This window comes from Ranitomeya variabilis, chromosome 3 (assembly GCF_051348905.1).
Source record: "Ranitomeya variabilis isolate aRanVar5 chromosome 3, aRanVar5.hap1, whole genome shotgun sequence".
NCBI lineage: Eukaryota > Metazoa > Chordata > Amphibia > Anura > Dendrobatidae > Ranitomeya > Ranitomeya variabilis.
This window is the reverse complement of record NC_135234.1, coordinates 135,821,047-135,947,774: the sequence shown is the minus strand read 5'-3', so window position 1 is coordinate 135,947,774 and position 126,728 is coordinate 135,821,047. Positions and strand designations below refer to the sequence as shown.

Genomic DNA, 126,728 nt, shown 5'->3' with positions numbered 1-126,728 from the left:
TGTTTTGGTATCATTATGTCTATAAAAGTGTGGTGTATAGATAAAATATAGAAAATTAAAACAATCTGTAAATGCTGAAACAAGAAAACAATCATCATAATGGCAGTATTGTGTATTTTTGTGGACCATACCTTTCTAAACAAAAAAAAATACATTAAGTGATCAACACGTTGTATCTACCCCAAAATGGTATCTATTATTATTATTAACTTATATAGCACCATTAATTCCATAGTGCTGTACATTAGATGGGGTTATATCAAAATACAAATATGCAGTAAACAAAACTAACAATGGCAGAATGATACAGAGGGAAGGGGACCCGCCCTTGCAGACTTACATTCTGCAGGATTATGGGGAAGGAGACAGTAGGTCGGGGGTTGCAGTAGCTTCGATGGTGTTGAGGTGGCCGTGTGGTCATTACAGGTTGTAAGCTTTTTTGAAGAGATGGGTTTTCAGGTTCCGTTTGAAGGATCCAAATATCAACATGCGCCTCAGCTAATTATGCAAAAAAACAAGTACCCATACGGCTCCATTAATAGAACATTAAATATAATATAGATCTCAGGATTTGGCGACAAAACTAAATAGAAATTTTCCACAAACTTGGGAGACCATAATTGTACTGATCTTGAGAATCCGGTTTCCAGATATTTTTTTCTGCACTATGAACTCAAGAAAAACAAAAAAAAAAAAACAATGTTGGAACTGCATATTTATCACCATTTTACCACACTTGATTTTTTTCCGTGTTATTCTATATACTTTAAGGCAAAATAGTGTCTTTCAAAAGTGCAACACATCCCACAAAAACAACTCCTTATTAGTGATGAGTGAGTACACTCATTGCTCGGGTGGTCTCCGAGTATTTGTAACTGCTCGGAGATTTAGTTTTTGTTGACACAGCTGCATGATTTGCTGCTGCTAGACAGGCTGAATACATGAGGGGATTCCCTAGCAAACAGGCAACTCCCACACGTACTCAGGCTGTCCAGCAGCCATAAATCCTGCAGCTGCCTGGACAAAAACTAAATCTCCGAGCACTAACAATACTCGGAGACCACCCAAGCGTGCTCGGGAAAACCCGAGCAATGAGTGTATGCTCATCACTACTCCTTATACAGCTATGTCAACAGAAAAGAAAATAGTTATGGCTTTCGGATAAAGAGGAGGAAATAAAAGAAAGTGCAAAAATGAAAAATTGCCCGGCCCTCAAAAGGTTAACCCTTTTACTCCCCCCAAGCCTGTTTTTACCTTCATGACAAGACCAAATTTTACAATTCTGATCTGTGTCACTTTGTGGTAATAACTATGGAATGATTCAACGGATCACACTGATTCTGAGACTGTGTTTTTTCTTGACATATTGTACTTCATGATATTGGTAAAATTACTTCAATATGACTTGTGTTTATTTCTGAGAAAATCGGAAATTTGGCAATTTTCAAACTTTTAATTAAATCAGGGAGTTATGTCACACAAAATAGTTAATAATAACATTTTCCACATATCTACTCTACATCAGTACAATTTTTGAAACGTGTAATTTTTTTTTGTTAGGAAGTTAGAAGGGTTAAAAGTTGACCAGCGACTTCTCATTTTTGCAGCAAAATTTACGAAACCATTTTTTTTAGCGATCACATCCCGTTTAAAGTAACTTTGAGGGGCCTATATGACAGAAAATACCCCAATTTAACAGCTTTCTAAAAACTGCACCCCTCAGGGTGCTCAAAATCACATTCAAGAAGTTGATTAACCCTTCATGTGCTTCACAGGATTTTTTGCAATGTGCAAGGAAACAATGAACATTTAACTTTTTCCCACAAAAATGTTATTTTAGCCACATTTTTAAATTGCACAACAATTTGTATGGTGCAATTTCTCCCGAGTACGCCGATACCCTATAAGTGGGGGAAAACTACTGTTTGGGCACGCGTCATGGCTCAGAAAGGTAGGAGGGCCTTTTTGGAACGCAGACTTTGATGGACTTGTGTACAGGTATCATGTTGTGTTTGGAGAGCTCCTGGTGTGCCTAAACAGTGGAAAACCGCTAGAAATGGCCCCGTTTTGGAAACTAGACCCCTCAAGGAAATTATCTAGATGTATGGTGATCACCTTGAACCCCCAGGTGCTTCACAGAATTTTGCAGTGTTGATTTGTGAGAATGAAAAAAACATTTTTCACACAAAGTCTCAACTGTATGCTGAGCACTTACTTTGGGGTGTCTATCTATATCTCCGAATGATATGATTTCAGGTGAAACCCCTGAGAAATCCATTCACTGTAATGAGGCAGCAGAATTACTCTGGACTCAACTGGTCTCTCTTTAGCGGTTTGCTTCTTTTCAGAGGTGCACAGAACTGTGGTCGACGGCACTTTTATGCAATCCTAAAAAGACGGACACCGCCAGATCACAGGTCCTACAGCGTCCACAGTTCCTCCATCTGTCTCATTATAGGGAATCTTCCGTCGGGGATTCTGTCTGAATCACATCAGAGATTTACACGGAAACGCTGGTGTAAGCATTCAACGCAGAGTGCAGAATAAATGTGCGCCGAGCCTTACTGCGATCTTTGGGACACAGAATGAAAAAATCAATAGCAGGTGAAGAATTGGTTATATATATTTTTTACGCTGTTCCTGGTACAATATAAGTGATAGGATGACTTTATTCTTTGGGTTGGTGTGATTACAGCAATTCCAGATTTATATAGTTTCTGTTTGGTACTGTCACACACTAAAAGACGCTTTTTATTGCAATACGTCACCATATTTTGAAAGCTATAATTTTTCCATATTTCGGCTGACAGTCAAGAGAGGGCATGTTTTTGTGGGACGAGTTGATGTTTTTATTGGTACCATTTTTGGTCGCATAACATTTTTTTATCGCTTTTTATTCCGATTTTTGGGAGGCATAATGAACAACGCCCAGCAATTTAGGATTTTTTTTCTTTTAGTGGGAGGAGGGTATACCATTTTAGATGTAGTAAAATTGATCAGGTAGCTTTATTCTTCGTGTCAGTACGATTACAGCAATACCACATTTATACAATTTTTTATGTTTTGGCGCTTTTACACAAACTATAGAAAAAATATATTTTTGCATCGCTTTATTCTGAGAGCTATTCTAACTTTATTTTTCCACTGATGGAGCTATATGGTGGATTGTTTTTTGCGGGACAAAATTACATTTTCAGTGATAACATTTTTATTTACATTCGTCTTTTTGATCGCATGTAATTCCATTTTTTGTTCGTTAATATGGGACTTTAGCTTTCAGTAGCCTGATCGTTGTTATAAACCATTTGAAATGCAGGAGTGAGTGCCAAATACAACTCCCTTCATTGTCGCCTGGTCGTGCTGATCTCGGGGAGCCCAGGCGACAATGATGAGAGCTACCTTCATCACTCTGCGCCTGGGAACAGCTCACTGTACTGCTTTTCCCAGGCGCCAGTACGCGGCACATGGATGCCATACAAATACAAGGATGTCAAATGCATAAATACAGATGGCACACGGATCTCACCATTACTGTTTTTTCCAGTACAGGAATCACCAGGACATGTGAAGGAGGCCTAAGTGTCATATGGTCTATCAGTATATACATACCTTTTTTTGAAAGGCCACAGAGGCTGCAACCCCATAAAGCAAGAAGCACCACTAACTAAACACCATGAAACCAAGGTGGTCTCCAAACTAGTAGGAGACAAAGTTAAGTACAAGTGAAGGTTTGGTTATTAAAAAAAAAATCCCCCAATCTCTGATGATCCCTGGAGCACCAACAACTCCATGATCATCAAATGGAATGAACATGATCCCAAAACAAACCTGCCAAGAGAGGGCCGCCCACCAAAATTTTTAGGCTAGGCAAGGAGACCATTAATCAGAGAGGCAGCACAGAGACCAAAGGTAACCCTGAAGGAACTGCAGAATTTCCAAGCAGAGACTGGACTATCTGTCCATACAAATATAAGTAAGCCATACACTCCATAGCGGTGGCCTTTATGGAAGAGTGGGCCAAAAAAAAAAATCTTTACTTACACACAAAAATAGTGAGGCTCGTTTTGAGTTTGCCAAAAGATATATGGGAGACTCCCCAATTGTATGGAGGAAAGTACTGTGGTCAGAAGAGACCAAAATTGATCTCTTTGGCTACCACACTGTCTGACACCAAACCAACAGAGCTCATCATCCCAAGAACACCATCCCCACAGTGAAATATGGTGGTAGCTTCAGATTTTGAGGATTTTTTTTTTCAGCAGCTGGGACAGGGAAAATGGTCTGAGTCAAGGGGGAAGATGGATGGTGCGAAATACAGGGATATTCTGGAGCAAAACCTGTTTCAGTCTGTCAGTGATTTGAGACTGGGATGGAGGTTCACCTTCCAACAAGACAATGACCTAAAGCATAGTGCTAAAGCAGCACTCGGGTGGTTTAAGGGGAAACGTATAAATGTTTTGGAGTGGCATAATCAAAGTGAAATTCCAGGTTGTGAGATAGCAAAACACGAAAAAAATGCCAAGGGGTGAATACTTTTGCAAGCCACTGTACATCATAAGAAACTCCTACTGCCAGTCACTGGGCTCATAGGCTCTGCTGAAGAAGAAGGCTTGAGCCGATTGATTGAAGGGGTCACTTAATGTATGGGATCCCATCAACCCCCTCCTCCATGATGTTCATGCTGATGAGTTACCATCACTACTGTGCTGATCGTCCAATGAAGCCTAACCCAGGCTGGACTTCATAAAGAGAAGGTCAATTTAACCATATATTGAAACAAATTCAATGATTGTTTAAATAATTGCAGTTTCTAGATGACTAAAAAATTAAAGTAAAAATGTTTTAAAAAATATTAAAAAATGAAAATGAAATCTATGAAAGGTTAAATCACCCTTTTCCCCAAATCAAAAATGAGAAATAAAAAATGAATACATTTGGTATCCTTGTATTTGTGAGAGTGCAATCTATAAAATATAAAATTATTTAAAGTATACAATGTTTCTTTTCGGTTGTTGGACTTACCCAATAAAATGCAATAAAAATAATGAAAATGTCGCAAATAACCTAAAATGGGATCAAGAAAATAAATCCGCTCTTTGCACAAAAAGAGGACCTCACACAAGCCTGTGAATAGAAACATAAAGTTACAGGTTTCAGAAATTGGCGACACATAATTCTCAATTTTTTAAACCACTAAAATAGTAAAACAAAAACATAACTTTAATATCACCATAATAGTACTGACCTAATAATCAAATTAAAAAAATATCTGCTGTGCTCCCAGGCAACATGTTTCAGACCTGCTCGGTCCTTTATTAAGCCTTTTTAAGAACATCATTACAGAGTAAACAGCTGCACAAGATTTGTTATCGAGTGATAAGAGCATTGGTGACTTTTAAGCAGTATTCTTGACCACCATGCTGTCAGATATGGCCCAATTTTCATAAAGAAGGCAGAACTGATTTAATACTCTCTCTTCCTTCTGGGTCACTGTGTAAACAGCTGAATTGGCGGTGTGCACCATTTTGGAAGTGTTGACAGCTATTCTTCCTTCCCAGTGATTATGTGATCAAAGGTGCTAGAGAGCAGAAACACCTGTGTCTTAACTAGAGTTGAGCTAATTTTTTCGGGCTCCCTCTTATTCGGCAAGCTATAGCGCTTACCAAATAAGCTGCAGATGGAACCTGTCTTTCTGGAGCGAGCCGGCTGATCAGTTGATCAGCGCTGCAGCTGCATGTGTCGCGGCTGTATGACTGTCACAGTACATGCATGGAGAGCCCAACAAACAGGTTCTCCATGCATGTGCTCTGACAGTGACACAGCCGTGACATATGCAGTTGTGGCGCCGATCAGCTGATCAGCCGGCTCGCTCCATGTATCCGGGTTCCCTCTGCAGCTTATTTGGTAAGCACTATAGCTTGCCGAATAAGAGGGAACCCAAACAAATTTGCTCATCTCTAGTCTTAACCACACCAGACCAACTCTGCAATGGAACTAAAGGGCCTAGACTGATCTCTGAAAAACAATCCCATAGCATTATCCTTTCTATTCAGTCAGGAAGGTAATAATCCCCCAACATTCGCCAAAAACAGACTCATCCATCAGACTGTCCGATAAAGAAGTATGATTTATCACTCCACAGAACAAGTTTTCAATGCTCTAGCGTTCAGTGGTGGTGTGCTTTACACCACTGCATCTGATGATTGGCATTGTGCTTGAGGATATAAGGTTTGCATACAGCTGCTCGCCCATGAAAACCTATGCAGTGCAGCTCCCGCCGAAAAGTTCTTGTACTGATGGGACTGTGCCATCAAAATAAATTTCATCAATTGGAAAAATGTAATGCATTGATGTTTTATTTTATTTTTTAAAATATTATCGTTAATGTTTTTAATGCCGTAAAATATGAAAAATAATTTATAAAGGTTTGATATTTTCCACTTTTAAACACAAGGGAAAGCAATTGCTTGATGGGATTAGGTACACTGGTCTCAGACAAATCTGGGGCGTGTCACACGTGATGAGATTATATATACTGGTCTGGTGAGTATCACTCATGATGGGATTAGATACACGGGTATGGGGCGTATCACGCATAACTGGATTAGATACACTGATCTGGGGCGAATCACTCATGATGGGATTAGATACACGCATCTGGGGCATATGCATGATGGGATTAAATATACTGGTCTGGGGTGAATCACGCATAATGGGTATGTAGTATAATGCACTACAGGGCAGCACGGTGATTCAGTGGTTAGCGCTGTGCAGCGCTGGAGTCCTGGGTTCAAATTCCACCAAGGATACAAACTCCTTGCAAGTGTTATGTTCTCCCCGTGTTTGCGTGGGTTTCCTCCGGGTACTCCGGTTTCTTCCCACATTCCAAAGACACTGATAGGAAATTTAGATTGTGAGCCCCAACGGGGACAGCTGTGACAATGTATGTAAAGCATTGCGGATTAAGATAGCGCTATATAAGCAAAGCATAATAATAATAACTCCATAGTCATCCATATAGTATGATGCACCTCACCGTCATCCATATAGTTTAATGCACTCCCCATAGTCCTCTGTATAGTATAAGGCACCCCATAGTCCTCCGCATAGTGTAATGCATGCCCCATAGTGTTCCATATATTATAATGCACACCCCAAAGCCCTCCATGTAGTCCTGCACTGCTTTGCTATGATGTATGATGGCATTACATAACAGCTCTGCTATGGCAGTGTATGCCGGCTTCAGAGGCGGCACATCACACTTTAATGTATTTTGTACAATGTAACAATTTTAAACTGATTTGCTTGCAGAGGTCTCTTACATCTATGCCACAAAAAGCCAACTTTGAAAAAAGATGCATGATGATATGTCAACAGGCCATGGCAGACCATCATGACCCACAATGGTTACAGCTTCATGCATTCTTCCAGAAGAAAGTAAAGTTGTTGAAGAAAACCTTTAGTAAAAGAAAGGCAGCATGGTGGCTAAGGCTACTTTCACACTTGCGTCGGCCCGACGTACCGACGCACGTTGTGAAATAAATGCACAACGGGGGCAGCGGATGCAGTTTTTCAACGCATCCGCTGCCCCATTGTAATGTCCACGGAGGAGGGGGCGGAGTTTCGGCCGCGCATGTGCGGTCGAAAATGGCTTACGCGACGCACAAAAAAAGTTACATGGAACTTTTTTTGTGCCGACGGTCCGCCAAGACACAACGCATGCGACGTGTGGCCATACGTCACAATGCGTCGCTAATGCAAGTCTATGGAGAAAAAACGCATCCTGCGGGCAACTTTGCAGGATGCGTTTTTTCTCCAAAACGACGCATTGCGACATACGTCACACAACGCTAGTGTGAAAGTAGCCTTAGTGATTCTGGGCTCAAATCCAATTAAGGGGGTGCATGGTATTTTATATTTTGTTTCATTGTTAGCAGGGGATTATTTTAGTAGACTCATGACCTCACCACCACTTTTATACAGTAATTGGCCATAGTGTGTTCAAGCTTACTATGGTTTTAGTCAAAACAAAATGTCAATGCTCTGTGGAATTTATAAAAGCATAAGGAATCTGCCATTATCATTTTCTTCACCATTTTCCATTTTCGTATTTTGAGGGATATGAAATTACAAAAGAGCTTGATTTCCTGCTAGGTTGGTTATGATTTCACCATTATTGTTTTTATCTTTAAATAAAATGAGATTAAAAACAAAACAATAGAGTCTGATAAAGAATACATGTTTACTTATTTCTAAAATCTGACACATTGTAATCCATTCAGAAGACTTGAACTTTTACATGGAGTCAAACAATTGGCCTTGTTCTGCTCTCTCCTTTTTCATGAATTATCCTCGAGACTAATGTATTCTTCTGTTTGTGATGTTCAAAGAGTGGAAGTCATTATATCCGTTCTCTGCAAAAATAAAACCAAAAGGTACTTTATTGCCATTTGGTATATTTTTAGTTTTTATAACAAAATGTATCACATTTGCCCTGTGTAAAGAATATAAATGCATCTCACCCAGCTATACACAACTCTACTGAATACTGATGAGAGGCAAAAACTCCGAAACCAAGCTGTAGACAAATGGGTGCCCCTGCTTTAGCTATTTTCCAAGTTGTATTTAAAATGAACCTGTCATGTGCAAAAGTGCTATATACCTGCAGATATTGGGTTAATTTTCTAACTAAATATCGGTAAATTACTACCTGGCCGCCTTATTGAAAGCACATAACATACGAGGGAACATTGGGATTCAGGAACAGGCAAAATAAAAGGACCTTCCAACACTGGTTATGTGAGCAACATATTAATAAAAAATTCTGTAAAAATATCAAATTAAAAATAGGTACAATAAAAAAGGTATTCACAACTACGCGTAAGTAGTTAACATAAGTCAAAGGTTAATGGGACATTTTTAATTATAAAGCTATATGGTGGGTTGAATATCTGGAATTGATGTTGGTACATGGAGCATCTGCCACTAAAATGCTATTTTTTTTTTTTTCTTTAAGATCCATATGTTAAATATATTGTGCAGTAGTTGTCATTTTCTTCCAGTGCCTTGCATTGCTGATGTCCTAGAATGCGGGATTTAGCAGATTTGTCATTCAAGTGACCTCACACTAAGTTAAAGTGAATCTGATCAGACAACATCTAATGCTGCAGCTACTTTTAGCCTCCCTTGAAAGCAAAATCTGAATTTTGAAAAAACCATAATGCAGACAAAACTAGTGAAATGGTTCCATTCATTTGCTAGTTAAGCTAGATTATAGGATATTTTAGAAGATTTAGGAGGCTTTGGAAAAGCCATAGCAGTAAATACTGAAATGCATATACATAGGGGGAAATTTATCAAGATTTTTCTGGCAGTATTTTGGTATCAAAAATTACAAATTTAGTAGCATGCTGTTTTTGCTAAAAAGAAATATTTTTTTTTTAGTTTACACCTATTTTGACAAATTTTCAAAAAGAGATGGAAACTGCAACTTTTTAAAAGTCAGAGCTCACCTCATTAGAGGTGTGATGTAAAAATTTGCCAAAGTGTTATATCCAAAGATAGATCAAATTTATTAAACATTGTGTTACAGTTTGACAAATTTGACTCAAATAATGGCAACGCTTCAAAAGTGACTTAAAATTTTTACTCATGATAAAATCTCTCCAAAATATACTAAGGCAAAATCTTCCATGTCATACGGCAAGATTACATGTTGATCTCAGAAACACTTACCTTAATAACTGCAATTGTTTTACAAACCGTGGGCTTCATTCAAGTAATTTTTTGGCTCTGGAATCCGAGGAAAACAATTGTTCAATATCCTAGAAGAACAGAGATATTTGATATTGATTTTCGAGGTTTGAGAAATCTGGCTTGGGCTAAATACAGAATTTTTGCTATGTAAGGCTACGTTCACATTTGCGTTGTTGGGCGCAGCATTGGCGATGCAACCAACAACTCATGTACACAACGCAGCGTTTTGCGACGCATGCGTTGTCATAAGATAGTAAAGATCAGGAGTTTTGGCGCAGGGAAAACACTACAAGTAGCGTCCTCTGCGCCCTGTCTTGTGCGTCAATATGACGCATGCGTCGTAAAACGCATTACAACGCATACCGGTGCATGTCCATGCGCCCCCATGTTAAAGATAGGGGCGCATGACGCATGCGTCGGTATCCGTCGACGACGCTGCGCCCAACAACGCAAATGTGAACGTAGCCTAACATTGCCTTGACTCTTTCTTCTGTCTTTTCTTTTTTTTAAGTGGCTGCATGAACGGCATTACAGTATGTTCAAAATTTATTTTCCTTCTAAATTGCTTGCAACTGCAGCTGCCATAAGATATTACTTATGGATTTCTAGAGCTCCCTTTGAACTAGCTACATATGTTTTAAACAGAAATAATCTTATAAACTTTATGTATAGAGATGGGCGAACCCGAACAGTATAGTTCAGAGTCCGTACCTAACACCTAGTGTTCAGATACGGACCCCAAACCCGGACTTCTCCAGGAAGTACTACTCATCAGCTTATGCCTGCTGTCGCTGATAACAGAGAAAGCAGGCGTCGCTAATGGAAGTATTCATCAACTGGCAGCTGTGCTATAATTAACCCCTTTCTGACATCGCACGTATTAGTACGCCGATGTCAGTATCCCCCACCTTGATGTGGGCTCTGGCGCTGAGCCCACATCTTTCTGGGGACATGTCAGCTGTTTTTGAGGAAGGACTGTGTTTACGGGTCTGAAACACGTCAGGCCTATGGGGGGTCCGCATGATGTTGTTTTTTATCGCTGAAGTTGTTTAAATAAAGAAAGAATTTTTAACTGAAAAAGGATTCCTGTGCCGGAAGTCTCCTCCCCTATAATAACCAGTAAAGGCTAAATAAACAGCTGTGAGGTGGTATAAGCAGCAGAAGGAAAGACAGCGGTACTAATGAAAATTATGGGGGACCCCAAGCCATTTTATTCATCTATATTTTTTTTATTTATTAACAAGTGCATTAAAATACACACCCAAGGTGGGAGTAGTTTTCTTCTTTTACCACTGGTCACAGATGCTGGCTCACACTAGGCATCTGACAGTGTGGGAACCGAAGCTCTCTGACAGGCGGTAATGATCTTACTGCCGATCAGAGCCCCATATTTGCCGCTATGTCATGCAGTGACTGGTACCCGAACAAAACTTGTTTTAGATGTTCGACCGAACCCGCCGGGTCAGAACATCCATGGGTTTGCCCATCACTACTTATGTCCATTAATTTGAACATTATTTTTCAGTAATCTGTTTATATTTACACTAACATTTACTTATGCTCTTATTAAAAATTAAATGTTACCTTTTGTAGTAAATGCTGATAATAATTGTAAGCAAGATTATAAAGCCAGAGAGCCCCAATATGATAAACAATGTTAATTCAGATTTGGAAGGCTCTTTTTGAGTTGCATCTAGAATTAAAGGAAAGTAGGGTAACACACCAATAAACATGCTGAAACATCAGTTACAAGACACCATGTAAAGGGTAACTAAGTTTTCAGTAGTTTTTTTCTATCACCTATGACTGCGCCACTTGAGAGAAGGAATCCACCCTTTAAGGACAGGAAACCTACAGAGTAAAAGGGCGGCGCCTCTCCAATGCATCATTTGGTTTCTGTCAATGTCCAAGGGAATGACCATCATGGAACATGAAGACTTACCCATTCCCTGGCCAAGTCATCTTGGTAGTGGTATGGCACTGCTGTGGCTGGAGCAGGTGGCTCATGAAGGTGCCAGAGCGGTTACAAAGAGGAAATCAGCTGGTGAGTGGATGGTGGACGCTGAAAGAATAGTAAACTGATTTGTCTTCTGGCCACCTCGATGTCCTGGACTTGCGCATGTGCAAAATATGCAGATCTGTTACAGCGCGCCCTGATGATGAGCACGCCGGTAACTTCAAGAGCAATCAGCTGGTGATCAGACACTTGACGGCAGCATAGTAAACTGATGTGTCTGCCTGCAGACATAATGTCCCGAGCTTGCTCATTCGCAAGGCATGCAGGTCTGTGAAAGCACACATCAATGGTATGGCAGGGCAGTCATCGAATTTAAATGGCAGTGCTGTGTTTGGTGGGGCATTGACTGGTAGATGAAAGCTATAGTAAGCCCATCCGAGGAAGGGCTAGGTGACATCCTGTGGAGACCCACCTCAGCAGCACCACCACGAAAGTTGGACTGTGCCGGCAGGATGGACAAATCCACAACCTTCAAAGGGGACCATTCAGAAGAAATATTCTTCCTCATAATACGGTACCGATAAGTGACCTTTGAATGTTCACCTTGTAATTGGGGTTTCATTTTCCTTGTTAGGGAAAACCTAGGAAGTATGTGACAAAAAACAATTTCAGGGAATGTTCACTGTGCAAGGCAAGGTTATCAAATTCAGGGGGTCAACGTCCATTCTAAAAATGGGTTTACCCTGGTCAGATAGCATTAGCTACACAGTTAAGGCGGGACGAGTACTAGCCTGGGAGTTTGGCTGGAAATCCCTGGTTCTATTAACACAAAGAGAGGTTATGTCAGTCATGTATAGAGAAGACTATCTGGAGAAGCGGTGAACCCTTCCTGTAAATACTAAAGTTCTCCCCCTCATTTAAAGGAGTTAAAAAATAAAAAAAACTCTGAATGGAATAGTTTCTTACCCTCATCCACAAAGCAAAACTATTCCTTTGAGAAGGATTCCTCAACAATATGGGACAAGGCTCCTAAAATTGATGTGGCCATTTCAGATGCATCAAGATAGCCAATCTTACCCTTTGACAATATGGAAGCTCAAAAAGGCCCCCTTGACAGGGGGCAAATAGTTTCAAGTAGACAGCTTGGGAATCCACTGTAGGTTCTTTTAATCCAGCCATTTAAAAATGGTCCATGATGGTATGGCTGGACCGTTCGAAAGGCCCACTAAATATTAAAACAGCAGGGGAAAATATCTTAGCCACTATTACTATGATGCAGAGGTCAGCAGCATTCCTAGCTGACGTTCAGCTGTCTCAGTGCGATTAGCATCTAAGTCAGTGGCTCTGTCTAATGTGGCTTGGCAAGTTCTATGTTTGGAAGGCTGGCCTGTGGACATTCAATCAAAGTCTAGACTGTTCCATTCCCTGTTATAGAAAATACCTGATAGCTTGGGTAAAACAGGTGACAATAAAAAGGGCTTCATTAAAGTCTGACTAAGGTGAACACACCTATAAAATATAACTTTTAATATTCAAGAGTAAAATATGGGTAGCCAATATCTCGCAATGACATATACAGACATTAAAGTGAACCAGTGCTCAATTAAAAAGGGTTGGATCTTACCATTAGAAGTTTTAAATCAGCAAAAACATGCAGAAGAGAGAAAAGGAAATAGGTAAAGCTACGTTCTCTGTCATGCCCAATGCAATATCTGCTGTCCTGATAAGGACGGTGCCCAAATATGACCTATCCCTCTAAAAATGTTCTTGTAGAAACCCGCTCTACGCGTTTCATCAACCTGTAGTGAGGGACTCCTCAGGGGAGATGAATGTATATAAAGGGAATAGACTATGAAGTGTGTATAATACCGTACACACATTTGCCACACTTGCCCCTCTCTCCTCCCTGCCTCTTCCCGCCAAAAAAACCTGCTATTTAAAACCTTAATAGAAAGTGAAGAAAACAAACATGATTCCCTCTGTTTGATGTGACACGTTACCATGGTCACGATGAGAGAAGCGTGAACAGGGAGCCATCAATTTTAACCTTTTGCGTCATCTTGATGACCAGCAAAAAATTATGATGTTTGACCTCTATGCATAATAGGCACCCTTCTTGACCCCGGACACAAGGATGTTTCACCTTGGCAACCGGCAGTCAGTAATGTGGCACAAAAAGCACTTTCCCTAACTATGCATGCCGGGATGTATGACCATGGTAAATTGCCGGACAATAGCATTATGCGGCTTCAGGACATGAGCAATAGGCGCGGGGGCGCGTCACCAAGGCAACAACTGGCTGTCAGCGAAACATTGTCTCTAGGCATGTGCAAAAGCACAGTATACAACCATATTAATCATATTACCACCACAACCACTGATGCCGGGACACATTACCATGGCAACCGTTGCCGAATGATGGGACTTCCTGGTATACGCAACAATCAATGCTCCATGAAGGTGGGTTGGCATTATGTCTAAAATAAAAAATGTTGATACTGACCAGATTGGGAAAATGGATGGAAAGGGAGACTCTAGCAAGTTAAGTTTGCTTATGCACTGTGCATGATCTAACTTGTGTCTGCAGCACTGACAGGTCATAAGGTATAGCGATGCTCTGCATTTTTATACCTTATAATTAAGGGTACTGTCACACTCTGCAACTTTCCAACGATCACGACCAGCGATACGACCTGGCCGTGATCGTTGGAAAGTCGTTGTGTGGTCGCTAGGGAGCTGTCACACAGACAGCTCTCCAGCGACCAACGATGCCGAGGTCCCGGGTAACCAGGGTAAACATCGGGTTACTAAGCGCAGGGCCGTGCTTAGTAACCCGATGTTTACCGTGGTTACCAGCGTAAAAGTAAAAAAAAAAAAAACAGTACATACTCACCTTTCGGTGTCCTTCAGGTTCCTTGCCGTCTGCTTCCCGCTCTGACTGAGTCCCGCCGTAAAGTGAAAGCAGATCACAGCGGTGACGTCACCGCTGTGCTCTGCTCTTACTTTCCGGCCGGCAGACAGTCAGAGCGGGTAGCAGACGTCAAGGGACCTGAAGGACACCGAAATGTGAGTATGTACGTTTTTTTTTTTTTTACTTTTACGCTGGTACAAACAATTGGAATAAAATTGGAATAAAACGCAATCAAAAAGACGAATGTAAATAAAAATGCTTTAGCTGAAAATGTCATATTGTTACACAAAAAACAAGCCACCATACAGCTCCATAAGCCAAAAAATAAAAAAATTATAGCTCTTAGAATAAAGTGATGTAAAAATAATTATTTTTTCTATAAAATAGTTTTTATTGTGTAAAAGCGCCAAAACAAAAAAAGATGTAAATGGGGTATCACGGTAATCATACTGATCAGAAGAATAAAGCTGCCTTATCAATCTTACCATACACGAGACGGGATAAAAAAAGTCTCCAAATAAATTTTCTGAATTGTTGTTTTTTGTTGTGTCTCCAAAAATTGGAATAGAAAGCGATCAAAAAATGTAATGAGCCAGAAAATGATGCCAATAAAAACATCAACTCTTCGTGAAAAAATGGAAAAATTTTAGCTCTCAAATTATGATGATGCAATGCAAAAATTAGTTTTTGGAAAAAAAAGGTGTCTTTGGTGTGTGACAGCATCCAAACATAAAAAAAATTAATCTGGTATGGCTGTAATTGCACCGATCCGAAGGATAAAGTTGTCTAATCACTTATGTGATCCCAAATGTTACGTAAAATGTTCCCAATAAAAGCTTCAACTCAATTCACAAAAAAGCAGCTCCCCACTGGGGCCCATCATCTGTTACCAGTAATGTTGAAGCCCACTATAGGCTCTGGAAATTCAAAATGGCCCTCGCCTCCCAAACGAAAGTCAGCAAATTCTGTGCTCCCAATCTAACTGCCCACCTCCCTTCTGAGTCCGACAGTGTGCCAAAACCGCAGTTAGTGTCTACGTGTTTGGCATTTCTGTAGCAATGAGAGCCCTCCTAAATTACAGGTGCATGAGCTGGGCACAATGTATGGGCACTACAATGGCAGTTTGCAATTTTCACTCAGCAACACCCACTGCTGCTTGTTTCTCTGGAAAACACCCATGGAGTCAAAATTGTCACTACACCTGTAGATAACTTCCCAAAGGGGTATAATTTTCAATATGGGGGAATTCTGCACTGCTAGCACTTAGTAGTTCTGTATATGGCGTTCACAAACTATTAGGCTAGGGTCACATTGCGTTAGGGCAATCCGTTTAGCTCTAAGCGCTAGCGGATTGCGCTAACGCAATGTCTTTTTCGGGGTCGCGTTAAACGTCCCCGCTAGCGCAGATCCCTGATCTGCGAGAGCGGGGAACGGACCTCGGGCGCGCCGCGGACGCTGCAAGCAGCGTCCGAGGTGCGCTACAAAAGACCGCCACATCGCTAGCGCATGCCGAAAATGACACGCGCTAGCAATGCGCTATAACATTGCGGGCAATGGGAGCGCTAACGGACACGTTGCACGGCGTTAATTTCCCCGTGCAACGCTGTCCGTTAGCGGTCAGCCATAAACGCAATGTGATCCTAGCCTTAGAGAAAATCCTGCACTCCAGGATGCATCCTGTATAACAGAACTAGTTAGCCATATGGCGAGGCTCTGGAAGGATGGAGAGCTATTTGCCAATTATTATTTCTTCACAGCCCAATGGTATAACATTCTGTGACCCACCGGTGGTGTCAATATGATCACTTATGGGGTTCTGCATTCTCAAACCAGTCCAGCAAAATGTTAACTCCAACATGGCGCTTCTTCCTTTCTGAGCTTTGCACTGTGCCTCAAAAGTAGTTTTGGACCACATATGGGATATTGGTGTACTAAGGAGAAATTGTACAGCAAATTTTGGGGTCCCTTTTCTCCTGACAACCTTGTGAAAGTGTAAAATTTGAGGCTAAATTAACATTTTTGTGGGAAAAATGTGTTTTCTTTATTTTCATGGCTCTACAATATAAATTTCTGTGAAGCAGCTGGGGGTTCAAGTTACTAAACATACATCTACATACATTCCTTGAGTGGTCTAGCTTCCAAAATGGTGTCACTTGTTATTTTTTTCACTGTTAAGGCACATCAGGGTCTCTCCAAACGAGACATGGCATCGGCAACCCATTCCATCAAAGTCTGCATTCCAAAATGTCACTCCTTTTCTGAGCCCCACTGTGAGCCCAAAATTTGATTTTTTTAATTTTATTTTTTAATTTTGCAGGCTTAATGTTAGAAACTTTTCTGAAACACCTATGAATTAAAGGTGCTTATCACACATCTAGATAAGTTCATAGAAGGGTCTAGTTTTCAAAATGGTGTCACTTATGGGAGGTTTACACAGTTTAGCAACATCAGTGGCTCTTCAAAAGCAACATGGCATCCGCTAGTTATTCCAGAAAATTTTACACTCAAAATGTCAAATGGCACTCCTTTGCTTTCGAGCCCTGCTGTGCGCCCAAACAGCAGTTTTCTCCCACATATGGGGTATCGACGTACTCGGGAGAAATTGCACAAATTGTATGGTGCACTTTCTCCTGTTACCTTTGTGAAAATGCCAAGTTTGGGGCTAGAAACATTTTCGTGGGGAAAATGTGATTTTTTTTTAATTTTCATGGCTCAATGTTGGTAACTTCTGTAAAACACCAGGGGGTTCATGGTGCTCACCAGACATTTATATAAGTTCCTTCAGAGGTCTAGCTCCCAAAATGGTGTCAATTGTTGGGTGGGGGGTGGGTTTACACTGTTTAGGCAAATCAGGGGCTCTCCAAACGCAACATGGGGTCCACTAATTATTACAGGAAATTTTACATTCAAAAAGTCAAATGGCATTCCTTCCTTTCCGAGCCTTGCCTTGTGCCCAAACAGTACATTTACTGCACATATGGGGTATTGGTATGTTCAGAAGAAATTGCACAACAAATTTTGGAGTCCGTTTTTTCTGTTACCTTTGTGAAAATAAAAAAAATTGGAACTAAAATACAATTTTTGTGACAAAAAGTTAAATGTTCAGTTTTTCCTTTCACATTTCACAAATTCCCATGAAGCACTTGAAGGGTTAGTAAACTTGTGGTTTTGAGCACCTTGAGGGGTGCAGTTTTAAGACTGGTGTTACATTTGGGTATTTTCTGCCATACAAGCCCCTCAAAGTCACTTCAAATGTGATGTGGTCCTTAAAAAAATGGTTTTGCTAATTTTGTTGGAAAAATGAAAAATCGCTGGTCAAATTTTAACCCTTATACAGTGGGGAAAAAGTATTTAGTCAGCCACCAATTGTGCAAGTTCTCCCACTTAAAAAGATGAGAGAGGCCTGTAATTGATGTTATAGGTAGACCACAACTATGAGAGTCAAAATGAGAAAATAAATCCAGAAAATCACCTTGTCTGATTTCGCAAGATTTATTTTGCAAATTATGGTGGAAAATAAGTATTTGGTCACCTAAAAATATGCAAGATTTCTGTCTCTCACAGACCTGTAACTTCTTCTGTAAGAGGCTCCTCTGTCCTCCACTCATTACTTGTAGTAATGGCACCTGTTTGAAGTTGTTATCAGTAGTGTTGAGCATTCCGATACCGCAAGTATCGGGTATCGGCCGATACTTGCGGTATCGGAATTCCGATACCGGGATTCCGATACTTGCCGCGTATCGGATACCGGAATCGGAAGTTCTAAGATTCAAAAAGCAGAAATTCAGCCAATGAGATTGATTCCAAGTGTGGGCACATCCTGTTTAGCATGGAGGGCATGAAACTACTGGCAAGGCTGTGATTGGCTGGTGTAATGATGTCATGATGCAGTTTAAAAGTCGCTGGCGCCATTTTGCGATCACTCTGCTGTGAATTCAGTTAGTGACAGGACGCTGTTTGCTGACTGAGGGACAGTTTAGAGATAGCGATTTGCTTCTTTGTGCTTTCCAAAGGCTAATTTAGCAACCGCTGTGTTCACCTACTATTCACCTTGCTTTTGCCTTGTAGCGCTGTTTTCACAGCGATCTGCAGGGTCTGTGTGTGTGTGTGTGTGAGTGCAGCCCAGTCTCCAGTCTGAGTGCAGCCACATAGGCCATCCATAGTTGGTTGTATTCAGTTCAGGGAGGGTGGTTCATTGCCTCATACTGTTCCTTTTTTTTTTTTTTTCCCAAGTAGTGTAGTCTGCTGCTAATTTATTCAAAAAAATCCTATTAGTGTCTTTCCACCCGTCTCCAGCTAATTTGTGGAAAAACACTACATAGGATAAAGTAGAGGAGGGTTTTTGGGCCTTGCAGCGCCGTTTACGGCTGTCTGCACGGTCTCCGTGTGACTGCAGCTCGCCCTGTAATCTGTGAGCAGCTGTAGCCTGGTTGTCTCCAGCTCAGGGTTTTTCACTGCGTCATACCGCCAAATCAATTTTCTTTTTTTTCAAAGTAGTGTAGTCTGCTGCTAATTAATTTTAAAAAATCCTATTAGTGTCTTTCCACCCGTCTCCAGCTAATTTGTGGAAAAACACTACATAGGATAAAGTAGAGGAGGGTTTTTGGGCCTTGCAGCGCCGTTTACGGCTGTCTGCACGGTCTCCGTGTGACTGCAGCTCGCCCTGTAATCTGTGAGCAGCTGTAGCCTGGTTGTCTCCAGCTCAGGGTTTTTCACTGCGTCATACCGCCAAATCAATTTTCTTTTTTTTCAAAGTAGTGTAGTCTGCTGCTAATTAATTTAAAAAAATCCTATTAGTGTCTTTCCACCCGTCTCCAGCTAATTTGTGGAAAAACACTACATAGGATAAAGTAGAGGAGGGTTTTTGGGCCTTGCAGCGCCGTTTACGGCTGTCTGCACGGTCTCCGTGTGACTGCAGCTCGCCCTGTAATCTGTGAGCAGCTATAGCCTGGTTGTCTCCAGCTCAGGGTTTTTCACTGCGTCATACTGCCAAATCAATTTTCTTTTTTTTCAAAGTAGTGTAGTCTGCTGCTAATTAATTTAAAAAAATCCTATTAGTGTCTTTCCACCCGTCTCCAGCTAATTTGTGGAAAAACACTACATAGGATAAAGTAGAGGAGGGTTTTTGGGCCTTGCAGCGCCGTTTACGGCTGTCTGCACGGTCTCCGTGTGACTGCAGCTCGCCCTGTAATCTGTGAGCAGCTATAGCCTGGTTGTCTCCAGCTCAGGGTTTTTCACTGCGTCATACCGCCAAATCAATTTTCTTTTTTTTCCAAATAGTGTAGTCTGCTGCTAATTTATTCAAAAAAATCCTATTAGTGTCTTTCCACCCGTCTCCAGCTAATTTGTGGAAAAACACTACATAGGATAAAGTAGAGGAGGGTTTTTGGGCCTTGTAGCGCCGTTTACGTCTGTCTGCACGGTCTCCGTGTGACTGCAGCTCTATCTGTTGTCAGTTCAGCCCCCAAAAAATAAATAAATAATAAAGTTCACCAAACACACCAGTTACACCACTTTACATTTCTGTAGGCCACATTAGCTCATATTAAAGTCTAGTCCACACTTTAGATAATTAGTGCTTCTTATACCTGTTAGGAGGAGTTGCTCAGGAATAAGCACACAAATCCGTTAGTACTTTTCTGCTTATCTTTATCAGTCAACCAAGATGAAGAAGGCAGTGAGTAAGGCACATGGGCGTGGGCGTGGGCGCGGAGCAGGGAGGGGACGTGGGGATTCTGTGCCTGCTGCGGGCACCGGTGACTCATCAGCACCCACTTTCACCAGGCAACAGTCGTTCATGCGAAGCTTTGTGTCCGAGCGCCGTACACCGCTGCTGCGTGAAGAACAAATTGAAGCTGTTGTCGGATGGATGGCAGCTAATGCATCAACTTCCATTAGTGCCACATCCTCTCAGACACAGAGCACTGGAGAGCAGCCATCTGTCTCTTCACCACCTGCCAAATTGCCCAGGCAGACAGAGAGCCCAGGACAGGAGCCGTCTCTACTTCTGTTCTCTGAATCTCTTGGCTTGGAAACAGGGGGCCAGCCAAGCAGCATTGGAGAAATGGAAGAAGAGGCAGGGTGCAGTGATGCCCAACAGCTTTTTCTGTCTTCCTCTGAAGAGGCGGGTGGGCCAGTGGCTCCGGTCACCACATCGCAGGCCGCATCAGCTGATGATGACACTCAGGTGCCACTTACTGGTGCGTGCTCTGCTGCTGAGACTACCCAGGAGGAGCAGTTGGGGGCAGAGGGTAGTGTAGATGATGAGGTCCTCGACCCATCTTGGCGTGAGGGACAGGAAGGTGGTGGGAGCAGCTCTGAGGAAGAGATTCCCCGTACGGCCCAAAGAGGGAGAGGGAGGGGGAAGACTGCGGATCCTGCAGCCTCCGCTTTGGCACCCGTTAGGAGCATGTCTCTTCCAAAAGCCAAAAAGGGCGCTCCCAAGACTTGCAGTGCCTGGTCCTTTTTTGACACAGTTGCAGATGACATTTGCTATGTCAGATGCAACGTGTGTCATCAAAAAGTCAAAAGAGGGAAAAATGTCAGCAACCTCAATACCTCCAACATGTGGAAACATGTGCGCAACAGGCACCCGGCGGAGTTAGAAAAACACACTGAAGAGGTAGGCCAACCAACAGCGGCAGCTACCACCTCTTCAGCTCGTGTTGCCTCTTCCTCTACCTCACACGCAGCTGGTTCGGCGTCCTCCCAGGATCGCCGTGGAAGAACCTCTGCCCCTGTTGTCCAGAGACCCGCTGTAATTCCACCCGCAGCGCCACTTTCCCAGTCATCCACACACTCCCAGCCCAGTCTACAGCCATCGGTAGTACAGGCATGGGAGAAAAGGCGGCCTTTCTCGTCAAACCACCCACGAGCACAGGCTCTGACTGCAGGCATTGCCAAACTTCTGTCACTGGAAATGCTGTCATTCAGGCTGGTGGAGACTAGGGTTGAGCGAAACGGGTCGATCATTTTCAAAAGTCGCCGACTTTTGGCTAAGTCGGCGTCTCATGAAACCCGATCCGACCCCTGTGCTTGTCGGCCATGCGGTACGCGACTTTCGCGCCAAAGTCGCGTTTCAATGACGCGAAAAGCGCCATTTCTCAGCCAATGAAGGTGAACGCAGAGTGTGGGCAGCGTGATGACATAGATCCTGGTCCCCACCATCTTAGAGAAGGGCATTGCAGTGATTGGCTTGCTGTCTGCGGCGTCACAGGGGCTATAAAGGGGCGTTCCCGCCGACCGCCATCTTACTGCTGCTGATCTGAGCTTAGGGACAGGTTGCTGCCGCTTCATCAGAAGCAGGGAGAGCGTTAGGCAGGGTCCACTAACCACCAAACCGCTTGTGCTGCAGCGATTTCCACTGTCCAACACCACCTTCGGTGTGCAGGGACTGTGGAAGCTATTTTTTTTTTTTTTTCCCCTCAGCGCTGTAGCTCATTGGGCTGCCCTAGAAGGCTCCGTGATAGCTGTATTGCTGTGTGTACGCCACTGTGGAAACCAACTGCTTTTTTCAAAGCACATATCCTCTTGTTCCTTCCTTTCTGCACAGCTATCTTTTCTGTTTGTCCACACTTTTTATTTAATTTGTGCATCAGTCCACTCCTATTGCTGCCTGCCATACCTGGCTTACATTACTGCAGGGAGATAGTAATTGTAGGACAGTTTTTTTTTTTTTTTTGTTTTTTTTTTGTGGGAGATTAAGATTGGCATTTCTGCTACAGTGCCATCCCTGTGTGTGCCATCTCTCACTGAGTGGGCCATAGAAAGCCTATTTATTTTTTCCGTGATTTGTGTTCTAAAATCTACCTCAACACAAAAACACTACATCAATCAGTGGGAGAAAAATATTGGCCTCAGTCAGGGCTTGTGTGCCACTGCTGTGTGTGCTATCTCTCATTCAGTGGGCTATAGCAAGCCTATTTTTTTTTTTTTTTTTTTTTTTTTAATATTATTTGGTTTCTAAAGTCTCCCTGAAAAAAAAAAAAAACCTAAAAAAACAGTGGGAGAGTAATATTGCCCTTTCAGCTTGTGTGCCAGTCTTGACTCCTGGGTGTGCCACCTCTCTCCCTCTCATTCAGTGGGCCATAGAAAGCCTATTTATTTTTTTTTTTAAATATTATTGGGTTTCTAAAGTCTCCCTGAAAAAACAAAAAATACATAAAAAAACAGTGGGAGAGTAATATTGCCCTTTCAGCTTGTGTGCCAGTCTTGACTCCTGGGTGTGCCTCCTCTCTCCCTCTCATTCAGTGGGCCATAGAAAGCCTATTTATTTTTTTTTTTTAATATTATTGGGTTTCTAAAGTCTCCCTGAAAAAACAAAAAATACATAAAAAAACAGTGGGAGAGTAATATTGCCCTTTCAGCTTGTGTGCCAGTCTTGACTCCTGGGTGTGCCTCCTCTCTCCCTTTCATTCAGTGGGCCATAGAAAGCCTATTTATTTTTTCCGTGATTTGTGTTCTAAAATCTACCTCAACACAAAAACACTACATCAATCAGTGGGAGAAAAATATTGGCCTCAGTCAGGGCTTGTGTGCCACTGCTGTGTGTGCTATCTCTCATTCAGTGGGCTATAGCAAGCCTATTTTTTTTTTTTTTTTTTTTTTTAATATTATTTGGTTTCTAAAGTCTCCCTGAAAAAAAAAAAAAACCTAAAAAAACAGTGGGAGAGTAATATTGCCCTTTCAGCTTGTGTGCCAGTCTTGACTCCTGGGTGTGCCACCTCTCTCCCTCTCATTCAGTGGGCCATAGAAAGCCTATTTATTTATTTTTTTAAATATTATTGGGTTTCTAAAGTCTCCCTGAAAAAACAAAAAATACATAAAAAAACAGTGGGAGAGTAATATTGCCCTTTCAGCTTGTGTGCCAGTCTTGACTCCTGGGTGTGCCACCTCTCTCCCTTTCATTCAGTGGGCCATAGAAAGCCTATTTATTTTTTTTTTTTAATATTATTGGGTTTCTAATTCTCCCTGAAAAAAAAAAAAAAAACCTAAAAAAACAGTGGGAGAGTAATATTGCCCTTTCAGCTTGTGTGCCAGTCTTGACTCCTGGGTGTGCCACCTCTGTCCCTCTCATTCAGTGGGCCATAGAAAGCCTTGTTTTTTTTTTTTTTTTTAATATTATTTGGTTTCTAAAGTCTCCCTGAAAATAAAAAAAAAATACATAAAAAAACAGTGGGAGAGTAATATTGCCATTTCAGCTTGTGTGCCAGTCTTGACTCCTGGGTGTGCCACCTCTGTCCCTCTCATTCAGTGGGCCATAGAAAGCCTTGTTTTTTTGTTTTTTTTTTAATATTATTTGGTTTCTAAAGTCTCCCTGAAAATAAAAAAAAAAAAAACATAAAAAAACAGTGGGAGAGTAATATTGCCCTTTCAGCTTGTGTGCCAGTCTTGACTCCTGGGTGTGCCACCTCTGTCCCTCTCATTCAGTGGGCCATAGAAAGCCTTGTTTTTTTTTTTTTTTTTAATATTATTTGGTTTCTAAAGTCTCCCTGAAAATAAAAAAAAAATACATAAAAAAACAGTGGGAGAGTAATATTGCCATTTCAGCTTGTGTGCCAGTCTTGACTCCTGGGTGTGCCACCTCTGTCCCTCTCATTCAGTGGGCCATAGAAAGCCTTGTTTTTTTGTTTTTTTTTAATATTATTTGGTTTCTAAAGTCTCCCTGAAAATAAAAAAAAAATACATAAAAAAACAGTGGGAGAGTAATATTGCCATTTCAGCTTGTGTGCCAGTCTTGACTCCTGGGTGTGCCACCTCTCTCTCTAATTGTGGGCCATAGAAAGCCTTTTTATTTTTTTCCTTCATTTGTGTTTTAAAATCAACCTCAACACAAAAACACTACATCAATCAGTGGGAGAAAAATATTGGCCTCAGTCAGGGCTTGTGTGCCACTCCTGTGCGTGCCATCTCTCATTCAGTGGGCCATAGAAAGCCTTGTTTTTTTGTTTTTTTTTAAATATTATTTGGTTTCTAAAGTCTCACAGAGAAAAAAAAAAAAAAAAATTAGGTGGGAGATTAATATTGACATTAGTGCTTGAGTGACAGTCCTGCGTGTGTGTCATCTCTGTGATTTGGTGTCACAGAAAACAGAGTGTGTAACATTGTGCCTGATTTTCCTTGTGGTCTCACCAACCTGTTAAGGGATATTGAAATCATACTGAAGTTATAGCTCACCGTGTAAGTTGTTTGACAGCAACAAATAAAGTTACTTTGGTTAAGATTTTAAAACAATGAGGAAGTCTGGTGCAAGAGGTCGTCGTGGGCGTTCATTGTCAGCTGGTAATGATGGTAGTGGTAGTGGAGCATCAGGTGGTCGTGGGGATAAAAATATTCCACCTAAGTCTGGAGCTGTGGAGCCAGTTTCGTCGTCAGGCTACACAAGGCCTCGAACGCTCTCTTTTCTGGGAGTAGGAAAACCGCTTTTAAAGGCGGAGCAGCAACAGCAAGTTTTGGCTTACATTGCAGACTCAGCCTCTAGCTCTTTTGCCTCCTCTTCCGAAACTGGTAAATGTAAAAGCAGCGCGTCGCTTGTGGATGTTCACGGTCAGGGACAAGTCGCTTCCTTGTCCTCCTCAGCAAAAACTACAACAAGAGAGAAGGATGCAGCAGGCGACACAACGGGTCACTCCATGGAGCTCTTTACACATACCGTCCCTGGCTTAGAAAGTGAAACATTTAACAGGCCATGCCCATTACAAGTAGATTCTGACATGGAGTGCACTGATGCACAGCCACAGCCAGAGTACTATGCTGCTCCTTTGACTCAGACCACCACATTGCCCTCTCAGGGTACAGATCCACAATCAGACCCTGATGAGACTATGTTGCCCCGCCACGAACGCTATACCACCGACCGACACAGTGACACAGACGAAGTTGCACACGAGCTCGAAGAGGAGGTAATAGATGACCCAGTTATTGACCCCGATTGGCAGCCATTGGGGGAACAGGGTGCAGGCGGCAGTAGTTCAGAAGCGGAGGTGGAGGAGGGGCCGCAGCAGGCATCAACATCGCAACAGGTTCCATCTGCCGGGCCCGTATCTGGCCCAAAACGCGTGTCAAAGCCAAAACCTGTTGGAGGACAGCGTGGCCATCCGGTTAAAGCTCAGTCTGCAATCCCTGAAAAGGGATCCGAGTCTAGGAAGAGTGCAGTCTGGCATTTTTTTAAACAACATCCAACTGATCAGCGCAAAGTCATCTGTCAAAAATGTTCAACTAGCTTAAGCAGAGGTCAGAATCTGAAAAGTCTAAATACTAGTTGCATGCATAGACACTTAACCACCATGCATTTTCAAGCCTGGACTAACTACCAAACGTCCCTTAAGGTTGTAGCACCCTCGGCCAATGAAGCTAGTCAGCAACGCAACATCCCTTCCGTCACTGTAAGGCCACCATTTTCCGCACCACCGGCAGTATCTGTGCAGGTTTCTTTGCCAGCCAAAAGCAGTCAGGGTCAGGGAATCACCAGTTTAGTAGGAGGAAATATTGCATCTAGGGCACCGGCGGAAACAATACCGTCTCCAACCGTCTCTCAGTCTGCCATGTACACCGCCACACCCGAAAGTTCCACGATCTCCTGCTCTCCAGTCCAGCTCACCCTACATGAGACTCTGGTTAGAAAAAGGAAGTACTTATCCTCGCATCCGCGTACACAGGGTTTTAACGCCCACATAGCTAGACTAATCTCGTTAGAGATGATGCCCTACCGTTTAGTTGAAAGCGAAGCTTTTAAAGCCCTGATGGAGTACGCTGAACCACGATACGAGCTACCTAGTCGACACTTTTTTTCCAGAAAAGCCATCCCAGCCCTGCACCAGCATGTTAAACAGCGCATCGTCCATGCACTTAGGCAATCTGTGAGTACAAAGGTGCACCTGACTACAGATGCATGGACCAGTAGGCATGGCCAGGGACGTTATGTGTCCATCACGGCACACTGGGTGAATGTGGTGGATGCAGGGTCCACAGGCGACATCAATTTAGGGACAGTTGTGCCTAGCCCACGGTCTAGGAAACAGTTGGCTGTAGGCGTTCGCACCCCCTCCTCCTCCTCCTCGTCCTCCTGCAGAAGCTACAGCTCTTCCACAGAACGCAGTCGGCCAACCACTCCATCGGCAGATGACACTGTTGCACACCAGTTGTCCCATTATGGGCCAGCTACTGCCAAGCGTCAGCAGGCTGTATTGGCTATGAAGTGTTTGGGCGACAACAGACACACCGCGGAAGTTCTGTCCGAGTTCTTGCAACAAGAAACGCAGTCGTGGCTGGGCACAGTAGATCTTGAGGCAGGCAAGGTAGTGAGTGATAACGGAAGGAATTTCATGGCTGCCATCTCCCTTTCCCAACTGAAACACATTCCTTGCCTGGCTCACACCTTAAACCTGGTGGTGCAGTGCTTATTGAAAACTTATCCTGGGTTCTCCGACCTGCTCCTCAAAGTGCGTGCACTTTGCTCACATATCCGACGTTCGCCTGTACACGCCAGCCGTATGCAGACCTATCAGCGGTCTTTGAACCTTCCCCAGCATCGCCTAATCATAGACGTTGCAACAAGGTGGAACTCAACACTGCACATGCTTCAGAGACTGTGCGAACAGAGGCGTGCTGTTATTTATTTGTGGGAGGATACACGGGCAGGCAGTAGGATGGCAGACATGGAGTTGTCAGGTGTGCAGTGGTCGAAGATACAAGACATGTGTCAAGTCCTTCAGTGTTTTGAGGAATGCACACGGCTGGTTAGTGCAGACAACGCCGTAATAAGCATGAGCATCCCCCTAATGCGTCTGCTGATGCAAAGTTTGACGCACATAAAGGAGCAGGCGTCTGCACCAGAGGAAGAGGGAAGCCTTGATGACAGTCAGCCATTGTCTGGTCAGGGCAGTGTACAGGACGAGGTAGCGGGCGAAGAGGAGGTGGAGGACGAGGAGGATGATGGGGATGAGTATATTTTTAATGCGGAAACTTTCACGGGGGCACAGGAAATTGGTTGCGTGTCACGGCCGGGTTCTGGTTTTTTGAGGGACACAAGTGACGTAGATTTGCCTGCAACTGCCCCTCAACCAATCACAACCGGAGATTTGACAACTGGAACTTTGGCCCACATGGCGGATTATGCCTTACGTATCCTAAAAAGGGACACACGCATTACGAAAATGATGAACGATGACGATTACTGGTTGGCCTGCCTCCTTGATCCACGCTATAAAGGCAAATTGCAAAATATTATGCCACATGAGAACTTGGAACTAATATTAGCAACCAAACAATCAACTCTTGTTGACCGTTTGCTTCAGGCATTCCCAGCACACAGCGCACGTGATCGTTCTCACACAAGCTCCAGGGGGCAGCAGACTAGGAGTGTTAGGGGTGCACACATCAGAAGTGGCGTTGGACAGAGGGGTTTTCTGACCAGGTTGTGGAGTGATTTTGCTATGACCGCAGACAGGACAGGTACTGCTGCATCAATTGAAAGTGACAGGAGACAACATTTGTCCAGTATGGTTACTAACTATTTTTCATCCCTTATCGATGTTCTCCCTCAACCGTCATTCCCATTTGATTACTGGGCCTCCAAATTAGACACCTGGCCAGAATTGGCAGAATATGCATTGCAGGAGCTTGCTTGCCCGGCAGCAAGTGTCCTATCAGAAAGAGTATTCAGTGCTGCAGGTTCAATATTAACCGAAAAAAGGACTCGTCTGGCTACCCAAAATGTTGACGATCTAACATTCATTAAAATGAACCACAACTGGATTTCGAAATCTTTTGCCCCACCTTGCCCGGCCGACACCTAGCTTTCCTATGAAAAGCTCTTGCCTGTGAATTACTTTTCTAATGTCTAATTTGCTGCAGCTGATTGTACAGCATACGACATGTTTACACCTCCCTAAATGGCAAAACTCCCCACACGGGGCCGTGGTATCGCGACTTGGCGCAAGCACCCGTGAGACTGCTGTTTGTCTGAAGAGGTGGGTGTGCTCGCTTTTGGTTGACGGCATTGCTACTGGGTCCCTCATAGTACAATGTAGTGTCTCTGGCGGTGGTGGTGCGCACCCAACGTCAGACACACCGTTGTAACATGAGGGGCCCTGGGGCGGTCCCGCCGGCCTCAAGAGAGTTCCCCCCTACCCCAGCTCAAAATGTGCTCTACCACGTGCAAAATTATGTCGCACAGCTCCACCAATCTTTAGTCTATTCGCTGACATCATTCAATGTCTGGCACTGACAATACAAATTTGTAGACATCTATGATGCAACTTAAAGTAGTCTGTGTCTGTGTCCTATATTGGCACCATTAAATAGTTACTGCCAAATTACTAATCACCTACGCCCCCTATTTGAGGAAGCCGGTCAGGCGAAACGGCGCTGTCGGGGTCGCTGTGGAACATTCTTGGCATTGGACACTTATCCATGTAAGTTCATACACTCTCATGCATGGTTCACTGTATCTCTGCACCGTGCACATTTGCATCTTATGCTAGGGTCATCATTGGCACCTTGTGTTTTTTATTTGTGCCCCTCTAACCACATCCGCTTCAGCAGGCTTGCTTCTTGAGACTTTAATATTCACTTTGGAAATGTTTTAGTGGATAGAAGAAATTAGTTTCTATGTTGTGCTGGCTGTGCATATACCTGTTATTTTGCATTAGCCTGACAGGATTGCAGCACTCAGAGGCATTCATTAGTTGCTTTGTCGTGCGATTATTTATACAGCTGATTAGTGGTACATGGAGGGAGTTATAGCATTTTTCTTCCAAGCGGTATGTGCCGCATAGGGACGTAGGAAATTGGCTTCCACGTTTTCCCTTTTTTTGACTCTGCCATTATTTAATATCTATTCAACATTCTTGTTTTGGTGCATTCCTTAGTTTTAGATGGCACGATACATCGTTAGACATTTCTGCATGATTTTCTGTCCGGCCAATAGTTCTCAGCACATATTGTTTTATATGAATTTTCCCTGTTGTATATGTATTTTTAAATTATATCTTTATTAAAAATAATTTTATTTCATATTTATTGCCTTTAGCCTTGTATTTCCCAGTTTACTTATACATGGGTAATTGTATCAAATATGCCAAATTACTATGTCAGAAACTCAGTAGATGAGCCCACCCCTGTACCTAAGTATGCCACCTTTTTTTTTTGTTTTGGTTGTTTTGCGAGACATTAACATCTATTTATATTTTGGGAGTACTGGGACAGACACTCCTTGCACTACTCCTCCACTCACCACCAAGCTGCCTGTGTATCCATGTAACCGCTGTAAAACTGCCATGAGCCTATTGTTTGTTATTTTAGGCCTTTGATAGCCTGTCTGCGGTCCCTACTTTAAATACTCCTCCACTGACCACCAAGCTGCCTGCCCGTGTATCCATGTAACCGCTGTGAAACTGCCATGAGCCTATTGTTTGTTATGTTAGGCCTTTGATAGCCTGTCTGCGGTCCCTACTTTAAATACTCCTCCACTGACCAGACCACTGCTGCCCGTGTACCCCTGGAACCAATTATAAAGTGCCTACAGCCAGCCCATTTTCTTATGTTAGGCCTTTGAAGCCTGTCTGCGGTCCCTACTTTAAATACTCCTCCACTGACCAGACCACTGCTGCCCGTGTACCCCTGGAACCAATTATAAAGTGCCTACAGCCAGCCCATTTTCTTATGTTAGGCCTTTGAAGCCTGTCTGCGGTCCCTACTTTAAATACTCCTCCACTCACCACCACCAAGCTGCCTGCCCGTGTATCCATGTAACCGCTGTGAAACTGCCATGAGCCTATTGTTTGTTATTTTAGGCCTTTGATAGCCTGTCTGCGGTCCCTACTTTAAATACTCCTCCACTGACCACCAAGCTGCCTGCCCGTGTATCCATGTAACCGCTGTGAAACTGCCATGAGCCTATTGTTTGTTATTTTAGGCCTTTGATAGCCTGTCTGCGGTCCCTACTTTAAATACTCCTCCACTGACCACCAAGCTGCCTGCCCGTGTATCCATGTAACCGCTGTGAAACTGCCATGAGCCTATTGTTTGTTATGTTAGGCCTTTGATAGCCTGTCTGCGGTCCCTACTTTAAATACTCCTCCACTGACCAGACCACTGCTGCCCGTGTACCCCTGGAACCAATTATAAAGTGCCTACAGCCAGCCCATTTTCTTATGTTAGGCCTTTGAAGCCTGTCTGCGGTCCCTACTTTAAATACTCCTCCACTGACCAGACCACTGCTGCCCGTGTACCCCTGGAACCAATTATAAAGTGCCTACAGCCAGCCCATTTTCTTATGTTAGGCCTTTGAAGCCTGTCTGCGGTCCCTACTTTAAATACTCCTCCACTCACCACCACCAAGCTGCCTGCCCGTGTATCCATGTAACCGCTGTGAAACTGCCATGAGCCTATTGTTTGTTATGTTAGGCCTTTGATAGCCTGTCTGCGGTCCCTACTTTAAATACTCCTCCACTGACCAGACCACTGCTGCCCGTGTACCCCTGGAACCAATTATAAAGTGCCTACAGCCAGCCCATTTTCTTATGTTAGGCCTTTGAAGCCTGTCTGCGGTCCCTACTGTAAATACTCCTCCACTCACCACCACCAAGCTGCCTGCCCGTGTATCCATGTAACCGCTGTGAAACTGCCATGAGCCTATTGTTTGTTATTTTAGGCCTTTGATAGCCTGTCTGCGGTCCCTACTTTAAATACTCCTCCACTCACCACCAAGCTGCCTGTGTATCCATGTAACCGCTGTAAAACTGCCATGAGCCTATTGTTTGTTATTTTAGGCCTTTGATAGCCTGTCTGCGGTCCCTACTTTAAATACTCCTCCACTCACCACCAAGCTGCCTGTGTATCCATGTAACCGCTGTAAAACTGCCATGAGCCTATTGTTTGTTATTTTAGGCCTTTGATAGCCTGTCTGCGGTCCCTACTTTAAATACTCCTCCACTGACCACCAAGCTGCCTGCCCGTGTATCCATGTAACCGCTGTGAAACTGCCATGAGCCTATTGTTTGTTATGTTAGGCCTTTGATAGCCTGTCTGCGGTCCCTACTTTAAATACTCCTTCACTGACCAGACCACTGCTGCCCGTGTACCCCTGGAACCAATTATAAAGTGCCTACAGCCAGCCCATTTTCTTATGTTAGGCCTTTGAAGCCTGTCTGCGGTCCCTACTTTAAATACTCCTCCACTGACCAGACCACTGCTGCCCGTGTACCCCTGGAACCAATTATAAAGTGCCTACAGCCAGCCCATTTTCTTATGTTAGGCCTTTGAAGCCTGTCTGCGGTCCCTACTTTAAATACTCCTCCACTGACCAGACCACTGCTGCCCGTGTACCCCTGGAACCAATTATGAAGTGCCTACAGCCAGCCCATTTTCTTATGTTAGGCCTTTGAAGCCTGTCTGCGGTCCCTACTTTAAATACTCCTCCACTCACCACCACCAAGCTGCCTGCCCGTGTATCCATGTAACCGCTGTGAAACTGCCATGAGCCTATTGTTTGTTATTTTAGGCCTTTGATAGCCTGTCTGCGGTCCCTACTTTAAATACTCCTCCACTCACCACCAAGCTGCCTGTGTATCCATGTAACCGCTGTAAAACTGCCATGAGCCTATTGTTTGTTATTTTAGGCCTTTGATAGCCTGTCTGCGGTCCCTACTTTAAATACTCCTCCACTGACCACCAAGCTGCCTGCCCGTGTATCCATGTAACCGCTGTGAAACTGCCATGAGCCTATTGTTTGTTATGTTAGGCCTTTGATAGCCTGTCTGCGGTCCCTACTTTAAATACTCCTCCACTGACCAGACCACTGCTGCCCGTGTACCCCTGGAACCAATTATAAAGTGCCTACAGCCAGCCCATTTTCTTATGTTAGGCCTTTGAAGCCTGTCTGCGGTCCCTACTTTAAATACTCCTCCACTGACCAGACCACTGCTGCCCGTGTACCCCTGGAACCAATTATAAAGTGCCTACAGCCAGCCCATTTTCTTATGTTAGGCCTTTGAAGCCTGTCTGCGGTCCCTACTTTAAATACTCCTCCACTGACCAGACCACTGCTGCCCGTGTACCCCTGGAACCAATTATAAAGTGCCTACAGCCAGCCCATTTTCTTATGTTAGGCCTTTGAAGCCTGTCTTCGGTCCCTACTTTAAATACTCCTCCACTCACCACCACCAAGCTGCCTGCCCGTGTATCCATGTAACCGCTGTGAAACTGCCATGAGCCTATTGTTTGTTATTTTAGGCCTTTGATAGCCTGTCTGCGGCCCCTACTTGCAATACTCCTCCACTGACCACAATGCTGCCTGGAGTGCCTGCCTGTGTATCCATGTAACCGATGTAAAACTGCCATGACTGCCTACTGTTTGTTATTTTAGGCCTTTGATAGCCTGTCTGCAGCCCCTACTTGCAATACTCCTCCACTGACCACACCAATGCTGCCCGTGTACCCCTGGAACCTATTTAAAAGTTCATAGAGCCTAGTTATATATTTTATTTACTATTAATAAGGCCATGATGGACTACGCTGTACCACGCTACAAGCTAACCAGTCGACACTTCTTTTGCGAGAAAAGCCATCCCAACCCTCCACCAGCATGTAGAAGACCGCATTGTCCATGCACTCTGGCAATCTGTGAGTACAAAGGTGCACCTGACAACAGACGCATGGACCTGTAGGCATGGCCACGGAAGATTACGTGTCCATTACGGCGCAATGGGTTAATGTGGTGGATGCATGGTCCACAGGGGACAGCCTACTAAGTCTGTCTGCAGTCCCTAATTCAAATTGTCCTCCACTGTCTAAATCGGAACTTCCACCTTCTGGCTTTCGGCCTATAGTATCAGAAATTAAACTGCATTTGGCCTTCAACTTTGGTTAGGGCCTACTAACGGCTTCTGCCCCTCCCTGGTGTTGTCCTCAACTAAATAAAGCTGAGCTTCAACCTTCCGGCTCTCATTAAGTGGTTTTAAAACAAAAATGGTGGTTAGGGCCTACTAACGGCTTCTGCCCCTCCCTGGTGTTGTCCTCAACTAAATAAAGCTGAGCTTCAACCTTCCGGCTCTCATTAAGTGGTTTTAAAACAAAAATGGTGGTTAGGGCCTACTAACGGCTTCTGCCCCTCCCTGGTGTTGTCCTCAACTAAATAAAGCTGAGCTTCAACCTTCCGGCTCTCATTATGTGGTTTTAAAAAAAAAAATGGTGGTTAGGGCCTACTAACGGCTTCTGCCCCTCCCTGGTGTTGTCCTCAACTAAATAAAGCTGAGCTTCAACCTTCCGGCTCTCATTAAGTGGTTTTAAAACAAAAATGGTGGTTAGGGCCTACTAACGGCTTCTGCCCCTCCCTGGTGTTGTCCTCAACTAAATAAAGCTGAGCTTCAACCTTCCGGCTCTCATTAAGTGGTTTTAAAACAAAAATGGTGGTTAGGGCCTACTAACGGCTTCTGCCCCTCCCTGGTGTTGTCCTCAACTAAATAAAGCTGAGCTTCAAACTTCCGGCTCTCATTATGTGGTTTTAAAAAAAAAAATGGTGGTTAGGGCCTACTAACGGCTTCTGCCCCTCCCTGGTGTTGTCCTCAACTAAATAAAGCTGAGCTTCAACCTTCCGGCTCTCATTAAGTGGTTTTAAAACAAAAATGGTGGTTAGGGCCTACTAACGGCTTCTGCCCCTCCCTGGTGTTGTCCTCAACTAAATAAAGCTGAGCTTCAACCTTCCGGCTCTCATTAAGTGGTTTTAAAACAAAAATGGTGGTTAGGGCCTACTAACGGCTTCTGCCCCTCCCTGGTGTTGTCCTCAACTAAATAAAGCTGAGCTTCAACCTTCCGGCTCTCATTATGTGGTTTTAAAAAAAAAAATGGTGGTTAGGGCCTACTAACGGCTTCTGCCCCTCCCTGGTGTTGTCCTCAACTAAATAAAGCTGAGCTTCAAACTTCCGGCTCTCATTATGTGGTTTTAAAAAAAAAAATGGTGGTTAGGGCCTACTAACGGCTTCTGCCCCTCCCTGGTGTTGTCCTCAACTAAATAAAGCTGAGCTTCAACCTTCCGGCTCTCATTAAGTGGTTTTAAAACAAAAATGGTGGTTAGGGCCTACTAACGGCTTCTGCCCCTCCCTGGTGTTGTCCTCAACTAAATAAAGCTGAGCTTCAACCTTCCGGCTCTCATTAAGTGGTTTTAAAAAAAAAATGGTGGTTAGGGCCTACTAACGGCTTCTGCCCCTCCCTGGTGTTGTCCTCAACTAAATAAAGCTGAGCTTCAACCTTCCGGCTCTCATTATGTGGTTTTAAAAAAAAAAATGGTGGTTAGGGCCTACTAACGGCTTCTGCCCCTCCCTGGTGTTGTCCTCAACTAAATAAAGCTGAGCTTCAACCTTCCGGCTCTCATTAAGTGGTTTTAAAACAAAAATGGTGGTTAGGGCCTACTAACGGCTTCTGCCCCTCCCTGGTGTTGTCCTCAACTAAATAAAGCTGAGCTTCAACCTTCCGGCTCTCATTAAGTGGTTTTAAAACAAAAATGGTGGTTAGGGCCTACTAACGGCTTCTGCCCCTCCCTGGTGTTGTCCTCAACTAAATAAAGCTGAGCTTCAACCTTCCGGCTCTCATTATGTGGTTTTAAAAAAAAAAATGGTGGTTAGGGCCTACTAACGGCTTCTGCCCCTCCCTGGTGTTGTCCTCAACTAAATAAAGCTGAGCTTCAACCTTCCGGCTCTCATTATGTGGTTTTAAAAAAAAAAATGGTGGTTAGGGCCTACTAACGGCTTCTGCCCCTCCCTGGTGTTGTCCTCAACTAAATAAAGCTGAGCTTCAACCTTCCGGCTCTCATTATGTGGTTTTAAAAAAAAAAATGGTGGTTAGGGCCTACTAACGGCTTCTGCCCCTCCCTGGTGTTGTCCTCAACTAAATAAAGCTGAGCTTCAACCTTCCGGCTCTCATTAAGTGGTTTTAAAAAAAAAATGGTGGTTAGGGCCTACTAACGGCTTCTGCCCCTCCCTGGTGTTGCCCTCAACTAAATAAAGCTGAGCTTCAACCTTCTGCTCCAAATTACCATTTTAAAAAATGCAATAGGCTTTTCCGGCCTACTAAAGGTGTCTGCCACTCCCTGGTGTTGTCCTCAACTGAACAAAGCTGAGCTTCCACATTCTGGCTTTCGCCCTATACTATCAGATATTAAACTGCATTTGGCCTACTAGTGTGGTTAGGCCCTTGAAACAGTGTCTGCTGCTCTTGGGTTTGCTACTCCACTGAACAAAGCAATGCCGCCTGTTTAGTCCTGTTACCAATTTTGAACTGCATGTAGCCTACTTTATTCTTTGGCCCTATATCTGTTTCCTCCTCATCCTGCCCATTGCCCAGCCACTGCTAAATGAGTCTGCTGGTACATTGACCTAGACCACTACATTCCCCTTGTACTCTACACAGCCAGAATCTGTCCCTGCTGAAAGTAAGGTTCCCCTTCCCGCATGTTATACCACCTTACACAGGGACAAAGAGGAAGGTGCAGATGAAAGTGCAGGTTCCTTCATCAGGTGGGGGGGCATACTCGTTGGCGACGTCACTGGCACAGGGCCCCTCAGAGTACGCAAAAGTGTCGCTGCTGGTGGGAGGCGCCCCCGCCATGCAAACACACCGCCGTACTTTGAGGGGCCCTGTGCCAGTGGCAATGCGAACGAGTGGGCCCCCCCCCTGCTTGCTCAGGATCACAGCACTTGCAACTTTTAAATACTTACCTTTCCCTGCAACACCGCCGTGACGTAGTCCGCATTTCCTGGGCCCACGAAAAACTTGAGCCGGCCCTACTCCCCCCACAACTTTTGCCAAATGACCCCCAATTCCCTATGCCCAACTATTATTATAAAGTTAATTAAGATTGACAAGCTTCAGAAACAAGAATGGATGTTTTTGGCATTAAAATGGGCACTGTAGGTGTTTTCCTGGCCTCCACTCACTGCCGACTATGCTTCCCCATTGACTTGCATTGGGTTTCGTGTTTCGGTCGATCCCCGACTTTTAGCGATAATCGGCCGACTGCACTCGACTCGACTCTGGACAAAATCGGGTTTCCCAAAACCCTACTCGATCTTAAAAAAATGAAAGTCGCTCAACCCTAGTGGAGACTGACAGCTTCCGTGACTTGATGTCATTGGCAGTCCCACAGTACAATGTGCCCAGCCGCTTTTACTTCAGCAGGCAAGCCGTCCCTGCCCTGCAGAAGCATGTGGAGGGACACATAAAACACGCGCTACTGAACGCCGTCAGTAGCAAGGTCCACCTCACCACCGATGCGTGGACCAGTCAACATGGACAGGGGCGATACCTTTCCCTCACTGCCCATTGGGTTAATGTCGTTGAGCCGGGTACAGACCGTGCGAGTGGCGCAGGACGTGTCCTGCCCACTCCAAGGATTGCAGGAATCCATTCTGTACGCATTGACTCCTCCTCTTACACCAGTTCCTCAGAATCATCGCTGCAGGAGCCGTCACAGTCCACCTCCACATGGACCCGTGATGAACGTGTACCTGTTACGACCGACATGAGCACAGCCGTGGCCAAACGTCAACAGGCCGTCTTGAAATTAATTTTCTTGGGGAATCGTAGCCACACAGCGCAGGAGCTCTGGAATGCCATCAAGCAGGAGAGCGATGTGTGGTTTGTGCCAGCGAATCTCCAGCCAGGCATGGTAGTGTGTGATAATGGCCGAAATCTGGTGGCAGCTCTGGGCCTCGGCAACCTCACTCACATCCCATGTCTGGCACATGTGCTCAATTTGGTCGTGCAGAGCTTTTTGAGGGACTATCCGGATCTTGATGCACTGCTGCACAAGGTCCGCCTAGAGTGTGCTCACTTGCGGCGTTCCAGCACGGCAAAAGCGCGCATTGCGGCTCTGCAGCGCCGACACCGCCTGCCGGAACATCGCATCATATGTGACCTACCTACCAGGTGGAATTCCACGTTACATATGTTGGAGCGGTTGTGTGAGCAGCAGCAAGCTGTAATGGAGTACCAGCTGCTTCAGGCGCAAAAAAGTCGCAGTCAGCGCCGTACAGACTTCACAACCACAGAGTGGGCCACTATGAATGACGTCTGCCAGGTTTTGCGTCCCTTTGATTATTCCACGCGGATGGCGAGTGCAGATGATGCACTAGTCAGCATGACTGTCCCCCTTATCTGCCTGCTTGAAAAATCACTGCAAGCGCTAAGGGATGATGTTGTGGAAGAGGTGGAGGATGAGGATTCACCATTTCCATCATCTTCTGGACAGTCAGCGCCACGTGGTTCCTCACAAACGCGTAGGCAGGGGACCGTTTGTGAGGAGGATGAGGAGGAGTCAATGGAGGAGGAAGACATCCGTCCAGAGGAGGGAGTTACACAATTGTCCAGTACTCAGTGTGTACAGCGAGGGTGGGGTGATGACGAGCGGGCAGAGATCACGCCTCCAGCAGGGGACAGCGTTTCTTGGGCAGTTGGCAGTCTGCAGCACATGGTGGATTACATGCTGCAGTGCCTGAGAAACGACCGCCGCATCGCCCACATTCTCAACATGTCTGATTATTGGGTGTTCACCCTCCTCGATCCTCGCTACCGGGACAACGTAGAAAGCCTCATCACACCGTTGAACCGGGAGCGAAAAATGCGGGAGTACCAAGACACACTGGTCAATTCCATCATCTTCTCCATTCCAACTGAGAGAAGTGCTGCTAGTGCATTCCAAAGCAGCTCAGTGCGTCCAGGCCGTGGTGGAGGCTCTGCACAAAGAGGGAGCAGAAGCAGTGCCTCTGCCCAAGGCAAGACCAGTATGGCCGAACTGTGGCACAGTTTTCTGTGCCCGCCACAAAAGTCTACACCATCACAGACGGCTCCAGTCAGCAGGAGGCAACGGTTCCGTCAGATGGTGACAGACTACATGTCTTGCCCTCTTGCTGTACTCCCAGACGGCTCTTCCCCTTTCAAGTTTTGGGTCTCAAAGCTGGATACATGGCCAGAGCTAAGCCAGTATGCATTGGAGGTGCTGTCTTGCCCTGCGGCCAGTGTATTATCGGAACGTGTCTTTAGTGCTGCAGGTGGTGTACTAACTGACCATCGCATGCGACTATCCTCCGATAACGTTGACCGGCTTACTTTCCTGAAAATGAACAAGGCCTGGATCTCGCCGGAATTTGCCACTCCTCCTCCTGATTGAATAATTAGGTCACTGTATACGTTATCCAGGTCTCCTGTTGTGTTCATCTTTCTACCACCTGAACTTAAATTCCTGGGCTCCAACACCGCCAGTTGAGGCTCAGACGTGCCGTCTGCACAGTCAAAACATACGACCCAGTGTTATTGGGTTTCAGTAACGTCAGCTGATCCCCAGCTGTGTAGCCGGCAATGTGTCATGCGACCGCCACGCTGACACAACAACTGAAATGTAAGGGAATCTGTCCCCCCCCCCCCAAGGCGTTTGTTACTGAAAGAGCCACCTTGTGCAGCAGTAATGCTGCCCAAGGAAAAGGTAGCTATTTTTGTTTAGCTCCTTGCACACGCAGAACTTAACACTTATAAAATGTGTCCACTGATACCGTAAAACCGTCCCGGAGGTGGGACTTTCCTTCGTAATGTGACGCAGCCCAGCCGTCATTCCTACCCCCCCGGCGCCGCGCACCGGCTCCTCAGCGTTGTTTTATTCCGTCCAGGAGCCTGCGCTGTTATGTTATCCCGTGGCCAGGCACACTTAGCGCTGCCCGTCTTCTGGCATCATTTGGTGTCTGGATGGCTGCGCCTGTGCGGCCGCGCTGGCAGAGAGCCCGCCTCGCAGTGTCTTCTGATTTAATCCCACTGGGGGCCTGGGATCCATGGACATGCGCAGTGCATATCTGAACCTCCACCTCTCACTCATTTCCCTATGGCTTCTTCAAACTGTTCGGTGTCAGCTGGTCCCTAACAGCATGCCACGGCCGTGACACCGCACAGTCTGAAGAAGCCATAGGGAGATGAGTGAGAGGTGGAGGTTCAGATATGCACTGCGCATGTCCATGGATCCCAGGCCCCCAGTGGGATTAAATCAGAAGACACTGCGAGGCGGGCTCTCTGCCAGCGCGGCCGCACAGGCGCAGCCATCCAGACACCAAATGATGCCAGAAGACGGGCAGCGCTAAGTGTGCCTGGCCACGGGATAACATAACAGCGCAGGCTCCTGGACGGAATAAAACAACGCTGAGGAGCCGGTGCGCGGCGCCGGGGGGGTAGGAATGACGGCTGGGCTGCGTCACATTACGAAGGAAAGTCCCACCTCCGGGACGGTTTTACGGTTGCAGGGGACACATTTTATAAGTGTTTAGTTCTGTGTTTGCAAGGAGCATGATGAAAAGAGCCACCTTTTCCTTTTGCATCTTTTGTGCTGCACAAGCTGGCTCTTTCAGCTACAAACGCCTTGGGGGGGGGTTAAAGGTTCCCTTTCGACTTTCTCAGGCTTCGGCCTACATTGTGTTCCTCTGCTTTTCCACCTGTCCCTGGGCTCCAACACCGCTAGTTGTTGCCTGGTAGTGCTGTACGCACAGTCCCAACAGTCGCTCCTCTGTTATTGGGGTTCAGTAACGTCAGCTGTTCCCCTGCTGTGTGTGTGGCAATCCCTCCTACCTCCTCCAACCTCCTCCTCCTCCACCTGTCCCTGGGCTCCAACACCGCCAGTTGCCGTCCAGAAGTGCTGTACGCACAGTCAACAGTCCCTCCTCTGTTATTGGGGTTCAGTAACGTCAGCTGTTCCCCTGCTGTGTGTGTGGCAATCCCTCCTACCTCCTCCAACCTCCTCCTCCTCCACCTGTCCCTGGGCTCCAACACCGCCAGTTGCCGTCCAGAAGTGCTGTACGCACAGTCAACAGTCCCTCCTCTGTTATTGGGGTTCAGTAACGTCAGCTGTTCCCCTGCTGTGTGTGTGGCAATCCCTCCTACCTCCTCCTACCTCCTCCTCCTCCACCTGTCCCTGGGCTCCAACACCGCCAGTTGCCGTCCAGAAGTGCTGTACGCACAGTCAACAGTCCCTCCTCTGTTATTGGGGTTCAGTAACGTCAGCTGTTCCCCTGCTGTGTGTGTGGCAATCCCTCCTACCTCCTCCTACCTCCTCCAACCTCCTCCTCCTCCACCTGTCCCTGGGCTCCAACACCGCCAGTTGCCGTCCAGAAGTGCTGTACGCACAGTCAACAGTCGCTCCTCTGTTATTGGGGTTCAGTAACGTCAGCTGTTCCCCTGCTGTGTGTGTGGCAATCCCTCCTACCTCCTCCAACCTCCTCCTCCTCCACCTGTCCCTGGGCTCCAACACCGCCAGTTGCCGTCCAGAAGTGCTGTACGCACAGTCAACAGTCCCTCCTCTGTTATTGGGGTTCAGTAACGTCAGCTGTTCCCCTGCTGTGTGTGTGGCAATCCCTCCTACCTCCTCCTACCTCCTCCAACCTCCTCCTCCTCCACCTGTCCCTGGGCTCCAACACCGCCAGTTGCCGTCCAGAAGTGCTGTACGCACAGTCAACAGTCCCTCCTCTGTTATTGGGGTTCAGTAACGTCAGCTGTTCCCCTGCTGTGTGTGTGGCAATCCCTCCTACCTCCTCCAACCTCCTCCTCCTCCACCTGTCCCTGGGCTCCAACACCGCCAGTTGCCGTCCAGAAGTGCTGTACGCACAGTCAACAGTCCCTCCTCTGTTATTGGGGTTCAGTAACGTCAGCTGTTCCCCTGCTGTGTGTGTGGCAATCCCTCCTACCTCCTCCTACCTCCTCCAACCTCCTCCTCCTCCACCTGTCCCTGGGCTCCAACACCGCCAGTTGCCGTCCAGAAGTGCTGTACGCACAGTCAACAGTCGCTCCTCTGTTATTGGGGTTCAGTAACGTCAGCTGTTCCCCTGCTGTGTGTGTGGCAATCCCTCCTACCTCCTCCTACCTCCTCCAACCTCCTCCTCCTCCACCTGTCCCTGGGCTCCAACACCGCCAGTTGCCGTCCAGAAGTGCTGTACGCACAGTCAACAGTCCCTCCTCTGTTATTGGGGTTCAGTAACGTCAGCTGTTCCCCTGCTGTGTGTGTGGCAATCCCTCCTACCTCCTCCTACCTCCTCCTCCTCCACCTGTCCCTGGGCTCCAACACCGCCAGTTGCCGTCCAGAAGTGCTGTACGCACAGTCAACAGTCCCTCCTCTGTTATTGGGGTTCAGTAACGTCAGCTGTTCCCCTGCTGTGTGTGTGGCAATCCCTCCTACCTCCTCCTACCTCCTCCAACCTCCTCCTCCTCCACCTGTCCCTGGGCTCCAACACCGCCAGTTGCCGTCCAGAAGTGCTGTACGCACAGTCAACAGTCGCTCCTCTGTTATTGGGGTTCAGTAACGTCAGCTGTTCCCCTGCTGTGTGTGTGGCAATCCCTCCTACCTCCTCCTACCTCCTCCAACCTCCTCCTCCTCCACCTGTCCCTGGGCTCCAACACCGCCAGTTGCCGTCCAGAAGTGCTGTACGCACAGTCAACAGTCCCTCCTCTGTTATTGGGGTTCAGTAACGTCAGCTGTTCCCCTGCTGTGTGTGTGGCAATCCCTCCTACCTCCTCCTACCTCCTCCTCCTCCACCTGTCCCTGGGCTCCAACACCGCCAGTTGCCGTCCAGAAGTGCTGTACGCACAGTCAACAGTCCCTCCTCTGTTATTGGGGTTCAGTAACGTCAGCTGTTCCCCTGCTGTGTATACGGCAACGTGTACTGCGACCGCCACGCAGGCACAACAAGTTAAATGTAAGGGAACCTGACCCCCCCCCCCCCCAGGCGTTTGTTACTGAAGGAGCCACCTTGTGCAGCAGTAATGATGCAAAGGGAAAAAGTGCCTCTTTTCGTGATGCTCCTTGCACATGCTGAACCAAACACTTATGAAATGTGTCCCCACACAGCGTTACACCGTCCGGTAGGTGGAACTTTCCTTTGTCGTGTGACGCAGCACAGCCATCATTTTTACCCCCTTGGCGCCGTGCGCCCCCTCCTCAGCGTTGTTTGAATCTGTCCCGGAGCCTGCGCTGTTAGGTTAGCCCTTGGCCATGCACACATGTTGCGCTGCCCGTCTTCTGACCTCATTTGGTGTCAGGCTGGCTGCGCCTGTGCGGGTGCGCTGGCCGAGATCCCGCCTCGCAGTGTCGTCTAATGTAATCCCACCGCGGGCCTGTGATCCGTGCCCGTGCGCAGTGCATATCCTCTCCTCTCACTCCCCTCCCTACGGCTTCTTCAGACTGTGCGATGTCAGCTGGTCCCTAATAGCATGCCACGGCCGTGACACCGCACAGTCTGAAAAAGCCGTAGGGAGGGGAGTGAGAGGAGAGGATATGCACTGCGCACGGGCACGGATCACAGGCCCGCGGTGGGATTACATGAGACGACACTGCGAGGCGGGATCTCGGCCAGCGCACCCGCACAGGCGCAGCCAGCCTGACACCAAATGAGGTCAGAAGACGGGCAGCGCAACATGTGTGCATAGCCATGGGCTAACCTAACAGCGCAGGCTCCGGGACAGATTCAAACAACGCTGAGGAGGGGGCGAACGGCGACAAGGGGGTAAAAATGATGGCTGTGCTGCGTCACACGACAAAGGAAAGTTCCACCTACCGGACGGTTTAACGCTGTGTGGGGACACATTTCATAAATGTTAGGTTCCGCATGTACAAGGACCATAATTAAAAGAGCTAAGTTTACCTTTTCCAGCATTAGTGCTGTACACAATGGCTCTTTCAGCTACAAACGCCTGGGGGGGGGGGGGGTTAAAGGTTTCCTTTCAACTTGCTCGAGTGCAGGCTTCGGCCTACACTCCGCTCCCCCTGCTCCTCCTGCTGACCCTGGGCTCTAACACCGCCAGTTTTTGCCCAGATGTGCTAGCTGCACAGAGAAAAACACCAGCCAATGTGTCAGTGGGGTCCAGCACCGCCAGCTGTTCCCCTGCTGTGTAGCCGGCAACGTGTCCTGCGACCGCCACGCAGACACAAGAACTGAAATTGAAGGGAACCTGTCCCCCCTCCCCCAGGTGTTTCTATGTTTTACAGCTACCTTGAACAGCAGTAATGCTGCATGTGTTCAAGGTGGCTCAGAAACTTATTCTCCTTGCCCATGTTGAAGTGAACACGTCTAAAATGTGTCCTCTGTGACCATTAAAACGTCCCTCAGGTGTGATTTGACTTTGTATTGACACACGCAACAAGCTCCTTGGTAACGCTGCCCGTCTTCTGGCATCATTGTTTGGCTGGCTGCGCTTCTGCGGCCGCCCTGACCCACACAACAGCCCTCGTTGTCTTATTTAATGGGACTGCGAGGGTGTGATTGATGGGCAGGATCAGTGCATCAGTTCGCCTGTCCCTCCTCTCCTTCCGCCTTCTTCGGACTGTGCGGCTTCATGGCCGTGGCATGCGATAAGGGATCAGATGACGCCGCACAGTCTGAAGCGGGTGTAAGGACCCGAGTGTGAGAGGCGAACATATGTGCTGCGCCAGGCCCTGAATCCCAGCCCCGCAGTGTTTTAACAATGTTAAGACACTGCGGGGCTGGGATTCATGGTCATCGCGAACCGCACCGGCCGACATTACATGATGCCAGAAGATGGGCAGCACTAACGGCGCTAGGCCAGGGGATAACACGACAGCGCAGACTCCTGTACAGCAAATAACAACGCTCGGGAGGCTGCACCCAGCACCAAGGTGGGATTCTTGACACCTGTGCTGCGTCTCATTACAAAGGGAACTCTCGCCTCCATTACACAGTTTGACTGTATAAAGGGCTAAATGTTATACGTGTTTCATTCAGCGTGTGCAAGGAGCGAAATTAAAAGAGCAACCTTTGACTTGTGCAGCACTACTGCTGCATAAGCTGTGGCTCTTCTACTTTCTAACCCCTGAGGGGGGGTTAAAGGTTACCTTTGAAATTGGTTCAAGTAGGCTTCGGCCTACACTCTGCTCCCCCTGCAGAGCCCGGGCTACAACACCGCTCGTTGCTGTCCGGAAGTGCTGGCTGCACAGAGCCAAACACCTCGCCAATGTGTCAGTGGGGTCCAGCACCGCCAGCTGTTCCCCTGCTGTGTAGCCGGCAACGTGTCCTGCAAAAGCCACGCAGACACAACACACCCAAAGCTGCCGCCTGTGCAGGCTTCGGCCTACACTCCCCTCCCCCTGCTCCTCCTCCTCCTGCTCCTCCTTCTGCTGTCCCTGGGCTCTAACACACCGCCAGTTTTTGCCCAGATGTGCTAGCTGCACAGAGAAAAACACCAGCCAATGTGTCAGTGGGGTCCAGCACCGCCAGCTGTTCCCCTGCTGTGCAGCCGGCAACGTGTCCTGCAAAAGCCACGCAGACACAAGAACTGAAATTGAAGGGAACCTGTCCCCCCTCCCCCAGGCGTTTTTACGTTATCCAGCCACCTTGTACAGCGGTAATGCTGCATGTGTGCAAGGTGGCTCAGAAACGTATTCTCCTCGCACATGTGGAACTGAAAACACGTCTGCAATGTGTCCTCTGTGTGACCATTTAACCGTCCCGGTGGTGTGACTTTCCTTTGTAATGACACGCTGCAACCCCCTTGGTAGCGCTGCCCGTCTTCTGGCATCATTGTTTGGCTGCCTGCGCCTCTGCGGCCGCCCTGACCCACACAACGCCCCTCGGTGTCTTATTTATTGGGACTGCGAGGGTGTGATTGATGGGCAGGATCAGTGCATCAGTTCGCCTGTCCCTCCTCTCCTTCCGCCTTCTTCGGACTGTGCGGCTTCATGGCCGTGGCATGCGATAAGGGATCAGCTGACGCCACATAGTCTGAAGCAGGTGTAAGAACCCAAGCGAGAGGCGAACATATGTACTGCGCCAGGCCATGAATCCCAGCCCCGCAGTGTTTAAACTATGTCAATACACTGCGGGGCTGTGATTCATGGGCATCGCGAACCGCACCGGCCAACATTAAATGAGGTCAGAAGATGGGCAGCGCTAACAGCGCTAGGCCAGGGGATAACACGACAGCGCAGACTCCTGTACAGCAAATAACAACGCTCGGGAGGCTGCACCCAGCACCAAGGTGGGATTCTTGACACCTGTGCTGCGTCTCATTACAAAGGGAACTCTCGCCTCCATTACACAGTTTGACTGTATAAAGGGCTAAATGTTATACGTGTTCCATTCAGCGTGTGCAAGGAGAAAAATTACAAGAGCAACCTTTGACTTGCGCAGCACTGCTGCTGCATAAGCTGTGGCTCTTCTACTTTGTAACCCCTGAGGGGGGGTTAAAGGTGACTTTTGAAATCGGTTCAATTAGGCTTCGGCCTACACTCTGCTCCACCTGCAGAGCCCGGGCTCCAACAACGCTAGTTGCTGTCCGGAAGTGCTGGCTGCACAGAGCCAAACACCTCGCCAATGTGTCAGTGGGGTCCAGCACCGCCAGCTGTTCCCCTGCTGTGTAGCCGGCAACGTGTCCTGCAAAAGCCACGCAGACACAACACACCCAAAGCTGCCGCCTGTGCAGGCTTCGGCCTACACTCCCCTCCCCCTGCTCCTCCTCCTCCTGCTCCTCCTCCTGCTGTCCCTGGGCTCTAACACACCGCCAGTTTTTGCCCAGATGTGCTAGCTGCACAGAGAAAAACACCAGCCAATGTGTCAGTGGGGTCCAGCACCGCCAGCTGTTCCCCTGCTGTGCAGCCGGCAACGTGTCCTGCAAAAGCCACGCAGACACAAGAACTGAAATTGAAGGGAACCTGTCCCCCCTCCCCCAGGCGTTTTTACGTTATCCAGCCACCTTGTACAGCGGTAATGCTGCATGTGTGCAAGGTGGCTCAGAAACGTATTCTCCTCGCACATGTGGAACTGAAAACACGTCTGCAATGTGTCCTCTGTGTGACCATTTAACCGTCCCGGTGGTGTGACTTTCCTTTGTAATGACACGCTGCAACCCCCTTGGTAGCGCTGCCCATCTTCTGGCATCATTGTTTGGCTGCCTGCGCCTCTGCGGCCGCCCTGACCCACACAACGCCCCTCGGTGTCTTATTTATTGGGACTGCGAGGGTGTGATTGATGGGCAGGATCAGTGCATCAGTTCGCCTGTCCCTCCTCTCCTTCCGCCTTCTTCGGACTGTGCGGCTTCATGGCCGTGGCATGCGATAAGGGATCAGATGACGCCGCACAGTCTGAAGCGGGTGTAAGGACCCGAGTGTGAGAGGCGAACATATGTGCTGCGCCAGGCCCTGAATCCCAGCCCCGCAGTGTTTTAACAATGTTAAGACACTGCGGGGCTGGGATTCATGGTCATCGCGAACCGCACCGGCCGACATTACATGATGCCAGAAGATGGGCAGCGCTAACGGCGCTAGGCCAGGGGATAACACGACAGCGCAGACTCCTGTACAGCAAATAACAACGCTCGGGAGGCTGCACCCAGCACCAAGGTGGGATTCTTGACACCTGTGCTGCGTCTCATTACAAAGGGAACTCTCGCCTCCATTACACAGTTTGACTGTATAAAGGGCTAAATGTTATACGTGTTTCATTCAGCGTGTGCAAGGAGCGAAATTAAAAGAGCAACCTTTGACTTGTGCAGCACTACTGCTGCATAAGCTGTGGCTCTTCTACTTTCTAACCCCTGAGGGGGGGTTAAAGGTTACCTTTGAAATTGGTTCAAGTAGGCTTCGGCCTACACTCTGCTCCCCCTGCAGAGCCCGGGCTACAACACCGCTCGTTGCTGTCCGGAAGTGCTGGCTGCACAGAGCCAAACACCTCGCCAATGTGTCAGTGGGGTCCAGCACCGCCAGCTGTTCCCCTGCTGTGCAGCCGGCAACGTGTCCTGCAAAAGCCACGCAGACACTTGCTCTTGTACCTTCTGCTCCACATCCTGGTTCCAGTACCGTCAGCTGGTTCCGGGCAGAGCCTTTGGCTTAGGTGCCTCCCTCTGGGTATCCGAGTTCCACCAACGTCAGGTGGTCCTTGGTAGTGCTTTCAGGCACGGGTACCTCCTGCTTAGTAACCGGGTTCCAGTAACGTCAGCTGGTCCTCGGTAGTTCCATTGGCTCTTGGACCTTCGGCTACCCATCCGGGTTCCAGCACCGTCAGCTGGTTCTCGGCAGTGTCTTTTGCTCTTGTACCTTCTGCTCCCCATCCTGGTTCCAGTACCGTCAGCTGGTTCCGGGCAGAGCCTTTGGCTTAGGTGCCTCCCTCTGGGTATCCGAGTTCCACCAACGTCAGGTGGTCCTTGGTAGTGCTTTCAGGCACGGGTACCTCCTGCTTAGTAACCGGGTTCCAGTAACGTCAGCTGGTCCTCGGTAGTTCCATTGGCTCTTGGACCTTCGGGTAGCCATCCGAGTTCCAGTTCCATCAGCTGGTTCTCGGCATTTTCTCAGCCTTCTTGTACCTTCTGCTACATTTCCAAGTTCAAGAGACTAAACACGATGACCCGGAAGAACACCCCTAAGATGACGACGACACCAGAGACGACAACCACCGTGATGACGACGACCCTGGAGACGATGACCCTGAAGACCACCCCGATGACGACGACCCCGGAGACCACCCCGATGACGACGACCCCGGAGACGACGACCCTGGAGACGACGACGACCTGGAAGACCGAGAAGCAGAAGAACAAGAGGCTGCAGAACAAAGAGCAGAAGGACATTAAGCATAACACAAAATATCAGAGCAAAAAAATATTATGTAAATTATAAGCAGAAGAAGACTAAGCAGTGTATGGGGGTGAGTCCGTTCCTCCTCGTGGTGCCCCTGGATAAAGCCTGATGCTGCAGGCCAAACTGAACGCGGACAAATGTAACTGGTTTGTGACAGGCAGAACGGAAGGTGTAATCTTCAAACTTTTATAGATAACAACTACGGGAATGCCTGTCACAAATAAGAATATGATGAAGAAGTTGAATATGATGAAGATAATAGTAAAATAAAAAGAATATGAACAATGTAACCCAAAAAATAATAGGTAGAAGATGAAGAAGAAGATGAATAAGGTGAAGAAGTTGATGTCAAAGAAGCTGATGATGAGGATAATTAAGAAGAAAGCGTGGGAGAAGTAAAAAAGAAGGTGAAGGGCGTGGAAGTAGTGAAACATCAATATCTGACATAAAAAAAAAAAAAAATAACATAGTCAAATTCTTTCTAACGCCGAACTTCATAAAAAAAAATTAAAAATCCTGCTATTCTATTACATTGGGCTAAACCTCTGTCCCTTTAATATCTCCGCCACGTCCCCCAATACATCCTACATTATTCTTAGTTGTTTTCCTTCATGTAGAATGAACCTACAAGTTTATAAAGGGTTTATTTTAATTCCGATATTTTCGTCCCATTGACTTGCATTGGGATCGGGTATCGGTATCGGATTGGATCCGATATTTTGACGGTATCGGCCGATACTTTCCGATACCGATACTTTCCGATCGGTAACTAGCTCAACACTAGTTATCAGTATAAAAGACACCTGTCACAACTTCAAACAGTCACACTCCAAACTCCACTATGGTGAAGACCAAAGAGCTATCGAAGGACACCAGAAACAAAATTGTAGCCCTGCACCAGCCTGGAAAGACAGAATCTGCAATAGGCAAGAAGCTTGGTGTGATGAAATCAACTGTGGGAGCAAAATGGAAGACATACAAGACCACTGATAATCTCCCTCGATCTAAGACTCCACGCAAGATCTCACCCCGTGGGGTCAAAATGATCACAAGAACAGTGAGCAAAAATCCCACAACCACATGGGGGACCCAGTGAATGACCTGCATAGAACTGGGACCACCATAACAAAGGCTACCATCAGTAACACACTACGCCGCCAGGGACTCAGATTCTCCTGTGCCAGATGTGTCACCCTGATTAATTCAGTACATTTCTGGGCCTATCTGAAGTTTGCTAGAGAGCATTTGGATAATCCAGAAGATTATTGGGAGAATATCATATGGTCTGATGAAACAAAAGTAGAACTGTTTGGTAGAAGAAACAAATTGTGTTTGGAGGAGACAGAATGCTGAGTTGCATCCAAAGAATACCATACCTACTGTGAAGCATGGGGGTGGCAACATTATGCTTTGGGGCTGTTTCTCTGCAAAGGGACAACTGATCCGTGTACATGAAAGTATGAATGGGGCCATGTATCGTGAGATTTTGAGTGCAAACCTCCTTCCATCAGCAAGGGTATTGAAGATGAAACGTGGATGGGTCTTTTAGCATGATAATGATCTTAAGCACACCACCAGTGCAACTAAGGAATGGCTTTGTAAGAAGCATATGAAGGTCCTGGAGTGGCCTAGCCAGTCTCTAGATTTCAACCCCATAGAAAACCCTAGGAGGGAGTTGAAAGTCTGTGTTGCCCAGCGACAGGCCCAAAACATCACTGCTCTAGAGGAGATCTGCATGGAGGAATGGACAACAAACCACCAACAGTGTGTGCCAACTTTGTGAAGACTTACAGAAAACGTTTAACCTCTGTCATTGCCAACAAAGGATATATAGCAAAATATTGAGATGAACTTTTGTTAATGACCAAATACTTATTTTCCACCATAATTTGCAAAATAAATATTGCCAAATCAGACAAGGTGATTTTCTGGACTTGTTTTCTCATTTTGTCTCTCATAGTTGTGGTTTACCTATGATGTCAATTACAGGCCTCTCTCATCTTTTTAAGTGGAAGAACTTGCACATTTGGTGGCTGACTAAATACTTTTTTTCCCCATTGTAACTTCCTAACAAACAAAAATTATGTTTAAAAAATTGTGCTGATGACAAGTCGACATGTGGGAAATGTTATTTATTAACTGTTTTGTGTGATATGACTCTCTGATTGAAGGACACAAAAATAAAAGTTTGTAAATTGGAAAATTTTTCAAAATGTTTGTGAAATTTCCATTTTTAACAAATAAGTGCAAATAATATTGATTTTTTTTTACCATTATCATGAAGTACATTATGTAACAAAAAAAAACAGTAGAATCAGTGGGATCGGTTGAAGCATTCCAGAGTTATAACCTTATAAAGTGACTGTGGTCAGAATTGTAAAAATTGGCCTGGTCATTAAAGTGCAAACAGCTTTGGGGGGGGGGGGGGGGGTAAAGGGGTTAAATGGCTGCTCCAGGAAAGCATTTATCCATGTCCTGCACAGCACTCTGTCACCATTCTGACACATAAAGGGGCTGTGATACTATTACAGCACCTCTTAATTATTCTTTTTGAAATTTAGGAGGGCCCCTATTACCCACGACTAGGGTTGAGCGAAACGGATCGGTCATTTTCAAAAGTCGCCAACTTTTGGCAAAGTCGGGTTTCGTGAAACCCGACCCCAGCGTGGGATCGGCCACGCGGTCGGCGATCTTCGCGCCAAAGTCGCGTTTTGTATGATGCTTTCCCCGCCATTTTTTTCAGCCAATGAAGGAGTGTGGGCAGCGCGATGACATAGTTTCCGGGTAGCTTTTGCGGCGTCACAGAGCCATATTGCTGTTTGGGATGTAGTGATTTTCACAGTACAACACAACCTATGCTTTGCACGGAGGAGAGAGAGAGAGAGAGAGAGAGAGAAAAAAAATATTCCCCATTGAGTTGCATTGGGTTTCGTGTTTCGGTCGGCCCCCCGACTTTTCACAATAATCGGCCGATTTCACACGATCCGACTTTCGAGGAAGTTGGGTTTCACGAAACCCGACTCGATCCTAAAAAAGCAAAAGTCGCTCAACCCTACCCACGACTTTTCACAGTCTATTTCCTTTATATACATTCATCTCCCCTGAGGAGTCCCCCACTACAGGGTGATGAACTGTGTAGGGAGGGTTTTTACAAGGACATTTTTAGAGGTATAGGTCACTCTTGGGCACTGTCCTTGTCAGGACGGGAGATATTACATTGAGCATAACAGAAAACGTAGTGTTAGTTATCTGATTTTAATTCCCTTTTCTTCCTCCTGCGTGATATTTTTGTTGAGTGAAAACATCTAATGGTAAGATCCAACCATTTTTTGATTGAGTACTGGTTCACTTTAATGTCTGTATAAGTCATTGCAAGGTATTGGCTACCAATATTTTAATCTTGGACAGTAAAAGTTATATTTTATTTATGAAATCTGATTCTGCTTACCCCTGCTTAGATTGATTGGATTCTTGAACCCCTAGTAGGCTTTGCTTATCTAAGGTGAACACTTAGCTTAATCATGTGCAGAGTTCCCCAGGTGCCACTAATCAAAACCTATGCAGCTAGGATTTAACCCAGTACTACCTGACTTTGCTACAACCTGTAGAGGCCAAACAGATTCCTGAGAGTTAGACAATTTAAAATGGAGTCTATAAGATAGGCTATTCAGCTTCTGGTTTCAGATTGCTATATGGTAGTCTAGGATTTAAAGGACGTGTACTATCATGTTCCAATTCACATGAAACACCAAAAATTCCCGAGATTAACTTTTAGCTTAAAAGAAGAAATCAGGCTTTCAGTTTCTGGTTCTTAGCTTCAATTGTCATTGGGCCCTCAAGGCTTTATGGAGATTATAGCAGAAATAACAACTTACCTATGAAAGAAAGAAGCATTGGTGATACCTTAGTTCGATGATTTCCTTATTGTGGGCATATCTATCGAGCACTGCAGAGTTAAGGGCAACTTTGACAAGGTTTGGTTTGGCTACTCCAGTTAGAAAAAAAAATAAAATCAAAATTAGAGCCTAAAAAAGTGCAGGTTTTCCCTGGTCTTCTCCTAGACTCAGTGAATCAGAGTTGTTATCTCCCAAAGGAGAAGCATGAGAAGAACGTGTCTTGCTAAATGTCAAAATTAATAAGCAATCTGGTCACAACTCTAAGGAAGGCAATATTGCTGTTAGGTACTCTAACCTCCTGCACTCCAGTAGTAACATGGTCACATATACACACCCTATATACACACCCTCTTGTTGCAATGGGAGATTCTGGTAAACAAATTTGCTTTGAAGTTGGTTGGAAAAATTACCCTTTCTTCAACGGCGTCTCAATCTTACTCATTGGAGACCAAAAATCTATACAGAGGAGTTCCTTGGATGAATCATATATCGTAGGTCATTGCTACAGATTTCAGTTAGAAATAAAATTTGGCACTCAACTTATGTAGATACGGTGAAGTATTTCTATTACAGTCCAATGTTAATAAACGTTTTGGTCAGCATTGACCTTCTCCAGGATAACGACTGCTGAAGTGTTATCTTTATGAGGATCAAAAGACAAGCAGTATAAGGTGATGGACCCAGAATGGGGTCATAAAGTCCCAGTAAGGAAGATTTTTCCAGAGGTATAGAAATATGGGGATCCCTGCGGGGATATACTAGGGAGGACGTATGGATGGTGGGTGGTTGCTGTAAGGAAGCCTATCTAACGCGTTTGGTGGAGTCTCACCTCTTATCTTTAACAGCGCCTCACAATAAGGGGTAAGTGAATTCAAAGTAGACTTTGAGCCTCATTCAACTGAAACGGGCAGTGGAATCTGAGTCAGAGAGTGTTTCATCAGAATGTTGATCTATGGGGGCTTTCAGTCATAGATAGTATTGCAGTCACACAGAATAGGAAGGTAAAGATATTATGTTTACTGGATCCCAGGGAATGGTGGCAAGAAATGGATGCCTTCCTGCTCAAATGGGATTTTCATCTGGCATATGCCTTTTCAGCTAATGAGCTATCACCCCTCACTTCCAGTGGTCCAGCTTGGCGTCTATGTTATTTGAGACAGATTTTGCCTAATGATTGGCAATAAACAACGAACTAAGAAGAGTTGCAACCACTGGTAGCCAGCATTTTAGAGTGTTTTTTAGCCCATAAACATCAAAATTTGGACACAAAATGAATTGAAGAATTACTTCCTAAGATATTTCCTATTAAATAAACATAAGTTATTCAAAATTACAGTTCTATTTTAACTCTCTATCTTGCTATTTTTTAATTTATTTATTTATTTTTTTTACCACAGTTATGTATACTAGACACCAGTGCATGCCAATCTTAATGTGAGGGACCAGTGGAATAAGATACACCTAATTCAGGCCTGCACAATAAATGGAACGCGGGACGCATGCTGCTCACCAAGGATGTTGTGCGACCCCCCAGAGACCCAGGCGATTCTGGTTTTCATCTTCCTCTGTTCAGCTGTATTTGTCTTTTCAGAAGCGAATACAGTTTAACATTATGGCCCTGGGACAGGGGCAGAGCAGAGGAGCGCTTCTCAGACCAACCCTGATGGGCAGCAGCGTGATGAGCTTGTTACACTGTGATCTCATCACACTTCTGCTGGTGCTACAGCGCAGAGGAGACAAGGACATGCCGGAAAAAGGGATGGGAATGATCAGAGAAGATGTAACCTATAAGGTATCTGGATATAACTGTTTATTTGTATTCCTTCCTGTGTCTCATCAGTGCTGTGGTTCCTGTATTTTCTACAGTCTGATGATGGTTGGTAACGACAACTCAGAATATTTCCTTACTATTGTTAAGGACCTACTAGGAGTTGCAGGTTTACATGATAACAGTGTATATGGGGCTGACCTGAAACTGCAATTGATCACTGTATTAAGCTTGGTAATATATTCCTGTACTGATGATGGTTCTGGCACTGCTTTCATGCACTGATGGTGGATCATGTAGCAATCTATAACATGCTTCATGTTAAAACTGAAAAATCCTCAAAACTTAGTTTTGAGATTATGAAGAGGGTTTGGTTGAGTTTCTGCTTCAAAAACTCAGTGTAAGTTTGAATTTGTTCACATTGATTTTTTTGGAGCAGAAACTGTCCAAATCGTTATCAAATACTCAAAACTTGGTTGTGCTGATGTATTCATATAAATACCCCTTTTTTGCAGCCATTCAGATCAGTTCAATATGACAATGCAGCCTCTGGACCAAAAAATGTTGTGCACCCATGACCTAATTCATTAAGAGACACACCCCACTTATTTATTTTACTCTCTAATATAGCGCCACTGATTCCACAGTGCATTAATTCATGACTTCATCACATGACAACGATTCAAAACACTTGGCAAAGTTGACCTGTCATTGACTACAGCAGAACAAAGTGAAGCTTCTGGAGTGGCCATCTCAGTCTCCTGACCTCAATATCATTGAGCCACTCTGCAGAGATCTCAAGCACGCAGTTCATGCTAGACAGCCCAGGAATTTACAGGAACTGGAGGCTTTTTGCCAAGAAAAGTGGGCAGCTTTACCATCTGAGAAAATAAAGAACCTCATCTACAACTACTACAAAAGACTTCAAGCTGTCATTGAAGTTAGAGGGGGCAATACACAGTATTAAGAAATGGGGTATGATAACTATTATTTAGGGTCATTTGGATGTTTTGGGTTGTCATTATGAGTTAAAAAGAGAAAACACAATAAATGGCTTCACCCAACCACTAACCATGAGTGAAGAAAAAGTTTCGGTGTTATCATTCATATTCTCTGAAAAAAGGCCAAGAAAGCAAAAATTCTGCTGGGGTATGTAAACTTTTGAGCACAATTGTATATTGAAACTGCCATTAACCTATCCACTAACCTACACTTTTAGGAAGGCAGACCTGAATCCCATCACTGGAGTAGTGATTCTCAACATTCCTTTACTAGGTGTTAAATACCTTAGTTCAAACACAATTCTAAAATCACAGTACCCCAGGCCTATTATCTTACATTATGCAGCCTATTAAAGTGAATAAAGAGAACAGTACAAATACACAGCATGCCTTAGAGGGGTTGTCAACTACTCGGACAACTCGTCAATCAGTACGTTTCCCCTTATAAAATAATAGCTTTACTCACCTCCGGTGCTGGTGTTGGAGCCAACTCCTGGGGCTTGCATGACATTGTTGCATCCTACGAAGCATGCAGCCAATCAGTGGCTGCTTCACTCTCCCCTCCTACAGACAAATTAGACATCCAGAGGAAATAAGAGATGCTGCAGCTCTGATTTTCTCCGCATGTCAGTTACGGCCAAATGAGGAAAGAGTGAGTTTGCTGCTAATTGACTGCAGGGCTCATCGGTAGAGCCAGTGCCGACACTGTAGACGATTTACTGCCCTCGATGATCTTTTATCCAGCCCTCTGGCAGATTCCCAAGGACCGCCAAGCTTGGACCCTAAGCTGTGTTTTACTCATTAGTTTCTTCTTGCTCTATGAGCAGTCGCAAGCAGTGTTCACTACTGAACGCTGAGGCGCTTTTAAAGTAAGATTACGTCCTTATACAGTGCGACCGTTAGGATGTACTTTGTGAGCGGGTTTAGTGCGCAATTTGTACAGCCACTGAAGGATGGTATAAATATCTAAATGGCCCTTGGCAGGATAAAGTTTCCCCACACTGCTGTAGAAGCCAAAACTGCCTCCACTTGGAGAATCAGAGAGTGTAAAATTTGAAGCAGCGAGCTCGCCAGCTCCAGAAAACGAAGAGACAGTGGAGTGCTGGTGTAATCCTTAAGCACTATGATGAGACAACTCTTTTAAGTCTACGCCCAATGAAAAATCCTAATATGGCCTATGTTATGCAAGTGTAATATGTCCTCTACACTTTGATGTTCGATCATCAGGGCAGTTCTGAGAAAGTTTGGATTGTTAAGCTACACATACTAGTCTGATTATTTTCTTGGCCATCACACTGACCCATAGAATTTTACTGAACCATACACACATCAGTTTTAAAAACAGGTCAGTGTCTCCAGTTCATGACAGTCAGAGCACGCCCTACATGTCGTATCATGCTGATCAGACTCTGCCTTTAAAGTCTATGGCGATCTGTGAGACATGGATGAAATTAGGAAGACAGATTTTGGACTTCAGAGTTGTATCCAAATTTCATCCATTTTTAATTAACACATTAAGAACCAATTGCTAAAAAAAAGTTATTAGTGATGAATGGATCTTTAGAAATTTAAATTCGCCAGTTCTCGCAGATTTTTGTGGGAAATTCGACTCGCAGCAAAGCTTTTTTTGCCGCAAGTTAAATATTCCTTATTATGCTCGTACAATTCAATCAGACAAGTTGTAAATGATTTATAAAAAAAATGGACCAAATATAGAAATTGACATCTTATCATATAAGTATTCTATAGAGTTGATGAGGATAAATGTGACTGTCATTATGGTGAAGAACAAAATATACCCTAGACCTCCATTGGGTCATGGAGGCAACTATTATAGGAATGCAAGTCCAATTTTTCAGGCACCTTTTTGCTGTAATAGTATTTTGAGATTGAGAAACATAAGCTGAAGCTTTTTCATTGCCGAATTCAGGCTTCAGGGATTCTCAAATTGTATTATTGTATTATTATAATATTTGTAGGAATACTACAAATATAGTGTAATGTTTATTTCAGGTACAATTTCAGCTTTTCCGAGACAGTGAAGCCTTTACTCCTAATCTTTACTGTGCAGAATAATGGAATTCCATATAAATATACATATAATATGGCTTTTTGTGACTTTTGTACAATGAAATCTTACCACATGATGTCTCTTCACCCCATTGGCCCCAGCTTGTGTTTAATCCACAAGTATGGTCTCCTTTTGCTCTTATCCTGATTAAACATTTCTTTTCAAAGTTTGACATGGATTGTGGATTGCGCACATCAGAAATTAGCTCCTACAATGCACATATATAATACATATTATTGTGATAAGCATTCATGTCTGGTTCTAGAGTACATTCTAAATAGGCATAAAGGGTAATAATCATCAAAGAAAGTTATGGCAGATAACTGGGCTTTGTTATAACTTTCTGAATAGTGGGGGTCTGACCTCCACATCTCCAAGACGACCACTGCCTTGCTAAAGAAATAGAGGGTAAAAGTGCTGGACTGGCCAAGCATATCTCCAGACCTATACCCTATTGAACATCTGTGGGCATCCTCAAATGGAAGGTGGAGGAGCGTAAGGTCGCCAACATCCACCAGCTCCATTATGTCATCATGGAGGAGTGGAAGAAGATGCCAGTGGCAGCATGTGAAGCTCTAGTGACCTCCATGCACAAGATAGTTAAGGCAGTGTTTGAAAATAATGGTAGCGAAACAAATTATTGACACTTTGGGTACAATTTGGCCATTTTCACTTATGTGTGCACTCACTTTAGTTTCCAGCGGATTAGACTTTAATTTTTGTGTGAGTTATTTTGAGGGCACACCAAATTTACAATGTTATACAAGCTACAAGGTATTAGCCATGTTGATATAAATAGATACTACCGTGGACCTATTGTCATAAAAGGAAAAAATATTTTAGGGTGTACAAAAAGAGAGCTAAAATCCCGCGATGCCAGCGTATTGTTACTCCTTTATAAATCGCTTGTGAGGCGACATCTAGAATATGGGATCCAGTTTTGGGCCCCACATCTTAAAAATGATATTCAGAAGTTAGAATCAGTTCAAAGGTGGGAAACTAGGTTATTACAAGGGATGGATGACCTCTCATATGATGAGAGGTTGGAAAAATTGGGCTTGCTCAGCTTAAAAAAAATACACCACACCTCAGAGGGGATCTCATTAGCATGTATAAATATATGTGTGGTCAATACAAAGGACTGTTGCATGACTTATGCCGTCAAAAGACCATACTTAGGACCAGAGGGGCTCACTACAGGTGGAAGAACGGCGATTCCGGCAGCTAAATAGGAAAGGGTTCTTTACAGTTGGAGCAGTGAGAATTCCCTACCACAAGAGGTAGTAATGGCAGAAGCTTTTAAAAAATGGCTGGATGATTTCCTCAATGCGCATAACATTATGGGCTATAGTTAATTTACCTAATTAACCATACTTAATGACCAAATGTTTAATTGGCAGGGAAAAATTGAACTTGATGGACCTAGGTCTTTTTTCAAACCATGTAACTATGTAACATTGTATCAAAGTGTCATATCTTCAGTGTTGTCCCATGAAAAAATAAAATGAAATATTTACAAAAATGTGAGGGGTGTAGTCACTTTTAATGAGGGGTGTAATCACATATAATAATATGGGGTTAATCAATAGGTTAACAGTGTTTGAAAGCTGTGTGGCCACCTTAATGGAAGCATGACTGTTGGGAAGAAATGAACTTTACTCCTTCCTGCAGCCTCCAGCTTTAAGTTAGAGAGGCATAGCGGTGTGTCTTCGGTTACCGCTCAGTCTACAAAGAGCGGCAGCTGCTAGCATGCATCGACACTGACTGACAGCACTGATAAACTGCAGGTCAATGTGCTAAGTTGAGCTTACAATTGTTGCTCACGATGCACTGAGCAATGACTGAGGCTGCGCTGGCCACACTTTCATGACTGAAAGCCAGAGGCTGCTGGGAGGAATAAGGTTAATTTTCTCCCAGTAGCTGTGTTTCAGTACTGTGGCCACACAACTTTGGAATGCTATTAACTAGTAGATTAACCCCATATCTGTGGGTTAATATTGTTTCGGGAGATGACAGGTTTTCCTTAAGTAATTTTCAATTTATAAATATACAGTCTTCCTCCTGATTCTGGAAGACTCTCAGTGTCTGGTACAATCTGCATAATTTGCTGACCAGCACGGGAGCGAGGAAACAGTCGCTTCTTCACTCCTGCACCAGTCATCCTAGTGAAGAAGACAGTCAGTGTTTGGCACGATGTGCAAACTATACTGAACACACCAGACACTGAGTCTTCCTCATGAGGAGCTTTCTGTGCATCCATCACAGGGATTGACATCATTAGATTTACTTCCACTAGATTTTGAACAGGACAGTAAGGTAACTGAAAGAAAAGTGACCTGTCTATCACTGATAAGAGAGTGGCCTTTAAATCACACAATGTCAGCCATAGAAAAAACACATAACTGCAGATTTTTTTTTTCTTTCCATCGCTTCCCTTCCAAATACATCAGTTAATCAAAAAAATTTGTTTTAATAATATTAAAAAACATGAGACGCAATGCAAAAAAAATGTGATCCACGTTGTACGTTCAGTGCACTCACAGCATATAGATGCAGAAGCTGAGCACCATGATATATACCAAAGGTTTGTAGGTAAGTATTTATTACAACTACTACTAGTGAATGACAGCTACCATATCACAGTCATACAGGAAAGACTGTCAATCACAGAATAGGACCACCCACTGGACTTCTATACATACAAACACCAGGGTTTTCAATGAAGAAAATGAAAATGTTACTGAATCGTTTCCCACTTTTCCTCCTCCTTCTCTGTAACATTAGTTTTGTAGTAGTGCTTTTATTTTCTATGATGCAAAAGTGATATTTTTAAATGATGTTGATTTCAGCATGTTAGTTATGGGTTTTTTAAAAATGAGGAAGGGAGAAAGATAATGAGGAAGACGAGATCTCACATATTGGTTAAATCTTAAACTTCCCTTATTGTTTACTACATGGAAATCACATTTGTTTTCATTTCTGCTTTGTATTTCCCTCCAGCATACAAGACCGCTAGATAACTAAGGATCAAGTATAAGTGAGGAATTGAATGGTTTCTCTCTGTTCTGGTGGTACTGAGCTGAAGCAATACTGAAGCATCATGTGATTGTAACTGGAGGGGCTACAGACATGTCTTTGCTAAATGAAAGCTCTTGTAATCTAGCAGGAGCAGGTCAGGTCCTCAGCTGAGGATCCTGAGGAGAAGCTAGAAGCTGTTTGCAACCATTTCTGTCTTCTCTTGTGAAGTCCAATGCCACTGCCTCTAAGTGTGAATGTCCTCCAACGGTCATTAATGAACACTAGCTGAACACGTTATGCACCAAAAATATATACTTTTATAACTTTTCGCTTAGTTTATTTCCAATTAATCTAAAAAAAGAAAGTAGAAAAATTGTGTTATAAAGGTAATGAAAAAAGTCCCATGTGGAATGAGGAAAAAGAATAGTAAACAATAAATAAAAAACATTGGCGCCATTAAACTATCGTGGGCACACAATCACTAAAAGAATGACAGATCATTAAATGTAAATTATGCTAAACATAATTTAATGAGGCATAGGATATTAGCAACATTGAATATGATACTGATTCTTGGTAGCCCGTCCGAACACAAAAAGACAAAAATCACGAAGTATGAACTTTCTCTTAATGGTATGCAGGTATTGCTATAGGAATTGTAGAAGGGGGCACGTGGGCCCTGGTGTCTGAGAGGACTCAAAAACTCCTCTGCCATATGGGAGACCAGTACAATAACTGACATATGGTGGGTGGAGGCGCCTATTACAGGTGATATTCGGTAGAGTGCAGTATGTGGCTGCCATCACACTAGCAGTATTTGGTCAGTATTTTACATCAGTATTTGTAGCCAAAACCAGGAGTGGAACAATCGGAGGAAAAGTATAATAGAAACATATGCACCACTTCTGCATTTATTACCCACTCCTGGTTTTGGCTTCCAAATACTGATGTAAAATACTGACCAAATACTGATAGTGTGACGGCAGCCTGACTGTTACTGGAATTGTGTTACCAGGCGTAGTTGAATGGTCAGGAAGGATAATAATCACTTTTCTGTGCAGGAAATGTTGACGGCAGTGATTCATTCTCTTCTCTTCCTTAATTCCTCTTGGCAAAACATTGTTTAATTATTCAGGCACAATGGAGACAGGAAAAAACATAACTTAGTACTGTTAAATTTCCATTCATGTTTAATCTTTGCTGGAATCATTCCTCCATCTGTAGAACAATCCATCAGATTATCCTATAGGTGATACTTAAGTGCTTAGATATTGTGCATACGGATAGCTGAATCTTACGAAATTTGGTAGATTCAATTAAATTCTGCTTGGAAATTACTATGATTATGCTCTGAGGTCTTTCCAGACTCCTGAGCATAATAAATATTGGAAAAACAAAATGAAGAAAATTATTTCTAAGAGACAATACTCTACTGGACAGAAGGAAACACCCATACCTGAGTTGGTGTGTGTGGTGGAACGGGTGACGTTTGGGTGAGTATAATAATTTCTGATTTTTTTAAACCCTTTCTGCCTTATTATATTTTCCAAATAAAATGGGGGCCAGCTATCATTTTAATGGATTTGCCTGAAGTAAATAAGAAGAAAATTGGATTTTGCCTTAAACCAATGTGCTTATCTTTAATAATAACAGTTGCATCTATTTAATGTTAACCCTAAATTGACTATGTTATGAGTTTAGCCAAGACAAAGTGGATGAGAAACCTATCTGGAGTGAATCTTACTCACTCCATATAATAGTAATTGCTATTCCACCAATGTATAGACCGGAAAAAACAGAACTTTTATCCATTGACACTTATTCCATTATCTCTCTCATGATCATGATGAACCTCACATATAGTTACCATAGTTAGTGTACATAGATTTTAAAAAATACAGGTTTATGAAGTTCAACATAAGCTCTACTAGAATCACAGTAACTCAATTTGTCTACCTGGAGAAAAGTCTTCTGAAGCTATAGAATTTAAACAGGGCTGGCTATCTTATCTGACTGGGGACCTCAAATGTTCCCTGACAGGTGATGTAACTAAGAAGAAGGATCAGACATGTTGAATTTTAGTCATCTGTTTTTCTCTGGAAATAAGCATAACCCAAATGTGTCTCTGAGCCACCAGTGGGAACACATGCAACATTCTGTCAAGAATGTACGGTAAGTATGGGGCAGGAGAATTAGATGTCTGCCAAATAAATTCAGCCAACAGCCAACTCAAGTATATTGCCAACTTTATGATCCATTAGGCTACAAGTTTCACAATGGACTACACTTTAAACTATTGAGCCATTAAGGATTGCATTCTTTAACATTGGCCTATCAATTACAAGACACTACAACCAAATTCTTGAGGGTAACCATCTGCACCAGTGTCAAATTACAAACTAATATAAGATAGCTAATTGATCCTAATTGATAACTAATACCAATAACTCACTAGCATGTAAAATGGCATGTAAAAGCTTGAGTACCTGTGATCAAAATTACTATAATTGTGACCAGTTAAGCAAGTTGAAGATGAAATGATCCCTAAAAGAGCTAAAGTTACAGAGAACACAATTCCTTTGTATTGTAGGCAAAAAAAAAAATACAAAAAGGAAAATGGGCCAATGCAAAAGTTTGGAGATTTGTGTGCTCAGATAACTTTGACCAAGGTTTCAGACCTTAATTAGGCTGTTAGTGTTATGACTTGTTCACTATCATTGTTAGGAAAAGGTGATGTAAATTTCCCAGCTTTATAAAAACCCAGTTTCCTGTAACCTTGTGCTTAAAATCTGCAGCCATGGGTTCTTCTAAGTAGCTGCCTAGCACTCTGAAAATGGTGGAGGCTCACAAAGCAGGAGAAGGTTATAAGAAGACAGCAAAGCATTTTCAAGTTGCCCTTTCCTCAATTTGAAATGTAATTAAAAAATGGCAGCTAACACGAACAGTGGAGGTCAGGATAAGGTCTGGAAGACAAAGCAAAATATCAGTGAGAGCTGCTCATAGGATTGCTAGAGAGGCAAATCAGAACCCCCACTTGACTGCAAAAAATCTTCAGAAATATTTAGCAGACTTTGGAGTTGTGGTACAACTTTTAAAATGTAAAAAAATATCAATACATATTTTTTTTTTGCCTAAAATACAAAGGGAATGTGTCATCTTTAAGTTTAGACATTTTAGAGATCATTTAATCTTCAACTTGCTTAACTGTTCACAATAACCAGGGGTGCCTAAACTTTCCTAAACTTTTACATCCCACTGTACTTGTGGCTCATGAGAGAAAAGACACAGACTGTATATGTGATCATTAACCATTTTGTAGAGCCGGTGTCTCTGCCTGCAGTCCCTCTCCCCATACAGAGATGCCAGTGTACTCATCACCGCAGCCTTGGTCCTGCTCCTTCTGTGTCTGCTGCTACCCGGGGTGCATGCACCACACACCGGTCCATGGGCACTGTGCTTAGGGCGTGTGTGCACACACTTCCCTCTGTCATCTTCCTCCGCCTGCCTGCATCTATTGGATATTCCCTCGGCCGCTTCAGCTACCCATTCCTAGGGGGTCAGCTGCCATCCACCCAAGGTCAGTCCTATAGTAGCACCTGGACCACTTCCCTTGTCTTTCCTCAGATCTTGGTATCGTATGCTGCTGCCTGTCAGTGGATGAGGCCCCTAGTCATGGCACTCTAGGTCTTCCTTTGGCTCCAGCACAGTAGTTCCACCCCCCGCCTGTTACAGTTTGCACAGGCCATGGAATTCTCTGGCTCCCATGCGTCTTCCATCTCGGACCTATACCAGGAGGTCTCCTGCCAGAAGGATCAGCAGAATAAGATTATATCTTATCTACGGACTGTGAATACCCATCTATACACGCTGGCTGTACCTGCTACTTCCAGTTCCTCTCAGGCGGCAGTTACCACGACGATGACCCACCAGGCTGCCATTTATGCACCAGGTTCCGGACCTCATTTGTCAGCTCCTCCATGCTTTGGTGGAGATCCCGCTCTGTGTTAGGGGTTCATTAACCAGTGCATGCTGCACTTTGAACTCCTGGCTTATCATTACATCTCGGACCTTGCCAAAGTAGCCTTCATCATGTCCCATCTATCTGGTGAGGCCCTAGTATGGCTGTCAGGACTCTGAACATTTTTTACCTTTTGTGCATTAATGCCCTTTTCCAAGATGGCGTCTTTGGTCTCATGTGCACTGTGTCTTCCTGCTATAAAACTCCACCCCAGCCTTCAGTCTGTGCTAGAGTATTCTGCCTTGCATCCAGCTCCTGACCTCTGATTACTCCCTGGCTATACACCTGCTCCTGTGAACCTGTGTGGTGATCCTGCTACTCTGCTCTGAGTTCCTGCTGCATACACAAGTTTCCAGTAATCCTCCTTCATCTGCTGTTCGTGTTTACTTCCATCTGCATTTGCTGGACATGTAAGCTGTTTCTGCTTTGCAATAACCTGAGACTAGGTATCCTCAAGAATAACTGTGCTTCATAGACTTTCTGCTTGATTGCATTTTCCTCTGAAGTTTCCTATAGACTGCTGAGCTGCATTTGATATTTGCACCAAGTGTTGTGGACTTGAGTTTCTCTCTGCACCTGTTTGAATCACCGTGTGATAATATAGACTTTACCACTTATAAAACTGTGTCCTGTAGTTGTCTTGTTCCACGCAAAGAGTCTCCTGAGTTATCCCCTATAATTATTACAGGATACTCTAGACTAAAAAAAAAAAAAAAGGAGACTGCTGGAACAATGACTGCAGAAAGCAAATTAGAGCAGGTGTTTTCCATAATTAGATCACTGCAGAAAGATGTGGAAGGTCTGCAAAAGAAGTTTGGAAGCTTTGAACACAATAAACAAGTGTTTGGACAAACTTTGCAGGACTTGAGCAACCACATGGTAGCCCAGGAAAACAAACTTGCTGGCATAGAGTCCCAGTATGGACGGGCTTTTCAGGACATAAGCACGCAAATAGCTGCACAAGTGACTTTACCCTCTGGGCAACCACCACCAGCTCGCCCACCTAAGTTGCCCCCATTCAGATTTAATGGTGATCGCGACAAATTTCGTGGCTTTGTGAATCAATGTATGCTATATTTTGTGCATGCTGACTGTTTTCCTACTGATAGATCCAAAGTATTGTGTGTAATAATGCTACTGACCTCACGAGCGCTTGCCTGGGTGAATCTGATGATTGAGTCTTGTGACCCACGGTTAAATGACTTGGATGATTTCTTGGTCGCTATGGCATTAATGTTTGATGACCCTAATCGCCGTGCAACGGCTGAATCTGCTTTGTTGTCTTTACGCCAGGCTAAACGTTCTATTATTGAGTATGCCACTGAATTCAGATTGGCAGTAGATACCAATTGGGACAGTTATGCACAATTGCCTATTTTTAAAAGGGGTCTGTCTAGTATTGTAAAAGATGAACTAGCCCGCTCTGAGTCACCACAAGAGCTAGAGACATTTATACAGCATTGTGTGCGCATAGACATTCGCCTTACTGAGCGTAGGCAGGAGAAATTTGCTGCATATAACCGTGTTTCTAACTTTTCCCTTCCTTCCAAAGAGCCTGCAGGTAAAACCTCTCAGGAGGTGGAGGAGGTGCCCATGCAAATTGATTCCGTTCAGAGGCGCGAGATCAATGAGCACCGGGAGCATTGCCTTCGTGAAAGTCTATGTTTCTACTGTGGCCAGTCTGACCACTTCTTGATCAATTGTCCTAAGTGTCCTAGACGGCCTAACAAGGTACTAGCAGCAACAGGGGAGTATGACAACTGTGATGATGAATCTGACATCTTTGAATGTAGCCTGCCTTTAAACGCTGTATTCCATTCACTTTCTATGACTTCACCCCCTAAGGAGCTGAAGGAAAAGAACTCTCACTGTTCTCTCCCTATTAAGATCCTGTGTTCAGGACAGTGGATTTCCAGTTCAGCTATGATTGACTCTGGTGCAGGTGGCAATTTCATGGATATCGCATTTGCCAAGGAACATGGTATTAAAATTCAGCAAAGAGCCTCTCCAATTACCATGGAAACAGTGGAAGGGTCACCTTTAATCTCTGGGCCTGTGGATCAGGAGACCGTACCCCTTGAAATTTTGTTGGAGCCTAATCATCAGGAACAACTTTCCTTCTTGCTAATTTCTTCTCCTCATTTTCCTGTGATTTTAGGCATTCCTTGGTTGCGTTCTCAGAACCCAATTATGAACTGGGAGACCAAGGAGATTATCTTCCCAACAAGGAGCAACTCAGCGTTAACAGAAGCTGTCTCTGAGTCCACGGCTACGGAACCACATGTACAGGTATTTTCTTTACCTCCAGCTTATAAAGAGTTCTCTGACATCTGTGACAAGAAGAATGCAGATCAGCTTCCTCCACATAGGCATTATGACTGTCCCATTGAGCTGCTTCCCGGGGTAGCCATTCCTTTTGGTAATGTATACCCTTTGGCGACACCTGAGCTTCAAGCCTTAAAAGAGTATATTGATGAAAATCTGGCCAAAGGCTTCATACGTCCTTCTTCCTCACCAGCAGGGGCACCTATCTTTTTTGTAAAGAAGAAGGATAGGACCCTGAGACCCTGTGTTGACTATCGAGAACTCAATAAGGTAACCGTACGAAACCGTTACCCTTTGCCTCTGATTCCCGAATTACTGGAAAGAGTCCGCCATGCTGTGTTCTCTAAACTGGATCTTCGTGGGGCTTATAATTTGGTGCGTATTCGTCCAGGGGATGAGTGGAAGACAGCATTCAGATGCCGGTATGGACACTTTGAATATCTTGTGATGCCCTTTGGGCTTTGTAACGCCCCTGCAACATTTCAACACCTTGCTAATGACATTTTCAGAGATTTGTTGGACCAGTTTGTAGTGATCTATTTGGACGATATACTAATCTTTTCTGACTCTCTACAGGAACATGAAGAACATGTCAAAACTGTTTTAAGACGTCTGAAAGAGAACCATCTGTATATTAAGCCGGAGAAATGCGAGTTCTATCATTCTGAGATACAGTTCTTAGGTTATATCATCTCTCCCCAGGGGCTGAACATGGAATCTGGTAAGATTCAGGCTATCCTTGACTGGCCGGTACCCAAGAACGTTAAGGAGGTCCAACGTTTTATTGGTTTTGCAAATTTCTACAGACGCTTCATTCGAAATTTTTCTGATATTATCCATCCCATTACTTCCTTGACAAAGAAGGAAAAGCCCTTTAAGTGGTCATCACAGGCTCAAGAAGCTTTTGATCGGCTTAAGATCTGTTTCACATCAGCACCGCTGTTGATACACCCAGATCCAACACTTCCTTTCATTGTGGAGGTGGACGCTTCTGATAATGCTTTGGGGGCTATTCTCTCCCAAAGAACTGGAGAGAAGAGTCTGCTACATCCTTGTGCTTTCTTTTCCCATAGACTAACCTCAGCAGAGAAGAATTACGACGTGGGAGACAAGGAATTGCTGGCTATTATTGCGGCTTTCAAAGAGTGGAGGCATCATCTGCAAGGAGCTGCACAACAGATCATAGTGCTAACTGACCATCGCAATCTAGAGTTCCTTCGATCCGCTAGATGTCTTTCTCCTCGTCAGGCTCGTTGGAACTTATTTTTAAATCAATTTAACTTTGTTATCTCGTACCGTCCAGGTTCTCGTAATGGGAAGGCTGATGCTTTATCCCGAATCCATGCTGCGGATTCCGTACCTGGAGCCCCATCCAAGACCATTCTATATGATGCCAATTTCATCGGAGTTATCCACGATCAGGACTTGTGGAAGGAATGCAGGGAGGCCTATGAAGGTGATGTATTTCTGGCCAACCCACCTGTGGATATTAATCTTGTCTTTAAGGGTGGCATGTGGTTCAGAGATCGACGTATCTACGTCCCGGAGGTCATCCGTCTGCAGATCCTCAAGTTGGTACATGACTCCAAGTTGGCTGGTCACAGGGGGGTACAGAAGACACAAGAGATCCTGAGCCGATTCTTCTGGTGGCCAACTTGCCTGAAGGATACCAAGGACTATGTTCTCTCTTGCGAGTTATGTGCCCGTTACAAGTCTCCTCATGTGGCACCTACGGGTCTTCTACAACCATTACCTGTTCCGTCCCGCCCTTGGGGGTCTATATCAATGGACTTTATTGTGGAGCTGCCTACATCGGGGGGCATGAATGCAATCATGGTGGTAGTTGATCGCCTGACTAAAGCTGCTCATTTTGTTCTGTGCACCGGCCTCCCCTCAGCTAAAGATACAGTGAACTTGGTTATACAGAATGTCTTTTGGTTGCACGGGGTTCCGGATGAGATCATCTCTGACCGTGAAGTACAGTTCACTTCAAGATTCTGGAAGGGGTTTTGCTCTGCACTCAATATTAATGTCTGTCTCTCTTCTGCTTACCATCCCCAGACAAATGGTCAGACTGAGCGTACCAACCAGACGCTGGAACAATATCTAAGATGTTATGTCAGCCATCTCCAGGACGATTGGTTGGAGTTGTTGCCGTTAGCCGAATTTTCATATAATAATTCTCAGAGTGCCTCCACTAAATTTACACCTTTCTTTGCCAATCTGGGTTATCATCCGTGTATTTTACCTAGGTCTCCAATTAATTCTCCGGTTCTGTCAGTGGAGGAAAGGCTGACTGCGATGAGACAGAATCTGGAGGTTCTGAAGGAATCCCTGACCACAGCTCAAGAACGTTATAAGAGATCGGCTGATAGATTCCATAACCTGCACCCATGTTCAAGGTAGGAGATTCCGTGTGGTTAGCAACTAAGAATCTGAAATTAAACGTTCCTTCACAAAAACTTGGACAGAAATTCATTGGCCCTTTCAAGATCAACGGCATTGTGAGCTCTGTGGCCTGCCGGCTGAAGCTGCCTAGGACTATGAAGGTACACCCAGTTCTTCATGTATCTTTACTAAAGCCTGTATCTCCTAATACCTTTCAGGGATGTGTTGTGCCACCTCCGCAGCCTGTGGTGATTGATGGGCAAGAACAATTCGTGGTGGAGGAAATTATTGATTCCAGGATTCGCAGGAATCGGCTCCAATATCTGATAAGATGGCAGGGATATCCCCCTGAGGAAGACTCTTGGGAACCTGTGGAAAACATCAATGCCCAACAGAAGATTTCTTGTTTTCATCAGAGATTCCCTGAGAAACCAGGTCCAGGATTGTCCTGAGGCCGCTTCTAAGGAGGGAGTAATGCCAGGACTCTGAACATTTTTTACCTTTTGTGCATTACTGCCCTTTTCCAAGATGGCGTCTTTGGTCTCATGTGCACTGTGTCTTCCTGCTATAAAACTCCACCCCAGCCTTCAGTCTGTGCTAGAGTATTCTGCCTTGCATCCAGCTCCTGACCTCTGATTACTCCCTGGCTATACACCTGCTCCTGTGAACCTGTGTGGTGATCCTGCTACTCTGCTCTGAGTTCCTGCTGCATACACAAGTTTCCAGTAATCCTCCTTCATCTGCTGTTCGTGTTTACTTCCATCTGCATTTGCTGGACATGTAAGCTGTTTCTGCTTTGCAATAACCTGAGACTATTAACCAGGCCTCCCTGGTTGAGCTAAGAAATGATTTGAACTGCCTATTAAGCATATTTATCTGTGTCTGGACTAAGACAAGGATTTATTCGTGTCAAGTATCCTCAAGAATAACTGTGCTTCATAGATTTTCTGCTTGATTGCATTTTCCTCTGAAGTTTCCTATAGACTGCTGAGCTGCATTTAATATTTGCACCAAGTGTTGTGGACTTGAGTTTCTCTCTGCACCTGTTTGAATCACCGTGTGATAATATAGACTTTATCACTTATAAAACTATGTCCTGTAGTTGTCTTGTTCCACGCAAAGAGTCTCCTGAGTTATCCCCTATAATTATTACAATGGCTCAATCTTCTGTGGGAGAGAGGGGATCCTTTGGTGCCGAATGTACAGTCCTTTTTGGAAGCCTTCCGTAAAGTCTTTGATGAGCCTGGCCTCATTTCTTCTGCAGCTTCTTCTCTACTCCAATTATGTCCATTTAATCTCTCCGTGGGCCAGTTTTCAGTCTGTTTTCATTCCTTGTCCTCCAAACTCGTGTGGAATAATGAGGCTCTGGTGGCAATCTTTTGGAGGGCCTTTCCGGGCGGATCAAGGATGAAGTGGCTGGTCGGGAGATACCCACCTCTCTGGATGACCTGGTGTCCTTGGCAACCCGGATTGACATCAGGTTCCAGGAGCAGACCAAAGAGGGAAACCGCGAAAGGACATAGGTGCGCTTGGCTCCCACCTTTCAATGGCTTATCATTAAGTTCCTGCTGCGACATCCTTCCTTGAACCCATGCAGATTGACCAGTTAAAGCTATCTAAACACCGCCAGGAGGTTTCTTTAGCTGAACGAACATGCTTCTATTGCGGTAGCTCCAAACACTTTATCCAAACCTTCCCCAACAGATCGGGAAACACCAGGGCTTAGGGTCTATAGGAGAGGCTGCCTTGTGCAAGACTTCCTCCTCTCCATCGTTGACCCTGACTGTATCTGTCTCCTGTAGCAAAAGGTCTTTTGTTGAATTGGCCCACCTGGATTGCGGCTTTGCAGGCCATTTCGTTCAACAGGCTGTGGACAAGCGGTATAAAATCCCATTCCTATGTCTTCCAGATCCAATGGTGATTTCTTCACTGGATAGACAGCCTCTTCCTGAGACCATCCAGTTCATAACAGAGCCTGTGGAACTTGAGGTGGGATGCTCCATTCTGAGAAGATTTCTCTCTGGGCTGTGTGGTCTATCTTATCTGTTTCTAGTTTTCCCATGGCTGCAAAGACAGGAGCCAGTTCTGGACTAGAAATTCTTGAGAACTACTCCATTGGGGTTCAGGTTGTCACGAGAGTTGCCTTGCTCCTGTTTGTCCTATCTGGTCTCCTACTTCTCCTACTAATTTGCCTGGCCTGCCTGCGGCATATTGCACGTATGCAGACGTCTTTGACAAGAAAGATGCTGCGACCTTGCCACCTCATAGGCTGTATGACTGCCAGATTGACCTTCAGCCTAGCAAATCACCTCCACGAGGCCGAATCTACCCCCTGTCCCAGGCAAAGACTCATGCCATGTTCGGGTATATTGAGGATAACCTGGTTAGGGGATTTATCTGGAAATCCTCTCTGGCCGGAGCTGAGTTTTTCTTTGTGAAGAAGGACAGTTCTTTGCGATTCTGCATTGACTATAGGGGCCTTAACCAAATCTCGATTAAAAATAATCTTCCCTTGGCCATGCCATCTACCCCCTGGCAGCATATCTCCATGGATTTTATCACTAATCTGCAAGTATCGGCTGGGAGTGCTGTCATCTGGGTAGTTGCGGATTGTTTCTCCAAGATGGCCCACTTGACCCCGCTATCTGGTCTTCCATCTGTGCCATCAGAACTGGCAAAAAAAAATATTTTTCACCACCTTGGCCTATCACTTCACAGATTATCCAATAGAGGTGATCAGTTTGCATCTCGTTTTTGGAAGGCCACCTGTAAGCTACTGGATGTTACTTTGGATTTCTCATCATCCTACCATCCTCAATCCAATAGCCAAGTGGAACTAGTCAAACAAATCCTAACTAATTTCCTCTGGCACTTTGTCAATGCTCACCACAGTGACTGGGCTGAACTCCTGCCTTGGGCCAAATTCTCTTACAATAACCACGTGAGCAAGTCTTCTGCTAAATATCTGTTTATTGTCGTCAATGGTCAACAAAGTACCGTTTCCTGTGGCTATCACCTCCAATATTTCTGCTGCCAATTCCCTTGTTAGGAACTTTTCAGAAATATGGAAGGACACCAAGGTGTCCTTAATAAAATCCTCTGAGCGGATGAAAAGACACGTGGACAAGAGCAATCTGGATTCGCCTCTGGTTCTTCCCGCAGATAAGGTCTGGCTTTCATCTAAGTATGCCAATCTCAAAATACCGTTCTATAAATTGGGTCCTTGCTTCATCAGTCTCTTCGATGTGTTGAAACAAATTAATCCAGTAGTCTACAAACTCAAACCCCCTGCCTCTTTGTGAATACCCAATTTCTTCCATGTGTCTCTTCTCAAACCTGTTGTCCACAGTTCTTTCTTCAAGGTACCACTCCGGCTTCTGTCAGCACTGTGGATGTTTTTGAGGTAGAGAACATTCTGTCCACCAAGATGGTAAGAGTAAAGACCTTCTTTCTTGTGGATTGGAAGGGGTTTGGTCCTGAGGAGATGTCCTGGGAACCAAGAGAGAACAGCCATACACCTCTCCTGGAGAAATTTCTGGCAGGCTTGAAAAAGAGGGGGCATAAGGGGGGCTACTGTAGCACTGGCGTCTTTGCCTCCGCTTCCTCTCCCCCTACAGAGATGCCAGTGTACTCGCCACGGCCTATGTACTTCTTCTGGGTCTGCTGAAACCCGGTTGCATACACCTGCCAGTGCTCATCTCAACATCACCCAACCCCGCTGCTCCTGCCAGTTGTCATCTCAATTTCAGTTGGGCTTGTTGCACCTGCCATTGCTCATCTCAACATCAGCTGGTCTTTTTGCACCTGCCTTTGCTCATCTCAACATCAGCCGGTCCCACTACACTTGCCAATGCTCATCTCAATGTCAACTGCTTCCTTTGCACCTGCCAGAGCTCATCTCAACAGCAACCGGTCGTGCTGCACCTGCCAGCGCTCATCCCTACTTCACCTAACCCAGTTGCATTTGCCAGTGCTCATCTCTCCTACAGCTGGTTCTGTCTGCATCTGTGGTACCTGTCATTTTCTTCCGCCAGCCAGGATCTATTGAACATTGTCTCAAGCTGTCCCAGCAACCCATTTCTAGGGGGGTTAGCTGCCATCCACCCCAGGTCAGTCCTGGAGTATCACCCTGACCACCTCCCTTGTCTCTCCTCGGATCTTGGCATCGTATGCTGCTGTGTGTTCGTGGTCAGATTGGGTAAGGCTCCTAGTTATCCCTCTCCAGGTCTTCCTTGGGCTCCGGCACAGTGGTTCCACCACCCTGCCTGTTGCACACTTTGTGTGTCTTAACATTTCTGTACATCACAGTCAGCATGGGCATGTGTAAGAAAACTAGCCTGATCCTTCTCGGGCAGATGCCGGCTGTGTTACGCAGGAGCAACCAGAACTAATGGTGTCGTTCAAATCTAAAACTTGTCCCAGTAAACAAACCCTCACACAGCAAAGTAAATTGCCGAAAAAATATAAGGCTGTGTACCCATGATGACTTTTAGAGTTTCTGATGCTGTGTATTTTCGTTGTGTCAGAAATGGAGCACCTAACAGCTCTAGGAAAGTGAATGGGATTATAGAAATTTCATGCCAACTGCTCTTTTTTAATACTCAGTATAAACTGACCTGTGGTGCGTGTTTGAAATTCGCAACATGACAATTTCTCTTCCTGTGAAGCTGAGTTTCATTTGCAGATTTTTCCCATAGACTTGTATTAGATGCAGAAAATCCACAGGTTAAGGGTACGTTCACACAGGACTTTTTTGCTGCATATTTTTGCTGCGTTTTTTTATGCTAATTTTCAGCTGCTTTTTACAGTACCAGCAAAGCCTATGAGATTTCAGAAATCTCATGCACACACATTGGGTTTTTGTTTGATCAGTATTTTCTGCTTTGCTGCGTTTTTTGGACATAGGGCATGTCACTTCTTTCAGCGTTTTTGCTGCGTGTTTGCAGCGTTTTTTCACCCATTGACTTGAATGGGTAATGGAAAAAACACTGCAAAAACGCATGTAGCATTATTTGCTGCGTTTTTTGTGCAGAAAAATCAGGGACAGCAGGAAGTGATCTCACAGCCAAGAGCTTAGGGGTGCGGTTAGTGAGGTGTGAAGAGCTATTTGTGAGTCATTGTTAGGTGTCCTGATTGTGATCTATTGTGAGGGAGTTTCTGGTAGTGAGGTTTTTCAGCAGTAGTAGCTTCCTATATGGCCTTCTTAGTCGCAATGGACGCGTCCTTCTCAATCGCAATGGCTGTTCAGTCTCCATTTTCTACTCACAGTGAAATATGGGTGGTTCTACAGGAAGCAGTTATTTTTTTTTTCTCTGGGGTCACTCAACTTTATTATCATGCACAAAGAGACAAAAAAAAACGCATGAAAAAAACGCACCAAAAACGGCACCAAAAACGCATCTATAAGCAGCTGAAAATTAGCATAAAAAAACGCAGCACATGCGTTTTTAGTGAGCTTCCACAAATGGAAACGCATGAAAAACCCATGCATTCTGTACATAACTATAGCAATAAAGTTTTGTCAAAACCAAATAACAGGAAGTATAAAAAAGAAAGCAGCTTTATTTAAAGTCAAAACGTGATAAAAACGCACGTAAAAAAACACACACAAAAACTAATTAAAAAAACGCAAGTAACCTAATTTACCTAATAAATGCAGAAATGGTGAAGAAAACCTGCAACATCAAAAACTCATCTTAGGAACATAGCCTTAAAGTTATTGATTGTGGAAAAATTGGAGAAAAGGCAAAAAAAAAAGCAACAACTGGGGTTGATGGCTTAAAAATACCTTTTTATCTAGTATTTAGTTTTGATGGCTTCCAAGAAATATATAATAATGTATGTTAGACGTTTCTATATTAGATCTTATATCAGTTTGATGCTCCTTAGGTTGTTATATATGGACAGTCATTTGTTTTGAATGACCCTGGGATTCGGATGATGATGGAGGACCAGGCGACTTTTAAAATATACGCATTTCAGAGTCAAACATACATGGCTGAAATCACACAGCCAGTGTCTGATACATGCTTCCTGTGGTTCAGGCAGCATGTATCTGCTATCAAGTTCCATTTAAGAGCAGCCTAGATGGAACTTTTGGTCTTTTTTTGCAGTCAGTACTTTGGCCCCGATTCATCAAAGCTTTTATGCTAGAAAACTGGTAAATATTTTGAAAAGTTGCAGATTTTTTTTTACTTCTGTCATTTTACCTCAGCTCCGCAAAAATGAGCGAAGCTGGCTTTGGAATGGGACACATTTCGTCTCATTCATGACATTTTGTGGCATACCAGAAATCCTACTACAGTCCTGATTGGAGTAAGATTTGTGGTGTGGCACACGGAGCCCCCAAACCACTTGTCTGACAGACATTCATTAAGACACGTGCACCTCTTTCTGAATCAGGTGCCTCTGTCTCCACCATGCTTCCTCATCTAGAACAGTGTGAAAATCGCAGGTTTCGATAAATCGGGGCATATGCAGTATTTTTCCATTGTGGACAAACATCAAATTTGCAGCTGACATAGATAACTATCCCACTAATATAGCAATAATATTCAGGCCCTCCAACATGGAAATATACATTTTACGTGTTCGAGTCAGTATGATACCTTGTTCTTTTCAATTTGGTATTGAAAGCATGATCGAGGAACAGGAGGATAGTTTGTTCGGGGAGGCTCCCAGCTCAATATGAGGTTTTCTTCAGAATGTCTTACTGTGACATTTGTTGGCGGGCTCAAAATTTCTTAAAAGAATGAAAAGTATATCAGTTATACAGAACCAAGCAGGCACGGCTTTTCCAGTTTTATGTAATAAAGTTTAATCATTATATAATTAAAAGTACTGCAACTTTCTAATGTTATTCAATTTGGCATCCGTTTCAAGCTCTTTTTTCAGTCAGTGAATGGAAAAAAAAGGTTATTTCCCCTATATTACTGTTTTCATCTAAATTCTTAACCCTTTCCCAACCAGGCGATTTTCCATCTTTTTTTCATTTTCGTTTTTTCTGTTCTTCTTCCAAGAGTACAATACATTTTTTTTATTCTGTTGCACACATCAAATAATGAGTTTGTTTATTTGTGGGTTTTTTATTTTTTTACAAGTATACCTTAAAAAAAAAATCTTATGAAAACGAGTTGAAGTTTTGAATGACAATTTATTTTACCATTCAATATACTGGAAAGCAGGAAACAAAATTGCAAGTGTAGTGAAATGGTGCAAAAAATGTCATTCCACATTTGTTTTTTGGCATTTATTTTTCTGCCATGAGCTGATTTTTTTATTGATACTATTTAGGAGTAGAAAAGTTTGATTGCTTCTTAGTACATTTTTTGTGGTGTTTTGGTAACAGAAAACTGCCATTTCGGTGCTTCAATTTTTTTTTCTCTTTACTCCATTTACCGATCGGGTAAGTAATTTTAAATTTTGATAAATCATACTTTTATGGATGCAGCAATACTAAATGTTTTTATTTTTAATGGTGGACAGGGGTGATGAGTCGAACTTTTAAAATTGTCTTTTTTTTAATAAATATACTGTATGTTGAAAAACTTTTTTCTTTGCTACTGAATTCTGTAGTCCCCTTGGGGACGATATTGTAGTACCCTTGCTTGCACTACATACCACAATACTGCAGTACATACAGTATATACAGTATTGCAGAATACAGTGAAAATCATGACTGCCTGTGTATGTTAACCACAGACTGGCTTTTATAGTAGCACAATCATAACCGGCACGGGGGTCATCAGCAGACTTCCAGCTGTAATGACCATCAACTGGCACCGATCATATTGCAAGAGTGCTGATAGGGTGCTCAGGGAAGCAAACTCTCCAGGACATGTGATGGAAATGTGTCTGTCAGGGATTGACAGTGGCATGTAACAGGTTTAGTTTAAAAGTAAAAAGTTATTGATCTTGGAAGGTGTTTTGAAAAAAAATGAAAGCAAAATTCTAAATGTAGATATTGACTGTCTCTGAGGGACTAAAAGTCGCTGATTCGGATTTGTAATTTTTGGTATTGTACTCATTTTTTCTCTGCTGGTAGAGAAGTCATTATAGCACAAGTAAACCAAAGCACCCATCAGAAAATGGTCATGGACCTTGAACTCTCTTTTAGGTATGTAAACTGCCATCATGACCATTGAGCACATTTAGTAGCCACCTACAGTATACCACAAAAGTGAGTACACCCATCATATTTTTGTAGATATTTTCATGGGACAACATTGAAGATATGACATTTCGTTACAATGTAGTCAGTGTATAGCTTGTATAATGGTGTAAATTTGTTGTGCCCTCTAAATAACTCAACAACAGCCATTAATGTCTAAACCACTGGCTTCAAAAGGGAGTGTACCCCTCAAATTTTTGCACCTTTTTTTTATTGGATCTTTTCATGGGTCAACACTGAAGATATTACATTTCGTTACAATGTAGTCAGTGTACATATTGAATAATGATGTAAATTTGGTATGCCTTCTAAATAATTCAACACTCAGCCATTAATGTCTAAACCAGTGGATTCAAAAGTGAGTACACCCCTAAGTGAAAATGGTTTCATGGTGTCAGGAGACTCATTAGTGTTACAAGGTCTCACGTGTGAATGGGGAGCAGGTGTGTTTTATTGGGTGTTATCTAGTGATGAGTGAGTGTACTCGTTGCTCGGGTTTTCCCGAGCATGCTTGGGTGACCTCCGAGTATTTATGACTGCTCGGAGATTTAGTTTTCATCGTGGCAGCTGAATGATTTACATATGTAGCACACTGCATCAAATTGGCCTGCATGGCTGTCATCCCAGGAGGACGCCTCTTCTAAAGATGATGCACAGGAAAGCCCGAAAACATTTTGCTGAAGTCAAGCAGACTGAGGACATGAATACTGGAACCATTTCCCATGATCTGAGGAGTTCAAGATAAACTTATTTGTTTCAGATAGTGTCAAATGTCTGTGGCGGCAAGCCAACATGTACTGTGACAAAATGAAGCAGAGCATGATACCCTCCCTTTGGAAGCTGTGCCGTAGGGCAGTATTTAAACATGACAACAATCCCAAACACACCTCCAAGATGACCACTATGTTGCTAAAGAAACAGAGGGTAAAGGTGCTGGATTGGCCAAGCATTTCTTCAGACCTAAACCAAGTTGAACATGTGGGGCCTCCTCAAATTGAATGTGGAGGAGCGCAAGGTCTATAAAATCCACCAGTTCCGTTATGTCATCATGGAGGAGCGGAATTGGATGCCAGTGGCAACTTGTAAAGCTCTAGTGAACTCTATGCCCAAGAGAGTTAAGACAGTACTTGAAAATAAAGGCGGTCACATAAAATAGAAAAAATTGGAATCTGGCTTCACAGGACTAGGTTTTCCTTTTCTTTTCTTTTTCAAAAGAAATTATAGCGCATACAAAAGAAAAATTTACATGGTTGACTTGACCCAGTCGACGTGTTTCAACTGCACTAAGCAGTCTTCTTCATGACTCATAGTGCAGTCGAAATGCATCGACTGGGTCATGTCGACCATGTAAATTTTTCTTTTGAATGCACTATATTTTCTTTTGAAAAAGAAAAGGAAAATCCAGTCCTGTTGAGCCGGACACCAATTTTTTTCTATTATCCTTGATGTGAGGCCAGGGCGAGGCCAGTGTCTGAGCCCCAGGTGGATGAGCATAGAGCAACTGGGTGTCAAAATATTGACACTTTGGGCACAATTTGGCCATTTTTACTTAGGGGTGTACTCCCTTTTGTTGCCAGTAGATTAGACATTAATGACTCTGTGCTGATTTATTTAGAGGGCACACCAAATTTACACTGTTATACAAACTGTACACTGACTACTTTACATTATAACAACGTTTCATATCTTCAGTGTTCTCACATGAAATACAATATTTACAAAAATGTGAAGTGTGTACTCACTTTTGTGATATACTATATCTAATCTTTTTGTAGCCATCAAGTCCTTATAATAAATTCAATGGGTTCATGGTGGTGCGGAAACAGAATGATAGTTGTACACATCTTGCTTATGGATAATGAAGGGAGCCATATTGGGAAATGGTTCTGCACATTATTAGACACTTTTAAAAATAAATCTTACCTTCCATGTAACAACTGTGGGTAGCAGCTCACAGGTGAGTTTGTGCCCCTTAGGTCATAGACAGCTGTACCACCTGTAAAGCCCTGTTTGCGGCAATACTGCCATGTAGAGATAATGAAAAAGATTCTCAAGACCCTGGTCCAGTGGCCACATCAGTAGTCTGTGGCCATTATTCAGGAGCCCCGTGAACTGCCTCCCATCTGCTGGAGTATCCGGTGCCTTTTCTGGTTTGTAAGCCTGAAGCAATGTTATTGTTGTATAATGGCGCACATATGATGCTACGCTGGGCCCACTAATCAGAAGGGATACTGGCAGGTAAGAGGCAGTTCACAGGTTTACTGTACTGTGGCCACCGAATAGTTATGTTGCTGGTGAACCAGATTTCTGAGACTCGATTTGCTAATTTCTAAGTGCCATATATAATTTATCAGCATAATAGAGTGTTAGGATATTATTACCTTGCAATTACAGGTGTACTATACCTTTTTCTGCAGGTTTGAACCGATCTTTTATTACATATTCCTCAGAACCTTTTCTATGCAAAAAGATAGTCACAAGCTTAAAATAATCTATGTTTAAATCATGAAATGTGCAGTTGCCTCTCCTCATTTTCACGTCATTTATGTATTGCTCGCAGTTAACGGTGGTTGCATCTTGCCTGCAGCAAAAAGAGAGTGTTCTATAATTTAAATCAAGGAAACATATTTTACAAATATCGATAGAAATAATCTTACACTTACTGTAAAGATAGCGTGTGTTCAGGGCTATATGTTGCGTTTTCACTATAGGTCCATGTACAGGTCATAGAGGATATGTTGTAAACAATACATTGAATATTCATGTCGATTGTTCCTGTGAAACATGACACACCGTTGGTTATTATCTTTTTATGAATGTACAGATTTGTAAATTGTTTATCTTAAGAGCTTATTGTAAATGAACGGGGCATGTAATGACTGACAGGTGACTCTCCTGATCTACATGTCTCACATTGGTAACTCACCATTTCATTTATAATAACTTCTGGAGGTAGATTCTCACCGAGATCGGTGTCTCAACAGCTCATTTACATATTATTAAATGCATACATTATTAAGGCATAATTTTACTCAACTTTCTATGAACTGCATTTCTATATAGATGGCTTAGGAGCAAAGATGTGGATTGTTCGCTCTGCTATCGATACGAGCTTCCATCCAGAAGAAGAAGTTTGGAAAAACGTCAAAAACGCGATTAAGAAACATTAAGAAGAAACCGCAGCATAATGTCACGGGAGACCTAGGTAGGAAAGGGCTAATAACCCGGGCCCCTGCGATTTCCCTCAGACTAGGGAAACCCTGACTGACCCTCTCCCAGAGTTTACACTGATGGTGTGTATGTCTGAGGCTCCACCCTCGCCCTATCTCCTGTTTCAACCCTAGGCTGAAACCACCCCCCCACCAGTGAAGAGACCACACTCCAATACCCACAGTTAGCACAGACAAGGATAACGGAAAAATAAGCACCACGCCGCAGTCACTCAGGAATACACTATAAATGCAAAGGGCAAAACAAATACAAATATGGGAAGGAGAAAATAAGACAAAGGGAAATACACCACCAGCAACGATACTCCAACTACTTAGCTCACCACTCCAGACCGAGATAACCACGCACAAGACAGAAGCTATAATCGGCGACGCCCAATGTTCAGGAGAACTATTTAAAGGCAGTGGGCATGGCCCAGCTTCCAATCCGAGCACCAGGTAAATTAACCCCGGACCAGCTAGATAAAATCTAGCTGACGCCAATGAGCGCATAGTGGACAAAAGCGGAATTACCGCTGTCTGACGGACGACTTGATCTGAACAGCGTCCGACATGACACATAATCATCTCATGATCTGGATTTTCATTATTGATCAGCAGCACGGAATATCCACAACTGTGATCCCTTTTCCTGTATTACTGGTAGGAGACCTGTAGATATGCAGCAGCTGACTGTCTATGCTTTTACCTAGCTGTGTCCTCACAACGTCATCAGGTTAGCATAACTTTAGTTACTAATTATTTCTTTTTACTGGGATAAGGCCCTATTTGAACTTTTTTCACCTACTTTCTTCACATAGATGGCGTAGGAGGGTTGATCCTACTAGCAGATTCCATTTAAGAACCTGTAGAGGAGAAGGAGGAGCATTTCATGTATTCCCTCTCTTTTTCTTAAGCTTTGTAATGTTCTCCCCATTAAAAAGATCAAGTGCGGGGCAAGGATTAGGCTGTGAGGAATTTTTTTACCTGTAATTTGCATTGTGAGCAGCTTGCGCCACCCTCAGCCTCATTAAGCTGCTGCCCTCCAGTGCCTAGTAGCAAACACAGCTCCAGTGACCCTGACTTGGATTAAAAGGTTACACATTTCATTCTAAATACCCGGAGAGCAGTGATGTCTTCACTGTACATAATCAGTGCCACTTAAGCTGGATTCTAATATCCTCCATTGGGATGACTTGTTCTCTTATGAGTGAGTCCCTCACCTGTCATGTTGGGAAACTCTATTTACCTGCAGGTAAATAGTGTGAAAATGATGCAAGGCCGCCTTACTTGAAATGCGGCTACAGGGTGTAAATGAACTTCTATCCTTCCCTTAGGGTACCGTCACACAGTGAAATTTTCATCGCTACGACGGCACGATTCGTGACGTTCTAGCGATATCGTTACGATATCGCTGTGTCTGACACGCTACTGCGATCAGACACCACGCTGAGAATCGTACGTCGTAGCTGATCGTTTGGAACTTTCTTTCGTCGCTTGATCACCCGCTGACATCGCTGGATCGTTGTGTGTGACAGCGATCCAGCGATGCGTTCGCTTGTAACCAGGGTAAACATCGGGTAACTAAGCGCAGGACCACGCTTAGTAACCCGATGTTTACCCTGGTTACCAGCGTAAATGTAAAAAAACCAAACAGTACATACTCACATTCCGGTGTCTGTCCCCCGGCGTCTCAGCTTCTCTGCACTGTGCCGGCCGGAAAGCGAGCACAGCGGTGACGTCACCGCTCTGCTTTCCGGCTATGGTGCTTACACAGTGCAGAGAAGCACAGCGCCGGGGGACAGACACCGGAATGTAAGTATGTACTGTTTGTTTTTTTTACGTTTACGCTGGTAACCAGGGTAAACATCGGGTTACTAAGCGCGGCCCTGCGCTTAGTAACCCGATGTTTACCCTGGTTACCCGGGGTCTTCGGCATCGCTCCAGCGCCGTGATTGCAAAGTGTGACTGCAGTCTACGACGCTGGAGCGATAATCATACGACGCTGCGACGTCACGGATCGTGCCGTTGTAGCGATGAAAATGGCACTGTGTGACGGTACCCTTAGCCATAGACTTTCAGGCATTGAGAAGTGCATGGAATGGCTAGTCACCACCAACTATACTGTGAGTAGATCCTCCATGCACTTCTCGATGACTGAAAGTGTTTGGTTAAATGAAGGATAGAAGTTATTTTGGCTCACCCCTATGACTAAAAGCTAAAGACTCCCAGAAGGACACAAGTTTATTTTCTTCTTGCTGTCATGCAACCAGGCATGATTTTAATGCTATTTACCACGCAGATTAACCCTATATATGCAGGTAAATAGCATTTCCTGACCTGTTACGTTCCATTTAAATATACAGTTATATGAAAAAGTTTGGGCACCCCTATTAATCTTAAGCTTAATGTTTTATAAAAATTGTGTTTTTGGCAACAGCTATTTCAGTTTCATATATCTAATAACTGTTGGACACAGTAATGTTTCTGCCTTGAAATTGGGTTTATTGTACTAACAGAAAATGTGCAATCTGCATTCAAACAAAATTTGACAGATGCATAAGTATGGGCACCTCACCAGAAAAGTGACATTAATATTTAGTATATCCTCCTTTTGCAAAAATAACAGCCTCTAGTCGCTTCCTGTAGCTTTTAATGAGTTCCTGGATCCTGGATGAAGGTATTTTTGACCATTCCTCTTTACAAAACAATTCCAGTTCAGTTAAGTTTGATGATCGCCGAGCATGGACAGCCCTCTTCAAATGATCCCACAGATGTTTAATGATATTCAGGTCTGGGGACTGGGATGGCCATTCCAGAACAGTGTAATTGTTCCTCTGCATGAATGCCTGAGTAGATTTGGAGCGGTGTTTTGGATCATTGTCTTGCTGAAAGATCCATCCCCTGCGTAACTTCAACTTTGTCACTGATTCATGAACATTATTGTCAAGAGTCTGCTGATACTGAGAGGAATCTATGCGTCCCTCAACTTTAACAAGATTCCCATTGCTGGCATTGGCCACACAGCCCCAAAGCATGATAGAACCTCCACCAAATTTTACTGTGGGTGGCAAGTGTTTTTCTTGGAATGCTGTGTTTTTTTGCCGCCATGCATAACGCCTTTTTGTATGACCAAACAACTCAATCTTGGTTTCATCAGTCCACAGGACCTTCTTCCAAAAATAAATTGGCTTCTCCAAATGTGCTTTTGCATACCTCAGCCGACTCTGTTTGTGGCGTGCTTGCAGAAACGGGTTCTTTCGCATCACTCTCCCATACAGCTTCTCCTTGTGCAAAGTGCGTTGTATAGTTGACTGTTATGGTTCTCAATGGCAAGAGAACATAGCCCAGCATACATAGGAACTAGCTCTTGGAAGGATGGAAACTTAAACTGACCATGAACTAAACCTGCCGCACAACTAACAGTAGCCGGGTAGCGTAGCCTGCGTTTTATCCCTAGACGCCCAGCGCCGGCCGGAGGACTAACTAATCCTGGCAGAGGAAAATATAGTCCTGGCTCACCTCTAGAGAAATTTCCCCGAAAGGCAGACAGAGGCCCCCACATATATTGGCGGTGATTTAAGATGAAAATGACAAACGTAGTATGAAAATAGGTTTAGCAAAATCGAGGTCCGCTTACTAGATAGCAGGAAGACAGAAAGGGTACTTTCATGGTCAGCTGAAAACCCTATCAATACACCATCCTGAAATTACTTTAAGACTCTAGTATTAACTCATAACATCAGAGTGGCAATTTCAGATCACAAGAGCTTTCCAGACACAGAAACGAAACTGCAGCTGTGAACTGGAACAAAATGCAAAAAACAAACAAGGACAAAAGTCCGACTTAGCTGGAAGTTGTCTGGTAGCAGGAACATGCACAGAAAGGCTTCTGATTACAATGTTGACCGGCATGGAAGTGACAGAGGAGCAAGGTTAAATAGCGACTCCCACATCCTGATGGGAACAGGTGAACAGAGAGGATGATGCACACAGGTTCAATTCCACCAGTGGCCACCGGGGGAGCCCAAAATCCAATTTCACAACAGTACCCCCCCCTCAAGGAGGGGGCACCGAACCCTCACCAGAACCACCAGGGCGATCAGGATGAGCCCTATAAAAGGCACGGACCAGATCGGAGGCATGAACATCAGAGGCAGTCACCCAAGAATTATCCTCCTGACCGTATCCCTTCCATTTGACCAGATACTGGAGTTTCCGTCTGGAAACACGGGAGTCCAAGATTTTTTCCACAACGTACTCCAACTCGCCCTCAACCAACACCGGAGCAGGAGGCTCAACGGAAGGCACAACCGGTACCTCATACCTGCGCAACAATGACCGATGAAAAACATTATGAATAGAAAAAGATGCAGGGAGGTCCAAACGGAAGGACACAGGGTTAAGAATCTCCAATATCTTGTACGGGCCGATGAACCGAGGCTTAAACTTAGGAGAAGAAACCCTCATAGGGACAAAACGAGAAGACAACCACACCAAGTCCCCGACACAAAGCCGAGGACCAACCCGACGCCGGCGGTTGGCAAAAAGCTGAGTCTTCTCCTGGGACAACTTCAAATTGTCCACCACCTGCCCCCAAATCTGATGCAACCTCTCCACCACAGCATCCACTCCAGGACAATCCGAAGATTCCATCTGACCGGAGGAAAATCGAGGATGAAACCCCGAATTACAGAAAAAAGGAGACACCAAGGTGGCAGAGCTGGCCCGATTATTGAGGGCAAACTCCGCTAAAGGCAAAAAAGCAACCCAATCATCCTGATCTGCAGACACAAAACACCTCAAATATGTCTCCAAAGTCTGATTCGTCCGCTCGGTCTGGCCATTAGTCTGAGGATGGAAAGCAGACGAGAAAGACAAATCTATGCCCATCCTAGCACAGAATGCCCGCCAAAATCTAGACACGAATTGGGTTCCTCTGTCAGAAACGATATTCTCCGGAATACCATGCAAACGAACCACATTTTGAAAAAACAGAGGAACCAACTCGGAAGAAGAAGGCAACTTAGGCAGGGGAACCAAATGGACCATCTTAGAGAAACGGTCACACACCACCCAGATGACAGACATCTTCTGAGAAACAGGAAGATCCGAAATAAAATCCATCGAGATGTGCGTCCAAGGCCTCTTCGGGATAGGCAAGGGCAACAACAATCCACTAGCCCGAGAACAACAAGGCTTGGCCCGAGCACAAACGTCACAAGACTGCACAAAGCCTCGTACATCTCGTGACAGGGAAGGCCACCAGAAGGACCTTGCCACCAAATCCCTGGTACCAAAGATTCCAGGATGACCTGCCAACGCAGAAGAATGAACCTCAGAAATGACTTTACTGGTCCAATCATCAGGAACAAACAGTCTACCAGGTGGGCAACGATCAGGTCTATCCGCCTGAAAATCCTGCAAGGCCCGCCGCAGGTCTGGAGAAACGGCAGACAATATCACTCCATCCTTAAGGATACCTGTAGGTTCAGAATTACCAGGGGAGTCAGGCTCAAAACTCCTAGAAAGGGCATCCGCCTTAACATTCTTAGAACCCGGTAGGTATGACACCACAAAATTAAACCGAGAGAAAAACAACGACCAGCGCGCCTGTCTAGGATTCAGGCGTCTGGCGGACTCAAGATAAATTAAATTTTTGTGGTCGGTCAATACCACCACCTGATGTCTAGCCCCCTCAAGCCAATGACGCCACTCCTCAAAAGCCCACTTCATGGCCAAAAGCTCTCGATTCCCAATATCATAATTCCGCTCGGCGGGCGAAAATTTACGAGAAAAAAAAGCACAAGGTTTCATCACGGAGCAGTCGGAACTTCTTTGCGACAAAACCGCCCCAGCTCCGATTTCAGAAGCGTCGACCTCAACCTGAAAAGGAAGAGCAACATCAGGCTGACGCAACACAGGGGCGGAAGAAAAGCGGCGCTTAAGCTCCCGAAAGGCCTCCACAGCAGCAGGGGACCAATCAGCAACATCAGCACCCTTCTTAGTCAAATCAGTCAATGGTTTAACAACATCAGAAAAACCAGCAATAAATCGACGATAAAAGTTAGCAAAGCCCAAAAATTTCTGAAGACTCTTAAGAGAAGAGGGTTGCGTCCAATCACAAATAGCCCGAACCTTGACAGGATCCATCTCGATGGAAGAGGGGGAAAAAATGTATCCCAAGAAGGAAATCTTTTGAACCCCAAAAACGCACTTAGAACCCTTCACACACAAGGAATTAGACCGCAAAACCTGAAAAACCCTCCTGACCTGCTGGACATGAGAGTCCCAGTCATCCGAAAAAATCAGAATATCATCCAGATACACGATCATAAATTTATCCAAATAATCACGGAAAATGTCATGCATAAAGGACTGAAAGACTGAAGGGGCATTTGAAAGGCCAAAAGGCATCACCAAATACTCAAAGTGGCCCTCGGGCGTATTAAATGCGGTTTTCCACTCATCCCCCTGCTTAATTCGCACCAAATTATACGCCCCACGGAGATCTATCTTAGAGAACCACTTGGCCCCCTTTATGCGAGCAAACAAATCAGTCAGCAGTGGCAACGGATATTGATATTTAATCGTGATTTTATTCAAAAGCCGATAATCAATACACGGCCTCAAAGAGCCATCTTTCTTAGACACAAAGAAAAAACCGGCTCCTAAGGGAGATGACGAAGGACGAATATGTCCCTTTTCCAAGGACTCCTTTATATATTCTCGCATAGCAGCATGTTCAGGCACAGACAGATTAAATAAACGACCCTTAGGGTATTTACTACCCGGAATCAAATCTATGGCACAATCGCACTCCCGGTGCGGAGGTAATGAACCAAGCTTAGGTTCTTCAAAAACGTCACGATAGTCAGACAAGAATTCAGGAATCTCAGAGGGAATAGATGACGAAATGGAAACCAAAGGTACGTCCCCATGCATCCCCTTACATCCCCAGCTTAACACAGACATAGCGTTCCAGTCGAGGACTGGGTTATGAGATTGCAGCCATGGCAATCCAAGCACCAACACATCATGTAGATTATACAGCACAAGAAAGCGAATAATCTCCTGATGATCCGGATTAATTCGCATAGTTACTTGTGTCCAGTATTGTGGTTTATTACTAGCCAATGGGGTGGAGTCAATCCCCTTCAGAGGTATAGGAGTTTCAAGAGGCTCTAAATCATACCCACAGCGTTTGGCAAAGGACCAATCCATAAGACTCAAAGCGGCGCCAGAGTCGACATAGGCATCCGCGGTAATAGATGATAAAGAACAAATCAGGGTCACAGATAGAATAAACTTAGACTGAAAAGTGCCAATTGAAACTGACTTATCAAGCTTCTTAGTACGCTTAGAGCATGCTGATATAACATGAGTTGAATCACCACAATAAAAGCACAACCCATTTTTTCGTCTAAAATTCTGCCGTTCGCTTCTGGACAGAATTCTATCACATTGCATATTCTCTGGCGTCTTCTCAGTAGACACCGCCAAATGGTGCACAGGTTTGCGCTCCCGCAGACGTCTATCGATCTGGATAGCCATTGTCATGGACTCATTCAGACCCGCAGGCACAGGGAACCCCACCATAACATCCTTAACGGCATCAGAGAGACCCTCTCTGAAATTCGCTGCCAGGGCGCACTCATTCCACTGAGTAAGCACAGACCATTTACGGAATTTTTGGCAGTATATTTCAACTTCATCTTGCCCCTGAGATAGGGACATCAAGGCTTTTTCCGCCTGAAGCTCTAAATGAGGTTCCTCATAAAGCAACCCCAAGGCCAGAAAAAACGCATCCACATTGAGCAACGCAGGATCCCCTGGAGCCAATGCAAAAGCCCAATCTTGAGGGTCGCCCCGGAGCAAGGAAATCACAATCCTGACCTGCTGAGCAGGATCTCCAGCAGAGCGAGATTTCAGGGACAAAAACAACTTGCAATTATTTTTGAAATTTTGAAAGCAAGATCTATTCCCCGAGAAAAATTCAGGCAAAGGAATTCTAGGTTCAGATATAGGAACATGAACAACAAAATCTTGTAAATTTTGAACTTTCGTGGTAAGATTATTCAAACCTGCAGCTAAACTCTGAATATCCATTTTAAACAGGTGAACACAGAGCCATTCCAGGATTAGAAGGAGAGAGAGAGAGGAAGGCTGCAATATAGGCAGACTTGCAAGTGATTCAATTGAAAGCACACTCAGAACTGAAGGAAAAAAAAAAAAAAAAATTTTTCAGCAGACTTCTTTTTTCTCTCCTTTCTCTGCCAATTAATTTAACCCTTTGTGGGCCGGTCAAACTGTTATGGTTCTCAATGGCAAGAGAACATAGCCCAGCATACATAGGAACTAGCTCTTGGAAGGATGGAAACTTAAACTGACCATGAACTAAACCTGCCGCACAACTAACAGTAGCCGGGTAGCGTAGCCTGCGTTTTATCCCTAGACGCCCAGCGCCGGCCGGAGGACTAACTAATCCTGGCAGAGGAAAATATAGTCCTGGCTCACCTCTAGAGAAATTTCCCCGAAAGGCAGACAGAGGCCCCCACATATATTGGCGGTGATTTAAGATGAAAATGACAAACGTAGTATGAAAATAGGTTTAGCAAAATCGAGGTCCGCTTACTAGATAGCAGGAAGACAGAAAGGGTACTTTCATGGTCAGCTGAAAACCCTATCAATACACCATCCTGAAATTACTTTAAGACTCTAGTATTAACTCATAACATCAGAGTGGCAATTTCAGATCACAAGAGCTTTCCAGACACAGAAACGAAACTGCAGCTGTGAACTGGAACAAAATGCAAAAAACAAACAAGGACAAAAGTCCGACTTAGCTGGAAGTTGTCTGGTAGCAGGAACATGCACAGAAAGGCTTCTGATTACAATGTTGACCGGCATGGAAGTGACAGAGGAGCAAGGTTAAATAGCGACTCCCACATCCTGATGGGAACAGGTGAACAGAGAGGATGATGCACACAGGTTCAATTCCACCAGTGGCCACCGGGGGAGCCCAAAATCCAATTTCACAACAGTTGACTGATGCACAGTGACACCATCTGTAGCAAGTTGATGCTGCAGCTCTCTGGAGGTGGTCTGAGGATTGTCCTTGACTGATCTCACCATTCTTCTTCTCTGCCTTTCTGATGTTTTTCTTGGCCTGCCACTTCTGGCCTTAACAAGAACTGTACCTGTGTTCTTCCATTTCCTTACTATGTTCCTCACAGTGGAAATTGACAGGTTAAATCTCTGAGACAGCTTTTTGTATCCTTCCCCTGAACAACTATGTTGAATACGGGCAGCACGGTGGCGCAGTGGTTAGCACAGCAGCCTTGCAGCGCTGGAGTCCTGGGTTCTAATCCCACCTTGGACAACATCTGCAAAGAGTTTGTATGTTCTCTCTGTGTTTGCGTGGGTTTCCTCCGGGCACTCAGGTTTCCTCCCACATTCCAAAGACATAATGATAGGGAATTTAGATTGTGAGCCCCATCGGGGACAGCGATGATAATGTGTACAAACTGTAAAGCGCTGCGTAATATGTTAGCACTATATAAAAATAAAGATTATAATAATCTTTGTTTTCAGACCATTTGACAGTTGTTTTGATGCCAGTCTTCAGAGGAGATTCAAACAGGAGAACAACTTGCAAGTGGCCACTTTAAGTAGCTTTTCTCATGATTGCATACACCTGGCTATGAAGTTCAAAGCTCAATGAGGTTACAAAACCAAAAAAAGTGCTTTAGTAAGTCAGTAAAAAGTATGTAGGAGTATTTAAAACAAGAAAATGATAAGGGTGCCCATACTTATGCACCTGTCAAATTTTGTTTGAATGCAGATTGCACATTTTCTGTTAGTACAATAAACCTCATTTCAAGGCAGAAACATTACTGTGTCCAACAGTTATTAGATATATGAAACTGAAATAGCTGTTGCAAAAAAAACTATTTTTATAAAACATTAAGCTTAAGATTAATAGGGGTGCCCAAACTTTTTCATATAACTGTACCTATTCACCAAAAAATTGCAATCCAGCAGTTTGTGTTCAAAATCTTCAACTAATTTATTTAAATCTTCTTTGTTGTAACAATGTACTACAAAGCATATGTCAGAAACACGATCTGTGTAGACATGGACTGGAGATGACCGTGCACTGGATGATAGATAACGGAGCCTTGCTATAGCATTAAGCGCAGTGAACACTTCCATTTGTTTTGAAGTCAAGTAGCTCCCAAGCTCTACAGAAGAAATCTACAGCAGAAACTGACCTACGGTGCTCATTTCAATGTATGCTTCAAATCTACCAAATTCCACAAAAGCATGAACATTTCATGAATATTAAGAAGAGTAGATATAGTAGTTTTACATGTACATACACTTAGTAAACTAAGCTCAGTTTCAGCATGGTTACTCATCTTACCTGGCTTACCACATGTAATAATTTCAGAAGCACTTTCGCATACTTCATTATTAAAAGTTGGAACCACCATCACACAAACTTCACTGCTTGTATAATCGGGTAGATGTAGGACTGCCTGTCCCTCACATATGTTCTCCTGCATAAAAAACAGTAGTTGGATCTAAAATCTTTTGTCACCAAAGCACATGTGTCAGAACATTGAGTGACTAATGGTCTGTAATGCACATCTGCAGAAATATCAAGAACTTCATCAAACTTATTAACTTATTAAAAGCAGAAAAAATCTTTATTCCATCACGTTAAAAACAGTCATATGCAAAACATACAGTATGTGAAGAAAGCTGACGCATTTCAAACCGATATTGCCAGGTTCTTGCTTAGCTTGCCTGATGCCCAGGGTTTAAGTGTTCAAAAAAATATGACATTGTCGCTAACGCAGATGTGAGTAATTATACATTTAAATGGGTTTTCCAGGATATTTAAGTTATTTTAGAGGCATAATTTGCATAAGAATAAGAAAATTAGCTACTATTTCCCCTGCACTCCAGTAACGATACTCTACCACTGCCCATGGTCTTTGTGTCTTAGTAGGGCTGCAGTGGTGGCATCACAACTACCGAAAGTGGCCACTTCAGCCAATCACTGACTTTTGCAACCCTGTCCATAAAGATCAGGAGCATTGGCACAAAGTCCGTTGTTGGAGCAGAAAGGAAAAGTACACCTCATTTTCTTATTTTTATGCAGAAGATGTCTATAAAATAATAATGATAATAAAAGAAATCCTGGAAAGCCCCGCTTACCCAAAATGCTATATATATATATATATATATATATATATATATATATATATATATATATATATATATATATATTATAAAACTGCACAAAAACATATTAAATGGAATTCTGCAATAAGCTTATAGGTGTTTTCTAGGAGCAACATACGTTTCTGCAGTCTCAATATGCCCAAAAAATCACTATATAATATATACTGTATCCTAGCGTAGACACTGACCATAATAGGCCCAAGTGGAGTACTTGTGTCTGGGCCCCCCATTCATCAGGCCCAACTTTTACATGTATATTCACTTTAGCCACAGCATCATAAATTGTGCACATGCTAATACATTATAAGCACATTTACACATTACACATGTATTTATATAGTACAAATATGCACAGAAGCATTTATAAAGTATGCACAGAACACATGCAGGTACACAGTGGTGCTTTTTTTGTGATGCACATGCTTAGACAGCTATAACCTTTTTATTTTAAAATAAGCTTCACTATCTGATGTTTTTGCAATTTCTTTTAATGAAGCGTAATTTTGACAGACACATATGTAAGCTTTACATTTGTGTTAAATCGATAAGTCTGCACTCCCTCTGTGTGTCTGCAGACTTAGGAATCCCTCCAATACATGCAGTGTGCACTGTGGGGATTCACCGGTTTCTGACCCAGGACCAGAAGGTATGCATGAGTTATACACACTCCTGGCCAGTGTGCACGGCCTCACTTCCATTCATTATTATTATAGTGCCATTTATTCCATAGCGCTTTACATAGACTTGTATGGAGCGAGGATGCGCCCTCTAGTCGGCCACACCCACTAAACAGCTGCATCAATAGTCGGGGTGCAGCTTCACTCTATTTAAGTGTATGGAGCGAGGCCACACCCACTGGCCGGGAGTATGTATAACTCATTCATACCCTCCTGTCCCAGGTGAGAAACCGGCAAATCCCCACAGCACATAGTGCAGGATTCATGAGTCTGCAGTTGATTTGGACTGGACAGCCCCTTTAACTTTTTATGGATTTAATGGAGAAAAACACAAAAAAAAATCACTGTTCTTTTAGGCAATTTACCTATTACTATAAATAGAGTATTCACTATATGATATGGGGTGTTATAGTTCCAAGGATACAAATATATCTGTGTTATTCACTGGTTTGTGATATTTATTTTGAAAAGGTGTATTAAAAATGTGATTATTAACATCATGCTGTACTGGGATACAGAGATGTAGCTCTATGTACCAGTACAATATGTCTATAAAGAAGAACAATGCCATTTTGCTATTTAGATATCATACTCATCTGCGAGAAAAGCGGATGAGTGCAATTCGATAAAAAATTGGATTACACTCTGACCAATGTTAATCTATGAGTGCCTGCTCATCTGCAATGTTTTTTCAGATCGGAATGAGAAAAAAATCACAGCATGCTGCGATTGTCCTCGTATCTCGGACAAGACTCTCCAATGCAAGTCAGTGGGTGTGATAAAAAAAGATTGCCCGGCACTTGGACCATGCGACTGCCATCCAATGTTTACACTCCCATGAAAAGCCGGCAATTCATCACCTGCTTACAGTAAAATCACAGCATGACCTGACAAAATAGAATAGAATGTCTGCCATACAAAAGGCACAAAATGCTCTAAATCAGTCTTTTTGGACATGTGCCTGATACATTAATGCATAATCCGCCTTAAATAGCAAACAATACAAGGTGAAAAGAATAAATACAGAAAGGAGGAGCCCAAACTATGTACGGGAAATAGTTAAAAAAATAAATCCAACTTACATTAGTTAAAAATTCTAATTCTTCACTTTTCAAGTAGAAATGATAAAACATGTTATGAGAGTTTCCCCTGGAAACATTACATTCCCATGTCAAAAATGCATCTTTGTATGTGACTGCCAGTGATAGATTTTTGGGTACCAAGTCAAATCCAAGCTCTGAAAGAAATTTAGAAAGCTTTTATATCTTTTCTATAATTGTCAATTTGATTTTAGAGGACTGTAGTTTATTCAGGAAGGCAATCCATTAAAGGGAACCTATCTCATGAAAAAAACGCTATTAGGCTGCAGATATAGGGTTAATGTGCAAGTTAACAGTGTCCTGAGCCTGCCCAGCGTCTGCACTGAGAGCCCCGCTGCCAGGAGGAAATGAACTTTACTCCTTCCAGCAGCATTCTGCGTTCAGTGACAGGGGTGGTGCCGGCGCGGGTTCAGTCACCGCTCTGTGTATACAGTGTGGCGGCTGTAACTGCGACCCCCGCACTGACAGCGGCTGAGCATTAGGACCATCTGTCAGTAAGTGCTGGGCTACAGTTACAGACGCCATTATTAATACACAGTGTATAAAGAGTGGTGACTGACCCTGCACCGGCTGCACCCCTATGACTGAACGCTGCAAAAAGGAATAAAATTAATTTCTCAGCAGTGGGGGTCTAAGTACTGGCGTCAGGCAAATTTAGAACACTATTTGCTTGCAGATTAACCCCATACCTGAGGGCTAATCGCGTTTTTTCACATGACAGTTTCCCTTAAAATCTGGATATTTCTTAAAAACTGACAACCAGAAGTGAAATTAAGGCCTTGATTCATCATGGTGTTTACACCAGAGTTCTTGCACCACTAGCTTGCTCAAAACTTGATCTTGTCACACCAGTTTCATGAAGAGCCAAGATGGGACACAGCAACATTGACGAATTCAATAAAAGTGCTGGCGTTCCTGATGCCAGAAATGTCATCCCAATCCTTGCCTTGAGTAACATTTATGATGAGGAGCAAAGTGGCGCACACTACTGATCAGCTAATACCTAACTCATTAAGTGGCATGCATCTCCTAATGAATTGGTCGCATCTTATTCCTGCATGCGCTTCTTTAAGACTAGCAGATGAAACTCCATGCTTAATGAATTGGTGTCTAAAAGGCAGATTCTGGATTCCTCTTCCACCAGCTTGTGCACGCAGTTTACAATATTACAGGTTATATTTAAAGGGAACCTGTCACCACCAAGACTTGATTTAACCTACTTAAACAATTCTTTTGCCCCTATAAAAGATATAGCTGTAATGTAGATTTCCCATCTTTACTTGTTCAGAAAAACTGCTGCATTTCATATGCAATAGATGGATTTTTGGGGCACCTTTCTCCCCACCTCAATCCGCATGCCATGCACCTCCTCTTAACTTGATCAACAGCTTTTACTTAGGCCAGTTTCACACTTGCTTTTGGGTAGAGTGCGCAGCAATCGCAAGTGTGAAACCGGCCTTACCCAGAGTAAATGTGCCTAAATTGAATTCTTGGCACTGCATATCCACAATGACACTGCAGGAACCGAGAGCACATACACAGTGTCAGTGGGGGCTTGCTTTCATACCGCTTTCCTGTCTGCCCCACCAATAAACAAATAGCTATTTGAATATGTTAAAATGTATCCTATCAAATGCTCAAATGCCATGTATTTCCAGACATGTCTCCTTCTGCCAATACTTAGAGGGGCTTTCAACTTTTGGGACAACTTTTTTATTACTTAAATTAATGCATTTTGGGCTAAAAATATTTTTTTGCAGTAGCTTTTGCATCAGCGTTAGTGTAAAATCAGTCAGTCAGCCTTTGTGACTGTGTAAATGGACAACCCCTTTAAAAATTGTACAAGTATTATTGTTACAGAATACCAACCCTGTAAGGAACTCTTTTAAGGCTTGAGTCCATACTTCTGGTATGAGTATTTTTAAAACATGATAAGTAAATTAATTTTGGGCCCTTCATGCCCATAATGTTAGTATTCAATACCTTTATATCATATTATGGCCCTAAATTTTGACAAATTTCTTTCTTGACTATTATTCTCCTCAGTAGAGAGTCATTGGGTTAGCGCAGCAGGAATTTAGGGGGATATCCATGAATATACGTTGACGGCTATCATTACAGTCTGACACTGACTAACAGCCAGCTCCCCGCTGCCTAACTGCGGGGAGCCTGCTGTCATTCAGTATGATGTCAGCAGTCACACCCCATTGACAGAGCAGCCAGGAAGAGGAAGAGCTACTCTGTTGATGTAGAGTAGGTGAGTTGCCGGTAGGAGTGGTCAGTGACTGCTCTGAGCTGGCGCTGGGTAGAACAGGCATGTAGTTGCCTCTGTTAGCAATTACCTACCTGTTAGTTTTTAGGCTCATAGTAGAAAAAAAATAGTCCTGGACAACAACTTTAACAGCGATTTTACTAGTAAGACTTACCAGAAAGGTTGCAGCACAGGTGTAAATGAACACACTGACATAGTATGCAAATAAATTGAATGGTATTTCTAAAATCCATTTTTGTTATCCAAATTCAAATCTGAAAAACGATAAGAAGGTGTAAATATCACAGTTTTGTTTATGTTTCGTTAATTTAATGACAGCCTATATGGATAGTTTGTTGTGAAAACGTCAAATTAAGGGACCAAAACATTTTATTGATTTGCATATCACTGTAGACATATGATAAAAAGGAAACTAAAAATAGATTCACATGGGATTATGTGCAGAGCTAATGCAGGATGGGCGCATAACGGTGGTCTGGCACCACAGCTTGTCAAATTCAGGACAAGTTGTGGCATACCTTATTCCAGAAATCTTACTTCAGTCCCTGACCGGAGTAAGATTGTGATGAGGCACACAAAGGCACATGTCACTTTTCAGATGCCTGTGGTTCATTAAGAGGCATCAGTCTCATTAGGAATGAGTAGCCTATGACGCCACCGGACCCCTCATCAAGACTCATATGAACTCGAGCGTGGGAAAATATTCTGAAAAGTTTCTAGGCTCGAGTTCATATGAGTTCATCCAGCAGAGGGCGCATCACCGCGACTCGAGGTAACTACAGTACATTCCCCTGCATTCCATTCATTCACCAAGTTTTACAGGCAGGAGCACAGCTGCATTAGCAGAGCTTCTGGGTGTAAAATGATTTAACCCCTTCAGATGGATTTACAGCTTATTACGGCCGTAAAAAAGGACCGTATTTTCATACGCCTAGTGTGACACCGGCCTAACAGTGTAATTGCTTGTCTCGAGCAGATATATTGAGCTTTTAAATTTCTAGTGCAATTCTTTTGAGAACGGGGGCATAATTTTTTTTTTTTAAATTGTCAAAATCAAAACCTTTATCTGTGACTGTCTACCTGACAAAGTGTGAGTTTCACAATTTTTTTTAATACCTGCCTAAGGCTACGTTCACAGTTGCGTTGTTGTGTGTTGCGTCGGCGACGCATTGGCGACGCAACGCACAACGCATGCAAAACGCATTGTTTTGTGATGCATGCGTCCTCTTTTTGCTTGATTTTGGACGCACAAAAAATGCAAATTACTGCGTCCTCTGCGCCCTGACGCGTGCGCCGCAGTGACGCATGCGTCGCAAAACGCAAGTGCAACACATGTCCATGCGCCCCCATGTTAAATATAGGGGCGCATGACGCATGCGTCGCTGCAGCGGCGCCCGACGCTGCGTCGCACAACGCTAATGTGAACGTAGCCTTACTACTGAAATTTTACACCCATATGGTAATACAGCACCGTGATGCAGGTGCGTTTTTTTTTGTATATGTACCCAACTTGCATTTCTTATTTTGTCATTTTTGGAAAGGGAATTGAATTGTGTTAGTGAAATAGATTTTTTTTATAACCATACATGCTCCAGTACCGTATGTTTGTGCTTTCTGTACATGTACCTACGTATTTATTTAGAATTTGTTGTTTTGTCTTTTTTGGCAAGGATTGAATAATTGATACTGTAAAGAGTGGCAAAATGTATAGCACAAAAAATGTAACAATGGATGGGGTAATGTAAAAAAACAAATACATATCATGGCTAAGAATGTAGTATCTGCCAGGAACAGCCAATGCATTACAACCACAGCTGGCAAAAGCTCTCTGGGCAGTAGTACTACCAAACGTCATTCACAATTGGTCTCCTTTGTCTGCACAAGTGGAATAGTGGAGAAGTGGGGTATTATGGAATACAGGGACGAGCAAAAGGGTCGCAGTGTTTTGAACTCTTGACTGTCAGGCTTCATATCTCACCATCCACGACAGCTTCAAACAGGAGAATACCATCATTTTATAGACAATCATCTTAGCTATCTGATACATAAATTTGACTTTCAACTAGAAATGAGCGAGCACTAAAATACTCGAATGCTCATTACTCAAATCGAGCAATTGCTAATGCTCTAATGCTCGTTTCGAGTAACGAGTATAATGGGAGTATAATGGGATTCAATCGGAAATCCAAGCATTTTTTTCAGCAGACCCTATAAAGAGGTCTGGGGGCAGTGAAAATGTTGAAATGGATGGGAAAAGTGCTAAATGGAAGGAGAGCAGAATGGGGAAGACTCCTGGAAGCGTCTTTAACTCCCAGATCACTGCTGAGAACAATGGTGTCACACTTTTACTCCACTTTAAGGACTGAAAAAAAACATTCAAAATCGACAAGAAATTCGAGTTTACGTGAAAAAAAGTGCTAAGAAACATGCTTTTCTTATCCTGTATAATGACTTTTATATAAGGCAACATTTTGAAAGCATTTTTTTAAAAATAATAATTTAACTAAAATAAAATCAAATTTTTTTTTGGAAAAAAAAATTGGAAATGTCAGTGTAATTTATGAAGGAAGCAAGAACTGTGAAAAATGATGTAAGATGGATTTAGACACACCCTATATTAGACATAATATACATTCTGTTTAAATTGGCATGTAGTTGTACTCCTAGACTCATAAAGGATATGCACTAAGTGCAAAGCCAGACAAAAATTACAAGCAAAAACACACCCTTGAAGGCATCAACTGTAGTGCCTCATTCAAATATTGTGAGCAAAGTATAGTTGTGGTACTCTTACACTCATAAAAGTTATGCACAGTACAAATCCTGTCAATAATTACAAGCAGAGTCATCCATATAACCTTGAAGGCACCAACTGTAGTACCTCATTCAAATATAGCGAACAAGGTATAGTTGTGGTATTCCTACACTCCTAAAAATTATGCAGAGTGCAAAGCCTTCCAAAAAATACAAGCAAAGTCATCTATACACTCTTGAAGGCAACTGGACAGCCTCATTAAAATATTAGGAAAGTGTACACCTGTTGCAGGTCAATTTAGTTTTTCATTTGAATCCAACAAAATTTCACACAAAGGTTCTACAGTATACAGTATATGACAATAGTCAATTTTCTTACCAAAAATAATTTGTGAGCTGTACCAGACCAAGGGTTTTTTTTTTAATTTTTAACCCACCATATTTTTACACAAAGCACTTTAAATTGTATGCATAAATCATTGAATCAATAAACATTTTTGGAAGTTTTTTTAGAGTTAAATAAACCAGAAAAATGTAACAAGAAGTGCATTGGATGAATGGATGAATGGTGTATAGATGAATAATTGAATCCATAAATGTTTTTTCAAGTTTTTTTTTTTATTTTTATATAACACCGAAATGTAACAGAAAGCACATAATACTGCAGATACCAGTAATTGAATCAATAATTTTTTTTTGCTTTATATAACATCGAAATGCAATAAAAAGCAAAAGGGTAAAACTGTATAGATGAGTAATTGAATCAAGACAAATTTCTCACTACTTCTTTATAGTGTTATGTGTACCATTCAAATGTACCTAATAACATGCAATACTGTATGGATGAACAATAAAGGACTGAAAAAAATTGACAGCTTGTTTTAAGGGTTATATTCCTCCGAAATGTACCCAAGAAAATGTAATACTCTATAGATGAGCAATATAATACCAATACACTTTTGAACAATTTTTTGGAGTGTTACATACCACCAAAATTTACCCAATAATATGTAGAACTCTATGGATGAGCAATATGATACCGATACATTTTTTAACATATCTTTGGAGGGTTTAATACCACCAAAATACACTCAAGAAGACGTAATAGTCTATGAATGAGCAATATAATACCAAAAAAAATACATGTTTTTGAGGGTTAGATACCACCAAAATAAACCCCAAAACATGTAATACTATATAGATGATCAATATAATACCAATTAATTTTTAGCTATTTTTTGAAGGGTTGTCTACCACCGAAATGTACCCAAGAAGATGTTATTCTCTATGAATGACTAATTTAATCCAGATAAGTTTTTTAACACTTTTTTGGAGTGTAATACTCTATAGATGAATAATTGAATCCAAATAAATTTTTGAACAGTTTTTTGGAGGGTTAGATGTCACAGAAATGTATCTCAGACGATAGAATAATATATGGGTGAGAAATTTAACGCAGCAAAACTTTTGAATGCTTTTTTTTTTGAGTGATATATTTCAAAGTAATATACCCCAGCCCATGGTATACTGTATGGGTGAGTGGAGTGTTATATAACACCAAAATACACCACTATGCACCACAAAGCACGCAATACTCAATGGATCACATAATATATTACATTTTTTCACACACAAAAAAAATGCAGCGGAAATATATTTTGTAAGGGACTGCACAGTCCTAATGCCTGTCTACAGACAGTATTCTGCCACTGTCTCTGCTCCTGAACTCTGCCTCCCTAGACTAAATTCAGAATGTATGTGATCCAAACACAAAGCAAATAATTAGCACTTAGAAAAGCTCTTATTATGATAGTTCGGCATCAGCATCGGTATCAACACTACAGGACTCTGATTTGTCACACTGTGCACACCCACAGCTGGACAAGACAAGCACTCTCTCCTTCCAAAATGAACTGTCACAAAGCTGTGCAATAGCTGTGCAATAGCGTCAATGGGTCAATCAGTGTGGCGCCTGTTCTTTTATAACCCCTGATTACACAGCCAGCCAATCACAGTAACGCCACTGCCAAGATGGCTACGGCATTACATTGATGCGCAGGCAATTCCCGCATCCTTATTGGCTGCGTAACAGGCGCCAGACATAGGGATGGGGATTCGACTTTTAAATTGAGCCCAGTAATGAGTACATCTGAGCACCCAGATACTCGAGTGATATCTGAGTATCACCAAGCACATTTGTTTATCCCTACTTGCAACTATTTAGCTTCTACACATTCTCAAAGTATCATTGAACCATCTCTTCTCCAATCTTGATGTAAGCTTCGGGCCGTTGTCCTGCTGGAACACTATGTCATCCTTTTCATACATATAGTACTCGAGTGTATGAAGTAACTCATATTGTAGGATTCTCACATATAGCTCAGCATTGAGACCACCATTGATCCTTGTCAAGTATCCAATGCCTTTTGCTGTGAAACAACCCCATCTCAGGCTTTCTCCACATGACAGTTCTTTCAATTTCTCAATCTGTTTTTTACTTAGTTCTTCCTGACCCATTTGCACCCATCAGAGCCTAGTCTATTGACTTTAGTCTCATTGCTCCAAATCACCAGTTTACAATCTTCTGATGTCACCATTCCAGACTAGTGCAACTTGCATCGCATGGTGCTTGCATAGACATCTTTGATCTCACTATTATGAAGCATACAAGCTACCACCACTGCCGTTTTTGTCACATTAGAACTAATAGATCTTAGGATGATCCCACTTGTTAATTCCAATATTTTGCCTGGACATCCACCTTTTGGCTTTTGAGTGGATGGATGAACTTCATTTTGTATTCTTCCGACTGTCAAGGCACTGACATGATGCAATTTGGCAATTTTCTTGGCTAAGAGATCACTATTGATGAACTGCATAATGTTGTTGCCCTTTTCTTAGGAAATCTTCTTTATGGCTGTTCCTAGATTTGAACTAGTGACCTTTCATTTTGTAATCAACCTAATAACACACTGAGCTATTAGGGAATGTGAGTTCAGGTTGTAATTTGTAGTATACCAGAAGAAAACGATTTTTACTCTACTAGAAGCAAAACATTAACAATCCAGTGACATGACAAAAATCTGCATAACTAATCAAATGCATTACTGATGTTAGGTCACTTTGACACTTAGGCTGTGTTTATGTTAAAGAGCTAGAATGAGGTTGGGTATAGTAGTAGGACTCCTCAGAGTGCTACAAATGACTTCTCGGTCGGTGCTGCAGTCTCCTATGCAAAGCGTAGCATTCGATATGAACTTGTCATGGACTCCTTTGCAAAGGCAGTGACCAAGATGACATATTACTCGGTATAACGAGGTGAGCTCTGACACCTCTATTGCTGCCTATACAGAGTCTAGAAGCAGATGACAAATCTAATCTCTAATGCTGTGCTCTGTAAAGACAGCAACAGAGATCACTAAGGCTGCACTTTGCTCTACAACAGTTTCATGTTCTTCCCATTTGTAAGTTTGTGAAATGAGAGACAGAGGCCTGCTGGGAAAGCTTTCTTAAATTCAGAAAAGGGTCTCCCTGTAAACGTAAAAAAACAAAACAAACAAAAACTAAAACAAAATAATATTATGCTTTTATTTACTTTTATAATTCTGTCTAGGGTTAGGAGTAGTGTAAGGTTAGGCTTAGAACTAGAATGAAAGGTAGGAAAATGGTTGGGTTAGGACAAGGTTAGGGATAGGAATAAATTTAGGGCTGGGACTGTTAGGGATAATGTTAGGGTTAGAGATAGGGTTAGTTTTAGAGCAAGGATAATAAAATAGTTTAATAAAAATAGCTCAAAAAGTAATTTAAAAAGTATAAAAAAAACCTTCATTTTTTAAAAATGTTATATTGGATTTAATTAAAAATTCCTCAGAAAATAACGAAAGGGTCAAAGGGTAGATGCATCAGTTTTTTTTAAAAATACAAATATATGTGCTTGAGGGATAAGATGTTCAGTACCGAAACTAGTGGAAGGGACTTGTGTAGTGTTAAAAGTTCACAAGTTAGGGTGTGGAAAATACTTGCTTTGCCCTTGGCGCTGGCAACCCATGCTGCGCCAGTGCTAATAGCATTTACTGGTTTAAGGCTGAAAATAGAATTCCTCATAAATTGAGTTGAATGGAACAATTGGAAGAGGTCATGGCTGATTATGATCAAGGATATAAGGTCCCACATGGGAGGTGATACTTGCCGTCTGAAATCTTGATGAAAAGTGGCAAATAATAACAATAGTTCCTTTGAAAGTTTACTTGCAAACCAAAAACTAAGAATTGCCAGCACACCAGAGATACAACACATGGATCTTTCCCTTCAACATAAATTGTTTAAATTATACTTAATGACCTTTCCCATTTCTGCCATTGGCTCAAATGTGAACCAAGGTCAACTGGGACATCAACAGCTCTCTCCCCAGTAATTTATCCACAAGTTTCACTGTATGACGAACCATTGCGTCTGAGAGACAGCAACCATTCAGCAGCAAACAAAACAATTCTATCTCCCTAAATATAGAATCCATTATAAAGACTTACTGGCTTACCTTCCATGCATTATACCTTCTCCATAACAACTTGCTGGGTTCGTCTGACACAGGGGTATCAATAAGGGCTGTCTATTCTGACACTGACACCATTGCAAAATCACCCAACTTTTCCTTATAACCACAAAAGCAGAAGTGGCCTTCCTTTTTTTAGAATCCTTCCCACTCGACCTTACTACATTGCAGGGAATGTGTAATAATGTTTATCTTTATTATTAATCATTACTGTGATCTGAGTGCAGCAGCTGCAATTATATGATGGCTCTGCTCAGATCCAAGCAATCTGACCTGTATATCTTCTATCATTTGTGATACAGCGCGCTGAGCCATGTATCTAATCCTATCATGTTTGATACAGGCTGATGAGCTATGTATCTAATCATATCATCTGAGATACACTCCTATTGGCAGTCTGCATCTGACGGCAGTATACGCAGGCAGCTGTATACATCAGTGGTGATGCTTGGTTTAGATAAGCACCATCCAATAAAGCCTTTTACATAGAAGTAAATACAGGGCAGTCACCAGGAGTTGCTTCATTCAATCCTTGAGGAAACGTCTGTTGGTGTGAAATGATTGCCACCAGTAAACACATCCTGTATACACTTTATATCTAAATAAATGGTATTTATGGCTGAAGCAACTCTTGGTTGGTGTTGTGAATATACGGTACTTCTAGGTGAATGACAAAAAGGAGAGTACTTACAGAAACTTTAACAATTGCTTTTACCTTTGATTTTTCATCTCCACTTATTCAGAAGTCACTTGATTCAACTCGGAATGAATCCTGAAGTGTACATTAGGCATCTGAGAACAATTAGCTCCTTCTGTTAATTAGGTAGACAGCACAAGAGAAAAACATGGATATGCAGCGCCCCAGAGACCTGGTCGTTGCAGTAACGTCGCTCTGCCACTAAGGGGAGTGATGGTACGTCTGATTGCACTAAAGGAGTTCACCTGACCAGGTATCACAGTCACACACTACACTTCACACTCTGGCCACCAGGGGGAGAAAAGGGTTCTATGTATTAGGCCACTCCTCACACTTTGGTAAAACTGGGGGCTGGATAGGAAGTTAGGCAGAAGCTGACTGGGTTTTGCCCAGGCAACACCTAGTGAGAGAAGAGGTTGCTTGGGAAGATTCAGGGGGGTCCCTGTCAGGGGTGGGATCCTGACAGTGGCCTAGTGAACAGGACAGATCGTTACGGAGCCGCGCCTGCCCAACATTGCGGCGGTATCTTAAGAAAGGACAAGAAGCTAGGTTTATTGTGGAGAAGTGAGAAACGAGATCACAGCACAAAGGCGAAAGAACCAGTAGGAGTCGTGCCCCGAGATCGGCAACATCCTACTGAGGCGCGTAGCCGGTGGCCGGAACGCCGAGGAAGTATTGGGCTCTAAGCATTACTTCAAACCAACAGTTAGTTATAGGTTGGCTGCCTCACCTAATTCACCTAATGAAGACAACGGAGGCAAATTGTGGGAGAGGGGCGTCTCTAGGGTCCCTATAAAATAGCTCCAGGCCTACCCCGTCATACGGGTGCGTCCTATCCATATCATCTGGGGGATGGAGAGAGAAAGAACAGAAACACACATGACAGTTGTGAGGACTATCACTATGGTGCTCAGCAGGGAAGTACTACAACACCCAGGCACTAGTAGGTAGGCACTGATTTCCACCTGCAAAGGGAACTCTGGATGTGCCTTCGGACCGGCCGGTCTCAGCCAGCCCTGTTAGCAGGGAGCCCAGAGCGGATTGCGGATCCCGAAGCCTTCAGTAAAGAGGTAAAGAGACTGCAACCCTGTGTCCTGGTTATTTCATCGCACCACGCACCACCACCTTTAATTGGACGCCCCTTAGCAGGGTCACGGACCGGGTCAGGCCACCGTGACAACCTCAAGACCGAGACAGAGAGGCCCGGTACCGAGTACCCTGCGGCCCTGCGTCTGGGGGCGCTCCAAACATATTAAGATAATAATAACACAAACTCCAGAAAAGAAAACTAAACCTTGCCAGATTCAACCACAGAATCGCATTCAGCCTCAACTGATTTTTTTTCCTAAATTAAACTATTGTTATTCTAAAGTTTTACTATTACCACATGAGACACTTAGTTCTTCCACTGTGCCGTTTACTTGTACGATTGGAGAACTGACTGATCACTAAAATATAATTTGTTCAGCAAAGACAATGTTGTAATATTAACAACCATTGTGAAGTCAAATTTTTTTGTCTTAGTTCTGTAGTCATCATTTTAGATATTCCTTTTTCTTTCCTCCTCATTCAAACTTTATGTGGTTATCCATATTAGTTCAATTTAATGTCTTATCTTGTTAGTTTAGCTTCTTGAAATTTTCATGTTAACCCCTTTACTCCTGAGGGTGGATTGCATGTTAATGGCCAAGCCAATTTTTACAATTCTGACCACTGTCCCTTTATGAGGTAATAACTCTGGAACGTTTCAATGGATCCCTGTGACGCTGACACTTTTTTCATGACATATTGTGCTTCATGATAGTGGTAACATTTCTTTGATATGACTTGCGATTATTTGTGAAAAAAATAGAGATGAGGCAAAAATGTTGAAAATTCCGCAATTTTCCAACTTTGAATTTTCATGCCCATAAATCACAAAGATGTGTCACACAAAATACTTAATAGGTAACATTTCCCACATGTCTATGCAGCGCCCCAGAGTCCTGGTCGTTGCAGTACTGACGCTCCGCCGCTAAGGGGAGTGATGGTACGTCTGATGGCACTTAAGGAGTTCACCTGACCAGGTATCACAGACACCAATGCACTTCACAGTCTGGCCTCCAGGGGGAGCAAAGGGTACTATGTATTAGGCCACTCCTCACAATCTGGTAAAACTGGGGGTTGGATAGGAAGTTAGTTAGAAGCTGACTGGGTTGGAACCAGGCAACATCCTGTGGCAGAGGGTGTTGCGGGGAAAGATTCAGGGGGGTCCCTGTCAGGGGTGGGATCCTGACAGAGGCCTAGCGAACAAGACCGCGCCTGCACGACATTGCGGCGGTATCTGAAGAAAGGACAAGAAGCGAGGTTTATTGCGGAGAGTGAGAAACGAGATCACAGCAAAAAGGAGATAACACCAGTAGGAGTCGTGCCGTAAGATCGAGGCAACATCCTACTGAGGCGCGTAGCCGGTGGCTGGAACGCCGAGGAAGTATTGGGCTCCAAGCATTACTTCAAACCAACGGCAGGACAGTTAATTATAGGTTGGCTGTCTCACCTAAATCACCTAAGCAGACATAGGGGGCAACTGTGGGAGAGGGGCAACACTAGGGTCCCGGAAGAACTCCAGGCCTACCCGTCATATGGGTGCGTCCTAGCCATATCATCTGGGGGACGGAGAAGAACATCAGAACAGATACAAGTTGTGAGAAAGAACATCAGAAACAGACACAACAGTTGTGAGGACTATCCCGTGGTGCTCAGCAGGGAGGTACTACAACACACAGGCGCTAGAAGGTAGGCACAGATTTCCACCTGCAAAGGGAACTCTGGAGGTGCCTTCGGACCGGCCTGTCTCAGCCAGCCCTGTTAGCAGTGCTCTGGATTGAGGATCCTGAAACCTTCAGTAAAGATGTAAAGAGACTGCTACCCTGTGTCCTCGTTATTCATCACGACCTACACCACGCACCATCATCTCCTTTCATTGGACGCCCCTTAGCAGGGTCACGGACCGGGTCTAGCCACCGTGACAACCCCAAGACCGAGACAGAGAGGCCCGGTACCAAGTACCCCGTGGCCCTGCGTCTGGGGGCGCTCCAAACTACTTTACATCAGCACAATTTTAGAACCTTTTTTTTGTTTTAGGAACTTATAAGGGTTAAAAGTCAAACAGCGATTTCTCATTTTTACAACACCAATTTTTTTAGGGACCACCTCATATTTGAAGTCACTTTGAGGGGTCTATATGATAGAAAATATCAAAATTGACAACATTCTAAAAACTGCACCCCTCAAGGTGCTCAAAACCACATTCAAGATGTTTATTAACCCTTCAGGTGTTTCACAGGAATTTTTGTAATGTTTAAAAAAAATGAACATTTAACTTTTTTTCACAAAATATTTAATTCAGACCAAATTTTTTTTTAATTTTACCAAGGGTAACTGGAGAAATTGGACCCAAAAAGTTGTTGTGCAATTTGTCCTGAGTATGCTGATACTGAATATGTGCAGGTAAACTACTATTTGGGCGTGTGGCAGAGCTCGGAAGGGAAGGAGCGCCATTTGACTTTTCAATGCAAAATTGGCTGGAATTGAGATCGGACGCCATGTCACATTCAGAGAGCCCCTGATGTGCCTAAACAGTGGAACCCCCCACAAGTGACACCAATTTGGAAACTATACCCCCCAAGGAACTTATCTAGATGTGTGGTGAGCAATTTTAACCCCCAAGTGCTTTACAGACGTTTATAATGTAGAGCCGTAAAAATAAAAAATCATAGTTTTTCCACAAAAGTTATTTTTTGCCCCCAATTTTTTTATTTTCCCAAGGGTAACAGGGGAAATTGGACACAAAAGTTATTTTGCACTTTGTCCTGAGTATGCTGATATCCCATATGTAGGGGTAAACTACTGTTTGGGCGCATGGCAGAGCTCGGAAGGGAAGTAGCGCCGTTTTACTTTTTTAATGCAAAATTGGTTGGAATTAAGATCGGATGCCATATCGCGTATGGAGAGCCCCTGTTGTGCCTAAACAATGGAAACCCCCCACAAGTGACACCATTTTGGAAATTAGACCCCCCTAAGGATCTTATCTAAATGTGTGATGAGCACTTTGAACCCCCAAGTTCTTCACAGAAGTTTATAACATAGACCCATAAAAATAAAAAAAATCATATTTTTTTCACAAAAATGATGTTTTCGCCCCCAATTTTTTATTTTCTCAAGGGTAGCAGAAGAAATTGGACCCAAAAAGTTATTGTGCAATTTGTCCTGAGTATGCTGATACACCATTTGTGGCGGTAAACAACTGTTTGGGTGCATGGCAGAGCTCAGAAGGAAAGGAGCGCCAGATTTTACTGTTATGGTTTGCAGGTGCCATGACCCACTGAGAGAGCCCATGAGGTGCCAAAACAGCAGAACCTCCCCATAAGTGACCCCATTTTACGAACTACACCTCTCAATGAATTCATCTAGGGGTGCAGTGATCATATTGACAAAATGGGTGTGTCACAGAATGTTATACCATTGGGCAGTGAGGATAAAATAACTAAATTTTTACCACCAAAATTTTGTTTTAGCCAAAGATTTTACATTTTCGCACAAGAGGTGGGTAAAAATGGCAAAAAAAATTGTCCCACAATTTCTACTGAATGGGGCAATACCCCTATATGTGGCTGTGCTACTTAGTCATGCAGAGAGACTCGGGAGGAACGGAGAGCTATTTGACTATTCAATTGAATGGGTCTGTGCACATGTCAGTGTGGTTCCACGGACCGTGTGTCCATGGGCAAAACACGCTGACATGTCCATTTTTTAATTAAGGCACCGGCCATAAAATATCCCGCACACGTGCATACACATAACACACATGGATGTCATCCATGTGACACACATCGGCGCCGGGGAAGAAGCGTTACAGTAAGTGCAGATTCCCATCGCCGGGTGCTGAACACTGCTTTCATTCCTCCCTGCTCTGCTGGCGATCAGCGCGAGCAGGGGAGAATGATGAGAGTTACATTTAAGTAATAATAGAGACAACTGGTGGGGGCTGATGGGACTATTACTCCCATCAGCCTTTCCCTGCTGCTGCTGATAACAGTGACAGCAGGATCGGCGGATGGATGGGAGTATTCATCTGCCGCTCCTGCGTTGTAAATAAATAGGGTAATTTACAAAAAAAATGGTGTGACCAGCCAGGCAAAACTCACAGCTGGGGGCTGCAACGCTCAGCTGTCAGCTTCAGCTTCAGCAATGTTGGATATCAAGAATAGAGGGGTCTTCATGCCATATTTGTGAAATTATTTAAATAAATGATTTAAAAAAAAAATTGTGTTGGGTCCCCCCATTTTTGACGAGCCTTGCTAAAGCTCACAGCTGGGGGCAGGTATTCTCAGGCTGGTAAGGGGCCATGGATATTGACCCCCCAGCCTAAAAATAGCAGCCCACAGCAGCCCAGAAAAGGCACATTAGATTAGATGCGCCAATTCTGGCACTTTGCCCAGCTCTTCCCATTTGCCCTGTAGCAGTGACGAGTGGGGTAATAGGGTTTATGTCACCATTATATTGTCAGGTGACATTAAGCCCACGGCTTAGTAATGGAGAAGCATCTGTAAGACACCTATCCATTGCTAACCCTATAGTTGTATGGTAAATAAAGACACAGCAAGAATAAAGTATTTTATTTGAAATAACACTAAACACAGTTTTCCATTTTTATTATTATGCCTAATTCCAGTGAAGCCCTTGATCTCCTGTAATAAAAGTAAAATAATAAAACAACAATATACCATACCTGTCCGTCGTTGTGTCCCACGTAGTAATCCATATCTGGGGAAAATTGGTTTTCAACCTGGATGGTGCCAAGATGCGACCATTCCGGCTGAAAACCACTGGTAAATGAGCTGCTGGGAACGCAGCGTCAGTGACAGGGGGTGACGTCATAGAGGTAATCTCCAGTCACTGAGCTCTGTTTCCTGCCGGGCTGAGCGGCTGTGACTTCAGTGAGATCCCGCTAGCACCATGAGCCTTGGGCGCTCACTGTACTAGTGGGGATCTCAATGGATCTCATCGCAGCTCAGCCAGGCTGGAAATGGAGCTCAGTGATTAGAAGTTACCACTATGACATCACCCCCGGTCACTGACTCTGCATTGCCAGCAGCTCATTTACCAGTGGTTTTCAGCCAGGATGGTCGCATCTTGGCACTGTCGAGGTTGAAAACTAATTATCCCCCAGACATGGATTACTGTGTGGGACATAACGACGGACATGTATGGTATATTGTTGGTTTTTTATTTTACTTTTTTTTTTTTTACAGGAGATCGAGGGCTTGGTGGAAATAGGCATGGTTTTAAGTATGGTTTAATTAAGATTATTAAAGGTGTCTCTGTTATTTTTTTCATATAAAGGACTTTATTCTGGCTGTGCATTTATTTACCATACAACTATATGATTATTAATGGATAGGTGTCTTATAGACGCTTCTCCATTACTAAGCCGTGGGCTTGATGTCACCGGTGCCATCAACCCCACAAATATGAACACCACTTGCCACCTCTACAGGGCAAGTGAGAAAATCCAGGCAAAGCACCAGAATTGGTGCATCTAATAGATGTGCCTTTTCTGGGCAGCTTTGAGCTGCTATTTTTAGGCTGGGGGGTCAATATCCATGGCCCCTTACCAGCCTGAGTATACCAGCCCCCAGCTATGAGCTTTAGCAAGGCTGGTTGTCAAAAATGGGGGGACCCCATGCCTTTTTTTAAAAAAAAATATTTATTTAAACAATGAAAAACTATGGCATGGGGACCCCTCTATTCTTGATATCCAACCTTGCTGAATCTGACAGCTGAGGGCTGCAGCCCCCAGCTGTGAGTTTTGTCCGGCTGGTTATCCAAAATAGGAGGGAACTCATGCCATTTTTTTTTAATTACCGTATTTATTTACAGTGCAGAAGCAGAGGATGAACACTCCCATCCGCCGCTCCTGTTGTCACTGTTATTAGCAACAGCAGGGGTAGGCTGATGGGAATAATAGTCCCATCAGCCGCCACCTGCTGTCTCTTTCATTACTTAAATGTAACTCTCATCATTCTACCCTGCTCGCGCCGATCGACGGCAGAGCAGTGGAGAATGATGAGAGCCGAGTTCATCACCCGCCGCCGGAGAACAGCGCTTACTCTAATGCTTCTTCCCTGGCGCCCGTCCTTGTGGTACTGATGTGTCACACGAATGCCACATGTGTGCTGCAAGTATTACACACATGGACACTGACATCTCTGGTACCGGAAATATCAGGACATGTGAAAGAGACCTTATAGCGTGTTTTTATGTTTGGCTGCTGTCACACACTAAAATATGGTTTTTATTGCAAAAAATAGTTTTTGCATCACCATATTTTGAGAGCTAAAATTTTTCCTCATTTTGGCCCACAGGGTCATGTGAGGTCTCATTTTTTGCAGGACGAGTTGACATTTTTATTGGTACCATTTTTGGGCACATGACATTTTTTGCTCGCTTTCTATTCCGATTTTTGGGAGGCAGAATGAACAAAAACCAGCAATTCATGAATTTCTTTTGGGGGGGCGTTTATACTGTTCCTTGTGTGGTAAAATTGATAAAGCAGTTTTATTCTTAGTTTTAGTACGATTACAGCAATACCACATTTATATCTTTTTTATGTTTTGGCTCTTTTATACAATAAAAACTATTTTATATAAAAAATAATTATTTTTGCATCCTTTTATTCTGAGAGCTATAACTTTTTTATTTTTCTGCTGATGGAGCATTATTGGGGCTTGTTTTTTGCAGGACAAGATGACGTTTTCAGCTGTACCATGTTTATTTATCTCCGTCTTTTTGATTGCGTGTTATTCCACTTTTTGTTCTGCGATATGATGATAAAGCATTGATTTTTGTCTTGTTCTTTTTTATGGTGTTCATGAAAGGGGTTAACTGATGGGACAGTTTTATAGGCCGGGTCATTGCGGACTCGGCGATACCAAATATGTGTACTTTTATTGTTTAGATTTTTTTCATTAAAATATTTATTTAGAGATAGAATAAATGTTTATTTTTTTATTTTTTTTTTAAATATATATTTACAATTATTTTACTTTTTTTTTTACTTCTTTCTAACTTTTTTACTTTGTACCACTATGGGACAATCATTTTTTTCAGGCTGATCGCTTCTATGGGATGCAGATGAAGCAGCATCTGCATACTATAGAAGCTGTCAGCGCTGCACTGGCAGGAAGACTCAGTGATCATGCACCGCACATGATCACCAAGTTTCCTAGCTCTGGTGACCCAGATGTCATCATGACTAGGATGAGTGGATCTTTTAAAATTCGAATTAACCAACTTCGTGGAATTTTCTGAAAAAAAATCATTTGCGCGGAATAAATTTGTGTGAATCTCAATACTAGGAAGCTTGCAATTGCATGAAAAATAAATGTGAGGAGAGGAGAAAGAGTGAGGTCAAAAGAGCAAGAGAACACTGCTGACCATAATATATGATATACTTTACAGGAGAGAGCGAGAGAAGACTCCACTAACCATAAGAGGTTGAAATCTACTCTACCGAAGAGTGAGGGTTATTTGACCAAGCTGACCATAAGCGCTTACACTCTACGGGCAAGAAAAAGACAGGACCCTGCTGACCACAAGAGCATACAATCTACAGGAAAGAGTGACTTACAAAGTAACTATGGATATGGAGTACAAGTCTGATACACAAACTGTGCGCAGCTGAGAACTTCTGCTCTAAGATGGCCCAGGTACTGACCCCTTGTACGAGGTACTAGATAATCCATAAGATGTCATAGCTTCAGGACATTATGGTGAAGTTTGCACAGCATTGAAAATGATATTAGCTCACTCTCTGAGGCTTCAACAGTGTGGGAAATGGTAGTGGGCAAATTTTTTGTTTACGAAACAATTATCGAATCTCAAAATGTTTGAATTTGTGTGAAACCCCAATTTTCAGGAAATCCGACTTGAACTCAACGCTCCTCAGGTCAATCTGCTCATCATTCAGGGCCAAGACGAAATAACCAATGTTGATGATGTGGGGACTCCTGTACAATTTCCTACATCTGGTTGGACTGCCCCATCACCAAGTCCTTCTGAGACTCTGCTTCCTCCCTTAAAAGGAAATCTGCAAGAAGCCCCCTGACCTCGTTACCTTTTAATACTTTTTTGGAAAAAAATCCTCCTTCCACCAAGAAGGGCTCATTCACGTGTTAGTTTTTCACGTGTATGGGGCTCTTTACATGTAATATTTTTTCTTGGACCAAGTGGTTTGTGCAATATCACTGAGACATGTCCGACATTGATCCAAGTGTTGAATTAAAATTGGCAAAGCAAGTCTATGGGTCTGTGAAAAAATCTGACATTATTTGGATGTCATCCTTGTGCTTTCCATTTTTCTATTGCAATAAACTAATGAAACTCTGATGAAAATCTCTGATGAAACTTGGTCAGTTTTTCTTGTACGTCAAAAAAACTGATGTCTGAATAAGACCTTAGAGTGTGAATCATGGTCCCTTATAGAGCAATCACAGCATAGTTTTGACCATTGCTGCTAGAGACAGATGCTGTGTGCTATGTTACTCGGTTCCTAAGCCCGCTCCACAAACGTTGAACCTCTCCATGAAAAATACAGTATATCCGTCATGTGGTCTTAGCTAGGCTCAGGGCTGGTGCAACATACAGTGGGGCAAAAAAGTATTTAGTCAGTCAGCAATAGTGCAAGTTCCACCACTTAAAAAGATGAGAGGCGTCTGTAATTTACATCATAGGTAGACCTCAACTATGGGAGACAAACTGAGAAAAAAAATCCAGAAAATCACATTGTCTGTTTTTTTTATCATTTTATTTGCATATTATGGTGGAAAATAAGTATTTGGTCAGAAACAAAATTTCATCTCAATACTTTGTAATATATCCTTTGTTGGCAATGACAGAGGTCAAACGTTTTCTGTAAGTCTTCACAAGGTTGCCACACACTGATGTTGGTATGTTGGCCCATTCCTCCATGCAGATCTCCTCTAGAGCAGTGATGTTTTTGGCTTTTCGCTTGGCAACACGGACTTTCAACTCCCTCCAAAGGTTTTCTATAGGGTTGAGATCTGGAGACTGGCTAGGCCACTCCAGGACCTTGAAATGCTTCTTACGAAGCCACTCCTTCATTGCCCTGGTGGTGTGCTTTGGATCATTGTCATGTTGAAAGACCCAGCCATGTTTCATCTTCAATGCCCTTGCTGATGGAAGGAGGTTTGCACTCAAAATATCACGATACATGGCCCCATTCATTCTTTCATGTACCCGGATCAATCGTCCTGGCCCCTTTGCAGAGAAACAGCCCCAAAGCATGATGTTTCCACCACCATGCTTTACAGTAGGTATGGTGTTTGATGGATGCAACTCAGTATTCTTTTTCCTCCAAACACGACAAGTTGTGTTTCTACCAAACAGTTCCAGTTTGGTTTCATCAGACCATAGGACATTCTCCCAAAACTCCTCTGGAGCATCCAAATGCTCTCTAGCAAACGTCAGACGGGCCCGGACATGTACTGGCTTAAGCAGTGGGACACGTCTGGCACTGCAGGATCTGAGTCCATGGTGGCGTAGTGTGTTACTTATGGTAGGCCTTGTTACATTGGTCCCAGCTCTCTGCAGTTCATTCACTAGGTCCCCCTGCGTGGTTCTGGGATTTTTACTCACCGTTCTTGTGATCATTCTGACCCCACGGGGTGGGATTTTGCGTGGAGCCCCAGATCGAGGGAGATTATCAGTGGTCTTGTATGTCTTCCATTTTCTAATTATTGCTCCCACTGTTGATTTCTTCACTCCAAGCTGGTTGGCTATGGCAGATTCAGTCTTCCCAGCCTGGTGCAGGGCTACAATTTTGTTTCTGGTGTCCTTTGACAGCTGTTTGGTCTTCACCATAGTGGAGTTTGGAGTCAGACTGTTTGAGGGTGTGCACAGGTGTCTTTTTATACTGATAACAAGTTTAAACAGGTGCCATTACTACAGGTAATGAGTGGAGGAAAGAGGAGACTCTTAAAGAAGAAGTTACAGGTCTGTGAGAGCCAGAAATCTTGAAATTTTGTTTCTGACCAAATACTTATTTTCCACCATAATATGCAAATAAAATGATAAAAAAAACAGACAATGTGATTTTCTGGATTTTTTTTTCTCAGTTTGTCTCCCATAGTTGAGGTCTACCTATGATGTAAATTACAGACGCCTCTCATCTTTTTAAGTGGTGGATCTTGCACTATTGCTGACTGACTAAATACTTTTTTGCCCCACTGTATTTTGGTGCCCTTGCATAGTAATAAGGATTTATTTAATCTAGGATGGGGAGCTATGGTTTAAAAATAAAAACTGCATTAATTAAAATAAAAAATGTTAATCTCAGATTTTATTCTGCTAAAGTTCAGGTCACCTAAGCTGCATCATTTCATGTGGTCTCACATCACTTCTGTTTACTCAGTAATGTAATTATATTATAAAAGCACAGAAATGAATATGTGACATTTAACCCACGTCTTCACGTGTATACACATTATAAGAATTTTCAACTGACCGTTTTGGCAACAAGGGGAGCATTTTGCTACTTTTCTACTGCATGATACAATTAATAGAGATAAAAAATAGCTTCTGTGTTTTGTCACTCCAAGAATCAACCTTTTTTACATTTTTCTATAGACAGCTGTATGAGGGCTTATTTTGAAGGAATATTTTTTTTCTGAAGTTTTTAATAGTTTTTATTACAGTTTTTTTCGGAAGTTTATAATAGTTTTTATTACAGTTTTTAGAACACGAGTTGCTCAGAAAATACTGTAGCTTATGTCTTGGTTTTTCCTGTGGGAAAAAAGTTGTTAATTTTATATGTCAGGGAAATTGTGCATTCTCATCACTTGCTCCTATTAACATGTCAAGTGGTGAGATTGGGAGAGGGAATGTTAAAGACAAGTGTAGCGCCCCCACTGCCGCAGGGCCGAGGGGTACCCGGTACCGGGCCTCTGAGTCTCTGCTCTGGGGTTGTCACGGTGGCTAGGCCCGGTCCGTGACCCTGCTGAGGGGTGTACAGTAAATGATAGATGTGGATGGTGGTGGTGGTGCGGTGCAGTAAATAACGAGGACACCAGGTTGCAGTCTCTTTACCTCTTTAGTGAAGGTCTCTGGGTCCTCAGTCCGGAATACGGTTCACCAGGCTGCGCAAGTCCGGCCGGTCCAATGGCACCTCCAGAGTTCTCTTTGCAGGTGGAAATCTGTGCCTTCCTGCTAGCGCTATGTGTTGTGGTCCTCCCCTGCTGTGCTTATGGGATAGTCCCCACAACTGTTGTGTCTTTTTCTCGTGTTCCCTCACAACAACTCGATTAGATGATGTTCTGCTAATCCTCCGTCCCTCCCGGTGTTATGGTTGGGACGCACCCGTATGACGGGTAGGCTCGGAGCTCTTCCGGGACCCCAGAGTCGCCCCTCTCCACAGGTTGCCCCCTATGTCTGCATAGGTGATTTAGGTGAGACAGCCCGCCTATGACTGACTGTCCTGCCGTTGGTTTGAAGTATTGCCTGAAGCTGAATATAGTAATACTTCCTCGGCGTTCCGGCCGCCGATTGTGCGCCTCAGTAGGATGTTGCCTCGGTCTTACAGCACGACTCCTACTGGTATTCTTATTCTCCTTCTTGCTTTGATCTCGTTTCTCACTCAGCACAATATATTTTGCTTCTGATCCTTTATTAGGGCACCGCCGCTATGCTGAGCAGGCACGGTCCCGTGACGTTCTCTCTGTTTGCCAGGCCTCTGTCAGGGTCCCAAACCTGACAGGGACCCTACCGAATCTTCCCCCACAACACCCTCTGCCACAAGGTGTTGCCTGGTTCCAACCCAGTCAGCTTTCTGAACTAACTTCCTGCCTGACCCCCAGTTTACCCACATGGTGAGGAGTGGCCTAATAAATAGCACCCTTAGCTCCCCCTGGAGGCCCGGCTGTGAAATGTATTGGTGTATGTGATACCTGGTCAGATGAACTCCTTCAGTGCCATCGGACGTACCATAGCTCCCCTTAGCGGCAGAGCTTCAGTACTGCAACGACCAGGACTCTGGGGCGCTGCACAAGGAGTCAAGAATAAACTTTATTGCAGTTCATAGATGGATGGATGGAGGGTAGAAGACACAGGGGACTGGATCACAGAATGCAGCAAGAGGGAGGGCGTAACCCTTTCCTCCCGTTCTGCACAGCACAGACAACAGAGGCAAAAACCTCACCTGCTGGATGCAGAGGTAGAGATCAGGATTAACACACATACAAAGGCTGGGACCTGTTCAGGGTTCCTCTGGCCCACTGGAAAACTTGGAGAATTATGTGGGTGGCCCTGGCTTTTTCCTCAGATGCATCAAAGCAGTGCCCTTGCTACCGCTTTTGCACCCCTGAGTCAGGGAAACCACAGTGCCAATAGGTGGCCTGGCGATGATACCGTGCCATAAGAAATTCAACAGCATCTGCATCCTGAGGATTTCATTTTATGTGATACCTCACATACAGAATGATGATTCCACAGTATCTCCAGCAAAGTATGATGTCCTCACAGTACTGCTAGCACAGTACAATATCCCGAGAACATGATGCCCATAAAATGCCCCCCATAGCATGACATCCTCATAGTCCCCCGCAACACCCATAATACGATGGCCCTCACACAGTAAAGTGGCCTCACACAGTATGATGCCCCCACTCAGTATGATGGCCTCCATAGCTCCCTTTTCAGTACAAGGGTCCCCACAGCCCACAACTCAGTCTGAGGGCCCACACAGCCCCCACACAAAATAAGTACCCTCACTCAATACAAGAACCCCCATAGCCCCCAACTCAGAATGAAAGCCACTACAACCCCTCACATATTATATGTGTTCTAACATATTACAGTACAGTTATAGATTATGACTTACATTTGATGTTCTTTCTGATGGAGTTGGTCACTTTTCCTGTGTTTTCCTTCTAGCCCAGACCACCATGACAACTTCTTCCAGCTATGATTCGTCTGCAGAGTGTAAAACAGACACAAATGACCTCTCGCATCTCCAGCCCCATTTATTCCCAACCTGCACAAACTCCTCAACCTAATACTGAGTCGCTGCTGCCATATTTATGCCTGTTAAAGGACCTGCTGTGTGGCACAAAACTGTTGCTTTTAGCTCACACAATAATGCTGAACAATGTGCCCCTTACAGAGTAAAATGCCACTTTTGTGCCTTCTAGATGGTAAAAATGCCCTCTAGAAATTATTAATGCACTGTGCAAGAGTCCTAGAAAAAAGTGACCCCATTTTTGCCCTTTAGAAATTAATAATACCCCTTGTATGCACCTTTGACTGCCATAATACCCTGAGTGCTCCTATTACAATAATGTTTAAGTGCCCACTTGACATTTAATAATGTCAACTGAGTCCCCAATGTACAACTCCCCTATAAAAAGTATAATGCCTCCACAGCTCCGTATACACCGTATGATGGGCCTACAGCTCACTTATGCATAGTTTAATTCCAACAGCTCCCTATACACAAAATGATGACCCAACAGTTAATCCATACACAGTATAATGGGCCGACAGCTCCCCTATAGAAAGTATGATGGGCTCACGACACTGCTGCAAAAAGTATAATGCCCTCAAAGCTCCCCTATAAACAGTGTAATGCCTCCTATAACTTCCTATACAGTCTAATGCCCCCACAGTGGTCCCCACACTGAATGCCCTTCATAGATGCGTCCATCCAATCTCACTGAGCTAGAGCTAGTTTGCAAAGAAAAATGGGCAAAAATGTAAAATCTGGTACAGACACACCCAAAGACTTGCAGAAAAAGGTGTTCCTATTAAGTATTGACTCGGGTGTTGAATACAAATGCATGTCAAAATTTTCAGACTTATATTTTTTAACCCCTTTCCGACAACTAGCATAAATGTACTCTGATGTCGGACTCCTTCACTTTGATGTGAGCCCTCATCTTTCCCAGCACATGTCAGCTGTTTTGAACAGCTGATGTGCCAGGAACAGCCGCAGGTGTAATCGAGATCAACCCGCAGCTATTAACCCATTAAATGCCGCTGTCAAACTCTGACAATCATGCTGGAAATCCACCCACCTGTGAGCCTCGTCACGTGATCGCGGGTCACCAATGGGTTGGCATGACAACCAGAGGTCTCCTGCAGACCTCTATGGTTGTCACTTCTGGATTGCTATGAGCGCCGCCCGGTGGTTGGTGCTCATAGCAAGTCAGCAATTCTGATACATACAAGTGATCTGATCATCGCCTGTATGTAGCAACATAGCGAAATACTTCCGGGACATAGTGCGCGGGCGCATGCGCAGTAATGTTTTTTGGCTTTGCCCGCAGTTGGGCAAAGCATACTGCGCATGCGCGACCGAAGATTGCATTGCGCACGAGCCAACTATGGAGCACAAGTACTCTAATTCACTAACATATTACGGACAACAGGGAAGGATGGGGTGGAGAAATTAAGATGAAACGCCGCCCATCGGACAGGTAAAAAGTCATTTAAATATCCCGCCAATTTGACGTGACAGAGTCCCTTTAAATGGATAATTTTCATTTGGCAGTGCAGAGGTTCATCCGCTCAGTTGAGAGATACTGGAGAGTTAAGGCTATCAGCTGTGCACTGTTAGCCACTCCCATCTCCTATATAAATTGGGTCCTGACTAGCTCTCATTCTCAGGATACTAGAAATGCCACAGCTTAGCCCACTTACTCGTCCACTCACAAACAGCATTTTAAAGGGGCCAATCTGATTCATCCTGGAAATATGAGTATATGGCCAGGACTATAAAGGCCCCGTCACACTTAGCGACACTGCAGCGATACAGACAACGATGCCGATCGCTGCAGCGTCGCTGTTTAGTCGCTGTGTGGTCGCTGGGGAGCTGTCACACAGACAGCTCTCCAGCGACCAACGATGCCGAGGTCCCCGGGTAAATATCGGGTTGCTAAGCGCAGGGCCGCGCTTAGTAACCCGATGTTTACCCTGGTTACCAGTGTAAAATGTAAAAAAACAAACAGTACATACTCACCTTCGCGTCCCCCGGTGTCCGCTTCCTGCACTGACTGAGCGCCGGCCCTAACAGCAGAGCGGTGATGTCACCGCTGTGCTTTCACTTTACGGCCGGCAGTCAGTCAGTGCGGGAAGCAGACGGCAAGGGACCTGACGGACACCGGAATGTGAGTATGTAGTGTTTTTTTTTTTTTACATTTACGATGGTAACCAGGGTAAACATCGGGTTACTAAGCGCGGCCCTGCGCTTAGTAACCCGATGTTTACCCTGGTTACCAGTGAAGACATCGCTGAATCCGTGTCACACACACCGATTCAGCGATGTCAGCGGGACCTCAACGATCAAAAAAAGGTCCATGCCATTCCGACACGACCAGCGATCTCACAGCAGGGGCCTGGTCGCTGCTACGTGTCAAACATAGCGAGATCGCTACTGAGGTCGCTGTTGCGTCACGAAACTTGTGACTCAGCAGCGATCTCGCTAGCGACCTCGCTTAGTGTGACGGGGGCTTCAAAATCTGTGTGACACAAAGAGAAGGCATTCACATATAAGGGCTGCATATGATGATGTGCTCTATAATTCACTTCTCCTTCCTTCAAGGAAACCAATTATGACTGTAGAGAGTAAGGGTACCGTCACACAGTGGCATTTTTATCGCTACGACGGCACGATTCGTGACGTTCTAGCGATATCGTTACGATCTCGCAGTGTCTGACACGCTACTGCGATCAGGCACCCAGCTGAGAATCGTACGTCGTAGCTAGGGTTGAGCGAAACGGGTCGATCATTTTCAAAAGTCGCCGACTTTTGGCTAAGTCGGCGTCTCATGAAACCCGATCCGACCCCTGTGCTTGTCGGCCATGCGGTACGCGACTTTTGCGCCAAAGTCGCGTTTCAATGACGCGAAAAGCGCCATTTCTCAGCCAATGAAGGTGAACGCAGAGTGTGGGCAGCGTGATGACATAGATCCTGGTCCCCACCATCTTAGAGAAGGGCATTGCAGTGATTGGCTTGCTGTCTGCGGCGTCACAGGGGCTATAAAGGGGCGTTCCCGCCGACCGCCATCTTACTGCTGCTGATCTGAGCTTAGGGAGAGGTTGCTGCCGCTTCGTCAGAAGCAGGGAGAGCGTTAGGCAGGGTCCACTAACCACCAAACCGCTTGTGCTGTAGCGATTTCCACTGTCCAACACCACCTTCGGTGTGCAGGAATAGTGGAAGCTATTTTTTATTTTTTTTTCCTCAGCGCTGTAGCTCATTGGGCTGCCCTAGAAGGCTCCGTGATAGCTGTATTGCTGTGTGTACGCCACTGTGCAAACCAACTGCTTTTTTCAAAGCACATATCCTCTTGTTCCTTTCTGCACAGCTATCTTTTTTGTTTGTCCACACTTTTTATTTAAGTTGTGCATCAGTCCACTCCTATTGCTGCCTGCCATACCTGGCTTAGATTACTGCAGGGAGATAGTAATTGTAGGACAGTCCCTGTTTTTTTTTTTTTTTTTTGTGGGAGATTAAGATTGGCATTTCTGCTACAGTGCCATCCCTGTGTGTGCCATCTCTCACTGAGTGGGCCATAGAAAGCCTATTTATTTTTTCCGTGATTTGTGTTCTAAATTCTACCTCAACACAAAAACACTACATCAATCAGTGGTAGAAAAATATTGGCCTCAGTCAGGGCTTGTGTGCCACTGCTGTGTGTGCTATCTCTCATTCAGTGGGCTATAGAAAGCCTATTTATTTATTTATTTTTTTTCTTATTATTTGGTTTCTAAAGTCTCCCTGAAAAAAAAAAAATAAAATAAAAAAACAGTGGGAGAGTAATGTTGCCCTTTCAGCTTGTGTGCCAGTCTTGACTCCTGGGTGTGCCACCTCTCTCTCATTCAGTGGGCCATAGAAAGGCTATTTATTTTTTTGGTTTTTTTAATATTATTTGGTTTCTAAAGTCTCCCTGAAAATAAAAGAAAAAAAACTTAAAAAAACAGTGGGAGAGTAATATTGCCCTTTCAGCTTGTGCGCCAGTCTTGACTCCTGGGTGTGCCACCTCTCTCTCTCTAATTGTGGGCCATAGAAAGCCTTTTTTTTTTTGTTGTTTTTTTAATATTATTTGGTTTCTAAAGTCTCCCTTAAAAAACAAAAAATACATAAAAAAACAGTGGGAGAGTAATATTGCCCTTTCAGCTTGTGTGCCAGTCTTGACTCCTGGGTGTGCCACCTCTCTCCCTCTCATTCAGTGGGCCATAGAAAGCCTATTTATTTATTTTTTTAAATATTATTGGGTTTCTAAAGTCTCCCTTAAAAAACAAAAAATACATAAAAAAACAGTGGGAGAGTAATATTGCCCTTTCAGCTTGTGTGCCAGTCTTGACTCCTGGGTGTGCCACCTCTCTCTCTCATTCAGTGGGCCATAGAAAGCCTATTTATTTTTTTGGTTTTTTTAATATTATTTGGTTTCTAAAGTCTCCCTGAAAAAAAAAAAAACATAAAAAAACTGGGAGAGTAATATTGCCCTTTCAGCTTGTGTGCCAGTCTTGACTCCTGGGTGTGCCACCTCTCTCATTCAGTGGGCCATAGAAAGCATTTTTTTTTTTCCTTGATTTGTGTTCTAAAATCTACCTCAACACAAAAACACTACATCAATCAGTGGGAGAAAAATATTGGCCTCAGTCAGGGCTTGTGTGCCACTGCTGTGTGTGCTATCTCTCATTCAGTGGGCTATAGAAAGCCTATTTATTTATTTATTTTTTTTCTTATTATTTGGTTTCTAAAGTCTCCCTGAAAAAAAAAATACATAAAAAACCAGTGGGAGAGTAATATTGCCCTTTCAGCTTGTGTGCCAGTCTTGACTCCTGGGTGTGCCACCTCTCTCTCATTCAGTGGGCCATAGAAAGGCTATTTATTTTTTTGGTTTTTTTAATATTATTTGGTTTCTAAAGTCTCCCTGAAAATAAAAGAAAAAAAACTTAAAAAAACAGTGGGAGAGTAATATTGCCCTTTCAGCTTGTGCGCCAGTCTTGACTCCTGGGTGTGCCACCTCTCTCTCTCTAATTGTGGGCCATAGAAAGCCTTTTTTTTTTTGTTGTTTTTTTAATATTATTTGGTTTCTAAAGTCTCCCTTAAAAAACAAAAAATACATAAAAAAACAGTGGGAGAGTAATATTGCCCTTTCAGCTTGTGTGCCAGTCTTGACTCCTGGGTGTGCCACCTCTCTCCCTCTCATTCAGTGGGCCATAGAAAGCCTATTTATTTTTTTTTTTAAATATTATTGGGTTTCTAAAGTCTCCCTTAAAAAACAAAAAATACATAAAAAAACAGTGGGAGAGTAATATTGCCCTTTCAGCTTGTGTGCCAGTCTTGACTCCTGGATGTGCCACCTCTCTCTCTCATTCAGTGGGCCATAGAAAGCCTATTTATTTTTTTGGTTTTTTTAATATTATTTGGTTTCTAAAGTCTCCCTGAAAAAAAAAAAAAACATAAAAAAACAGTGGGAGAGTAATATTGCCCTTTCAGCTTGTGTGCCAGTCTTGACTCCTGGGTGTGCCACCTCTCTCATTCAGTGGGCCATAGAAAGCATTTTTTTTTTTTTTCCTTGATTTGTGTTCTAAAATCTACCTCAACACAAAAACACTACATCAATCAGTGGGAGAAAAATATTGGCCTCAGTCAGGGCTTGTGTGCCACTGCTGTGTGTGCTATCTCTCATTCAGTGGGCTATAGAAAGCCTATTTATTTATTTATTTTTTTTCTTATTATTTGGTTTCTAAAGTCTCCCTGAAAAAAAAAAAACAAAAAAAAAAAACAGTGGGAGAGTAATATTGCCCTTTCAGCTTGTGCGCCAGTCTTGACTCCTGGGTGTGCCACCTCTCTCATTCAGTGGGCCATAGAAAGCATTTTTTTTTTTTTTCCTTGATTTGTGTTCTAAAATCTACCTCAACACAAAAACACTACATCAATCAGTGGGAGAAAAATATTGGCCTCATTCAGGGCTTGTGTGCCACTGCTGTGTGTGCTATCTCTCATTCAGTGGGCTATAGAAAGCCTATTTATTTATTTATTTTTTTTCTTATTATTTGGTTTCTAAAGTCTCCCTGAAAAAAAAAAAATACATAAAAAACCAGTGGGAGAGTAATATTGCCCTTTCAGCTTGTGTGCCAGTCTTGACTCCTGGGTGTGCCACCTCTCTCCCTCTCATTCAGTGGGCCATAGAAAGCCTATTTATTTTTTTGTTTTTTTTAATATTATTTGGTTTCTAAAGTCTCCCTGAAAAAAAAAAAAAAAAAAAAAAACAGTGGGAGAGTAATATTGCCCTTTCAGCTTGTGTGCCAGTCTTGACTCCTGGGTGTGCCACCTCTCTCATTCAGTGGGCCATAGAAAGCATTTTTTTTTTTTTTTCTTGATTTGTGTTCTAAAATCTACCTCAACACAAAAACACTACATCAATCAGTGGGAGAAAAATATTGGCCTCAGTCAGGGCTTGTGTGCCACTGCTGTGTGTGCTATCTCTCATTCAGTGGGCTATAGAAAGCCTATTTATTTATTTATTTTTTTTCTTATTATTTGGTTTCTAAAGTCTCCCTGAAAAAAAAAAATACATAAATTAGGTGGGAGATTAATATTGACATTAGTGCTTGAGTGACAGTCCTGCGTGTGTGTCATCTCTGTGATTTTGTGCCACAGAAAACAGAGTGTGTAACATTGTGCCTGATTTTCCTTGTGGTCTCACCAACCTGTTAAGGGATATTGAAATCATACTGAAGTTATAGCTCACCGTGTAAGTTGTTTGACAGCAACAAATAAAGTTACTTTGGTTAAGATTTTAAAACAATGAGGAAGTCTGGTGCAAGAGGTCGTCGTGGGCATTCATTGTCAGCTGGTAATGATGGTAGTGGTAGTGGAGCATCAGGTGGTCGTGGGGATAAAAATATTCCACCTAAGTCTGGAGCTGTGGAGCCAGTTTCGTCGTCAGGCTACACAAGGCCTCGAACGCTCTCTTTTCTGGGAGTAGGAAAACCGCTTTTAAAGGCGGAGCAGCAACAGCAAGTTTTGGCTTACATTGCAGACTCAGCCTCTAGCTCTTTTGCCTCCTCTTCCGAAACTGGTAAATGTAAAAGCAGCGCGTCGCTTGTGGATGTTCACGGTCAGGGACAAGTCGCTTCCTTGTCCTCCTCAGCAAAAACTACAACAAGAGAGAAGGATGCAGCAGGCGACACAACGGGTCACTCCATGGAGCTCTTTACACATACCGTCCCTGGCTTAGAAAGTGAAACATTTAACAGGCCATGCCCATTACAAGTAGATTCTGACATGGAGTGCACTGATGCACAGCCACAGCCAGAGTACTATGCTGCTCCTTTGACTCAGACCACCACATTGCCCTCTCAGGGTACAGATCCACAATCAGACCCTGATGAGACTATGTTGCCCCGCCACGAACGCTATACCACCGACCGACACAGTGACACAGACGAAGTTGCACACGAGCTCGAAGAGGAGGTAATAGATGACCCAGTTATTGACCCCGATTGGCAGCCATTGGGGGAACAGGGTGCAGGCGGCAGTAGTTCAGAAGCGGAGGTGGAGGAGGGGCCGCAGCAGGCATCAACATCGCAACAGGTTCCATCTGCCGGGCCCGTATCTGGCCCAAAACGCGTGTCAAAGCCAAAACCTGTTGGAGGACAGCGTGGCCATCCGGTTAAAGCTCAGTCTGCAATCCCTGAAAAGGGATCCGAGTCTAGGAAGAGTGCAGTCTGGCAGTTTTTTAAACAACATCCAACTGATCAGCGCAAAGTCATCTGTCAAAAATGTTCAACTAGCTTAAGCAGAGGTCAGAATCTGAAAAGTCTAAATACTAGTTGCATGCATAGACACTTAACCACCATGCATTTTCAAGCCTGGACTAACTACCAAGCGTCCCTTAAGGTTGTAGCACCCTCGGCCAATGAAGCTAGTCAGCAACGCAACATCCCTTCCGTCACTGTAAGGCCACCATTTTCCGCACCACCGGCAGTATCTGTGCAGGTTTCTTTGCCAGCCAAAAGCAGTCAGGGTCAGGGAACCACCAGTTTTGTAGGAGGAAATATTGCATCTAGGGCACCGGCGGAAACAATACCGTCTCCAACCGTCTCTCAGTCTGCCATGTACACCGGCACACCCGAAAGTTCCACGATCTCCAGCTCTCCAGTCCAGCTCACCCTACATGAGACTCTGGTTAGAAAAAGGAAGTACTTATCCTCGCATCCGCGTACACAGGGTTTTAACGCCCACATAGCTAGACTAATCTCGTTAGAGATGATGCCCTACCGGTTAGTTGAAAGCGAAGCTTTCAAAGCCCTGATGGAGTACGCTGAACCACGATACGAGCTACCCAGTCGACACTTTTTTTCCAGAAAAGCCATCCCAGCCCTGCACCAGCATGTTAAACAGCGCATCGTCCATGCACTCAGGCAATCTGTGAGTACAAAGGTGCACCTGACTACAGATGCATGGACCAGTAGGCATGGCCAGGGACGTTATGTGTCCATCACGGCACACTGGGTGAATGTGGTGGATGCAGGGTCCACAGGCGACATCAATTTAGGGACAGTTGTGCCTAGCCCACGGTCCAACAGTTGGCTGTAGGCGTTCGCACCCCCTCCTCCTCCTTCTCCTCGTCCTCCTGCAGAAGCTACAGCTCTTCCACAGAACGCAGTCTGCCAACCACTCCATCGCAGATGACACTGTTGCACACCAGTTGTCCCATTATGGGCCAGCTACTGGCAAGCGTCAGCAGGCTGTATTGGCTATGAAGTGTTTGGGCGACAACAGACACACCGCGGAAGTTCTGTCCGAGTTCTTGCAACAAGAAACGCAGTCGTGGCTGGGCACAGTAGATCTTGAGGCAGGCAAGGTAGTGAGTGATAACGGAAGGAATTTCATGGCTGCCATCTCCCTTTCCCAACTGAAACACATTCCTTGCCTGGCTCACACCTTAAACCTGGTGGTGCAGTGCTTATTGAAAACTTATCCTGGGTTCTCCGACCTGCTCCTCAAAGTGCGTGCACTTTGCTCACATATCCGACGTTCGCCTGTACACGCCAGCCGTATGCAGACCTATCAGCGGTCTTTGAACCTTCCCCAGCATCGCCTAATCATAGACGTTGCAACAAGGTGGAACTCAACACTGCACATGCTTCAGAGACTGTGCGAACAGAGGCGTGCTGTTATTTATTTGTGGGAGGATACACGGGCAGGCAGTAGGATGGCAGACATGGAGTTGTCAGGTGTGCAGTGGTCTAAGATACAAG

The 126,728-nt window shown here is 43.9% G+C and overlaps 1 protein-coding gene across 2 annotated transcripts; it reads right to left on the bottom strand.

Moving 5' to 3' along the window:
• Positions 1-8,223: 8,223 nt before the first annotated feature.
• On the bottom strand, positions 8,224-102,800 carry LOC143818012 (granulocyte-macrophage colony-stimulating factor receptor subunit alpha-like). 2 transcript variants are annotated; one of them, XM_077299463.1, is made up of 11 exons: positions 102,686-102,800; positions 95,549-95,648; positions 93,105-93,259; positions 90,519-90,654; positions 79,547-79,658; positions 79,289-79,464; positions 75,322-75,455; positions 57,034-57,172; positions 11,341-11,449; positions 9,736-9,824; positions 8,224-8,414 (listed from the first exon to the last, which is right to left on the bottom strand). In XM_077299463.1, exons 2-10 carry the CDS (start codon positions 95,625-95,627, stop codon positions 9,755-9,757), a joined length of 1,110 nt encoding a protein of 369 aa, XP_077155578.1. In that variant the 5' UTR covers positions 95,628-95,648; positions 102,686-102,800; the 3' UTR covers positions 8,224-8,414; positions 9,736-9,754. The 2 variants fall into 2 exon arrangements, with proteins under 2 accessions (XP_077155578.1, XP_077155579.1); XM_077299464.1 differs by lacking the exon at positions 93,105-93,259 and having other exon boundaries at positions 102,686-102,773.
• Between the last annotated feature and the right edge of the window lie 23,928 nt (positions 102,801-126,728).

Excerpts from the sequence above, each read along its gene's own strand:
- LOC143818012 (XM_077299463.1), bottom strand. The coding sequence starts at position 95,627 with ATGGATTTTAGAAATACCATTCAATTTATTTGCATACTATGTCAGTGT. Across the intron at positions 90,655-93,104 it reads AATTAGAATTTTTAACTAAT|GAGAACATATGTGAGGGACA; the intron begins GTAAGTTGGATT and ends TTTTTTATGCAG. Across the intron at positions 79,465-79,546 it reads GAACACACGCTATCTTTACA|GCAAGATGCAACCACCGTTA; the intron begins GTAAGTGTAAGA and ends TTTTTGCTGCAG.